Below are 124,496 nucleotides of genomic sequence, written 5' to 3' on the forward strand. Positions count from 1 at the left end.
GGATCTCAGACTGCAGTGTGGGGTCGACTCAGCAAATGTCACAGCTGTCAATCACAGCTAAACCCCTGACAGCTCTCCTGAGGTTGCTCTGATTGACAGCTTATTATTTGCCCTAGATGTTTTTTCCCCCATTTCCTCCTCTAGTGTTAAGCTGATGCTTTACTGTTCTTCTTAAAGGGTCAGGAACTGAAGGAGCCGGGGCTGGTTTCTGTCTTAAAGAGGATGTGTCCTGTGTAGAGGGGTTCACAGATGGGGTCTCACCCTCAGTAGTTCACAGTTTTCATTCTGTGTGTGGCAAGTAAGTCAAGTTAGGAAGATTTTTTTACTTTTCAAGTAGTGCTTTCTTATTTTTGACTTGTAGTTCACTGTGACAGATTTGGACATGGTCATAGACTAGGGTTGCTAGATCATTTGAGAACAATTTAGAGTGACATGAAAAAGCTAAACTCTTCTTTGTCTGGGTATGCTATATTAAAAGGGCTAGTTGGATTAATTACAGATGCCAGTTTCTGACAACCTTTTAAATGAGCGTTTTTACTTTTACAGTGACATTTTAAGGTATCTCTAACAGAGAACATCCTGATCTCCCTGAACAGTATCCTCTCCTAGAGACAGAGATGTGGTGGGGGGAAGGACACACACACACACACACACACACACACACACACACACACACACACACACACACACACACACACACACACACACACACACACACACACACACACCCTACACTGCCACCCCCACTGTCACTCGTCACCTTACTACTGTCTAATGCTCCTAATTAACACTAACCATCCTAATGAATGCTTTTCATTTTTGAAATATCCAATTACTGTTCTGTCCCTTGTTCCTGGGCTCAGACAGACCATAAAGGGACAAAGCTCTGACTGGGACTGGAGAGGAGGTTCACACACACACAAATTATGAGGGTCATGCGTCACCATGGTTACAGCGGGGTCATACTTTACCTGATTATTAAAAGTCAGTTGAATGTATGATGGTTTTGGACTGAGAAAGTGCTGGTTTGGAGAGAGAGGTGGGTGGCGGGGGGGTCTCTCGGGAGCAAAGGCTTTTAGGATGCCATCTGAGGTACATTGTTTAGGACAGACAAGCAGTCAGAGATGTTGTAGACTGTGCTCCTCTTCCAGACATAGGGGGTGTTTTAGTGAGATGACTCTGGTGCTTTATCATTGTCAAATACAGTAATCATTCCACTTTCTCTCTCAGTGGAAGAGGGTACCGAAGCTCTGAGTGGCCAAAAAGCTCTTTCTTAGAGTAAGACGACAATAATGACACCATAAAGGGCCCTTCATTGTCTCTCTAGATTTAACTGTCCCTCTTCTGTGGCAATGAGCAAAAAATATTGGATTCTTTGCCAAAGTTAGTTGAAAGGTCAAAGGTAGCCTGAGGACGTTGTGGGTTCTGTCTGCAGATGTCCAGATGGTCTCTAGCCATGCAGTCTATACTAGCCCATCCCACACCAAACGGCCCTCCGCCTCCAGAAAGATGAATCTAGTCTGTGAAAAACCAAAAGAGGAATGTCTCTGATACAAACACACACACACACACATGCCTTAAGATGTACTTCCTTTGTTGCGAGTGTTTAGAGTAAAGCACCCTCTTGTTTGCAGCCTCCTGTCGTCCTGTTTCACAAAGAGATTAGTTCAATCTATCATTGAATCTGATTACCTGCAGGTGTTTCCACCAGGAAAAGGCAGGATGGTATGCATATATCCCCCCCCTCTCTTTCTCTTCCTCTTCCTCTCTCTCCCCCTCTGTCTCTCTCTCTCTCTCTGCCAGAAGCCTAAGTGAGTAATTATAATAATAGCGTTTGGTTGGTAATCACAGTAAACACCTGTAACCTGGGCTGATTTGAAAGGCAGATTAATGCTAATCTGTTGTTTAAACATGCCAGAGCGGTTGTTGCCCAGTATCTATTCTCTCTCTCTCTAAAATATACTGTCATACACTGGACCACACTACTGCTTTGATACACACACTATGGAGGGAGTCATTTGGACCTCTTGTTACCTCTTCTTCTCTCCTTTTTGATTTAATTGTTTCTCTCTTTTCTTCTCTTATGTCCTCCTCTCTTCCTCATCTCCTGTTTTCTTTTTCTCTTTTCCCCTTCTCTTAATATTTTACCTCTGTAAAAAGCATTTGTTACATTGATATCTCACAAATCATATTTTATTCTAATACAATTGCTCAGAGAAAGAGATTTTGTCTAACAAGTAATACCTTTTTTTCCTCAAATAGATATGGATCAACATTATTGGTACCCCTGTTCCAATACCTTTCAATACCTCACCTTGCGGGGATAACGATACTGTTGTATGAGATTGGAGAACACATTGGGAGGGATCTTAGACCATTCCTCCATACAGAATCTTTCCAGATCCTTGATATCCTTTGTCTGCACTTATGGACTACCAGTTCAAACCACAGGTTTTCAATCGGGTTCAAGTCCGGAGACTGAGATGGCCATTGCAAAATGTTGATTTTACTTGGTAAAGTTCATGATACCGTTGACCTTAACAAGGGCCCAGGACCAGTGGAAGCAAAATAGTCCCAAAACATCAAAGATCCACCACCATATTTTACAGTAGTTACTGGTGTACATGGCCAAAGAGATGTATTTTTATGTCGTCTGACCATAGCACCGGTTCCAAGTGCCAATCCCGTTTAGCAAACTCCAGGCATTTAGATTTGTTTGATTACATGAAAATAGAGCCCTTTGGCCAAGCACACCAGTGGTGGGTTTTACGTGGAATAAGGATGCATAAGCAGTAACAGTCCTGCTCCCTCACAACACAGTAGAGCATAGCAGTGAAAGGGGAGTGACTGGTGAGATAGTAGCAGGTGAATGTCAGAGGAGCAGGGGTCCCACTGTTAACCATCAATACTCAGACAGAGAGAGTGGACAATCTGACTCTCTGCACAAACACACGCCCACACCACACTGGCTGGTCCCTCTCAGTTGGTTTGTCAGCTCATTCTCAGGAAACAGCAATAACCCCCCAGGGGGGAGGTCTGTGTGTGTGTGTGCGTAGGTGTGTCATGTGTCCGTGCTTGCATACCTGCATTCTATGTTTAAGACCCAAACCCTACAGACAACCTCTTATCCTAAACTCTTTCCTTTGTTCCTCTGTGTTCTGTCTGTCTTTCTGTCCCAGTCTCCTGTGTTCCAGTGCACAGCTGAGTCTGCCCTATCTGCGCTGCTCCAGGCCCAGCGTTTACTCTAGCTCCAATGCCTTATCAATGCAGCACACTCCCATTCCTCTCTATCAACCTCTTTAACTTCTCTTTTAGTTGTGCTCTTCTAGTCAAACTGTGAAGAGGCATCAGTCAGGCCTACTCAGTACAGAGGAGCAGACACAGGGTGCCTTGAGGTTTTATTTCATTCACTCAGTCTGGCTCTGAGTAGCTAATGATGAATACTGCATTTATTCTGACTTAATACATCACTTGCCTCTTGTGGTGCACTCCCTTACTCTCTCAGGGACAAATCCTCTCTTCAGATCCATATCCGTGTCTCAGACTTTTGCATCAATCATGGACTGATGTAACAGGGAGATTTGCACCATGTACTAGAAGATGCTGCTGTGATCGTCCAGAGCCTATGTTCAGCAGCCAGACCACCCTGTGTCCCTCTGCTGCTGACCAGTGGGTCGGTCTGTAATGGATGTTGAGCACTAGATTACATGGCTCCCAAGTGGCGCAGCGGTCTAAGGCACCGCATCTCAGTGCTAAAGGTGTCATTACAGACCCTGGTTCGATTCCAGGCTGTATCACAACAGGCCATGATTGGGAGTCCCATAGGGCGATGCACAATTGGCCCAGCGTCGTCCGGGTTAGGGTTTGGCTGGGGTAGGCCGTCATTGTAAATAAGTATTTGTTCTTTAACTGACTTGTCTAGTTAAATAAAGGTTAAATAAATAAAAATAAAAACATTGCGGCGTGTTATTGATTAGGCTCTGTCGAGGAGGTGCCATTGATGATGCTGATAGCTGTTTTTTTAAGTATTGCCTCTCACTGGGAGTGGCTCAGACAGAGAGATTGAAAGATTTAAGGTTATGTCTCTCTCAGGACCTAATGTCTAGAATTGTAGACGTGCTGTGTCTCTGACTGTTCTCCTCAATATGGTGGGAAAATGTGTGTCTGGAGGAGGGAGGGATGAGAGAGAGTAAAGGAGAGAAGACCAGAGAAGATGAGAGCGGGAGAGAGAGAGTGATTGAATGAGGGAGAGAGTAGATTAGCCTTGTCCGGAGGGTCTCCCCAGAGTGTGTGCTGTATGAGGAGAACAGGCTGGTCTGAAATCCCTTGCCTCACTGCCCTCTCCCTCCTCCTCCACCCACGCCTCTCTTCACCTATGTCTGGGTCATACTGACCTGTAGCTACCAGTATTTCATTTTCAGTATTTAGTTTTTTCTCCTTTTTATTCTTTCTTTCTTTCCTTCTTTCTGCATAGTGAAGCCTCCTGTGATGTTAAGTTCACATAATGTACCAGCCTTACTCCAGCAGCATGTTTAGTTCACATAATGTACCAGCCTTTCTCCAGCAGCATGTTTAGTTCACATAATGTACCAGCCTTTCTCCAGCAGCATGTTTAGTTCACATAATGTACCAGCCTTTCTCCAGCAGCATGCTTAGTTCACATAATGTACCAGCCTTTCTCCAGCAACATGTTTAGTTCACATAATGTACCAGCCTTTCTCCAGCAGCATGCTTAGTTCACATAATGTACCAGCCTTTCTCCAGCAACATGTTTAGTTCACATAATGTACCAGCCTTTCTCCAGCAACATGTTTAGTTCACATAATGTACCAGCCTTTCTCCAGCAACATGTTTAGTTCACATAATGTACCAGCCTTTCTCCAGCAACATGTTTAGTTCACATAATGTACCAGCCTTTCTCCAGCAGCATGTTTAGTTCACATAATGTACCAGCCTTTCTCCAGCAGCATGTTTAGTTCACATAATGTACCAGCCTTTCTCCAGCAACATGTTTAGTTCCATCTCCTTTCACCCATTTCATCCTTCATTCTATTTCATCCTTCCTTCTATTTCATCCTTCATTGAAATAAATATATCATTATTGTCACGCCCTGGCCTTAGTTCCTTGTTTATTTCTCTATTTTGGTTTGGTCAGGGCGTGAGTTGGGGTGGGCATTCTATGTTTTGTTCTATGTTTTGTATTTCTAGGTGTTTGGCCTGGTGTGGTTCTCAATCAGAGGCAGCTGTCTATCATTGTCTCTGATTGAGAACTATACTTAGGTAGCCTCATTCCCACCTGTGCTTAGTGGGTAGTTGTTTTCTGTTTTGTGTATTGCACCTTGCAGAACTGTTCGTTTGTCGTTTTGTTGTTTTTGTTCAAGTGTTCGTATTTATTAAAAGTATTATGAATACTTACCACGATGCACCTTGGTCCTCTTCTCCTTCTCCCGACGACGTTCGTTACAATTATTTCCTAAAGAGTGGACATTTATGTTCGCTTTGAGCAGGGACATCTCTTGGGTTGTGTCCACAATCCGTACTTGCAATCTAAATAGTAGGGTGATTCGGTGTTTGAAAATATGACGTTTTATTCTATGTCACATTTCGATTGAATATGCTTTAAATACCAGGATGCCATACTCCTTTCAGATTTGTATCTAGAATGAATTGCCTGCATGTTATTTAGGAAGAGAATCGTCTTTTCAGACCCACGTGTGTTTGATAACAGCTGATGATCAGGTAAGGGGAGTGGCTGTACCAAAATGAACATATGGTGATAAAACAATGTAATTGTACATTAGATTACACATTCTCAGTATAGATGAAGCTAGTATGTTGATGTTTGTTGCTTACTACATACGTTTTTACTAAACAGTACATTCTAAACACTATTTAGTACGATTAGTACAGTTTTAGTAAGTACAGTAGCTGGCAAGACAGATTTTGGACACGGCCTTAGTTGCTCATGTACATCTAAAAACTGAAGTCACCATATGTCACTCTGCAACTCAGACACAGTCAGACAGAAGTATTGGGGTTAGTGTAGTATTTAAGGGGAAATTCTTTATCCCTTAGCATGCACAGTGCACACTGATGTTCATCTTTCTGTCTATGTTAGATAAAGACTCCGTGAGAGAAACTCCGTGAGAGAGACTCCGTGAGAGAGACTCATTGAGAGAGACTCCGTGAGAGAGGCTCAGTGAGAGAGACTCAGTGAGAGAGACTCCGTGAGAGAGACTCAGTGAGAGAGACTCCGTGAGAGAGACTCAGTGAGAGAGACTCAGTGAGAGAGACTCAGTGAGAGAGACTCATTGAGAGAGACTCATTGAGAGAGACTCCGTGAGAGAGACTCCGTGAGAGAGACTCAGTGAGAGAGACTCAGTGAGAGAGACTCAGTGAGAGAGACTCAGTGAGAGAGACTCATTGAGAGAGACTCATTGAGAGAGACTCAGTGAGAGAGACTCATTGAGAGAGACTCAGTGAGAGAGACTCCGTGAGAGAGACTCATTGAGAGAGACTCATTGAGAGAGACTCATTGAGAGAGACTCATTGAGAGAGACTCAGTGAGAGAGACTCCGTGAGAGAGACTCATTGAGAGAGACTCAGTGAGAGAGACTCATTGAGAGAGACTCATTGAGAGAGACTCATTGAGAGAGTCTCAGTGAGAGAGACTCCGTGAGAGAGACTCATTGAGAGAGACTCATTGAGAGAGACTCATTGAGAGAGACTCTGTGAGAGAGACTCCGTGAGAGAGACTCATTGAGAGAGACTCATTGAGAGAGACTCATTGAGAGAGACTCAGTGAGAGAGACTCATTGAGAGAGACTCATTGAGAGAGACTCCGTGAGAGAGACTCCGTGAGAGAGACTCCGTGAGAGAGACTCATTGAGAGAGACTCATTGAGAGAGACTCAGTGAGAGAGACTCATTGAGAGAGACTCCGTTAGAGAGACTCATTGAGAGAGACTCATTGAGAGAGACTCAGTGAGAGAGACTCATTGAGAGAGACTCATTGAGAGAGACTCAGTGAGAGAGACTCATTGAGAGAGACTCATTGAGAGATACTCATTGAGAGAGACTCATTGAGAGAGACTCAGTGAGAGAGACTCCGTGAGAGAGACTCATTGAGAGAGACTCATTGAGAGAGACTCATTGAGAGAGACTCAGTGAGAGAGACTCATTGAGAGAGACTCATTGAGAGAGACTCATTGAGAGAGACTCAGTGAGAGAGACTCCGTGAGAGAGACTCATTGAGAGAGACTCATTGAGAGAGACTCAGTGAGAGAGACTCAGTGAGAGAGACTCAGTGAGAGAGACTCCGTGAGAGAGACTCAGTGAGAGAGACTCAGTGAGAGAGACTCCGTGAGAGAGACTCAGTGAGAGAGACTCAGTGAGAGAGACTCAGTGAGAGAGACTCATTGAGAGAGACTCAGTGAGAGAGACTCCGTGAGAGAGACTCCGTGAGAGAGACTCAGTGAGAGAGACTCCGTGAGAGAGACTCAGTGCATGTTCCTATGATGACAATATGTGATACAGAGCCTCTCTGGGAGGTTTTTCTCTCTTTCCATTATCAGTCCATTTCCCTTGTGGTTTGATGTATGGTGTTGGACGAGATGATGGAGATGGATAGAGGCTGAGGATATGACTGATAGAGAGAGAGCCAGGGGCAGATATACCATCTGATAGAAGGCAGGAGAAATTGTAAGCTGCACTGGCAGCGCATGGATTCCTCTATGCTTTATCTCTGAAATGGCAAAATAAGAGAGATATAGAGATAGAACGATGAAAACAGAGATTGGAGGAAAGCCGAGAGAAAGGGGCACATGAGGTGGGGTGGGGGAGAAAGTGGTAGAGTTTAGAGAAAAACATTGAGTTGTAAAGAGGGAGAAAAATGGAGAGCATGACAAAAAAGGAGAGCATTACACAGAAAGCCCAGACTGAAAACACCTTGCCTTGTATAGCTCTGCAGCTGCATGCTTAGTTTAGTTGCAGCATGGTACTGGTAATAGTAGTGCTGGGCAGGGTGCACAGCCAGCACCACACAGAGCACTACCAGCCTGGGCCGGTCTCTTACCCAGGGCTCACAGTGGGGGATCAGGGGCTTACGAGGGACCATCCTTGGGCACATGGTGCAAAGTTGGAAAGGCCACAGCAACAAAACAACAACTTATTCCTCTGGCTCTGGCTGATGATGCGGAAATGCCCTCCCCTCCAGGTTTGCTGTATCTCTGCAGCTATCTGTCTCTGTGTGTATCTGTCTGTCTGCCTGGAGTCTCTGGCTAGAATCAACAGATTATCAGATGAGTCAGTGTGAAATAGTTTGACTCTATTCAATGCTCTGCTAATCCAACTAGAGTACATTAGGCCTGTCCGACAGATAGATACACTGCAGGGAGCATACTTAGGGAGAGGACAGGAGCAGAGGAGAGGGGGACAGAATGAAAGGGGGATAGGAGAGGGAAAAGTAGGGAGAGAATAGGAAAGGGGAGGATTGAGAGGAGATCATAGAGAAGGGATAAGAGAGGGGAGATTCTTGGAGGGGGGGGGGGGGGCGATGTTGGAGAGAGAATGGTAGGGAGAAACAAACAGAGTGGAGAGCTCTTATCTCTGAGCCCAACTCCGTATAGCTCTCACTGTGCTAAATTTGGATTTTATCATACACAGAAAATGTGTGGGTGTTAAAAAATCTTGGTTTTAAAAAAAGTGGTCAAAAGTGTTGTGAGTGTTATATATGAGGGTGTTGATTCTAGTGGGGTTAACACCAGTGGGATTGAAATTGACACCACCTGCAGTGAATAAATGAAGTGTTATTTGAATCACAGTGGAATCAACACCACGTGGTGTTGTTGTTACTTGAATGTGTTTACTTAATTTCCATTAACTCTCTCAGAGTGAAAAAGACATTGGAAGGGCCTCATTATCTTAATTCCCAGCATGCTTTGTAGCAGATAGATTTTTTTGAATATTTTGTCTTAACATCAATGTTTCTGCATGCACATTGATTGATTAGTTGATCTTATACTACACAAACATAAATAATATACATTTTTCTAAACTTTTCCAATCTGTAAGTGGTTGGACTTATTTCACCCGTTATTGAGATGGTTCTTCCAGTTTAGATAGTTTAGGTAGTCTAATTTCAGAATCTTCCCTGGCAGTCATTCTAATGGTAGATTGTGGGTGATTAAAAGTTCCAATTGTTGGATATCTGAACTGGCTGGATTTCAATAGGAATTAGTGCCTTCAGAAAGTGTTCATACCCCTTGACTTATTCCACATTTTGTTGTGTTACAGCCTTTTTTTAATCATCCATCTACACACAGTACCCCATAATGACAAAGTGAGAGAATGTTTTTCCAAAATTAAATACAGAAATATCTCATTTACATAAGTATTCACACCCCTGAGTCAATACTTTGTAGAATCACTTTCTGAAGGCACTGTATATTACACCTTGCAAGACAGCATACTATGACTTGCCAATGTGGCCTGCAAACCAGCAGTTTCAGACCACTGTGTTAGGGTGAAACTAGGCTGTCAAAGTATGATATTGTCAAAAAAAGTAATGTATTGTCATGAATAATAAAATGTTTATGATAAAATATGAACTTAGGCACTCACCTGGTGAAGGCTACAGGACTGAAAGCCATCGAATGCTAAAATGATGTCTCTGTCACTAGCAAACACTGTCATGGGTGGTACTGGTACCTAGAAAATTCACTTAAAAGGCAGCCTGGGAAATTATTATACAAATACGGCATAACCACAGGTGTTAGCATCAGCTCTTATAAAGTGTTTATTTCAGTTGGAATTTGCAACACCCGTGGTGTTAGGGATCGAACACCCGTGGTGTTAGGGATCGAACACCCGTGGTGTTAGGGATCGAACACCCGTGGTGTTAGGGGTCGAACACCCGTGGTGTTAGGGGTCGAACACCTTTGGGGTGTTAGTTTATCAACACTCTGAAAAGTGTTACTTTAACACTATTTTGGTGGGTTACATATACACACTAAGAAAGTGTTAAATGGAACACTGTCGGTGTTTAAAATTCTGATCTCAAATGTTCTGTGTAGGAGCCTATAGAATGCACCCACTTGAATTGTGTTCAGTACTAAACTGTATACAGTGCAAAAATGTCAGTGTACTGTGCTTCACTGTGTGTACTGTGCTTCACTGTGTGTTTGACACGGCATGATACTCTGCCCCCCTGCTGTGCACAGTCTAATCTCAGAGTGTACAGTACAGATAGTTGTGCCCCAGCCAGAGCGCAGAGGAGCCCTGCTAAATCCCTCGTTCATCAACGCAGGAGCGGTCAGCACTTTTCTCTAATAGCCCTCTAAACACAGCCCCAGTGGAGAGAGAGAGAGAGACATGGGGGGGTGAAAGAGAACACTCTCCCTGGTCTCTGAGGTAGTACTCAGGTAAACAGTCACACCGAAACAGTCAACAAGGGCATTACCCCCCTCTCCCTTCTTCGTATCCCTCTCTCCACCCCCCCTGCCTTCTGGATTGGCACTGAGATGCCTTGACCACCGTTCTACTCTGAGATGCCTTGACCACCGTTCTACTCTGAGATGCCTTGACCACCCTTCTACTCTGAGATGCCTTGACCACTGTTCTACTCTGAGATGCCTTGACCACCCTTCTACTCTGAGATGCCTTGACCACCGTTCTACTCTGACATGCCTTGACCACCGTTCTACTCTGAGATGCCTTGACCACCGTTCTACTCTGAGATGCCTTGACCACCCTTCTACTCTGAGATGCATTGACCACTGTTCTACTCTGAGATGCCTTGACCACCGTTCTACTCTGAGATGCCTTGACCACCGTTCTACTCTGAGATGCCTTGACCACCCTTCTACTCTGAGATGCCTTGACCACCGTTCTACTCTGAGATGCCTTGACCACCGTTCTACTCTGAGATGCCTTGACCACCCTTCTACTCTGAGATGCCTTGACCACCGTTCTACTCTGAGATGCCTTGACCACCGTTCTACTCTGAGATGCCTTGACCACCCTTCTACTCTGAGATGCCTTGACCCCCGTTCTACTCTGAGATGCCTTGACCACCGTTCTACTCTGAGATGCATTGACCACCCTTCTACTCTGAGATGCATTGACCACCCTTCTACTCTGAGATGCATTGACCACCCTTCTACTCTGAGATGCATTGACCACAGAGAGATTAAAGTAGATGTCACGTGTCAAAATATTGATTGATGACCCTAAGTCCAGCTGTCAAAATAATGATTGATGACCCTATGTCCTGCTGACGTGTGCAAGCCCAGGGTTTCCTGTCCTGACCCCCCTTTTGGTTTGAGGGGGGGCGTGGTTTATGACCCTATGAATGGTGCTCCTGTTTCTCATGGCTTAGAGTGTGTAAAAGCGTTTTATGCTGTTTTTGAATTTGTCATGCTGTTTGATGTCATGTGTCCTGTTGGGGACCGGGGTGGGTGGGGGTGTGTGTGCTGAACATTTCAAAGAGTAAGGCCTATTTTATAGCTTATAGCCCTCCGGGGTTGTTGTCTAGGAAACACGAATGTCAGGGGGGTATTGGGCTTTGCAACAGCCTTATAAAGCCCCTGAACAATCCCTGTTTAAGACTGTACAAGATCTTAAAAATAACCATGGAATTTGGGATCGGTGACAAAGCAGTGATGACTGTAACAACTGAAGCAGGCCCTAGGGTTGTCCATAGAGCACGGGCAAAGTATCAACCCGCAATATATGATGCTCCAAAAAAACGTTTTTTAAATGTGTATAGAACCCAAATACCGCCAGCAAATGCGCTGAAAGATCAAGTGTTGATGTCTAATGGCCAGCTGTGGGGGTATCGGTTTGATTACCTGGCCTGTAGAGTGACCCTCTATACGGTAGCTGAAGGAGAAGAATATACAGACCAGACTGTAGGCTTGGACTATGGTGTTGAAGACTGGTCGGTTTTTCGCAAGGTTGTGTGTCCTGAACTGGGCCTTATCACCAAGGGGTATAGTGTGTTCACGGGCCACGAGACCCGTTGGGAAGGTACCCCTGACTCCTCAGGACGAATATTTCACAGGGTGAAAATACAAAGACAGAATGGACGTCCGTGCGGCTGCGTGGAGTTCTATATCGGCACCGAGGAAATCCGAAACCAAAACATTAGGGAGGGTGGCCTGACTGGTGATTCCAGACTGCGTCTGCTTATTCCTTTTAAAAGTTGGGATGTAATGGAATTGAACATGTTGCAGGCGTTGGATGCTCTCTTTGTACAGAGCCAACAGCGGCAGAGCCTTGTTCATTTAAAGAAGTGCATAATATATACGAATCGTAAAGATTACGATTCAAAAGAGCCTCAAGAAGATACAGCGTCAGAAGAAAACTAAGTAAGCGGATGCTTTAACCACGCCCAGATACCCAAAGGCCTGGTTCTACAATAAAAAGAAAAAAGCAGACAGTTCTTCATTTCATCATACACCATGGATATCCAGACCATCTACGAGGACTCCGCTACGTCATGGGGGCCCGACACTAAGGACTCAATGCCACGAAGCCCTACACTCTACTCCCCCCTGGCAAGACCCGAGACACCCCCTACATTTACACAACCTGAGGATGTGTTTGATGGGGTGGCCAGTACTATTTTTGTGGATACCATCAAGGCCTCTGTAGCTACACTTTTAGACGTGGTGATTGGCGAATATATACGAGAAAAATGCATCGGCTGTGAGATCAATCATCCCAGCCAGCGTCGTCATCCTTGCCTCTACGACCCTCCTAGATACTACTTTTTCAATCATTTTGAGGAGCTGGTGAAAAGACTGTGGTCCTGCCGGTTTATACCAGCGCTGGTCATCGCCCTGGAGTCTATGGGTCTTGTGCCGTCTATCCCTAGAGTTTACGGGGTAACCGAAGCCTTCCTACATGAACTGAAGGAGGCCATCTTCATCCACGAGAAACTCAAAGAAATCCGACACACCCTGGTGGACGACAACAAATACAGGGAAGCTGTGGTGGCTGATGTGATGCTTTTCTGGCTCAATAAATCCCAAGAGACCGAGTGACATTTTGTTATTTAGACGTAAAGCTATGGGTAACTATGTGTCTACGATGTTGGAGCGAATAAATACATTTTTTCTTTTGAGAGACCTTACAAATGTTATGCATCAGATTATTGAAAATAAAGTGAACAATGTATCGTTCTACACGACACACAATACCTGGACTAATGTAGAGCGTTTGCTGAAAATGGAACAAATCATGAATCATGTACGACATACGGGGGAGAGTATGCAATGGACACATATGGTATCAAGAATTGTTGATGATTCTGAAGAACTAGAAATAACTTTGGCTAAGATTTTACATTATTTGTTTGAACCACCATTTAATGTGAACGTGTATCATATTTGTTGTTTATATACTTATATATCCGACGTGTGTGTTTTAAAAATTCAGCGACACAAACCTGTAAATCTAAACCATATATATAGGGTGTTGCATGCTGTGATTGTTGAGAAAACTGGGACTTGTATCTTGCAACAAATCCTGAATTGGCTGTATACGTAATACAAGGTGTTAAAAAATAAAAATTCTCAAACTGAAATGTTGTCGTTATTTGAAAGTGGCTCATTAACGTTATTGGCCCTCAGAGAGGCAAGAAGGATGGCTGAGCAGCTGTTGAAAAACATTTATTATAATCCCGCTAACCCCGGGTCTTATGGTGGTAAAGAGCGTTTACAGAGAGCTATAGCCGAAGAAACAGGTAGCCTGTTAAGCGATGCTAAAGTGAATGAGTGGTTATCAGAGCAGGATGCCTATACTCTCCATAAACCTGTAAGAAAACAATTTCCAAGAAATATAGTTTTTTCTACGCATCCCTTGGCCCAATTTCAGGCGGATCTATGTGACATGCAGGCCCTTGCCGATAAAAATGATGGAAATCGCTACATGCTAACGGTTATAGATATTTTCTCTAAAGTAGCCTTTGTAAGGGTGTTAAAAAATAAGAGCGGGGCCGAGGTAACCCGGGCCTTTGACTCGATCTTGAAGGCAGGAGGCGCACCCAAGAAAGTGCAGACTGATGGAGGAAAATAATTTTTTAATAAGACATTTCAGAAGCTCATGAAGAAGCATAATATAATACATTTTGCTACAGGCTCTGATTTGAAAGCTTCAGTTGTGGAACGCTTTAACAGGACTTTGAAGGAGCGGATGTGGAGATATTTTACAGCTCACAACACACATAGATATATCGATATAGTTCCTGATTTAGTACAGGGTTACAACAACAGCTACCATAAGAGTATACGTATGAAGCCCTCTGAGGTGTCTTCTGAAAACTCTTTTCAAGTCTTTAAAAATCTGTATGGTTTGTTCCCCCTTCGCCGTAAGAAAAATTTTTACTTTAAATTCAACGTGGGTGACTTGGTGCGTATATCTAAGTTGAGGGGTGTTTTCGACAAAAAATATGAGCAAGGTTACAGCGATGAGTTGTTTACCGTTACAGAATGTCTGCCACGCATACCCCCTGTCTACAAGTTAAAAGATTATGACGGGGAGCTTATAGAGGGATCTTTTTATGAGAAGGAATTACAGAAGGTCCAGTTGGGTAAAGACAAAGTCTTTCACGTGGAGGAGATTCTAGATCAGAAGAGAGAAAAGGGTAAAAAACGGTTGCTGGTCCGCTGGAAAAACTGGCCCCAAAAGTTCAACAGTTGGGTATTGGAGCACGATATGGTTGAGGCAACTGGGGTTAACTTAAACCCACAGTCATGATAACTAGCTCCTCATTCTCGTGTACACAGGAGTGCATCATGGAACACAGCGGCTTCTACCTGACTCTCCCCAGTAATGCGTCTGCACATATATACCGTAATAATCAGAGTTCGAATTATACAACCAATTTTCCAAAGCCTATAGAGTTATCAGAGGCTTGGGAAGTAGGTCTCAGCGAGATTACATACCCCCATAGTTGGTATAATATCAAGGATAAGGACCGTGATTTTTATTGCAAAAAGTTATCGGAACCTGCGAAACTTATTAAGCTTAAAAAAGGTTTCTATAGAACCGTCGACAGGATCGTCTCAGAGTTGAATGAACACCTAACCCTGAACAGGATGGAAATATTCCTATTCTACAACCCTATCCATAAAAGGATACAAATCTCAGGGCCTGCTAACGGTGGTATAAAGACCAGCGGTAATTTATCCTACATGTTGGGGATGGGTCCCAATAAATGGACGTATGTGAAAGATAAATTATTCCCATTCCCTGCGGATATACATGCAGGATTTTACAACATATTTGTGTATACCGACATCATAACCTATCAAAGGGTCGGAGACACATGTGTGCCCCTCCTGCGAACAGTTCATATAGACGGAAAGGATGGGGACATCGTCACTGTCAATTATGACAAGCCGCACTACGTACATGTCAGCAAGAAATATATTGAAAACATTCTGGTTGAGCTTAAAACGGATCAGAACGAAAACATTGAATTTACTTATGGTAAAACGATTGTAAAACTCCACTTTAGACCCACCAAAACCTCTCTACATATATAATATTTGGTATTATATTTATAAACATAATACAAATAAAAGGGTTATGGAGCACCATCAGCTCGACCCTAACCGTTATGTTTCATACTATGTGGATCAAGTTGGTAATGGACTACCAGGATATCATGGAGCACCGACAATGTACGGTGCGGGGATAGGGGGTATATTTCGTAACCTCTTTAGGATGGTTTTACCGTTTATGAAGAGAGGCTTCAGCATAGCCAAACCACATTTAAAATCAGCGGCTAAAAATATAGTAAGTGAGGTTGTAGCAAATGCTATGACCCGAAGGGCGTCACCAGATGTGGAGCATCAAGAAGGCTCGGGGCTTATGATATTGTCTCGAAGGCCAAAAAAGAGACCCCCAGGTTTAAGACGCAGGCCGGCACCTAAAAAGCGGAGGTTAACTGTTAAAAGAACCTCAGTAAGTCAAAGACGTGGTAAAGTGAGGAGGTCTGGACCAAAAACGACAAAAAGAATACTAGGAAGTATTTTCTAAAAGAATAAGTGACATGGCTCTTTTACACCGAATGTCCTCTGAAGCTATAAAGACAGAACTCGATCTTTTCACGGCAACGTTAACGCAGCATTCAATAGACAGGTCCAGTTATGTGGAGATAGCCCCCCTCTCGGCTATTACAGATAACGGGCCTATCGAATTTTTCATACCAGGCCACGGTGACAACTATCTGGACCTCAACAACACCTTGGTGCATTTACGTCTAAAAGTGACCAAAAGAGATGGGTCTAATATTGCAGGCGATACCAAAGTGAGTCTCATTAATTACCCCTTGGCCACCATCTTCTCCCAAGTGGATGTGACTTTGGGTGAACGCCTAATCAGTCAAAGCAGCGCCACATACCCTTATAGGGCCATCATGGAGTGTTTGCTAAACTACTCCGAAGACACTCTCAAAACACAATTTAGCGCCGGGTTGTTTAGCAAGGATACTGCAGGAGCCGCTATGGAATCGACAGACCCTTCCACCGGTGCAAACAAAGGACTGGCGGCACGCGCTCGCTACTGCGCCGAATCTCGAGAGTTTCATTTGCTAGGCCCTATACACTCTGACATTTTCTTTCAAGAACGGTTACTCTTAAATTCTGTTGATTTAAGATTAAAATTAACCAGGGCCAAGGATGAGTTTTGCCTGATGTCTCCCCAAGACGGGGATTTTAGTTTGAAAGTGTTGGGGGCCACCCTTTTTATTAAAAAAGTGTCTGTATCTCCGGCAGTACGCCTGGGTCACTCACATGCTTTGATGAAAGGAAATGCCCTTTACCCTCTCCAAAGAATTACCATGAAAACCTTTAGCATACCTGTGGGCAGTAGAATCTGCAGTCAAGAAAACCTATTTCTAGGCCCTTTACCTAGATATGTGGTTATAGGTCTGGTTGATCACGCCTCTAATACGGGCAGTTTAGATAAAAAAAACTTTAATTTTCAACACTTCAATGCAGAGTATGTAGCTCTCTGTCAGGACGGACGTCAGGTTCCGGCTAAGGCTTTCCAACCTCAATTTAATAACAACATATCTGTGCGAGAATTTTACAATCTATTCCTAGCTACAGGGCGACATCTCAAAGATCTCTCTTTGCCTATTGACAGAAATGATTTTGCAGAGGGTTACACGTTGTATGCTTTCAATTTATCCCCTGATGATGACACCTCAGGAAATCTGTCTGTGATGTCCCAAGGTAACCTCAGGCTGGAAATGCGTTTCCGTACACCTTTAACCTGTACAGTTAGCATGATTGTTTACGCATGCTCTGATTCAATCTTGGAAGTGAATGCCCGAAGACAGGTCTTAGTGGATTATTATTAAGGACCTTTGAGCAAAGACATGAATACCCAAGAGTTGGAAGGGCTCATGAGCCGCTTGATTGGAAAACAATTTTGTGGAGTGTTGGCTTGTGATGAATTACCTATTGAGATATGGCCTGAGAGGCCTGCAATGTTTATTGTCAATACCCATCCTAAACACATGCCTGGTGAACATTGGCTAGCTATGACATTAGAACAGGAAGGTGGAAGAAAAATCTCAACTTTTTTTGATTCCTATGGCTTTCCCCCCCGGTTTTTCACATTTCCCTAAATCTATTAAAGATTTTTTGACCCTAAACGGTTCAAAGATCTACTACAGCATCAAACAAGTGCAAGATAACCTTTCCACTACCTGCGGTCACCACTGTGTATTTTACCTGTGCCAAAGAGCCCGGGGAGTTTCTTTTGAAGATGTTATGTCTCTTTATAAGGATGATTTAAGAAGTAATGATAACCTTGTATCTTGTTTTGTTAGAAAATATCAAAAGTGTTCAAATGTGTGTCCTTTAAGAACGCGTAATCAAGGCGTATGCTCACGTCATATGTTTCAAGAATGCCACAAATGTTAAATTGCTTATTTTTCAAATAAAAAATTTATTGAATTTAATCATAGTCATTCAAAAGTATTTTTCAGAAGGTTAACCACCCCGAGAGATCGGGATTAGGAAAAGGTCCTGAGACGTTCATGGGAGTAAATGAGTTAGCATCATCGTTTTCATAGGGGGACGTTGTCGTTGGGGCATCTTTAGGGGTGCTGTATCTCGTTGAAGGCTTTTGTTTTAAAGCTTGAATCTATTGACGAAGCTTATGGTTGGGTACACCCGAGAGGGGAATGTTGAGGATTGCCAGGGCCTTAAGAAACTGACGCCAGCCGGGAGGCCTTCGGTCATCAGCAACCTTGTGGGCAGCCGTGGTACTTTTAAGCAAGTCCAGCATATGTGAACCCCTGACAACAGAGCCCTGAAGGATAAACTCTCCAGAGTCGTTCCAAGCAGCTATCCCCTTTGAGTCTTTTATCTTGTTCATAATGTATTTAACATTCTTCCTGTTACGTAAAGGCACATGTGTCAGTAGGTCATGCATAACTTTATCTTCAAATGGCATTTGAGCTTCACCAGACATATGATCTTCACTAGGTAAGATCGCCGGTACAGGCCTTACAGGGGCATGGCTATCGCTAGGTTCGACATCTGTTAAAGGGTCCGGTAGGGAAAGTGTTAAATGGTTAGTCTCTCTCTCCCCTTGCTTTACCAGAGTCAAATACCTTTGCATTAGGTTTGTGTATTTTTGAATCTTATCATAGGGGTTCAATCCTTTTCGGTTCAAAACATCCTTCATGGCCGTATCCAAATCATTTTCGGCTGTTTGTCTGATATTTTCAGGACCCTGCATTTGTTTTTTAAGTCTATCCAACTCTTGTTGAGGCACCAAGTACATTTTAGTGGCCATCACACCGCGTGTTCAACCTCCACGTCTGGCCGCAATAAGGCTGGTGATGAAGGGCACGGCTATACTGAGTAAAGGCAGAAGAAAACCCCCAGACTGTTGTATACTATGTCTTTTCTTTTGAAGACTGGCCCTTTTATTGGCAAAGAGTTTGATCGCGGTCTTTTGTCTCTTTAATTTTTTCAATTGGTTCAGGGTGAGTGGAATGCGTCCTTTGAGAAGATTCAAAGCAATCTCACATAGGGCTAATATGAGATCTGAAGAACAGCGACCCAAGATGGCCTTCCGTTCTTTAGCTGTAGACCCAACTAGCCTTCTCAAGAGGGGCAGGTTTCTTTTTAAACGCAGAGACATAGCGTTTACTTTTTAGGAAGGTATGCAGCAGGCCGCTCCCACGGAAACAGACCTGTACGTAGCCTAAGGTGTTCTGGAGTATTTGCTTTTAAATCCACGATTAAATAAGAAAATGGCTCTTTGGTAGCGTCCTCATAGCTCTCCATAAAGTATGATTTCCTTCCAGGGTATATCTGCTGAGCTAGAGTGCTAATTTGCAGTTTGTCTCTAGGATTTTTAAACAATACCATGTAGTTGGCATTCAAGCTAATGGTACGGCTATTTTTACCTTGGTGAAACACATTCTGGACCAAGTAAAGCACGGACAGGTTTCTATGATGAGTATATTGGGTAAAAGCTCGTGCAATTTCGGGGTGTTCGCTACCAGCAAATAGCATATCGTCCAAAACAAGCAGATTGTTTTTATGTGGGGGGAGAAGTTCATCATCAGACAGAGAATCGGGTATTCCTTCAACAAACTTGATTTTTATTGTCTTCAATAATTCATCATACAGAGGTTGGTAACAGGAATAACACCATACAATATTGTCAGGCTTTTGAGATAACACATGTTCTGAATTCTCTAAAATACTTTTTACAAAAAAAGTTTTACCACTGTTTGAGGGGCCTGCAATTAAGGCCGAAAAAGGCAGTTTTAAACGGGGGTCAAAATCCTCGACAGCCATCATAATATCTTACGCTTTAAGACACACAGGGGCTTGTAGCATAAGTCAGTAGCCAAAGGGCAATGTGGTACCGTCAGGCAATAGCCGTCGCTTGTCATAGACTACCCTGAATCTTTTAGTGAGTGGGGCGTTTCTTAGATGGAACCCCTTTTTATCCCTCACTATTTGGTTGTAGGAGCTCAAAATCTCCAAGTCACTATACCTGTCATTTACGTAACCCTCGACCAAGCGCGTGATTGATTCCAAGTTTACACGCGGGGCATTTTCGTAGTTTTGAGTCACGCCTTTGGCTTTCAACACCACGTGATTGGCTTTAGTCCTAAAAGCATAGCTTTTGGGACCACATGAGGACCATTCTGTGATATGGTCACCCTCGTCGAGTTCACTAGTTAAACCCCCAAGATAGTTGCTAAGTGGGGGGTTCCAATCCCCCGGTTTGCTTACATAGACCACAGAGTCTGTGTCGTGGTAAAGAACCCGCCGCTGAAGCTGTTCCATGAGGGTGTACAGTTCAAGTCGGCCATAGGCTGTGGTAAATGCTGCAAGAAACACATTTACATTACCTGGGGGTAGAACCCACTTTTTGTGGTGCCGCCATTGCACCAATGCAATGTCTTGACTCAAGAATGAAAAATGTGAAATTTCGTATTGGTCCGAAAAAACAAATTCCAAAAATTCTTCCGGGTCTTTAATGATCGAAGTTGTTAGCATATTGCATCTCTGCGCTAATTTCCCCCAAAGGGAGTTCAAGTACAATTTTGAAACATTTCTTTTGGTTTTGTTGACCTCTATTCTGTCAGGGTCAAGAAGTATGCCTTCTCTGTCATGGTAGTCTTGAATGTACTTGTCTTTGCTCTCTTGATCTGTGACCGATGCAGGATAGCCTGAAGCCATCTGCTTGCATCTCAAGAAGGTCTTGATGTACTCTTTAAATAGTGTGTCTGATTTCCTGGAAAAGTTCCACACTTCAAAGATTTTGGCCACACGATACCCCTTCTCTAAAGCCTTAGAGAATTCAACGGTGACCAATACACCGGTCAGGGCTCTTTCTTGATCTGTGTGATCACATGGGTTTTCCTGGTTTTTGTTTTCACTGCATGTGCGACAAAGGGGAAAGAAAAGTTTTCCTTTAGGCCCCTTGTAAGGCAACACAGGTATAAACAGACCCCTAGGAGGGTAGACAGTCGCTTTGATTAAACCAAAATAATTTTGAGGTATGTCAAAGTCGCTGTGAATAATTTCAGGATGCCCTATAGGATAGCATGAGGAACTCATTACATGAGGATATAGGGATGTAAAATCTACATAGCCTATTGTCTCGTCGGGTTGAGCTACATAACGCAATGTCAAAGCATTGGTCCTGCCTCCAAACAAGGCCTGTCGCGGTTCCAGGGGCTCTGGAGGGTCATATTGGGTAAGGAAGGCCTTAACACTAGGATCCGCCTTTTTGAGGGCTGTCCATTCGTGCTCCCACAAAACCACAACTTTTAACCCGTAAGTAGCCTTTAAAGAATTCAGTTTGTCTTGAAACTCTTGGTACATTTCCCCAAAAGTCTTTTGGGTTAGGACACACAGGGCCTGGGGGACAAAGCATAATTTACAACCGTGGAAGAAACAACCGTTGTACTCATACACTGTCTCAACCCCGTCAATCTGTGTGTATCCATCTACATGGTAAGGCCCAAAAGCCTTCTCCCCCCGATTCAAAGCATGTTGGATAAAAATATCTTTATCCTGGGCCAAGTACTCCAACCATTGAATGGAACCACTAGAGTAGGCCTTGAATTGGCGTCGGTAGTTGTCTGGCGATGGGATAGCTATAGATGCTGGAGTTAGATAGTGTGTACGATAGGTTTTCATGCACGCGGATGCAATAGTTGTACAGCTCCAGGGGTCAATGCCCGCATCTTTGATTACCTCTTCTCTGAATCTGAGGCATCCTTCACGTAGTATAACCACGTCATTGTCACAGTATGATTCCATCTCTTTATGAAAATCAAAAGTGCCGTGTCTTACTGTCTCGTACCACGTCATGAATTTCTCACGCTCTTTGGGAGACATTTGATCACACCCGTACATTTCGGGGGATGGATAAGATCCTATATAATGTAGATTCTCCTCAGATGTGAAGAAGTGGGGGAAATAGCCTTTGACAGAGTTTTCAAAACCCAAGGCCTCTGGCATTTGAGCCAATCTCATGGGTAAGAAGCTTAAGCTGTCAATGTATCTCTGTTTGAAGGCGGGGTCAACAAAACATAAGATTTTACTCCCTTGAGCAATGACACTGGGCGCAACGCCTTGCTGTATCAAAGGGTTCAGAAGCAGAGTCATAGGCTCTAGCATTGTGCGCTATAAACGTGAAGTTTCTGTACTGGGCCTTTCTAAAATGTTTTAGAAAGAGCCGGGCACAATTGGGCCCCTCGGCCGACCACTTTTCACCGGTGAAAGTCATGGTAGATACAAAAATAGGCAAGTGAACCCCTGATTGCTGATTTGTCTCAAAATCATAAAAAACATATTTCTCTGTATGTTCATCTTCAGCCAAGGGCTGAATGTAACACTCATGTGGTACTTCTTGAACCACTTCTGCGTCTCTGCTTTTCAAAGGCCCTTTACAGATTGGGCAGTGTAGAATTCCACAAACATGGGGTTTAGGGCTGTCTATTTTAAGGTTGTAATTGCAATGACATTTTGGACATTTCTTGTTAATGTCACAACTGCTTACAGATTTACAGGCCTTGGGGTGCCATGTTTCAGTTTTGTGTTTTTCGTAACAGTAAACCGAGCGACATGTGCGGTGACAATCCTCACAGGGGATCAAGTTTAGCGGTTGCATAGGGCATTGTTTATCCAGACATACTGAACAGTTATAACGGCACGAGTGCCCCCCCCAGGCGGGTGTAGCCGGTATGACATGCTGGACAAACATATGGGGCGCCTAAAAAAGCTGTGATGTTAGTTACGGCATAGTAATGCTCATTTTGCACATAAAAGTACATAGTCTTAGGATGTGGCTCTTGTATATTTTGGAATTTCAAGAGAGCGTCATTAGACCTACTGTGGTACAAAACCACAATCTTGATATTCAGAAAGTTTTCAAATTGGACTATGTCCGAGAAAGCCACAGCATCCTGTATACCGAGACCCACAGCAGTTTGTAGCTCTTGAGCTTTCTGTAACGCTGCGCGCTCTGTACACCCAGGGGTGAGTAAATGGGCCAAACCTATGGCAAAGCATAGCTTATTACCAGGATTGGGAACGATTATGAGGTAGGCCCTTTTATTGCTTATGATTTCGGACTGCATTAGGCTATCGAGTTTCCTTCTCTGACCCCCGCCACCTTGGGGTTGACGTATTAATTGTACTACAAGTTCGAGGGTCCTATCTGCTAGCACGTTTAAATTTGACTGAACAAGGCGTTCTAGCAGGTTAACAAATTGTTCAAGATCTGCTTCACCATTCTGTAAAATAAGCGATACACGGCTCTGCAAACTGTCTCCACAAATTTCCAACTGTAAGAGATCCCTTGGTTCGCTATAATCTCTAACCCTATCTAACAGTTCATTCAAAGTGTCCATAAGCATTACGTAAAACACAGCATATTCCCGAATCTGACCCCCCCATGCGAAATTGAAAAACTGTCGAACCTCAATATTGTGGAATTTATTTCGGTACAAAACATGTACACTGCGATCAAGACCATCCCCCTCCTGATTTGCTAGACAATTGTCCAACGGTTCAAAAACATCGTATTGGGTTTCAGACTCTTCGGACATGGGTGTTAAAGGCTGGCTTAGAGGTGTAGGTGGTGCAGAATTAAACCTAGGGCTCTCGTTCTGTACACTGCGATCAAGACCTTCCCCCTCCAGATTTGCTAGACATTTGTCCAGCTGTTCAAAAACATCGTATTGGGTTTCAGACTCTTCGGATCTGGGTGTTAAAGGCTGGCTTAGAAGTGTATGTGGTTCAGAATTAAACCTCGGGCTCTCGTTCATCTGGGTAATTAGAGATATGATTGATTCGGGTATCTGTGATAACCTGTTTTCATCAGAAGGCCCTGACTCATTCATACGAGTAATAATTTCTATGAGTTCGGCGGGAATCTGGGATAATAGGTTTTCATCTATAGTCATTATGTCAATTATCCCCGAATCATTCATATGGTTAATTATATCTTGGAGCTCTGTAGGGATTTGGGCTAAGAGGTTTTCAATTGTCTCGCTTAGGTCTATAGGTGGCGCCATTTGTCTAATTAAGGATGTGTGTTCTTGTGTTTACATATGTGTTTTTTAACGGCGGTATTTGCTTGTTTTAACCCTACTGTTTTTTAACATACGGGGAAGCTCGCTACGCCAGAATGACACATCCTGACTGTATTGATGCTCTATTAGAATACACATACGTCGTTGAAGTAAAGCCTTTCGTGATCTTAAACCCTGAGTAAAAGCCTTGAAAAACCTTGCTTGGTCTATTTCAGAATCGGCTGTTGCCCCCCCAGAATTGGCCGATTCAAGAAGGTTGGCCACTTCACAGAACATCAAATCGTCTACCTCAGAAATGTCATTTAAAACTTTGAAATCATCAGTTTTCGCTGTTCTCTTGACTGGGGTCTTTGGCGCCTCCTCGGGGTCTAGATGTGTAGCTTCTTCGATGTCTTTATAAGCCGGGGAGGAGTCTGAAATAAAAATAATACATACAAAAATAGGTTATTAACCCTAAAATATGTTAGATAAAAATGTCAAATACATTTCAGATATAAGCCTATAAATTAACAATACATTAATTAAATACCTCGGCTTTTTTGACGAGGGCTGTTCTGAAGAAGCTCTGAAAACGCTGGAACATGTCTTTGGGCAACCCGAATTACAGCATCTGCCTGGTCTGTAGCTGGTGAGCCTGAAAAAAAAAACAGCATTAGGCCCTGTTTTAACATATTCAGGCATAAAAAAATATATAAATAATAAAATAATAATATATATATAAATAATAATAATATATAATTGATTCATACCTTGTCCTTGGAACGCGGTCTCGTGAATACCGGCCAAGTAGAATTGCTCGGGTGAAGCGGAACTGTGGATCTGGGCACTGATTGTCCGTTGGTGTTTAGAAATATGGGGCGCACCGGTGGCCTGTCCCAGGGGAGTTGACCTGCCGTTTAAAGCCTCTGTTCGTGGCTTGTGTGTAAAAACCTCCTGGGAGTATGGTTGAATGGGCTCGTAGTCATATGCTTCGCAGAAACCGTTCAGGCTCCTTATGGCATCCTTTAACCTTCTAGGCTTTATGTCCGCTGTAAACACATAAAAATAGCTTTTAATATAAGATGCCCACACTTTTTGTTTTTTAAGTTATAAATATGGTTATGTATGGAATTCTTGGACTCACGTCTACAATAATGGGACGGCGTTGGGATGCAGGCAATTTGTTCCTGAGACCCTATGGACGGTTCGAGCTCAGTTATACCTCGGAGTATCTGCGTGAATGCTTCAGAATCTATAAAACATTCGACAATATTAAAGCTCTAATCCCTTTATATAATATTGACATGTTATACGTTAAGAATACAGGCCCTAATGCATGTTTAATATTGCTATAACATACATAATGTTCAAACAATTCCACACAACAGACATATCTGATATAAATATATGTATATTTCAAGAACTCACCTTCAGAAAGATCCATTAGGAGGTTTTCCAAGATGCTATTTTAACGGGTCAGTCCGATAACGCTTCTTGGGGTTTCTGTAGGGGCTGTTTGCATCTGAACTAAAACGAGGCTAACAGGGTCGCGGTTGTCAATAGAGTTTGTCCCCCACTACCTAGAGAAAGTACTGTATGATTTCACATAGCATCGGGTTGACGTTTTTTTAGGTCTAGACCCCAGCTATATTTAACTCCTAAGTTATTTGGTTCAAACAAAGGGATTGGTGTGGTTAAACCTTATTACACCCTAGGCTATTCTACAAACTAACCGGCAAATAGACAACGTATGTACGTTTCAAACCCCTTGGGGTTGGGAGTTCTAGACAACGAGGGACTGATTTACTTTTTAAAACCCTACAGCCTCTGTTTTAGACCCTAAAACATAAATTATGTTTTGACATGTTGTTAATGATTCGTAAGTGGCCGTAAGACAAAGACTAGAGAGAGAGAGAGCCTTGAGCGCTGACGCATGTTTTTTTTTAACACACACCCCGACCCGTTTTCTTTGTTTTGAAACACACATACACTCCAGCACACGCACGCACACACACGCTCGCACATGGCTTTTTCCGAAAGTTTTTTTTCCTCAGGGACAGACTGAGCTAAGAGTGAACAAACTAGCGAGTTCATGACATGGTGAGATTCTGCTTTTAAAACCATTTATTTCATTCAAAATATTTAGTACATACATTTTATAACCGTTCACAATTAAGGTATTTTACGATGCCTTTCTTACAGATCCAGAGGTTTGGTGTATCCGTTATCCGTTTCCAAGTCACCATCTAAATGCCGGGATCTCTTGCAAGGTTCATCAAAACTGCGTAAGTTTTCACTCCAGGGGTAGATCCTACGTCGGGCCTTTTGGTCGTGACTATGTCTCAAGGACAGCCTAGGCCAGCGCTTTAACTGTTCGCGATTTTTGAAGAGACTGTCCAGCTTATTCATAAGGGTTATGAAAATCGGATAATCCAACCATTTAAAACTAAACACAGGAATAAAAAAGTTTACATCTTTGCATGCTCTGGAAGATACAGGAGAATTGACAGACTTTGTAGCATTACCAGCATCATAAACTTCACAGGCTAAAATTGTCACTTTGTTGTCAGGGCTATAGTCCATTGAAGCGATTCTTAGAGCCTTCAGATCCCTGCCCCCGAAGACCTGTTCTTCCAACGCATAGCCGGGCACAGGTGTACCACTCAGAGCCTGTTCAATTTTACAGAGCGCCAGCCTGATCTTTAGCCATTCTCTCATCCCCAGAGCAGGAGAAAAACTCCCAGGTTTTGCCTGATAAACGGGTTTGGGGCCACTGTCTGTGAATATCTTTACCGTAGAATCCTCCGGGTGGAATATGTAAGAAATATGGCCATCACTCGTATCCAAAAATCCTTTAAAACATTCTGGAGCTTCACACAGAACTTCTTCAAGGCTTTGGTCACTGGGTTCATGACAAGCCGAGCATAACATCCCGAAAATTGGCATAGGTGGCATTTTTGTTTAATATTCAGGGGGGTTATCATGTACAGTCTTAAACAGGGATTGTTCAGAGGCTTTATAAGGCTGTTGCAAAGCCCCTGACATTCGTGTTTCCTAGACAACAACCCCGGAGGGCTATAAGCTATAAAATAGGCCTTACTCTTTGAAATGTTCAGCACACACACCCCCACCCAACCCGGGCCCCAACAGGACACATGACATCAAACAGCATGACAAATTCAAAAACAGCATAAAACGCTTTTACACACTCTAAGCCATGAGAAACAGGAGCACCATTCATAGGGTCATAAACCACGCCCCCCCTCAAACCAAAAGGGGGGTCAGGACAGGAAACCCTGGGCTTGCACACGTCAGCAGGACATAGGGTCATCAATCATTATTTTGACAGCTGGACTTAGGGTCATCAATCAATATTTTGACACGTGACATCTACTTTAATCTCTCTGACCACCCTTCTACTCTGAGATGCCTTGACCATCGTTCTACTCTGAGATGCCTTGACCACCCTTCTACTCTGAGATGCATTGACCACCCTTCTACTCTGAGATGCATTTACCACCCTTCTACTCTGAGATGCCTTGACCACCCTTCTACTCTGAGATGCCTTGACCACCGTTCTACTCTGAGATGCATTGACCACCGTTCTACTCTGAGATGCCTTGACCACCGTTCTACTCTGAGATGCCTTGACCACCCTTCTACTCTGAGATGCATTGACCACCGTTCTACTCTGAGATGCCTTGACCACCGTTCTACTCTGAGATGCCTTGACCACCCTTCTACTCTGAGATGCCTTGACCACCGTTCTACTCTGAGATGCCTTGACCACCCTTCTACTCTGAGAAACATGTGAATGTAGGAGTTTTCCCCCAACTCTATAACCTAGCCTGCCCGTACAGCACTGGACAAGCCACGGCAGTGAGATTGATGTCTCTTACCTCCACTACGTCCATGTTAGTAGCAAGAAGCGGAAATGTCCTGCATGGCCAGTAGGAAAGGCTCAGTACATCAAAGAGAAGTGTGAAGCTGGCAGAGAGCAGTGAGGTGCTACAAGCTCAGTAAAACACACCTGAGTTAAGGCTTCAGAGTGTTCCATTCCTCTATCACTCTCTCCTTTCTGTGTCAGACTGGAGACTTTGACTGGGCTCTCTGGACGTTCTCTTGTAAGAGTTGAGTGTGAGCATGATTGTATGACTGACCGTTGGCAGTCATAACTCAGGGCTGATGCTCCTCCCCTGTGTTTAAGAGGCTAGTTCCCTTCCCCCTGCATTAGACTGATATGATTTACACCAGCACAGCACGGCTCAGGTTGGAGTGGGAACTTTATCAAGAACATAAATCACCTGATACCTGCCTACTAGGGCCTCCGGGAGGAGAGGGACAGAGACAGCACTTCACAACTAATACACCAGGGAGGGAAGGGAGAGTGGGAATGAGAAAGGGGGAAGGAAGTGGAAGGAGAGAGGGAGGGAGGAGGAAGTGGAAGGAGAGAGGGAGGGAGGAAGAGGTTGAAAGAGAGAGGGAGGAAGAGGTGGAAGGTGGGAAGAAGAGAGCAAACAGTGGAAGGATTGTTCTACGAAATTAGTCCCTTTTGGGTAGTGTCACTTGGTAGTGTCACTTGGTGGGGGAAAATTTGTGTCACAATACAAATGAAATTGTTAAAACATTTCTAGCCTGTCTATGGGTAACAGGGTTGACGTGTTATGCTCGACCCACTCAGTTTTCCACCACAGAACACCAGAAAATGGCCAAAAAGAGTAGAACCAGCTCACCTGATTTTACAATAGGATTTGACTATTAGACGTTCAATGTTTCTTTAGATTTTTTTGGGAGGAATAGTTTCACCATGTTAAAACAATAAATAATTTCATGCAACGGTAAGGACCAACGCTAGAGATGAGAAGCAGGTACAGGGAGTCAACATTTAATATAGCACAGACATTAAACAGGACAGGGACAGCTTCAGCACCGGGTAACATAACGACATACTAACATTAATCCTGAAGCAGGGAACAGAGCTTGGGAACAGACAGATATAGGGGAGGTAGTGACCCAGGTGATTGAGTCCAGGTGAGTCCAATAATTGCTGATGTGCGTGACGGGGGAAGGCAGGTGTGCGTAATGATGGTGTCAGGAGTGCGTAATGCTGGGGATCCTGGCGCCTTCATGCGCCAGGGAGTGGGAGCGAAGGTTTGGCATGACAGCAACAGGGTTGACCTTATTTTTTTTAACCTTAATATGAATCACTAATTACATGAAATAAATAATACTCTTCAGAAATGACTTTGTCAAAGCAACAAAATATCTACGGGTTCTTCCCCACCCCTGTTTCAGTAAGAATCTGAGGAATAGGGCTGGAGAAATGTAACCACTCTCAAATTCATAGACAGAGCTATGGAAGTAAGGACTGACCATCCATGATATCAAAATTATAGTTTTAACCATGTTTTGAGGCTGTATAGTGTGTGTTTACATTACATTGCTTCCAAACATTGGAGTGATAAAGCTTATGTTTTGGGTTCTGATGGGGTACGACAGTTGAACTAAGCTCATGAGGAACATTTCATTAATCCAGAAGTCCCAAAATGGATGAAGCAACTGCAGATTGCCCCTTAGAGTGAGTTCAAATCTTCCTAGAAGTCACAGAGATGCACAGAGTGAAATGTCAAAATGCTGAATTTAGGCACTTTAGCAAGTCTTTATTCATATAAAAAATCGTATCTATTGAATTATCCATGTGGGCTATATTTAAGAAACTTAATTGAATATAACAGGCTTTTTAAAATTCAATATTGGGGCACAATTTCTACTTAAAATATCAAAGGGACACTAAATGGTCTCATTTCATGGAACGACCCGGAACAGCAGAACAATTATTATGTTGAAATCAGTCTTCTGTGGCTTCTGACCCATCCCCCTTGCCGTGTGATTGGGCAAAATGCCCTCTGACCCTTCCCCACGTCGTGTGATTGGGCAGAGGGGGCAGATTGGGCTTGGTGGCTCTGGAATAGATTCAGAAATATTTGCTCTGTCTGGCCCATTGCCCCACTCCCCAGCCAGATGAGCAATTAACCATCACAGCGAAAACCAGAGAGCGAGATTAAGAGGAAAAGGGAGGGGGGAGAGGAAAAGGGAGGGGGAAAGGAAAAGGGAGGGGGGAGAGGAAAAGGGAGGGGGGAAAGGGGGAAGAAAGTGAGAAAGCAAGCGTGCGTAAGTGTGTGCATTTGTTCGTGAGCTGAAATCCATCCTGTGGATGATGTGGGACTGTGTTCACTCTTCTCTGGGGCTCGTCAAACACAGATCAATATGAACACTCAACGCACACCATTATACTGATGACGACAAACTACTAGGACAGAATGAGAGAGGGGAGGAGGGGAGGATATTTATGAGTGTTTGATTCTAGGGGAGTTGGAGTGAGAGTAAGTAAGGTTGTGTCCTTATGCCATGGGATGACTTGGCTGTTAGTGTGGAGAGAGTAGATGACGGCACATGTTCCTCCCTAGGCTAATCCCCTAAGAGCAATGAGCACATACTCATGAGGCCAGTTTCCTGATCAAAGGGATTGATCAAATCAAATCAAATGCTATTTGTCACATGCGTCGATTTAAACAGGTAAACCTTACAGTGAAATGCTTACTTACGAGCCCCTAACCAGCAATGCAGTTAAAACAAATACGGATAAGAATAAGAGATAAAAGTAACAAGTAATTAAAGAGCAGCAGTAAAAAATAATATATACAGGGGGTGCCGGTACGAGTCAATGTGCAGGGGCATCGGTTAGTTGAGGTAGTATGTACATGTAAAGTTATTAAAGTGACTATGTATAGATGACAGAGATTGGCAGTGGTGTGGAGAGGGGTCAATGCAAATAGTCTGGGTAGCCATTTGACTAGATGTTCAGGAGTCTTATGGCTTGGGGGTAGAAGCTGTTTAGAGGCCTCTTGGACCTAGACTTGGGGCTCCGGTACCGCTTGCTGTGCGGTAACAGAGAGAACAGTCTATGACTAGGGTGGCTGGAGTCTTTGACAATTTTTAGGGCCTTCCTCTGACACCGCCTGGTATAGAGGTCCTGGTGATCATGGCATCCTGTTAATATCAACATATAGTGTGTGTAGGGATGTGTGAGTATACGCTGTGTGTCAACAGGGGGAAGTCTCAATGCTTACCACAGACAGCACCTCCACCTTCCACATTTGCACGCACACACACATGCTATGCGACCAGCAAGGGGAGATGATTTGTAGCCAGCCATGTCTAATGGATTGCCGGGGCACTCAAGAAATAATGAAAATAAATTAATTAGCCTTCAGTGACCCTGCTGTCCCTGCACTGCCTTTTAACACACACACAGCTGTAACGATGTACAGTACACTGAGAGTCGGGAAGCAAGTTCAGGACGTGAATACATTTAATAAATAAACAAACACAACAAGAAACACGAACAGTGCACCAACATGACAGAGGGAGTGACATATAAAAGGGCAAGTAATCAAAGAGGTGATGGAGTCCAGGTGAGTGTCATTATGCGTAGATGCGCGTAACGATGGTGAAAGGTGTGTGCCATAACGAGCAGCCTGGTTACCTAGAGGCTGGAGAGGGAGCACACTGACAACAGCCCCTTCACTGAGCTGCCTCTCTGTCACGCCCTGGCCTTAGTTATCTTTGTTTTTCTTTATTATTTTAGTTAGGTCAGGGTGTGACATGGGGGATGTTTGTGTGTTTTTGTCTCGTCTAGGGTGTTTGTATTGTCTAGGGGGTGTTTGTAGAGTTCATGGGGTTGTGTTCAATGTAGGTGTTTATGTAAGTCTATGGTTGCCTGGATTGGTTCTCAGTTAGAGACAGCTGTCTATCGTTGTCTCTGATTGAGAGCCATATTTAGGCAGCCATAGTCATTAGGTAGGTTGTGGGTAATTGTCTATGTGTAAGTTGCCAGTGTCGGCACTTATTTGTTTTGTATAGCTTCACGTTCGTCGGTTTGTTGTTTTGTTAGTTTGTAAAAGTGTTTTTCATCTTCATTAAAAAGGAAGATGTATTGTTATTACGCTGCGCCTTGGTCCTCCTCTCTTTCTCCTAACGACGATCGTGACAGAATTACCCACCAACCTAGGACCAAGCATCGTGATGACGGGCAACAACAGCAGCGGCCGAGGACACAGGACTCCTGGACTTGGGAGGAGGTATTAGACAGCGGAGGACCCTGGGCACAACCAGGGGAATATCGCCGCCCCAAGGGAGAGCTGGAGGCAGCGAAAGCAGAGAGGCGCCGGTATGAGGAGCTAGCACGGCAGAGCGGCTGGCAACCCCAAACATTTCTTGGGGGAGGCTCTCGGGGAGTGTAGCTGGGTCAAGTAGGAGACTTGAGCCAGCTCCCCGTGCTTACTGTGAGGAGCCGAAGATGGAATCAGAGCCGGTGAGGGTGGTATTGGAGGTGAGCGAAGTAGAGACTGTGAAGGCTCTAATGGGGAAATTGGAGGAGAGAGAAATGAGGGATTTGCTGGTTTGGTGCATGAGGCACGACATCCGCCCGACGGAGCGGGTCGGGGATTTGATGTCACCTGAGTCAGCTCTCCATACTTGTCCTGAGGTGCGGGCTAGCCGTCTGGTGAAGACTGTGCCAGCCTCACGCACCAGGCCTCCTGTGCGCCTCCCTAGCCCTACACGTTCTGTGCCAGCTCAGCGCACCAGCTCTCCTGTGGCAGCCCCACGCACCAGCTCTCCTGTGGCAGCCCCACGCACCAGTTCTCCTGTGGCAGCCCCACGCACCAGTTCTCCTGTGGCAGCCCCTCGCACTCGCCCAGTGGTGAGTGTTCCCAGCCCAGTATCACCAGTACCCAGCACCACGCACCAAGCCTCCTGTACGTCTCCAGAGCCCTGTACGCACTGTTCCTTCTCCCCGCACTCGCCCTGAGGTACGTGCCCTCAGCCCGGTACCACCAGTGCCGGTACCACGCACCAGGCCTATAGTGCGCATTGAGAGTCCAGTGTGCACTGTTCCTGCTCCCCGCACTCGTCTAGTGGTGCGTGTCTCCAGCCCGGTACCACCAGTTCCGGCACCACGCACCAGGCCTCCTGTGCGTCTCCAGAGCCCTGTGCGCCCTGTTGCTGCTCCCCGCACTAGCCTTGAGGTGCGTGTACTTAGCGTGTACTTGAGGTGCGTGTACTTGCCCAGCGCCATCTGAGCTGCCCGCCTGCCCAGCGCCATCTGAGCTGCCCGCCTGCCCAGCGCCATCTCAGCTGCCCGTCTGCCCAGCGCCATCTGAGCTGCCCGTCTGCCCAGCGCCCTCTGAGCCACCAGTTCCGGCACCACGCACCAGGCCTACTGTGCGCCTCAGCCGGCCAGAGTCTGCCGTCTGCCCAGCGCCGTCTGCGCTGTCCGTCTCCCCAGCGCCGTTTGAGCTGCCCGCCTGCCCAGCGCCATCTGAGCTGCCCGTCTGCCCAGCGCCATCTGAGCTGCCCGTCTGCCCAGCGCCCTCTGAGCTGCCCGTCTGCCCAGCGCCATCTGAGCTGCCCGTCTGCCCAGCGCCATCTGAGCTGCCCGTCTGCCCAGCGCCATCTGAGCTGCCCGCCTGCCCAGCGCCGTCTGAGCTGCCCGCCTGCCCAGCGCCGTCAGAGCCGTCCGTCTGTCCCGAGCCGTCAGAGCCGTCCGTCTGTCCCGAGCCGTCAGAGCCGTCCGTCTGTCCCGAGCCGTCAGAGCCGTCCGTCTGTCCCGAGCCGTCAGAGCCGTCCGTCTGTCCCGAGCCGTCAGAGCCGTCCGTCTGTCCCGAGCCGTCAGAGCCGTCCGTCTGTCCCGAGCCGTCAGAGACGTCCGTCTGTCCCGAGCCGCTAGAGCCGTCCGTCTGTCCCGAGCCGCCAGAGCCGCCCGCCAGTCAGGAGCCGCCAGAGCCGCCCGCCAGTCAGGAGCCGCCAGAGCCGCCCGCCAGTCAGGAGCCGCCAGAGCCGCCCGCCAGTCAGGAGCCGCCAGAGCCGCCCGCCAGTCAGGAGCCGCCAGAGCCGCCAGCCAGTCAGGAGCCGCCAGAGCCGCCAGCCAGTCAGGAGCCGCCAGAGCCGCCCGCCAGTCATGAGCCACCCTCCAGTCATGAGCCGCCCTCCAGTCATGAGCCGCCCTCCAGTCATGAGCCGCCCTCCAGTCATGAGCCGCCCTCCAGTCATGAGCCGCACTCCAGTCATGAGCCGCCCTCCAGTCATGAGCTGCCCTTCAGTTCGGAGCGAGAGAGCTGCCCTACAGTCCGGAGCTGCCCTTCAGTCCGGAGCTGCCCCTCAGTCCGGAGCTGCCCCTCAGTCCGGAGCTGCCCCTCAGTCCGGAGCTGCCCCTCAGTCCGGAGCTACCACTCAGTCCGGAGCTGCCCCTCCGTCCAGTGGCGCCCTCTACGATGGTCTTCAGTCCGGGACTCGCTGCAAGGGTCCTCGTTCCTGGGAGGCCACCTAAGCGGGTATTGACTATGGTGGAGTGGGGTCCACGTCCCGCACCTGAGCCGCCGCCGTAGGAAGGCCCACCCGGACCCTCCCCTTCTGTGTCAGGTTTTGCGGCCGGAGTCTGCACCTTTGGGGGGGGGGGGGGGGGGGGGGGGGGGGGGGGTACTGTCACGCCCTGGCCTTAGTTATCTTTGTTTTTCTTTATTATTTTAGTTAGGTCAGGGTGTGACATGGGGGATATTTGTGTGTTTTTGTCTCGTCTAGGATGTTTGTATTGTCTAGGGGGTGTTTGTAGAGTTTATGGGGTTGTGTTCAGTGTAGGTGTCTATGTAAGTCTATGGTTGCCTGGATTGGTTCTCAATTAGAGACAGCTGTCTATCGTTGTCTCTGATTGGGAGCCATATTTAGGCAGCCATAGTCATTAGGTAGGTTGTGGGTAATTGTCTATGTGTAAGTTGCCAGTGTCTACACTTATTTGTTTTGTATAGCTTCACGTTCGTCGGTTTGTTAGTTTGTAAAAGTGTTTGTTTCATCTTCATTAAAAAGGAAGATGTATTGTTATTACACTGCGCCTTGGTCCTCCTCTCTTTCTCCTAACGACGATCGTGACTCTCTCTCTCTGTCTCTCTCTCTCTCAAATACATGGTTCCACTCACAAACTCAGACACCATTATGTCATTAAAGAGAACCAGTGTGTGATTGGTTTACTCAAGGTGGTTGTGTTGCTGGTTGAGTAGTGCTGAGCGATTAACAGAAATGTCAGTTATTTTTTGTTTTTTAAACAATTAATTGACCAACATTGGTTTCAGTTATTAGAATTCCATTTTGTTTCTGTGAGCTCAATGCGTATTTTCTCTAGAAATAAATCAGATCAAGCCCGAACTGTGTAATGTAGTAGATAGTTGTAGTTTCCAACAGTCCAATATTCTACTAGTTTAGCTCAGAACAATTAACTACAATGACCATAATCCCGTGCGCGCCTACTTGTCCGATCTATGCATGGGCGACAGAAGACAGAAGAACGTGTGTTCGAGAGAGAGATAGAGAGCAGTTGCTTCATGAGGTATCTCTATCTGATAATACATGATCTAAGTGATTGATAGTTGGTATTCAGCAGTCATAAAATTATTCCTTATTAACTTTGAAGAACTACTAAAATAGTGATTTTGTCAGACAGCATAGGCAGCAGCTCTATAGAGCTATAAATACCCTTGCGACAGGGGGAATGGAAACTTCTTGTGTGCAGGGGCAATTGAATGCAAGCTTCACAAAACAAATGAGATTGTTAAAAAATGTCTAGGCAGGCCTCCCGGGTGCCGCAGTGGTCTAAGGCACTGCATCGCAGTGCTAGCTGTGCCACCAGAGACTCTGGGTTCGAGCTCAAGCTCTGTCGCAGCCGGCTGCACCTGGGGCGGTGCACAATTGGCCTAGCGTCGTCCTGGTTAGGGAGGGTTTGTTTCCTCCGACACATTGGTGCGGCTGGCTTCCGGGTTGGATGCGCGCTGTGTTAAGAAGCAGGCGGCTTGGTTGGGTTGTGTTTCGGAGGACGCATGGCTCTCGACCTTCGCCTCTCCTGAGTCCGTACGGGAGTTGTAGCGATGAGACAAGACAGTAACTACTAACAATTGGATACCACAAAATTGGGGAGAAAAAGGGGGGGGGGGGGGCAATAAAAAAAATGTCTAGCCTGTGGGTACAGTGGCGATTTTAGCATGTAAATCTTGGTGCGGCAAAAAAATAAAATGTGGGATGCATGCCAGCAAAGCCACAACACAACACTAAACAGTACATATGTTGCACTATACCAATGTTACACCTGGCTATCAGCGAAGCCTTGTCTGGCAGAGAAACAGTTCATTCAGCCTCATCTACATAGCTAATATGGCTGACTTGCTTAAACAAATGTGGATTCTACTGACAATTGAGATGCACAAGCTATGGCATAAGAGGACAACAAGAGTATAAGAGGCGATCCGTAATTTTGATTAAGACATTAATGAGCGAGCTAGGACAGACGTAGTCAATATAACTATTTGTTCAGCACTTTTGAAATGTACAGCGATATAATTCAAAACATGGGCCATTCTTACAGTGTTTTCCCTGTACACCAAGTCAGAACCGTTGGATAAATAAAGGGGGCATATAAGCAGACAATGAAAGCTCTTACAATATTTGATGATTACATTTCTCAAAATCAGGTTATAGGCTATGTGCTCCACCAAGTCAGAACAGTAAGCAAAATGAATAGTTGAAAATAGACCAAATTATTAGGGTGAGGCACATGGGCTACTAACAGTTTACTACACAACATACACTAAGTATTACTTTCTAAGCTATAGTATACATATCTCCCTGGCAAATTACATAATTTATGCAGCAGCATACAATACATTTTTGGACTCACCTTGTTGTACTGTGCGCACTTGAACAGGAAGGTGGCGCAGCGGTCCTTGTGGGCAAATTTTGTCATCAAACTTTGTCATCAAAGTCTGGCATTCTCTGGATTTATGGTGCTTTCAAGACAACAGGGAACTCAAAAACAACAAAAAGGTTGAATCATGATGACGTCAGTGATCTTCAGGTCGTAGCTCTAGAAAGAGGCCTGAGTTCCCGATTTTCAATTCCGAGTTGGATGTAAGTTCAAAACGTATTTTCCCAGTTGTAGCTCGTTTTTCCCGAGTTCCCAGTTGTCTTGAACTCACTAATGTCAGATTTTGCAGTTCCAAGTTAACAGTTGTTTTGAGTACGGCACAAATCATGCTTAATTGACAGCATTGTCAATGTTGAACTAGGAAAAGAGACCCTTAATCTTAGACTTGGGACCACACAGCCACTCCACTGAATAGCAGGCTAATGATTGCTTTGCAATACTTGCAGTTAGCCACTGATTCCTTCCAAACCACTTATTGTTGAATTAGCGATTTCCAACTTGTTGTGTAATGTTTATGCCCAATGGCCGATGAGCACCGATACGTTGTATCTATAATTTCTCTTCATTATTTATCTTCATATAACAAGGATTGACAAGGATTAAAAAGGATTTGACAGTAGTTTGTCGACTTGATTCATGATGATGACTGCTAGCTAAGATCAGTCCAATCAAAGCCACTGTAGATATAACGTGATTTGACGTCATTTTATCTGTGGGCTTGCCCCACCACCACAGAAAGCACTGAGCTAGGTTGAAACACCTGCATTGTGGAGCAGCCTTACTCAAGAAAACAAAAAGGAGACCATGTTTGTTTGCGGCTTTATTAACTAAATTATATATTTTTTGTTGTTGCATTGTTTGCAAAATAATATGTGACACGTATTAATGCCAAAATCACATGCAAAACAGGCAGCTGTCACGCCCTGACCGTAGAGATCCTTTATTATCTATTTTGGGTTAGGTCGGGGTGTGACTAGGGTGGGCATTCTAGTTTCTTTATTTCTAGGTTGGCCTGGTATGGTTCCCAATCAGAGGCATCTGTCTATCGTTGTCTCTGATTGGGGATCATACTTAGGCAGCCTTTTCCCATCTGTTGGTTGTGGGATCTTGTTTTTGTATTGTTGCCTTTGAGCACGACAAAGCTGCACGTTCATTTCTTTGCTCTTTATTGTTTTTGTGCCGGTTCTCATAATAAAAGATGATGAACCCAAACCACACTGCATTTTGGTCCGATTCTTACAACAACGTTCGTGACACAAGCCTTTTTTTTTTTTTTTGCTAAATATGTGGGGCTCAAAACAGCCCCACCTGCCCTGAATGATGGGTCACCACTGTATGGGTAACAGGGTTGACGTGTTATGCTCGACCCACTCAGTTTTCACAAAACACCCGAAAATGGCCAAAAAGAGTGGAACCAGCTCACCTGCTTTTAAACTGGGATTTGACTATTAGATGTTCAATGTTTCTTTTGATTAAATTATTTAAAAAGGAATAGTTTCACCATACAGTATTAAAACAAGAGTTCAGTTCATGAAAGAGGGTTGACATTTTTTCCATTTTTCCATTAACAAGAATCACTAATCACATTAAATAAATAATACTTTTCAGAAAGGACTTTGTCAGTGCAACAAAGCTTCCATTCCAGAGACCATTATGTCATTAAAGAGACAATCCAGAGTGTGATTGGTTTACTCCAGTTGGTTGTGTTGCTGGATGAGTAGTGCTGAGCAATTAACCAACATTTTGCTAGGTATCTCTTTCTGAAAATACATGATATAAGTGAGTGATAGCTGGTATTCAGCAGTCATAAAAGTATGCCTTATTTACTTTGAAAAACTCCAAAATAGTGGTTTTGTCAGACAGCATAGGCAGCAGCTCTATAGAGATGAGATGATGACTTGGAATTAAATAACAAAGTCATCAAATAAAACAAATGTAATATACACAACTGAAATATTTTTAGTAAAGTAATGTGAATAAATGATGGTTAATAAGTGATAAGCAGTAATTGGCCATCACTACCATCATGGGACTTGTTTTATTATCTGTTGTTACAGCATTCAACCCACATAACGCATAGTGCAATTAATGAAAAAAATTATAATTTGAAACCGAAATCAAAAACGGTGATTTTTTTCTCTTCATAGAATCGAACCAAAACCGAACCGACCTCAAAAAGCACTAATCGCTCAACATTATGGTCGAGAGATGTGCTGTGGTTCTAATAGATACTGTTTATGTCTCGTGGTATTCAAACTTTTTCAGCGGGGACCCCATTTTTCCGCCAGAATTTCTGGGGACCCCATTTCCCCCCTCAAAATGCCTAGTGATCCCACCCCACGCCAAATCTAACCTTAAACCTTAAAACCTTAAAATTGGTACATTTAAAATTTTACATCAACAAATAACCTTCAGTTCATTGCATTAAAAAATATATAAAAAATTGGCTACCCCATTGAAGTTCCCCCGCGACCCCACTAGGAGAATACCACTGACTTATGGTCTCACAGCAGTCATTTTGGTCATGGTGACCATTCTGGAGCAGGGAATCTGTCTTTTCACCAGGCAGGTGGTGTTGCAATCACAATGCCTCTCCGGAGTGCTCGGCTAAAAGGATGATGATACTGTAATGCACTATGCGGTCTCCTATGTTTCCAAACTGCAGAAAGGCACTAATACCTGACATGTCTGTCTGCTTGTCTCAGACTTGGTTGAAGAGTTTAGCCACTCTAATAACAGAAGATGGCTTGGATAATGGAAGAGGAAATGGAAATTGTTTTCTGTTCTGACTCTCTCTCTCTCTCCTCCCAGTGCTAAATGACACAGATTACCAACTAGAACATTGCTGCAGGGAGAGAAAATGATAGAGAAAAAGAGGGAGAAAGAGAGTTAGAGTGAGTCAGTCTGTCTTAGTTTTCCTGCTGTGAGAGTTTGGCAAATAGTTGTTATTTTCTCTGTCTTCCGCTCGAGTTCCCCATTAGGACACAGAGCCCCTCATCTGTGCCGGGGACCATGGGGCTGTTCTCTCTCCCGATTGCTCACTCCGTCTCTCCTCCCTGCCTGAGCACAGAACTTCTGTTGGCCGCCAGATCTGTTAGCTCATGGTGTTCTGCTGAGTACAGGGAATCTGTGGGTAGAGGTTGAGAGGTTGTGTTCAGTTGGGTCCTATTAGCAGACTGAGTGGAGAGGTTCTGTTTGAGTTCAGTTTCAATGGTGGCTAAGTAGAACGGTTTTGTCAGTGTCTTCGAACTGGCTAAGTAGAGTGGTTTTGTTTTGGTTCAGTAGTACAACGCACATAAACCCTAATCCACATAGCCAACCCCGCACTGTGCAGACCCACACACACATTTGGACATGGAAAGAAACCTTCAACCAGAGTGTGCTCCCCTACAGAGGACTGAGTTTCCATCATGTTAAATAGGGATAGCTGGAAACATAGATGTCTACCATTTCACATGAAAGGCCTACCGGTATTTAGAATAACAGAAGGCTTTCTGCAAATTGATCAGACCTTGAGCTAAATCATAAAACACAGTTGGGGAAGAGCGTGATGAGTTGTAAATGTTGACACTTATTACAGATTATTTGAAGCTGGCAGAATATGGAGCTCAGAAAATCCAACTGTCTTCAGACGAGGGGAGAAAACCAGAAACAGTTTGGCTGCGGGTAGCTGGAGGAGAATTCATTAGGAATTCACACACACCTCAGGTACACAAACACACACTTTTATACCAACACTGCTAGCTATCTCAACACTTCAGAGACAGGGTTGCTACATTCTGATTCACATTTACATACAGAGTGAGCGAGAGAAAGTGTGTGTGTATGTGTGTGCAGCACATCTGTCTGTGAGTCTGCACTCATGCTTGTGTGTACTGTATGTTTTTAGCTGTGAAAAAGTGTTCGTTTTAGTCTCCTGCTGTACTTCCTGACATGTTTACTGATACATCACTTTCCTCCAGTCAACAACATGATTACAGCACTGAGACTCACCAGCCCCCTGCAGAGACAGATAGGACAGAGGGGCTTTAGGTGTGTGTGTGTGTGTGTGTGTGTGTGTGTGTGTGTGTGTGTGTGTGTGTGTGTGTGTGTGTGTGTGTGTGTGTGTGTGTGTGTGTGTGTGTGTGTGTGTGTGTGTGTGTGTGTGTGTGTGTGTGTGTGTGTGTGTGTGTGTGTGTGGACGTGATGAGAGTGTGTTATGTGTCTGTCATTCATCTGTGTGTGTACGTGGGTGTGATTTTGTTTGTGTGTGTCGTGTGTGTCTGTGTGTGTCTGGTTTGATCCATCTGTTTGAGAGACTCTGATGAACTCTGCTGATACCATCTGTATCGCCCACGTACTGTATGCTACTCACTTTGAGGTGATCATGTATTACATTTTGTAGAGGCTATGCTGATGGTTCTATTTATACAGTGTATTAATATATGTGTAATAAATAGGAATTAGTATGGGTACATGAGTCACCTTTCAGGTACCTATAAATACAGTTCTTCTCTGGTTGAAAGTTTTACAGAAAGCATAAGTGGAGGGTATTTGCTGATTGTGTGTGTGTGTGTGTGTGTGTGTGTGTGTGTGTGTGTGTGTGTGTGTGTGTGTGTGTGTGTGTGTGTGTGTGTGTGTGTGTGTGTGTGTGTGTGTGTGTGTGTGTGTGTGTGTGTGTGCGTGTAGACTTTAGGGCTGGGGTATCAGTGGCCAGGCAGGGATTAAACACACAGAGAAATGCTGAGCTCTATTTAATTACACACCAGGGTATGAGCTACTTACCATCAGGCTTAGTGTCACTCCTCTCTCTGCCCTGGTCCTCTCTACACACCAAACCGTACAGGGTAATCTATAAACTACAACCTACAGCAAACTCTGCCCATATATTGTAGGCAAAGGTGTGAGCAATTTGAGTCTAATCAAACACACACACACACACACACACACACACACACACACACACACACACACACACACACACACACACACACACACACACACACACACACACACACACACAGGCACATACACGGGTGGCTGCATACACACCTACACACACACACACACACACACACACAACTGACAGTCCAACTTCACAGTAAATGAGCTGGAATATGTAGAAGCACATAGAGTGCGCAGCCTGTGGTCATTGGTGCATAACACAGGACAATTTCTATGGATTTTCCACCTTGGGTGCTGTGGCACAACAATTCCAATGTCTTTTTCCAGCTGGCTAGAAATCATGAATAGCATATTCCTTCCAGTTGCCAGAGCCCTGCTCTAACTATGTACACACTATTCCAGCAGCCTGCTTACAGAGTGAAATATCTCTGATGGCACAGTATATTTAGCTCACCTAATAAGGAACAGATCTGAAAGGCTGCTTGTATCCGAGATAGATGTTGTTTGATCTCTCAGTTTTTCATCAGCCTGTCTTAACGTTCTGCTCTCACAGAGGATGGATGACTTTGTGTGTGTGTGTGTGCACGCGTGTGTGTGTGTGTGCCGTGCGTGCGCCATGCTTGCGTGTGCGTTTATGTGTGTCAGTAACACCTCTGTCAGTCAGCTGTGAAGATAGTTGTGAGCCTTTGTGTCAGGCCACTGTCAACTCACTGTCTCTCTCTCACTCTCTCCATCCCCCCTCCTCTCTCTATCCCCCCCTCTCTCACTCTCTCCATCCCCCCTCCTCTCTCTATCATCCCCTCCTCTCTCTCTCTCTCTCTCCATCCCACCCTCCTCTCTCTATCACCCTCTCTCTCTCTCTCTCTCCATCCCCTCTCCCCTCCCCCCTCCTCCTCTCTCTCTGCAGATCTGACTATGACCTGGACTATGAGTGCTATCAGGAGGACCTCTATGACAGGTACTGTCAGCCCGCTCTGCACAGTGCCTCTCACACAAACCCTTAATGTTGAGAGTCGGACAGAGGAAAAGTCTAAAACACACACTTAACCCTCCTTGTCTCCCCTGTCTCCTGCTGGCCCTCTCCGTCCTCCCCCTCCCACTGCCTGTCACTGAGTTGTCAGTCATGTGTCTCTGCTAACAGAGCTGCCTGTTACTGCGCACTAATCACACCTTGGTAAATCTTCGCTCCACTCGGCCTGGCAGGTGTTTGAGGCACACGTATATGAACGAACAAATACACACACATACACTACCGTTCAAAGGTTTGGGGTCACTTAGAAAACCCTTTTGCAATTATGTTAGCACAGCTGAAAACTGTTGTCCTGATTAAAGAAGCAATAAAACTGGCCTTCTTTAGACTAGAAAGAGGAGTGGGAGGCGCCGGTGCACAACTGAGCAAGAAGACAAGTACATTAGAGTGTCTAGTTTGAGAAACAGACTCCTCACAAGTCCTCAACTGGCAGCTTCATTAAATAGTACCCGCAAAACACCAGTGTCAATGTCAACAGTGAAGAGGCGACTCCGGGATGCTGGCCTTTTATGCAGAGTTCCTCTGTCCAGTGTCTGTGTTCTTTTGCTCATCTTAATATTTTCTTTTTATCGGCCAGTCTGAGATATGGCTTTTCACGGAGCCAGCATCACGGAGTCGCCTCTTCACTGTTGATGTTGAGACTGGTGTTTTTCGGGTACTATTTAATGAAGCTGCCAGTTGAGGACTTATGAGGCGTCTGTTTCTCAAACTAGACACTCTAATGTACTTGCCTTCTTGCTCAGTTGTGCACCGGGGCCTCCCACTCCTCTTTCTATTCTGGTTAGAAACAGTTTGACCTGTTCTGTGAAGGGAGTAGCACACAGCGTTGTACGAGATCTTCAGTGTCTTGGCAATTTCTCGCATGGAATAGCCTTCATTTCTCAGAACAAGAATAGACTGACAAGTTTCAGAAGAAAGTTATTTGTTTCTGGCCATTTTGAGCCTGTAATCGAACCCACTAATGCTGATGCTCCAGATACTCAACTAGTCTAAAGAAGGCCAGTTTGATTGCTTCTTTAATCAGCACAGTTTTCAGCTGTGCTAACATAATTGCAAAATTAGCCTTTTAAAATTATAAACTTGGATTAGCTAACACAACGTGCCATTGGAACACAGGAGTGATGGTTGCTGATAATGGGCCTCTGTACGCCTATGTAGATTCCATAAAAAATCAGCCGTTTCCAGCTACAATAGTCATTTACAACATTAACAATGTCTACACTGTATTTCTGATCAATTTGATGTTATTTTAATTATCAAATATAAACACAGCACTCAGCACATCTGAATAAAGAGTGCTCTCTCTCTCTCTCACACACACAAACACACACTGAACAACCTTGTTGTCCTCTGTGTGAATGCACTCTGTGTGAGGCACTCCGATGCTGTAGATGTAGGCATGCACAGAAGAGTTGAGGATGTCCTCTGTGTTTGTGTTTCTATCTTCAGTTTAAACAAACATGCAGAAAGAAAATAAGAGAGTGTAAAGATGATGGTTAGAGAAACAGGCCGTCCAACATAGAGATTACACCTTCACCTCCCTTTCTCTATCTCTCTCTCTCTCTCTCTCTCTCTCTCTCTCTCTCTCTCTCTCTCTCTCTCTCTCTCTCTCTCTCTCTCTCTCTCTCTCTCTCTCTCTCTCTCTCTCTCTCTCTCTCTCTCTCTCTCTCACACACACACACACACACTCACACTCACACACACACACACACACACACACACACACACACACACACACACACACACACACACACACACACACACTCACACACAGTATTGTACAGCTAACCTTGTGGGGACACACAATTCAGTCCCATTCAAAATCCTATTTTCCCTAACCCCTATCGCTAAACCTAACCATAACCCTAACCCATACTCTTACCCTAATCCTAACCTTAACCCAAAAACCTAACCTTAATCCTAACCCTAATTCTAACCTTAACCCTAAACCCCCTAGAAATAGCATTTGACCTCATGGGGACAAACAAAATGTCCCCAGTTGGTCAAATATTTGTTTGTTTACAATTCTTGTGGGGACTTCTAGTTAAACATGTTCACACACACACACACACACACACACACACACACACACACACACACACACACACACACACACACACACACACACACACACACACACACACACACACACACACACACACACACACAGTACTGTAGCTGTGAGTTGACACTGTCATCTTTTCTTTGCATTTTTTTTGTTTTGCCGCGCTCTGCATTTTTCTGTCTTCACAAAGGAAAAAACCCTCACCACTGATTTTCAATTTGCTTCAAACACGGTACATGATTTTGCCCTACGTGGCTGGCTAGCTCCATCGACAGCTTGTGTGTGTTAGTGTGTGTGTGTGCGTGTCTGCATCTGTTTGTGTGCATATGAGAAAATGTCTGCCTCTACACACAGATAACAGCTCTAGCAGAGACAAAGCCTCTCTTCTAATATCTCTTCTAATCCACACACAAACACACGCACGCACACACACTTACACAAACACTTAAACACACTCTCGCTCTGTTTTCTCTAATCCTCACACATCCACAGTCTCTCGTTGTCTGTTTCACGAGCTCCTATTCTCTGAAACTACACTTCAAAGTCATTGTAGCAGCACACTGCAAACTCCACTAAAGGACTTTAAACTCCCATAAGTCTTTAGTCTCCCAGCGTCTCTGCTGAAAGGCAACGGTCGCAGCCCTCTCACTACATTGGTGGCCGGTTGATAAACTTCATGCACAGTGAGGTGGCTGTATCTGGTTATATACTGGTAATACATTCTCCTGAGACAGGGGAACTGAAGTGTGAGATAGATTTCAGTAAAGGGGTAACACACGTTCGTTCCTCAACTGAACACTAAAGTCTTGTCTCTCTCAGCGACTTACAGCTCAATCACTGAACCCAAACTTACATCACACCTCAAGGCTTCCCGACTGGCATCCTGTTTGCAGCTGGATTAAAGTGTGTTTCTCTCTCCTCAGCAGTCTGCCTGGAGCCTTACTGCAGAGAGGGTGGCTATCTCCACACAGCCTTGACTGTGTAAAGGCCACTCAGGCTTACTTAGGACATGTAATTAAACACTAACCAATCTGTTCATGAGTCTCTGAGCCCTGCTCTGCTGTAGGCTACACTCAGGGCACAGGAGAACAGGGCTATGGTTCCTGGGGTGGGTTTTTGGTGGTGCAGGATCTTCTTGGTGTGTATGGAGGGTGATGTGTCCTTCTCTTTCTCTCTCTCTCTCTTGCTTTCTTTCTTACTTTTTTTTCAGCTAACCTCCTTTTCCCCCTCCTCCTCCCTCCTCTCTCTCAGTTTTTAAGAGCTGGAGCCAGTGCCCAGGTCTCTGTCTGTCTGGCTCTCAGCCCTAATTGCTCTCTGATGCTATAAGCAGATGCCATATGAAAGGCATTCAGGTTGGAATGTGACTCAGTCAGTCTCGCAAGATTGAATTAGGTGGCAGAGCGTATTAAGAGGTTAGGATGAAAGCCAGCCCTTAAATACTGCAGACAGGAGCCAGGTAGGCAGTCCTTGTATAAAAGTTCCTGTACTTCATTTCAGAGTGGAAGACTTTCATTAAAGCTGTGATTATAGGGCCTACAGGTTAACATAGGTCCCAGTCAAGCTGAGACTAAATTGACTTACAGCCTATGATTGTCATGTGACTGGAGTGCTGACTCCTGTAAAGTGTGTGTTGTGTGTGATTGCCCAGCTCTGACCCCTCGGAGGAATCTGATTGGCTGACTGTGCTCCTGTGACCCTTTTCGGGGGTCTTATTGGTTAGTTTTTAGCCTTTACCAGTAGGTTGACATGTGTCCTTCCCCCTGGCTGATGATGGACAACCAGTGAGTGGTTGGTTCTCTCCAGGGAGGTAGTGGGGGTGGAGATCAATGACTCTCTTAATCAACATGATTAAAACACCACCTCTCTCTGTCACAGCCTCTGGCCTCTCCCCACACACACACACACACACACACACACACACACACACACACACACACACACACACACACACACACACACACACACACACACACACACACACACACACACACACACACACACACACACATAATATACACTCTCCCATGTTTCTGTAACCGTTATAAAGCGAGTGTGTGATACACTCTCTCCTGTCACCTGCTCCGCTGCGCTGCCAGAGAGCTTTTGATTGGCCCTGACAGAACCAATTAGATTTAGCTGTAGATAGGGATACGGAGCTAGGCGATGGGGGAACGAGGGAGGAGAGGGGGGGACTGACAGTGGAGACTGATCCAAATCTAACTTCTGTCACATAGTAGATCTCTCCCCTCCTCCTCATCTCATCTCCTTTCCCATTTTCTCCTTCAATCCCTCCGTGCCTCTCCTCTCCTTCAATCCCTTCATACCTCTCCTCTCCTTCAATCCCTCCATACCTCTCCTCTCCTTCAAACTCTTCATACCTCTCCTCTCCTTCAATCCCTCCATATCTCTCCTCTCCTTCAAACCCTCCATACCTCTCCTCTCCTTCAAACCCTCCATACTTCTCCTCTCCTTCAAACCCTCCATACTTCTCCTCTCCTTCAAACCCTCCATACTTCTCCTCTCCTTCAAACCCTCCATACTTCTCCTCTCCTTCAAACCCTCCATACCTCTCCTCTCCTTCAAACCCTCCATACTTCTCCTCTCCTTCAAACCCTCCATACTTCTCCTCTCCTTCAAACCCTCCATACTTCTCCTCTCCTTCAAACCCTCCATACTTCTCCTCTCCTTCAAACCCTCCATACCTCTCCTCTCCTTCAATCCCTCCGTGCCTCTCCTCTCCTTCAATCCCTTCATACCTCTCCTCTCCTTCAAACCCTCCATACCTCTCCTCTCCTTCAATCCCTTCATACCTCTCCTCTCTTTCAATCCCTCCATACCTCTACTCTCCTTCAATCCCTCCATACCGCTCCTCTCCTTCAATCCCTCCATACCTCTCCTCTCCTTCAATCCCTCCGTGCCTCTCCTCTCCTTCAAACCCTCCATACCTCTCCTCTCCTTCAATCCCTTCATACCTCTCCTCTCCTTCAATCCCTTCATACCTCTCCTCTCCTTCAGTATGTTCAGTCATTACACTCATTAGTCATTTGTAGTTTGTTGTGTTTTGTCACATGATGTGGTGAGACTTCCATATCCAGTGGCACTGTTTTCCTGTAGGGTAATACTAGAATGGTTGTGTGAGGAGTACCAGGGGTCTTCAACCTGTAGGGTAATACTATAATGGTTGTGTGAGGAGTACCAGGGGTCTTCAACCTTTCGGGTAATACTATAATGGTTGTGTGAGAAGTACCAGGGGTCTTCAACCTGTAGGGTAATAGTATAATGGTTGTGTGAGGAGTACCAGGGGTCTTCAACCTGTAGGGTAATACTATAATGGTTGTGTGAGGAGTACCAGGGGTCTTCAACCTGTAGGGTAATACTATAATGGTTGTGTGAGGAGTACCAGGGGTCTTCAACCTGTAGGGTAATACTATAATGGTTGTGTGAGGAGTACCAGGGGTCTTCAACCTGCTCAACTTCATTTCCTCATTCCCTATCTGGGATACCCTCTGCCTCACCTTATCAGATACTATTTCTTATTATTTTCTCACTTGTGTACACATTCTGTATGTGTGTGTATATTCCCTCTGCTTGTCAGATCGTATTACACCATCCTGTCAACTCTCTCCCTCTGTGTCCTTCATCATAGGAGAAATACATTCACAAATGCACACACCCACGTACACATCCATCCAACCAGGTGATAGACATCACTGCCCATACACGCAAACACACACACATGCTTGCCTGCTCACACACTCACTCACAAACATCCTGTCGCTGTACTTTTCTGACATGCGTCACATACACATCTAGTCACACTGACAATACTACACAAAGTACAAGTAGTTGGATGACAGTGTGTGTGGATGTTTCCCTCTTCAGGATGTATGACTACCAGCGCGTGCCAGCTTCCCTACCTCCACTGTCCCAGGGACCTAGCCTGGCCAAACGACCCCGCTCCTCCTCCACTTCCTCTGGGCACAGACGCAGCCGAGACAGGCCCCCCTCCAAGAGCTCTAGAGCCCACTCCACCAGCTCCAACAGGGCCAAGTGTGAGTAATACACACACAGTCACACACTACACTCAAGATGGTTCTCTCATTACAACACTTCTATAGCAGCCTCTTTCCTTAATGGATCCTAGCCAATCAGGTCGCATTATTAGCCCAAATAAACAGATCAGAACCAATAGGCAGTGTATATGCTGTTCTAATACCCACCCTCATCACCTTGATAGTCCTTATTACCAACACATTCACAGAAATTTGCCTTGGATCCTTTCCTTCCTTCTCTCCCCCTCTCGCATTCTCTATATCTCTCCTTCCCCCCTCTCACTCCCTCCCTCAACCTCTCCCTACTTGTAGTGCGAATGGAGGAGCTGCAGGTCATTAAGAGGGAGCTGACTCTGATAAAGACACAGATTGACGGGCTGCTTGACAACCTGGACAGGATGGACACACAGAGGCAGGACCACACAGGTGAGACAACCAATCAGAGAGAGAGACAGAGGAGTGGACAGGTGAAACAGCAGTAAAGCATGGTAGGGGAAGCCACAGTTCTTACGAATCAGCAAAGAAGAATGACAGTGAGAAGTACAGAGATGGCGAAAGAAGGCTTACAGGAGAATAAATACAAAGCCCTACAGGGAAGTGTTGTAGTTGCTGCTGCCCTCATGCGGCCACATGGACAAACTGCATCTTTGTCCTTTCTACGACACATACTGTACTGACAAATAAAAAAAGAAATGTGTGTGTCATCTCATCCTTTCTATCTCTTATCTGTACACGTTGCCTTTTTGTGGTTGACTGATCTCATCTCCATATTCATTTATTCCAACGTAAATTATGATCCTCCTCCACTACTGTACCTCATCTCTACTTTCTGTCTCCCTCTCCTATTTCTCTCTCTATCGCCACATCTCTCCCTCATCCTGTCATTCTTGTTCTCTCCTCTCGTCTGTCAAATCGTGCATTGCAGTTGACCATCGATGGTTTAGATTGAAAGTGAGCACAGGCACACCAACACTAATCTGCCCTATAGAGGGAACTTAGTGAATGTTCACTCCTATTCACTCCCTCTCTCTCCGTATTTTTTAGGGTCTCCCGTGAGGGAGGGCAGCCTGGCCGGGTCACCGTACTCCCCCTCCGCCAGCAGCGGTGAGCGCTCCCCCTCCCCCCTGTCCCCCCCACGCCGCTGCATCCAGAGAGAGAGCCCCGAACTGGGGGAGGCCAGCGACGATGATCACACGGTAACTGGCTTGATGTCTGTGTGTGGAGAATATCTGAATGTGAGTGGGAGTTCTTTCTCCTTGTCTCAGAGCGACATGAGGGCCTAAGCATGTCCTATGGTTGGCTGTGATTTAGCAGCTGTCAGAGTGATTTGCCATGCAACAGAAATAGTGCTTATCTCCACACACATACACACACAGAAACACACACACACAAACACACATACACAAATACACACAAAGAGAACACTGACAAGAGCATCAAATCCATAGCCATTTTGAGTAATATAAACAAATCAATAGCATGACACTTGAAGATCCCATTCTGGGTTCATCTCACCCACACACAGTTCACAATCATAACTGACATTCAACTCAAACACACAAAGAAAATCTGAGAGTAAAAGCAAGAGAGAAAGAAAGAGAGACTGAAAATAGGACAAACGAAAGCAGGACAGGATGCTCTTACCCTGACAGATGAGTGGGTGTTTATATAGAAGACTATTATCCTCCAGACCTTCCTCATCACTGTGTATAATCACCCTGGAGAGGGGAGCCTTACCTGAACAAAACACTCTTTGGTGTTTTGACACACTGTTGCTGATTGAGTGTGTGTGTGTGTTACAGATGAATAACCACAGCTCTGACCCTGAGGACGAGATGTGAGGATGGAAACAGAGAAGAAACGGAGGAGCGCCAGACATAGAGGAAGAGAACATCTTGTCAAGAAGTTACCATGCCAACAACTGATTCAGAGGCCCCACTCCTGTCTAACCAACCAGTTACATTGTATTCTACATCCACATATACATCAAACAGAAATACACTACTACACACTACTACACACACCACTTTGTGTTCAGAGTATAAATCCTGCCCTTATATTCGTTAGCCTCTTTAGGTTCTAAATCATCTATTCCTACTCTCTCTGTCTGGTAAGGGCAGATATTGTATGTGTGAACACACACACACACACACACACACACACACACACACACACACACACACACACACACACACACACACACACACACACACATACACACACACACACACACACACACACACACACACACACACACACACACACACACACACTTTATCTGTAGAGTGTAATTATTGTAATTATTAACCAGAACAGGAAGGTGAAATAATTTCCATATTTATAATTTTCTTATGCTCTTTTTAGCACGTCTTCATATTTTCCTGAAAAACATTCTGATTACCAGTCCGTATAAATTTGACATTCATATTGAGAGACTGAAGGTTTTTTGAATAGAGCATACTATAGATGTTGCAATCATAGTTTTTCAGTGACTTGAGTTATTTTGTTATCTGTATATCATATCATTACCAGAGCATGAGTTCATCAGTTTATACTTGTCCATCAGTTAAAATCCTCCCAGTTATGTCTGTGTAATGTTATTTCTCTGCTGTATTACTACCTGTCTGTATAAGGTATGAAGAAACAGTAGCCCATCTCTTCCTCTATGTACCTGGCGCTATGAGCTGAGGAGAGGCCCCGGGACCGGTCCATGTGTAATATTGTGTATTACTGTAAAACTTTACTGTATTTTGTCGGCTGTATGATTTTAATCCAGCATTTTGTTTTAGTTTTTTTTATTTGTTAATGTTTTTTAAAGCGAGAAGAAAACAACAATGATAATTGTTTTATTATAATTCTAGTGGTGTTAGATGTTTTGTTAGTTCTGTTTGCATTCATGAAGAAGCCAAGTGGAAACACTACTCACACTGTCACAGTAGTAAAGGTATTTTCATATTGATTAAAAACACCTCTGGGAGTGTTTTCTTTATCATTGTGTGTGTGTGTGTGTGTGTGTGTGTGTGTGTGTGTGTGTGTGTGTGTGTGTGTGTGTGTGTGTGTGTGTGTGTGTGTGTGTGTGTGTGTGTGTGTGTGTGTGTGTGTTTTACTATCCTTGTGGGGACCAGAATGAAAATATGGACAAGTGGGGACATTTCGCCAGGCCCCACAAGAAAAGTGGTTATTTTAGACATAGGGTTTAGGGTTAGGAGTCAGGTTTGGGGTTAAGTGTTAGGGAAAATAGGAAAGTTGTTTGGTTCCCGTGTCTGTGTGTGTAATAAAGGGAAACAGGATGAAAGGCAATGCTGTAATGTGTGTAACTAATGCTGACTGAACAACAAACAATGTAAAGCTCAACATCAGACACAGCGGAACATGTGTAAACTGTGTGTGTACAGTATGTGAGTGTTACAGAGAGGATGGGGAAAGCAAGATGCTTTTTATCTCTCAGAATCACCTTTATTCGCCAAGTACATTTACACATACTCAGAATTTTACTTGATGATATGGTGCTGCAGCTGCTAGTGATAGACAACATTTAGAGACAGAATACAGACAGTGGAGTTTCAACAAAGTTTACATACAGTACATTTGGAAAGTTTTCAGACCCCTTGACTTTTTCCATATTTTGTTACTTTACAGCCTTTTTAAAAAATGTATTAAATAAAAAGATTCCTCATCAATCAAGAGAGGCAGTAATAAAGCCTCTCTTGAAAAACCCAAACCTTGACCAAGAAAATATAAAAAACTATCGGCCTATATCGAATCTTCCATTCCTCTCAAAAATGTTAGAAAAAGCTGTTGCGCAGCAACTCACTGCCTTCCTGAAGACAAACAATGTATATATGTATATATATAACAATGTATGCTTCAGTCTGGTTTTAGACCCCATCATAGCACTGACACTGCACTTGTGAAGGTGGTAAATGACCTTTTAATGGCGTCAGACCGAGGCTCTGCATCTGTCCTCATGCTCCTAGACCTTAGTGCTGCCTTTGATACCATCGATCACCACATTCTTTTGGAGAGATTGGAAACCCAAATTGGTCTACATGGACAAGTTCTGGCCTGGTTTAGATCTTATCTGTCGGAAAGATATCAGTTTGTCTCTGTGAATGGTTTGTCCTCTGACAAATCAACTGTAAATGTCGGTGTTCCTCAAGGTTCTGTTTTAGGACCACTATTGTTTTCACTATATATTTTACCTCTTGGGGATGTCATTCGAAAACATAATGTTAACTTTCACTGCTATGCGGATGACACACAGCTGTACATTTCAATGAAACATGGTGAAGCCCCAAAATTGCCCTCGCTAGAAGCCTGTGTTTCAGACATAAGGAAGTGGATGGCTGCAAACTTTCTACTTTTAAACTCGGACAAAACAGAGATGCTTGTTCTAGGTCCCAAGAAACAAAGAGATCTTCTGTTGAATCTGACAATTCATCTTGATGGTTGTAAAGTCGTCTCAAATAAAACTGTGAAGGACCTCGGCGTTACTCTGGACCCTGATCTCTCTTTTGACGAACATATCAAGACTGTTTCAACGACAGCTTTTTTCCATTTACGTAACCTTGCAAAAATCAAAAACTTTCTGTCCAAAAATGATGCAGAAAAATTTATCCATGCTTTTGTTACTTCTAGGTTAGACTACTGCAATGCTCTACTTTCCGGCTACCCGGATAAAGCACTAAATAATTTTCAGTTAGTGCTAAATACGGCTGCTAGAATCCTGACTAGAACCAAAAAATTTGATCATATTACTCCAGTGCTAGCCTCCCTACACTGGCTTCCTATTAAGGCAAGGGCTGATTTCAAGGTTTTACTGCTAACCTACAAAGCATTACATGGGCTTGCTCCTACCTATCTTTCCGATTTGGTCCTGCCGTACATACCTACACGTACGCTACAGTCACAAGACGCAGGCCTCCTAACTGTCCCTAGAATTTCTAAGCAAACAGCTGGAAGCAGGGCTTTCTCCTATAGAGCTCAATTTTTATGGAATGGTCTGCCTACCCATGTGAGAGACACAGACTCGGTCTCAACCTTTAAGTCTTTACTGAAGACTCATCTCTTCAGTGGGTCATATGATTGAGTGTAGTCTGGCCCAGGAGTGTGAAGGTGAACGGAAAGGCTCTGGAGCAACGAACCGCCCTTGCTGTCTCTGCCTGGCCGATTCCCCTCTCTCCACTGGGATTCTCTGCCTCTAACCCTATTACAGGGGCTGAGTCACTGGCTTACTGGTGCTCTTCCATGCCGTCCCTAGGAGGGGTGCGTCACTTGAGTGGGTTGAGTCACTGACGTGGTCTTCCTGTCTGGGTTGGCGCCCCCCTTGGGTTGTGCCGTGGCGGAGATCTTTGTGGGCTATACTCGGCCTTGTCTCAGGATGGTAAGTTGGTGGTTGAAGATATCCCTCTAGTGGTGTGGGGACTGTGCTTTGGCAAAGTGGGTGGGGTTATATCCTGCCTGTTTGGCCCTGTCCGGGGGTATCATCGGATGGGGCCACATTGTCTCCTGACCCCTCCTGTCTCAGCCTCCAGTATTTATGCTGCAGTAGTTTATGTGTCGGGTGGCTAGGGTCAGTTTGTTATATCTGGAGTACTTCTCCTGTCTTATCCGGTGTCCTGTGTGAATTTAAGTATGCTCTCTCTAATTCTCTCTTTCTCTCTTTCTTTCTCTCTCTCGGAGGACCTGAGCCCTAGGACCATGCCTCAGGACGACCTGGCATGATGACTCCTTGCTGTCCCCAGTCCACCTGGCCGTGCTGCTGCTCCAGTTTAAACTGCGGCCTGCGGCTATGGAACACTGACCTGTTCACCGGACGTGCTACCTGTCCCAGACCTGCTGTTTTCAACTCTCTATTGACAGCAGGAGCGGTAGAGATACTCTTAATGATCGGCTATGAAAAGCCAACTGACATTTACTCCTGAGGTGCTGACTTGCTGCACCCTCGACAACTACTGTGATTATTATTATTTGACCATGCTGGTCATTTAGGAACATTTGAACATCTTGGCCATGTTCTGTTATAATCTCCACCCGGCACAGCCAGAAGAGGACTGGCCACCCCTCATAGCCTGGTTCCTCTCTAGGTTTCTTCCTAGGTTTTGGCCTTTCCAGGGAGTTTTTCCTAGCCACCGTGCTTCTACACCTGCATTGCTTGCTGTTTGGGTTTTTAGGCTGGGTTTCTGTACAGCACTTTGAGATATCAGCTGATGTAAGAAGGGCTATATAAATAAATAAATAAATTTGATCAATCTACACGCAATACCTCATAACGACAAAGCAAAAACTAATTTTTGTAGTGTCAAAGCTTGTAGTGTCATACCCAAGAAGATTCGAGGCTGTAATCACTGCCAAAGGTGCTTCAATAAAGTACTGAGTAAAGGGTCTAAATAGTTATGTAAATTAAATGTTTTCGTTTTTATTTATTTTTTGCTAAAATTTCGAACAAAAACTGTTTTTGCTTTGTCATTATAGGCTATTGTGTGTTGATTGATGAGGGGAAAAATCTACTATGTAATCAATTTTAGAATAAGGGTAACAAAATGTGGAAAAAGTTAAGGGATCTGAATTCTTCTGAATGCACTGTACATTATATACAACTAGCTTCTAAACTGGATTGAAAGGGAAATAAAGCAACTCATAGAGCAGTGTTGGAATGTTTTTAAGCTTGCTCCCCTGTGTAGAGCAGTAGGCGATATGTTATTCACCCTGACTGAACCGATGTTAGGCTACACAATTATGCTAATAATGGCATTTAGGCCTACAATCCTCACTATTATCATTATTAAGGACTTATCTAACGTGGGCTAAAACGCACTTTGACCCAAGCCTGTTTCCAAAAATGTTAAAAGGCCAATTGTGACTGGGATGTTTGCATATTCTTAACCATTAACAATGTTCCTCTCAACGAGATATGTAAGTTGCAACAGCAAACAGAGCAGCCCTAGTCATATGAATAACCTCGTGAGTTTTGAACTTGTGCTTAAAATCTGTTACAGTTAATTCACCGTAAATGCCATACTTTTCACTAGAGGGGAAAACTGGTTTGGGATTACTTTGAAATCAGCGCGCATGAGTACCAGCCGATTACAGCACATAAAGGATCATCTTTTGGGTGAATACACGGTAGGCTAATATATTGCTTTTGATTTTCAGAAATAGTGTTTTTGTATTACAATATTATAAACCGAAATTATTGACATGTGACATTCGTTTGTCTGCAGGATTGTTATGAAATTCATGAAAATAATAAAGCGAAAGTAAAAGATGGGAAAATATAACAAATGTTGGGTTAGTTCAGCTCATAGACATTAGGCGTTCAGCTAGGCCTACCTTCTATTTTAACCCAAATAATAAATAATTTATAGGCTACAGTTAGCCTACAGCTTTCTGTATATAGTGTGCAAAATTACAGTAGCCATATGTCCATAATGTTTACTCACTATGCTGTCGGTGTATGCGCTGTAGTGTGCAGAGATGGCAGCTCCATACAGCCCCCTGACCACTCACGTCCTGAACACCGGGATGGGCGTCCCTGGAGCCCACATGGCCCTCAGCCTGCATCGCATGGATCCCTCCACTTCACTCTGGAACCTTCTCACAACAGGGTAACCTCATCACAGAGAGTGCTGCAGCACCAGTTAACGTAGACATAGAATGAAAATTAACACAATCATTTCTTATCAGCTTCATAATAATCAATATAATAGACAAATACACATTTAGTATTTATTTTTGAAATTTCAGATTCACCTCTACAGCCTCTTTCAGTAGGGCTGCATAATATTATCAAACATGAATATCTTTATACCGGTAGTAATGTTAATGAGCCAAGGCTTATTTCAGGATCACATCAAACCAATGTCCAATGTATTCAGTATTTTATATAATTTTAAATAATTTCTTCTCAGGACTACTAATGATGATGGGCGCTGCCCAGGACTCATCACCAGAGAAACGTTCACTCCAGCAGTGTACAAGATGCGCTTTGAGACAGGCCAATACTGGGAGAGTCTGGGAGAGACCTCTTTCTACCCATACGTCGAGGTTAGTTGAAGACAGTCTTCAATGCTTTTATCATAAAGAAAGGGTGCATTTAAATGTATGACTGTTGGACATATAAAGTTAGACATAAATGTTTCTTTATATCTACAGAATCAGCTTCTGTTTATTTCCTTGTCAGCTATGCGATCACTAACTGAACGCTAAATGTTTTGGTAGCTCCTATTGGTTGGCTGAGTGGTTACTAACACATTGGTGGTCTGTGTTTATCTGCAGATAGTCTTCACCATAACGGACCACAGTCAGAAGTTCCATGTTCCTCTGCTCTGCAGCCGCTTCTCCTACACTACCTACCGGGGGAGCTAGAGAGTCTGTCACTCACCCCCACTCACCATCTCTCACCTGGGCCACATTCAGTTGTCAAACGTTGTCTAATCACGGTTAACCCAGAACTAATGTCTTGCGTAATTGTCAGATGCTTGATTAAGTTCCGGGTCCATATGTGTTAAGGGAAGAGATCGGAACCGGAACGAAGAGATCCACCCTTCTCTCTTTGCAAGTTACGGGCAAGTCTATGGTTCAAATGTCCCCTCCCCTTCCAAAATTTGAAAGATGCTAACACCTGTGAAATCGTGATTAATCCAAAGCACCGGAACTAATGCTGCTCATTATCTCACTCATCCCGTTTTATCATGCCAGATCTACAGAACCATTTATGTTTACGTAGTCTGTCCAAGAGAGATTAAACATTGTTGCACGTTGCAGATAGAAATGCCATGACCAGAGTCTACATGATTCCTTGTTCTACATGTCAGATAGAAATATGTTATGAAGAATAAACATCTGAACGTTCCAAGACGTTGTGTCCTGCTGAACGCGCCCCTGGCTGACTGTGCCCCGCACCTGTCACCTGGGCCTATTCAGGTGGTTGAAAGTCATCAATCAGTTATTGTAGGTAGAAATGTACCTCAGAAAGCACTCTTCTGTAATACTAGTTATACTATTATAGTTATTGAGTACAGAACACAAGAACAGTATCCTTTATGTGGTACATGTCTACCAGTAACAGTTGTTATGTGCTCCTGTCATCCATGGCTCTCTGAGAGATCCCAGTCATTTGTTTCACTTGCCTTTTGGACCAATCGATGACAGCAAACACTTTTTTTAATGTTTGATCTGATATTAACAAAATGTCTAAGCGTTATTGCACAGTGGGGTTGTGATGTGTGCCATTTCCTTCAGAATATTGATTACCCATTTTTGTGTCCTTCAATTCATTTTGGAAAATCTAGATAGCAAAATAAACAATTACAATCTTATGTTTATGTATGACTAATTTAATTATATTTTATGTTGTAAGTGTGACTGGTTGATGGGTAGGCCTAAACTGTCCAGCCACTCATCATTTCTACGAGATCATCCTTTTGTGGCTCGATTGCTTTACTCTGGATGGATATTGGATTATTCTGAGATCGATTATATTATACTGAAGCAGGGCCCGGCCCCTAACGAAACAGTTCCACAAGACTCGTGAAGTGACAGATTTTCTTATTTTACCACTGATAAGGTCTATTTTCTATAAATTCGAACACAATGGCAGACGATGAATTGGAGGCTATCAGGCGGCAACGCATGGCCGAACTGCAGTCAAAACATGGGGTAAGGAGAGAACCTGAGGGGACCAAAAATGCATAGTTCCGACCATATATGGAGATCCACTGTTCATTCTGTCGCTAGCTAGCTAGTGTTAGCCTTATAGCTCAAGTTTCGAGTATTTTAACCTATCACCATCTTTAACAAATTCTCTGTTACTGTTCATTGCATGTTTGCATAGCAGCCAGATAATTCAGTACCTAGTTTACTAGCTAACGTAGTTAGTTATAAGATACTGTAGCTTGATAGCTAGCTAACGTTAGCTAGTAAACTCATGCCATAGTGAGACACGAGTTATACTCGTAGCTAGTAAGTAGCTAGTAAGCTATATGATGTGATTTAATCAACATTTATGAATAGCAGACACTTCAACGAATAGGCGAAACAAACATACATTTAATTTATGAACAGGACAATGACTAGTTGATTTTAGCGCTCGCGTCTCCCACTCCTCGGGTTGAGAATCGCGTGCCCGCCTTACCGCTCCTCTGGTGCGCGTACATGTGCCCAGGTGTTTAGGTGTACATGTGCGAGAGTAGTGTGAATGTCAGTTTTTCAGACCTAGTTTGTAGCAATCAACTGAACATAATTGTTAGTAGCCCACCCTCTGTCTGGATTATCTAGCAAACCTGTTTGGCACTGATTTCTAAAGCTTCATTAAGCAAAACACTTTACTGAATAGATATACCGAGATTAGCCCAATATTGGACTAAATGAGCCTAAAATCACTCCTTTTAGGCCAAGGACCTTACATGTTCTGTTTAGAGGCGAGTTGGCTCTGGCAGCCAAAACAGCAATCAAAACTTGAATCGATTCTCAATTGCGGTATAGTTCTAGAAACATAAAGCCCTCAACTTTCATATCACATTTTAAAACAGCTGCAACTGACAGTATGTTTTTCATTGACAAAAGTTTGTTGTGTCCGTCTTCCGTTTACGCACAGGTGTTCGAAGCGCAAAGAGCTAATTAGTACAGCAAGCGCTTCTCAGATTTCTATCACCTGAAACATTCACAGAAGATAAAAATACATGCACGAGATGTGTGCGTACTTGCCGAGCTCGTGCATGTGTTTACATTGTTCTGATAGAAATCTGATAGAAATCTGAACACATTACCAGTGCTTTGAAACATTTATGTAATTATACTTTCCTGTGGATATATTGTTTCACATTACTACTGCCAAAAGGACCAACTGCACGTACAACTGGATAAGTACACTGTAATATTATTTTATTCAACATTCTGGCTTGTAGAGGTCGGGGGAGGAAACTTTCTTGACTGAAATGCACATTTCTGCGCAACGTAGGATTCAATGTAATTCAACGTCCGGTTTCCAGGCAACTGCACGACAGAAGTCAATGCATATCTTCTGATGGGGTTCAGTCTAATTTTATTAACATAACCCAAGGACTCCCACAAGGCTCAATACTACTGTAGACCCTTTATGGTTCACTATTTACATTAATAATGTTGGTCTGTCCCTGAATAATAATAACTGGGGCTTACATCTCTATGCAGATGAGTAATTTATTAACGTGCCCCCTCAGTGCAGCAAGCCATTCATGACCTTCAGCTTGGCTTTGATTCAATTCAAGAATCGATTACCGATCTTAAATGAATGTTGATAAAACCAAGTTTGTTTTTCTCCAGGTCTTGTAAAATTGATTTTAAAGACCTAGAGAGGAGCCCAAATTGAGCTAGTTCTCCATTTATAAGTAGGTAGGCATTTGGATTGATGATAAGTTGGCCTTTAAAAAAACAAAAAGTTGCAAGTAAAGGTTGATTTCCTTTATACAGTGGCGATTTTAGCATGTAAATCTTTGTGGGGCAAACTCATTATTAGAGGTTGACCGATTATGATTTTTCAACGCCGATACTGGATTATTGGAGAACCAAAAAAAGACGATACCGATTAATCGGCCGATTTAAAAAAAGAATAAAAGATATATATATATATAATATTAATACAAAAATTGTAAAAATGCTATATATATATTTTATATATATTTGTAATAATGACAATTACAACAATACTCAATGAACACTTTTATTTTAACTTAATAAAATACATCAATAAAATCAATTTAGTCTCAAATAAATAATGAAACATGTTCAATTTGGTTTAAATAATGCAGTTGGAAGTGTTGGAGAAGAAAGTAAAAGTACAATATGTGCCATGTAAAAAAGCTAACGTTTAAGTTCCTTGCTCAGAACATGAGAACATATGAAAGCTGGTGGTTCCTTTTAACATGAGTCTTCAATATTCCCAGGTAAGTAGTTTTAGGTTGTAGTTATTATAGGACTATTTCTCTCTATACCATTTGTATTTCATATACCTTTGACTATTGGATGTTCTTATAGGCACTATAGTATTGCCAGTGTAACAGTAAAGCTTCCGTCCCTCTCCTTGCCCCTACCTGGGCTCGAACCATGAACACATCGACAACAGCCACCCTCGAAGCATCGTTACCCATCGCTCCACAGAAGCCAACTACTTCAAAGTCTCAGAGCGAGTGATGTCACCGATTGAAACACTATTAGCGCGCACCCCGCTAACTAGCTAGCCATTTCACATCGGTTACACCAGCCTAATCTCAGGAGTTGATAGGCTTGAATTCATAAACAGCTCAATGCTTGAAGCACAGCGAAGAGCTGCTGGCAAACGCACTAAAGTGTTGTTTGAATGAATGCTTACGAGCCTGCTGCTGCCTACCACCGCTCAGTCAGACTGCTCTATCAAATATAAAATCATAGACTTAATTATAACATAATAACACACAGAAATACGAGCCTTAGGTCATTACTATGTTCAAATCCTGAATCTATCATTTCGAAAACAAAACGTTTATTTTTTCAGTGAAATACGCAACCGTTCCGTATTTTATCTAACGAGTGGCATCCCTAAGTCTAAATATTGCTGTTACATTGCACAACCTTCAATGTTATGTCATAATTATGTACAATTCTGGCAAATTAATTACAGTCTTTGTTAGGAATAAATGATCTTCACACAGTGCGCAACGAGCCAGGCGGCCCAAACTGCTGCATATACCCTGACTGCTTACACGGAACACAAGAGAAGTGACACAATTTCCCTAGTTAAAATAAATTAATGTTAGCAGGCAATATTAACTAAATATGCAGGTTTAAAAATATATACTTGTGTATTGATTTTAAAGAAAGGCGTTGATGTTTATGGTTAGGTACACATTGGTGCAACAACAGTGCTTTTTTCGCGAAATGAGACCAGGGTCTCATTTCCAATGGTGCCCTGAGAAAAACAATTCCAGCATGATCACTACAAAGTGTGTGATTTTAGAGTGACCTACAGGTCACTCTAAAACTTGATTATTTGGTCCCAAAAGGTGAATTTATGGCTATAATAAAAAATGTGACCAATGAAAACTGCACTGGATTTGATCGATTGTATATATTTGTTTCTACTAACCTTTTGAATGTAACAATTTATTTGAAATGTTGTAACTGTAACTTTGTAGTGATCATGCTGGAATTGTTTTTCTCAGGGCACCATTGGAAATGAGACCCTGGTCTCAATGAGTTCCCCTGGTTAAATAAAGGTTAATAATAAAAAATTAAAATAAGGTGTGTAGTAATTTAACCTTTTATTTTTTTGTATTTATTATTATTTCTCGCATATATGAAATGTTACTTATGTTTCCAAAACCGTACTGCAAGTAATGCGTTTTAACATCCGCAACGAGTGTCGGGGCTCTTAACAAAACTCCCCCGGCCAGAAGATACTATTGTCAATAGGCGCTAAAGGTAGTTAGTGTCTATGAATGGGTTATACCTAAATATGATGACAGAGATTATCAGTCAAAAGATTGGGAATGGGATGGACGTAGACACACTAGGAATCCTTTCCTCCAACAGAGATGTTTTGATTGAGTTTGAGTTGCTAATTTTTCAGAGTCTGTCTTGGAACCAAATGAATCCGGGGGTAAGCTGCTGTACAGCTACTGTACTGCACATTGTGTGATGAGGGTGACATGGCAAAAGGCTGTATAATTAATGACCTGGACTGAGCAATGCAGCATGTCTGCCAGTTCTGCTTGTGCTCCATGAGAAATGTGACCCAAGTATGTTTGCAATAAAGGAATAGCAAAATGTTTGAATGCCAGAATCATGATGGATTGTGAATGGTTTGGGACATGGTTATTAAGCTTAAGTGAAGCTTATATGTTAAAAAATGTTTTTTATATGTTAAAAAATGTTTTTTAAATGTTTTTGTATTATTTTGAAAGCTTTGAATAAAAATATTTTCCAGAAACCTGTAAATATTAACTTTGTATTCTACTATACTAGAGTTAATTGTATCCCAGTCCCACTCCCTGTCCCTCTTGAGGTAGGCTAGATTTGAAGGAACTGGGCAGATGTAATCAATACGGGGATGGCTCCACCCAGTCTACCAATAGGCTCTTTCAGATCTGCAAACTCCAAAGGCGTAGGGATAGTGGAGGGGGCAAAGGGTTGTTTTCTGAACCACGTTTTGGTACAGTTCAAACTGTTGTTTAAAGATCTAGTCCATTTCCAAGGGTGGGGGGAAATTCACATTAATATTAGGCTACACTTCAAGAGAGAGCCGATGTGCGCGCTCAGCATGGCTGTGTGATACAGTAGCCTGTTGGCTGGTATGTTCTCTTGTAAACAACTAAAGAAAGGTGTGGACTTTGACTCTCTCTTTTCTCCCCTCTCTTCCCAGGACTCTTCAAATGACCAGCAAGGGCAGCAGGAGGCCAAACAGAGGTTAGTTTTCATTATCTATCAAAACTTTTATTCCTGTCATGCATTCACAACTCAGTGCTGAGTATAGCTACATTTCAGAGACACAGATGTCTCCCCTGTTGTTGGTTTAGTTCACAGTAGTTTGCTAATGTTGCATGTCTTGACCTGCACTTTGCAGCTCTGGTTTATGAAGAACTATGTGACAGACTTTTTATAAAGCTAGCCAATGTGATAAAACAATTGGCTTCATTTACACAGGCAGCCCAATTGGGCTGCCTGTGTAAATGTAGCCATTGTGGCCTAACTATAATCTTCTGTACTGTCTTTTCACAGGGAAACAGAGATGAGGAACTCCATACTGGCACAGGTTCTAGACCAGTCCGCCCGTGCCAGATGTAGGTCTTTCATATCCCCCTGGTTTGAATGAATCATTGATCTGATATTGGAACTTTCAGCACCTATGCCTGGTTAGCAATAGGTGGCTCCATTGCCTAAAAGCCTGCTATGTTTTGTTGCGTTGCAGTGAGTAACTTGGCTCTGGTGAAGCCAGAGAAGGCCAAAGCAGTGGAGAATTACCTCATACAGATGGCCCGCATGGGCCAGCTGGGAGGAAAGGTGAGAGAACTGGACCTAAAGCATATGTGGACATACAGTGGGGCAAAAAAGTATTTAGTCAGCCACCAATTGTGCAAGTTCTCCCACTTAAAAAGATGAGAGAGGCCTGTAATTTTCATCATAGGTACACTTCAACTATGACAGACAAAATGTGAGAGAAAAAATCCAGAAAATCACATTGTAGGATTTTTAATGAATTTATTTGCAAATTATGGTGGAAAATAAGTATTTGGTCACCTACAAACAAGCAAGATTTCTGGCTCTCACAGACCTGTAACTTCTTCTTTAAGAGGCTCCTCTGTCCTCCACTCGTTACCTGTATTAATGGCACCTGTTTGAACTTGTTATCAGTATAAAAGACACCTGTCCACAACCTCAAACAGTCACACTCCAAACTCCACTATGGCCAAGACCAAAGAGCTGTCAAAGGACACCAGAAACAAAATTGTAGACCTGCACCAGGCTGGGAAGACTGAATCTGCAATAGGTAAGCAGCTTGGTTTGAAGAAATCAACTGTGGGAGCAATTATTAGGAAATGGAAGACATACAAGACCACTGATAATCTCCCTCGATCTGGGGCTCCACGCAAGATCTCACCCCGTGGGGTCAAAATGATCACAAGAACTGTGAGCAAAAATCCCAGAACCACACGGGGGGACCTAGTGAATGACCTGCAGAGAGCTGGGACCAAAGTAACAAAGCCTACCATCAGTAACACACTACGCCGCCAGGGACTCAAATCCTGCAGTGCCAGACGTGTCCCCCTGCTTAAGCCAGTACATGTCCAGGCCCGTCTGAAGTTTGCTAGAGAGCATTTGGATGATCCAGAAGAAGATTGGGAGAATGTCATATGGTCAGATGAAACCAACATATAACTTTTTGGTAAAAACTCAACTCGTCGTGTTTGGAGGACAAAGAATGCTGAGTTGCATCCAAAGAACACCATACCTACTGTGAAGCATGGGGGTGGAAACATCATGCTTTGGGGCTGTTTTTCTGCAAATGGACCAGGACGACTGATCCGTGTAAAGGACAGAATGAATGGGGCCATGTATCGTGAGATTTTGAGTGGAAACCTCCTTCCATCAGCAAGGGCATTGAAGATGAAACGTGGCTGGGTCTTTCAGCATGACAATGATCCCAAACACACCGCCCGGGCAACGAAGGAGTGGCTTCGTAAGAAGCATTTCAAGGTCCTGGAGTGGCCTAGCCAGTCTCCAGATCTCAACCCCATAGAAAATCTTTGGAGGGAGTTGAAAGTCCGTGTTGCCCAGCAACAGCCCCAAAACATCACTGCTCTAGAGGAGATCTGCATGGAGGAATGGGCCAAAATACCAGCAACAGTGTGTGAAAACATTGTGAAGACTTACAGAAAACGTTTGACCTCTGTCATTGCCAACAAAGGGTATATAACAAAGTATTGAGATAAACTTTTGTTATTGACCAAATACTTATTTTCCACCATAATTTGCAAATAAATTCATAAAAAATCCTACAATGTGATTTTCTGGATTTCTTTTCTCATTTTGTCTGTAAAAGTGTACCTATGATGAAAATTACAGGCCTCTCATCTGTTTAAGTGGGAGAACTTGCACAATTGGTGGCTGACTAAATACTTTTTTGCCCCACTGTATATCATTGAACTTACGTTTAAACACAATTGTGATTGTTAATGCTTAGGAAAAATCCTTAACTGAAAAAAGTGGAGCTTAGGCTATGGGTGAGGTAGGAGGCGAGAATCAAATCAAATTTATTTATATAACCCTTCTTACATCAGCTGATATATCAAAGTGCTGTACAGAAACCCATCCTAAAACCCCAAACGGCAAGCAATGCAGGTGTAGAAGCACGGTGGCTAGGAAAAACTCCCTAGAAAGGCCAAATCCTAGGAAGAAACCAGGCTATGAGGGGTGGCCAGTCCTCTTCTGGCTGTGCCGGGTGGAGATTATAACAGAACATGGCCAAGATGTTCAAATGTTCATAAATGACCAGCATGGTCAAATAATAATAATCACAGTAGTTGTCGAGGGTGCAACAAGTCAGCACCTCAGGAGTAAATGTCAGTTTGATTTTCATAGCCGATCATTGAGAGTATCTCTACCGCTCCTGCTGTCTCTAGAGAGTTGAAAACAGCAGGTCTGGGACAGGTAGCCCGTCCGGTGAACAGGTCAGGATTCCATAGCCGCAGGCAGAACAGTTGAAACTGGAGCAGCAGCACGGCCAGGTGAACTGGGGACAGCAAGGAGTCATCATGCCAGGTAGTCCTGAGGCATGGTCCTAGGGCTCAGGTCCTCCGAGAAAGAAAAAAAGAGAGAATTAGAGAGAGCATACTTAAGTTCACACAGGACACCGGATAAGACAGGAGAAATACTCCAGATAAAACAGACCTACCCTAGCCCCCCGACACAAACTACTGCAGCATAAATACTGGAGGCTGAGACAGGAGGGGTCAGGAGACACTGTGGCCCCATCCGATGATACCCCCGGACAGGGCCAAACAGGCAGGATATAACCCCACCCACTTTGCCAAAGCACAGCCCCCACACCACTAGAGGGATATCTTCAACCACCAACTTACCATCCTGAGACAAGGCCGAGTATAGCCCACAAAGAGCTCCGCCACGGCACAACCCAAGGGGGGGCGCCAACCCAGACAGGAAGACCACGTCAGCGACTCAACCCACTCAAGTGACGCACCCCTCCTAGGGACGGCATGGAAGAGCACCAGTAAGCCAGTGACTCAGCCCCTGTAATAGGGTTAGAGGCAGAGAATCCCAGTGGAGAGAGGGGAACCAGCCAGGCAGAGACAGCAAGGGCGGTTCGTTGCTCCAGAGCCTTTCTGTTCACCTTCACACTCCTGGGCCAGACTACACTCAATCATAGGATCTACTGAAGAGATGAGTCTTCAATAAAGACTTAAAGGTTGAGACCGAGTCTGCGTCTCTCACATGGGTAGGCAGACCATTCCATAAAAATGGAGCTCTATAGGAGAAAGCCCTGCCTCCAGCTGTTTGCTTAGAAATTCTAGGGACAATTAGGAGGCCTGCGTCTTGTGACATTTTAGAGGCCCCCATCTTGGCGGTGTAGAGAAATTTGTCAATTTTTAAGCCAATTTCCTGCAATTCTACGAAGTTCTCCATGGAGCTGAAATAACTTTTTGCCGTTTTAAAGCTAATTTCCTGCGATTTTATATATATATATATATATATATACATATACAGTTGTAAGTTTACATACACTTAGGTTGGAGTCATTAAAACTTGTTTTTCAACCACTCCAGAAATTTCTTGTTAACAAACTATACATTTGGCAAGTCGGTTAGGACATTACTTTGTCCATGACAAGTAATTTTTCCAACAATTGTTTACAGACAGATTATTTCACTTATAATTCACTGTATCACAATTCCAGTGGGTCAGAAGTTTACATACACTAAGTTGTTAGTGTATGTAAACTATTATTCTGACATTTCACATTCTTAAAATAAAGTAGTGATCCTAACGGACCTAAGACAAGGAATTTTTACTAGGATTAAATGTCAGGAATTGTAAAAAACGGAGTTTAAATGCATTTGGCTAAGGTGTATGTAAACCTCCGACTTCAACTCTATATGTGTGTGCACAAACATCAGAAACACCTTCCTAATATTGAGTTGCACCCCCTTTTGCTCTCAGAACAACCTCTATTCATTGGGGCATGGGCTTTACAAGATGTCAAAAGCGTTTCACAGGGATACTGGCCCATGTTGACTCCAATGCTTCCCACAGTTGTCACGTTGGCTGGATGTCCTTTGGGTGGTGGACCAATCTTGATACACACAGGAAACTGTTGAGCGTGTGAACCCCAGCAGCATTGCAAAAATCTGCCACCTACTACCATACCCTGTTCAAAGGCACTTAACTTTTGTCTTGCCCATTCACCCTATTATTTTATTTAACCTTTATTTAACTAGGCAAGTCAGTTTAGAACAAATTCTTATTTACAATGAAGGCAAAGGGCCTCCTGTGGGGACAGGGGCTGGGATCAAAAATAATATATATGTAGGACAAAACACACATGACAACACAACACTACATAAGACAACAACATAGCAAGGCAGCAACAAATGACAACACCGCATAGTAGAAACACAACATGACAACAACATGGTAGCAGCACAAAACATGGTACAAACATTATTGGGCACAGACAACAGCACAAAGGGCAAGAAGGTAGAGACAACAATACAACATAGGGACTGCGTCCCCTCTCATGAATGGCACACCTACACAATCCACGTCTCAATTGTCTCAAGGCTTAAAAATCCTTCTTTAACCTGTTTCCTCCCCTTCGTCTACACTGATTGACGTGGATTTAACAAGGGACATCAATAAGGGATCATAGCTTTCACCTGGATTCACCTAGTCAGTCGGTCATGGCAAGAGCAGGTATTCCAAATGTTTTTTACACTCGGTGTATATTATATTTAAAAAAATTACGCGACCCGAAAAAACCCACTTAGACAGCCTGCCGGTTTTTTCTCTTCACTAGTGACTGCATTGCCCCGAGCAGTCACATGCAGGACCATATTTCCCCTGTGAATTCACATGCAATTTTCAGATTTTTTTCTTATCATGCAAACGTTTAAACATTTTAAAAATTCTCTATGAAAAGCACTGACTTGACCCATCTGCTATTGGCTCTTCCTTACATTTGTATTGTCTCTTTTCAGATTTCAGAGACTGGTTTGATCGACATCCTAGAAAAAGTTAGTCAGCAAACAGAAAAAAAGACAACTGTCAAGGTGAGTCCACAGATCAAATACAATATCACGATCTCAGACAGACTTAACTGACTGCATCCCCTCTCCTCCCCACAGTTCAACCGACGAAAGGTGATGGACTCAGATGATGAGGATGATGATTGATGCGTTGAAGGAGCTCAGGAGCCAGTCACACGGCTGGCTTAGGGCGGGATTCAGGACTGGATAGGTTGGAGCAGGGCTCTGCTCGTTGGCGGCCATCTTTGACTTGCCAAAGGCCCTGCATTAGTGATGCACCCAGGGATATCACATCACCCCCTGTGTGCATCTGGAACTCGTTACTATATTCTCTCTTATATCCATTTTCACCACGTTTTACTTTTTCTCCACAACAAGAAGCAGAACAAAATTCAACTTAGGGTATATTGCTGCTGATGCATTTTTCTAGAGACTGCTTTGTGAATACTGTCTGCTGCTACTCAGTAAATAGTGAAACCATCAAATTGGACAGAGCACATGGGTATATTCATTCTTTTTTGTAAATTGTTGCTGACCTGTATCCAACAGTTTACATTTTGAAAAAATACAAAAGCCTTACATTTGAATGCTTATTCCATAAATTATCAACAGTTTTATCATGATGATATTTTGTCTTTGAGCTGAGTGCTTGAAGACTCATTGATTGGTCATATGGGTTTGCACTACATTTGCTTTCATTAAAAAGGTATAATCACTTAAGAGCAATGGCGTAAGAAAAATATAGTTTGTATTAAAATGTAGTCAATCTTTTTTACAAGGCATCCTAGGTAGTGTCTTAGGCTATCCTAATGTATAGGCTGACATTACATAGTTGCTTTGACTCACTAGGTTCAAATACTCTATGCTGAAATGTATGCAGTATGTGCATTAAGAGGCTTATACATGTATTTGTAGCAGGATTTGTTAAATTATCTCAATCGTTGGTCTATAACAGCACTTGAAGAACTTCCTGCTTCACTCATATTGAACAGGTGTATGGTGAGACCACAGATATATGAATGGTTGATTCTATTGTACACCTGCCACAGGTAATACTCAATATCTGACAGTACATTGATGTTCTTACAAGCATGATGTTACTGAATATTTGGAGATAAGTTCATGGGAGATTTGGTTTCATGTTCATAGTGTTCACCCCAATAAATCAATGTCAGCATTGATAAAGCAGACAAGGAGTCATTCTTGATCATAAAACAAGTGTTCCTCTTATAATAACAATAATTATACACTAGATTACTGTTTTTTCTTTCCTCTGAAACCATAATTTCATATAACAAGGTTAACTAAAGAAGAACATAACACAAGAGCTGTTAATATACGGTATATGGCAAATATACCCCGCACTATCATTCATAATATCCAGTCACACTACTGCATTTCTGGCTGTGATCATGATACGCCCCCTAAATGTGGCTCTGGTCTCATTTTCGGACGACCGTGGTCTGATCAAAAGGATTGGCTGCCTTGTTTCAGTCACGGAACATGAGTGGCTCTGATTGGTGGGAGGTTTAGTCATGTGCTCTACCCCCTCCAATCCACAGAGACGTTTTGTAAAACTCTATGGTTGTGCAGACATTACTGTATCAGTGGATCTCAAAATAGTAGACAGTCTCGCGTTTATAGTATTTTATTTTATTTTATTGCTCCTAATTTTATTTGATCAAAATGCCCGAGGACAGAGGCAAAAAGCTCACCATGGTAACATGCAGTGCGCCTGTGAATATCGCTGTCATCAAATACTGTGAGTATTGTATTTTCGTATAATCCACTACAGACATCTGATCGTCTGATTGTCAACCAAAGAACACTGTCAACCACATCTAGTTTAATGTAATGTAAAACTGCAACATTGATTGAATCAATGAAGTGCTTGCTTGCAACACTGTAGCCACTTCTAGCCAAGCTTTGTGTACTCAGCCCAGTCAAAACTGTTCGCTGCTCTGGCACCCCAATGGTGGAACAAACTCCCTCACGACGCCAGGTCAGCGGAGTCAATCACCACCTTCCGGAGACACCTGAAACCCCACCTCTTTAAGGAATACCTAGGATAGGATAAAGTAATCCTTCTAACCCCCCCCCCCTAAAAGATTTAGATGCACTATTGTAAAGTGGTTGTTCCACTGGATATCATAAGGTGAATGCACCAATTTGTAAGTCGCTCTGGATAAGAGCGTCTGCTAAATGACTTAAATGTAAATGTAAATGTAATGTGTGCATTGGTACATGACAAATGTATTGCCACAATGATGTCAAAGGAATGTTCTCTGTACAATCTTTGAAAATAACTATGTATTAAATTGTAAATGCTTTATTGTTATTGCTGTTTCAAAGGGGGGAAGAGGGATGAGGAGTTGATTCTACCTATAAATTCATCTTTGAGTGTCACATTACATCAAGACCAGGTAAGACTGTAATACTGTACACCAGACACTCAGTAAGTGGCTAAATATTACTGTCTTGTTAAAACAACAAAAACTAACGATTACTGCCTTGTTTCCTTATTCCTCCCAGCTCAAAACAACCACAACAGTGGCGTGCAGCAGGTCGTTCCAGGAGGATCGTATCTGGCTCAACGGCAAAGAGGAGGACATAACCCAGCCCAGACTACAGTCCTGCCTTAGGGAGAGTGAGTCACTATATGCAATGATATGATAAAGGGAGAGAGTAGAGGGGGAAGAGTAAGAGGGCAAAGGGGAGGACAAGAAATTATGTGTTGTTGTTGATGGTTTCCTTCCTCAGTTCGGCGCCTGGCCCGTAAGCGACGTAGTGATGGGGAGGCTGATGTAGACACGGCCGGTTTGTCCCATAAAGTCCACATCTGCTCTGTCAACAACTTCCCAACTGCAGCCGGACTGGCCTCCTCTGCTGCCGGCTATGCCTGTCTGGGTAAGAGACTGTGTCCTATCATAATGGTTTGTACCTAACACAGCATTAAATGGATCAAATGAAGTAAAAGCTTGTGTGAAACTAGTTTTATTTTTTTTAAATGTTGGGAACTTAACTACTGTCTCCATCTCCTCATCCCTCTTCTCCTTACTCCTTATTTTCCTTTTGTCTCTCCATCTTGTCTCCTCACTCCATTCTCCTGTTCTAGTGTACACCCTGTCCCGGGTGATGGGAGTGGAGGGGGAGTTGTCTGTGGTTTCTAGGCAAGGTTCAGGTAGTGCCTGTAGGAGTATGTATGGGGGCTTCGTCCAGTGGATTATGGGCCAGCAAGGAGATGGCAAGGACAGTCTGGCCCAGCAGGTGGAGCCAGAGACTCACTGGCCTGAGCTCAGGGTCCTTGTACTGGTGGTAGGTTTCTGATCATTACTGAGGGTGGCTTTTTCTGGAGCAAATGTTGGCATATACATTTCTCCCATGTCTTTAATAATCTCAACACCACCATCTCTCTGTCTCCCTCTCTTTTTTTTAGGTCAGTGCTGAGCGGAAACCAGTTGGCAGCACTTCCGGCATGCAAACTAGTGTAGAGACGAGCAGTCTCCTGAAGGTGTACACACACACACACACACACACACACACACACACACACACACACACACACAAAGTTATTAACCCTTACCCGTAAACCTTGCACTCTCCCCCTCAGCACCGGGCAGACTCTGTGGTCCCAGCCAGGATGAAGGAGATGATTGAGGCTGTACATAAGAGGGACTTTACTGCGTTCGCTGAGCTGACCATGAAGGATAGCAATCAGTTCCATGCCACCTGCCTGGACACCTACCCACCCATCTTCTACCTCAACGACGTGTCGCGCCGTGTTATCAACCTTGTGCACCGCTATAACCGTCACTACAGGGAAACAAAGGTGAGCGCCATCAGGGAGTTAATTCTTTCTTTTAGTCATGGAAATGTGCTAGTCATATGGAACATTGACAGTTCTACAAGGGGTCTAAGCTAAGAAGCAGAACAAGGTGCAGTAATTGTTGATATTCTGAGATTATGAAATAGAGATATGAAACTGGTAGTATTTCTACAGTTCAAGAGGAATAGAAAATGTGTTAACAAGCCCAAGTATAGATGTGGTAAAGAAGTCAATAGAACTTGAACAAAACAGTGGAAATGCCATGGAAATATCCAGAATCTCCTTATTTCCCCTAAGTGGAATTAGCCTATTAGGCTATTGGTATGTGTATTTCACACAATGTTGTGGTAAAAATCGGAGTATAATGCTTGTATTGATGTCACCTTCAATACATGTTCATGTCATCATCACCAATCAACTGCATTAGTTAAAAAATGATTTTCACTACCACCACTGATTTCTCTATGCTACCAGCTTATACGAACAGGAGTTAGCATTTAGCAGTCACTTCTTCTAAACCTGAAATGTTATGCAGCGAAACAGCCAAGTATATCCAAATCAGACTTTGTCAACACATTGTGGGTCTGTTACAATACATCGATCATGGCGGATTTGACGAATATCCACTTTGTCAGATCAGATTTGTTGAATGTGCACCAATCTGGCATCCTTCTTCTATCCCCCATGGTCTGCGTTCTATTGACCTCTTTACCGTGTCTATGACCTAGTACTTCTTCATGAGTCTCAGAGGACTAGTGCAGCATCACATCCCTCCTTCTGCTGACACTGTTACAATATAACACTGCTGTAACAAAGCTATAACTTTGGTCCAGAGTTCTTTTCCTGAGTATAAGCAGTGACCGATGATGTTTTCTCTTCTCCACCAGGTGGCATACACATTTGATGCAGGTCCCAATGCAGTGATCTACACTCTTCAGCAGAATGTGGAAGAGTTTGTCCAGGTGGTCAAACACTTATTCCCACCAGAGACCAACGGAGGACAGTGAGTTTCTCACAAACACACACTCAAGCAGTCAGACAACACTCCCTCCTGTGACTTTACCTGTCCCACATCAGGTTTCTAAAGGGTCTTCCGGTAGCCCCGACAACACTATCCGAGGAGCTGAAGCAGGCCATTGGTATGGAGCCCATGGTGAAGGGAATCAGCTATATAATCAGCACCAAGGTACACACACACAAACACACACATACATACATACATACATACATACATACATACATACATACATACATACATACATACATACATAGGCACATACACATAGGCAGCACCCTCCGGGTCCTTTGCCCGTTTCCTGTGCATCTCTGCAGGTTGGCGTAGTAGAGGGTTTTGGGGAGCGAGCTTGATGCTCTCTCCAACAGGCTTACGGGAAATCACCAGGAATGCAGATCCTATAAACGCACACATTATGTATGGATCTGCTACATTTTGATGTGATATTAAGTTGGTTTGTCTGAGTGATTATTTCTGATTTGTGTATAAGGCTGGACCTGGACCTCGCGTGGTGGAGGACCCTAGTGAGCATCTGCTTGGATCTGACGGGCTGCCCAAGGAGAGTGCGTGATACAAGCCAGCCTCCCAGCTGGGCAGAGACAGAACTCTTTGGTGAAAATAAAGACCAGACATATTAACAATCGACAATTCCAATTCAATCAATTGGATACATATGCAAAGACTTAGTCATTAAAGGGGCAATCTGCAGTTGCCATATACATTTTTGGACTTATAAATTAATTATATGTAACGATTGATTCTTGAAGAATATAACTTGTAAATACCTCATGAGCTTAGTTAAACTGTCATACCCCATCAGAACTCAAAATATCAGCTTGTTTTACTACAATGTTTGTAAACAAAGTAAATATAACCATGTTTTAAATGTTTGTTTATGTTTGTTATAACTATAATTTTAATATCATGGATGGTCAGTCCTTGTATCCATAGCTCTGTCTATAATTTTGAGTGGTTACATTTCTCCAGCCCCATCCCTCAGCTTTTTGCCAAAACTAAGGATTGCCACTTTAACTGGAGCGAAACAACCACTCACAGCTGAATACCTCTAACACTGTTGACTAGTGCTTCATTCTGACACTTTTCCTATTGCGAGTTTGGATGAAATGTTTTGTAATGTTAAAGATGAGGGGATGCCTTGTGAGAACGATCAGAAATGTTCTAGTACTTTGATAATTGTAGAAAACTATTTCAAATGTATCTATGTTGATTTTCTAAGTAGATGATGTACATTTTACCTAATGGTTTAACAGTCACCTTTAGAGTGAGTGAATCATAAGACAATCTAATTAAAATGAAAACCCTTAAAGGATTATAAATGACAGTATTGAGAACAATGTAGGTGCTTTAGTATAAGAGCTGGATATATAGCCTACATGTCATCTTCAGAGGTGGCACCACCACTCTGGGGCCATTTTTCTTCTCTCCTGATGGTAACCAGGTAAAACTACAAAAACTCTACAACCTAGTTGTAGCAGGGATCTTAAGGGTTGCCCTGTTGCCTGGGGCAAGTGAACTGAGCAGTCGAGCAAGTTGAGTCTGCTCTAAAGTTGGCCCAGCTAAAAATGTTTTACTGAAAACAACGATACCGTAAGGAATTCCAATAGGCATAGCCTAAAACTGATCTTTCTGGTTCATCCCCCATTGTTTAAGTCAGGGTTTCCAAACATGGTCCTGTGCCCCTCTCCCCCAGCACTGCACAGCTGATTCAAATAACTAACTCATCATCAAGCTTTGATTATTTGAATCCGGTTCACCCAGTGGGGGCCCCAGGACCGAGTTTGGGAAACTCTGTTTTAAGTTGGACCATTTATGTCAGCCGGGCAAGTTGAGCATGCTCTGTATTACAACAGCTGAACGTTTCCCCCTTTGACCAAATCATGTCAGGCAGCAAAGTTAGTTAAAGCAAAGATTATGGATAGACTGACAAGGGTGGCGGTCCAAACACTTAAAAGACACACCCTCGTCCACTTACCCTCGCCTTATGCCCTTGGGGGAATCCCCGTCGCCATCTTGGAGGGCGGTCCAAATGATTAGCCAACCAAGGGAAGTTTGCTACGTAAGCCTCTCAGCCCTCGTTTTTAATCGGCTTTGCGAGTGTACAATTATGTTCACTCCGGGCCTGAAACTCCCCATATTTCAATTCGCGACGATTGTACATCCGCTAAGAAAAGTCAGCGAAAACTTAAAAACAACATCAATGGAGAAGTCAACATACAAGTGTAAGTAAAAACGAATGCAAATAAATTAGAAATTTTAATTTCACCTTTATTTACAAGTTCTCAACAAGCACCCCCATAGAGACTGCAAGAGGTCTGGACAACAGGCCCTCTGATTTGACACACTGAACTCTATCTGAGAAGTAGTTGGTGAACCAGGAGGGACAGTCATTTGAGAAACCATGGCTATTGAGTCTGCCAATAAGAATGCGGTGATTGACAGAGTCGAAAGCCTTGACTAGGTCGATGAAGATGGCTGCACAGTACTGTCTTTTATCGATGGTGATTATGATATCGTTTAGGACCTTGAGCGTGGCTGAGGTGCACCCATGACCAGCTCAGAAACCAGATTGCATAGCGGAGAAGGTACGGTGGGATTCGAAATGGTCGGTGATCTGTTTGTTAACTTAGCTTTCGAAGACTTTAGAAAGGCAGGGTAGGATAGATATAGGTCTGTAAAAGTTTGGGTCTAGAGTGTCTCCCCCTTTGAAGAGGGGGGTGACCGCGGCAGCTTTCCAATCTTTAGGGATCTCAGATGATACAAAAGAGAGGTTGAACAGGCTAGTAATAGGGGTTGCAACAATTGTGGCGGATAATTTTAGAAAGAGAGGGTCCAGATTGTCTAGCCCAGCTGATTTGTAGGGGTCCAGATTTTGCAGCTCTTTCAGAACATCAGCTATCTGGATTTGGGTGAAGGAGAAATGGGGGAGGCTTGGGCAAGTTGCTGTGGGGGGTGCAGAGCTGTTGACCGGGGTAGGGGTAGCCAGGTGGAAAGCATGGCCAGCCGTAGAAAAATGCTTATTGAAATTCTCGATTATCGTAGATTTATCGGTGGTGACAGTGTTTCCTAACCTCAGTGGAGTGGGCAGCTGGGAGGGGGTGCTCTTATTCTCCATGGACTTTACAGTGTCCCAAAACTTTTTGAGTTTGTGCTACAGGTTGCAAATTTCTGTTTGAAAAAGCTAGCCTTTGCTTTCCTAATAGGCTGTGTATATTGGTTCCTAACTTCCCTGAAAAGTTGCATATCGTGAGGGCTATTCGATGCTAATGCAGTACCCCACAGGATGTTTTTGTGCTGGTCAAGGGCAGTCAAGTCTGGAGTGAACCAAGGGCTATATCTGTTCTTAGTTCTACATTTTTTGAATGGGGCATGCTTATTTAAGATGGAGAGGAAAGCACTTTTAAAGAACAATCAGGCATCCTCTACTGACGGAATTAGGTCAATATCTTTCCAGGATACCCGAGCCAGGTCAATTAGAAAGGCCTGCTTGCTGAAGTGTTTTAGGGAGCGTTTGAGAGTGATGAGGGGTGGTCATTTGACCGCGGACCCATTACGGACGCAGGCAATGAGGCAGTGGTCGCTGAGATCCTGGTTGAAGCAGAGCAGAGGTGCATTTAGAGGGCAGGTTGGTCAGGATGATATCTATGGGGGTGCCCGTGTTTACCGATTTAGGGTTGTACCTGGTAGGTTCCATGATAATTGTGTGAGATTGAGGGCATCTATCTTAGATTGTAGGAGGGCCGGGGTGTTAAGCCTATCCCAGTTTAGGTCACTTAACAGTACAAACTCTGAAGATAAATGGGGGGCAATTAATTCACATATGGTGTCCAGGGCACAGCTGGGGGCTGAGGAGGGTCTATAAACAAGCGGCAACAGTGAGAGACTTATTTCTGGAAAGGTGGATTTTTAAAAGTAGAAGCTCTAACTGTTTGGGCACAGACCTGGATAGCATGACAGAACTCTGAAGGCTATCTTTGCAGTAGATTGCAACTCCACTCCCTTTGGCAGTTCTATCTTGTTGGAAAATGTTGTAGTTGGGGATGGAAATTTCAGAATTTTTGGTGGCCTTCCGAGCCAGGATTCAGACACGGCTAGGACATCAGGGTTGGCAGAGTGTGCTAAAGCAGTGAATAAAACAAACTTAGGGAGGAGGCTTCTGATGTTAACATGCATGAAACCAAGGCTTTTACGGTTACAGAAGTCAACAAATGATAGCGCTTGGGGAATAGGAGTGGAACTGGGGGCTACAGGGCTTGGGTTAACCTCTACATCACCAGAGGAACAGAGGAGGAGTAGGATAAGGGTACAGCTAAAGGCTATAAGAACTGGTCATCTAGTGCATTGGACACAGAATAAAAGGAGCAGATTTCTGGGCGTGGTAGAATAGATTCAAGGCATAATGTACAGACAAGGGTAGGATGTGAGTAGTGGAAGTAAACCTAGGCGTTGAGTGACGATGAGAGAGGTTTCGTCTCTGGAGGCACCAGTTAAGCCAGGTGAGGTCTCCGCATGTGTGTGGGGTGGGACAAAAGAGCTATATAAGGCATTTTGAGCGGGACTGGGGGCTCTACAGTGAAATAAACAATAAGAACTAGCCAAGACAGCAGTAGACAAGGCATATGCACATGATGGCACAAACACGTCTCATAAAAAGTAAATCTGTTTTTGTTTGGTTATCTTTTGGAAATTGTAAAAATAAAACACGTCATCAGAAGTGTCCACTTAATTTGAGGGCTGAGGGGATAGGGTGTCTTTTTAGTGTTTGGACCGTTCTCGAGATACTTGTCTCTCTGCCCTAACAATGGAGTCGTTGTCCACATAGCGGTACAGCTTAATAAGCATAGTTGGCTGTCTAGTTTCTGCCTATCCTCTCTTTGAATTGGTGGATACATCTCATCATTTTTATTTTTTTGAATATTAGATGAGGGTTGTTGACGTAAACCGCCTTTATTCAATGGAGAGAGAGATGCTGCTAGCCTCATGCATAACCATCTCGAAACAACTCTGATATAAAGTGTTTTTTCTCAAAGTTGCCGGGATGTCACGTGTCCTACTTATAGCAGTATACTCATAACTTAAGCATTACGAAATTTCTATTCGATCAAATTAACCTCACGTAGCAAATAAGCCATTACATTTTTTTGTGGACCAAATTCAACACGCTTATTGGCCTCCATACAACAACTTGGTGAGCGAAAGAAACGAAACAACGTCACCTGCTTGTATAATACAGATTTTTGGCCGAGTTGGTGCTCTCGCTTCGCCTCTTCCTCTCTGGCTAAGGGTTACTCCTCCCAGGTCACATCCCCAACCTTTTTTTCCTTTCGCTACGCTCAGACGTTACGAGACCGAGGCCGGACCAGGCGGCTGCTACCACCCACCTTTGTTCCTCCAAAATTGATACATTCTCACTCTCCATAATAATCGAACGTGACAACCGCGATCGATCGAACGGAGACAGAATGGGGAAAATAGAATGGGCTATGTGGGCCAATGAACAGGCTCTGGCGGCGGGGCTCAGTGAGTAGAGAACTTTTGCCAAGTTTAGACATCTGAGTTTGGTATTTGTATAATGCTATCAACTGTTAAAGGAATGTGTAATCCCATTAGTTATGAGTTATTACTGTATAAGAATATATGTGTTTTTCCAGTATGGTATGCCTAACAAACATTGGTCATTAAAACCGACCAAAAACAAAATGTATAAATTGTTCCAGACAAAAATATTCTAAGTCATTAAATTATATTGGTAGTGAGAATATTTGTAAAAAGAAGACATATCTGTATAAAACACTAAATCAAATCAACTTGGGGGAAAAAAAGTTTACAAATGATTTGGTTCTTGGCACATTTTGATTTGAAAGTTACAGGATACAAAAAAAAGTGTCTTCATCTGTGACTTGCAGGAACTGTTTTGATAAACGAAATATTTTCTTCTTCCTACTTCCTCATTTCAGTTCTCCTTACTGGTGGCATAGTGGGGGTGGCAGGCCAGTTCAGGGACTGGGAGTTTGCTGCTTATGCTATGTATCCTTTCACTGGTGGCAGAGCTGTCTCTTACAGTATAATTCCATGCACAAAATTGTATCTATTGTCGTGATTAAATGCTGATTTACCCTTGACACGTCACAAGGAAATGTTTGTAGATGCATTACAGGCATCTACACCATCATTTATCTTATTTGTGCATTTATGTCCAGATGAGACCCAAATGTATATTTGCATTCTATAGTGAGGTCCACGTGTACCTGTTGTTGTTGAGTAACCTTGACTGAAGTGCCCAGAGCTGCAGGGGTGTTTGTCTGTCTACTAGAGTACCCAAGGGGCAAGAGAAACAAGGGCACCAGCGTAGAAAGGACGTGAGTACCCACATACACCATACCAAGCTAACGTTTCTGTAAAGTCACTCTAACAGTGATGCAACAGATATGATTCCACCAGTTGAAAGCAAGTCATAAGCAAGTCTTCATCACTGAAAGTTTGAAAGTTCACAATAAATAACTCTTCATATTGCGATTCTTCCAGGGGTCAGTACTGCTTCACTGTCTGTGTGAAGTCATTCGGCCCACTGACCAGGAACTACTATGTCAGAGCGTTTCTACATGCAGCGTGAGTACATTCTGTGTCAGTCTAGTCAGATCTCTGGGCTGAGACAACATTCTTTCCCTTCGCTGTCTCCTTCCAGCTGTAGCAGAGACAGGTTGTGTCATTGTGCACAGTCATTCTTGACACCATCTTCATTGTTTAAATATCACATTGCATGTTATCAGTGCCTTGCCTTTGTAACACAATATTTATTTTTTGTGTGTGTGTGTGTGTGTGTGTGTGTGTGTGTGTGTGTGTGTGTGTGTGTGTGTTTATAGGATCTGTGTTCCTGGTGGTTTCATCCTTGCAACTGTTCTTGGCTGTGTCTGCCTCGGCATAGCTAGCCTCATCTACCTTGCGGTTAGTATTTTAAGTATTCGAAAGTATTTGACTCAAGTTAGGTGGTCAGACAACAACAAGGTAGTGTTGTTTTCTGACCACCATATAAAGGTAGTGTGATAAATCTAATTGGTGCAATATCAGCTGATGCTATCAGTTGACGCAACACTCAAGTTTCCTCTATGAACCTACTGCCCTTGATTTACAAGGAAGCGTTTGTTTGCCCTCTGGTATTTTTATTGAGTCATTATTAGCTAGTTAAGAAACCCAGGCTGTCAGGGGAGTGACTTGGCTGTTATCACCTATTGTTGTTGGGAATTCACTGCATGCATGTCTGCATGCATGTTTCTAGAGATCAGCACCAAAGCAACCCATTTATCTATGTTATTCAGGGAGCCTGAATGATCTTTCGTCTATTGTGTCTGTATGTCTTCCAGGCGGCCATCCGAGGGGAGCAGTGGGAGCCCATCCTGCCCAGGAAGGAGAGTGCCCGTAAGCCGGTGGGAGAGAGCATCAAGCTCCCTCCCCAGAACCCTCCACCACGCCCACCCGCAGAGATGCGCAGGAAACGGGCAGAGGACCTGGAGGCGGCTGCCTATGTCAACCCCATCGCTGTCACTGCCAATGATGACTAGATCCCCTTACTCTCCTTCCTTCAGGCCTGCTGGGCTAAGCTCACTCAGGTTACCTTATGTTTCCACTGAGCCCCAACCAAAACAGATCTACAGTGGAGCCCCACCCAGGCCATGCTCAGTTCCGACTGCCATTGGCTGAGGGCCGAATCCTAAATTGAGATAGATAAGCTTGCATAACTTAGGTTTTGTGTAAATTGGGCATTGGCGTCAATGGGAATTTTTTTATGGATTGGTATCAAGTTAGGAATCAGGCCTCGGAGAGGAGAGGGTTGTGGAGAGGACACACTGCTGCTGATGTTTGATGATGTATTAGGGATTGTATTGAACTGAGATGTGGCTGTGCCTTAGTTCCTGCAAAAGGTTTGTGTCCTATATCTCTGCACCACCTGCTACAACTCTTTCAGTTACAATAATTTTGGTCCCCAAAAGACTTTGGAATGTAAATGGCAAAGTTTGTATTCTTGTTGTGACAGTAAGTTATTTTGTGAGTAATTGGATGAATAGATGTGGATGAGAATCAACCACATTTACTGGCACAGACATAATGAAATTATTTTAAAAGAGAATGAAGAGCTATTTATACATTTTGTATCCTCAAAATATACTGTATTCTTTTACACTGGAATGTTAATTGTTTATAAGCAAGCACTGTTTTGCGTTATCTCTTTTTCTTTTTGGCCGGTTTACTATGTCAGTGGTCAACTAGCAATATTATGGACAGTTGTGTATTCACCTCTCTACAACATAATGTATGTCTATGTTTTATGCTTGTTATGCTTTTGATATAATCTGAAAATAAATATAGTTATTCTAGTTATTTAAAATGTGCATGTTTACCATATAATCACAATTAATGTTTGTGTCTGTTTCATCATTGATGAACTGTGGGTTTGGAATGACAATTACGTGTCATGTCTCAAGTTTTACATTTCCTCTTTTCTAATAGTTCCTATGAACCCTATGCATTTAACCGTTCCTTCTCACAGTGCAACACACAAAGACGCTCACACACTTTATTACGACACATTGGAAATTCCTGCACTAATCAGATCATACACAGCCACAGAGATGTCATACATTAGTTATAACAGATGATACAGATTATGTTTATATACCCTAATGACATTTCCAGTTGTTGTGACATACACGTACATTTCTTTCCTCCATATGAAGCAACTTCTTCATTCCTATGTTCACAGTTGACCTTTACCTCAAGAATGAGGAATACAATGTGTGTTTCCTTGAGTGCTCTGGGTTTGGCAACCATTACATCATAACAGCAGCAGGAACAGGTGCAACTTCCTTATTTGTTTATCTGTGTTATACTCTGTCTAATTTATTAGTTATAATGGCCATTTCTTGACACCATAACACATAAAAGGTATTGATAGACCCAGGGCAACCCTTGTTAACAACAAAAAGATGCATTGGTCATAGGCTTTGAAACCATTTACTGACTTTACAGCAAACCCCTTGGCAGTGGTTGCCGCTCCTCCAGTATGCAAATAATAGTTCAAATGTTGAAAGTCGTTAGTTCCCTTTTCTTTTAATTAACTAATTTCAGGCATTTTCAGAGCCTTTGTCCTTACGCACTACTGCTGCCTAGTGGTACAAAGGTTAACGGAAGCGAACTGTGATTATCAAAACGAAAATATTTGGTATGCATCAAGATTGTCTACATGGAGTACCCGTAGAATAAGCTATTTGGCATGCGGATTTTGCTCTCATGTTGTTTATGGCTGTAGCTGGGTCAAATCCCAAATTTAACCATAGCCCATCTTCGTGACAACTCTGTCCCGGGAAGATGTCGAGTCGTGCTCTGAGGAGGTTGAAGGGGAAACAGCGGGGGCAGGAGGCCCTGGACCTCGGGGATCTTGTCCCAGGTGAAGGGCCAGAGCCAGTGGAGCAGGCTGCGGATGTTGAGGAAGAAGAAGAGGAACTGGAAGAAGCTGTTCTCCAGCCTGTTAAGAGCAGCATCAGAAAAGCTAAGAAGAATAAGAAAAACTTGAGCAACATTTACGAACTGGTGGAGTGTTTCTCTTTTTCTAACGCACATTGCAAAATGTTTACGAAATGTCTCGCTAACTGCCACCTAGCTCCACCCCCTAGGCTACATAACTGTGTGACATAGCTAGCTAGCTTGTTATGCTAGTCAATGAAAAAAGCAGCAGGACACATTGACATATGCAGACAGTGTCAACAAATCAAACCAGCATTATACTGACTAACCGATTTTGCCTGGCCAGACAGGACTCATACAGTACACCCCCTTGCCTTGACCATATGAATGTCACTAGGATGGGTTGGAATCCCAATGGCTCCCGCAAGAACAAGAAAAAAAGGCAGAGACTGACCAAAGATTAATTAAAACTATGTGCCAATGTAGAGATTTAGTCTCTGATATATAACCTTAACCTGAGCCTTTCCATCCTTCTTGCTGGAACCATGTCGCTGCAGATATGTGATGCAGAGAATGACGCAGAGAAAGCCACGACTGATGAAGACACAGTGAAGCCAGAAGAACAGAATGGTGATGAAAGCAAGGAGAAGAGTGACAGCGGGGAAACAGAGAAGAGAGATGCACAGCCTGAGACAGGTGCTGCGAAGGTGAGGAGAGAGACGGACACCCCTGATGCACTGTAGCCTCTACAGTATCATGGGGTATTGTGAGCCCCTTCCTCTTCAGTCTTGTTGTTATTATGCATGATTGATCTAGTCAAAATGTTTTGAAGAGTTGTTTAATAGTTTTTATGATGTCAGTCCGAAGATAAAGCGAGCAAGAAAAAGAAGAAGAAGAAGAAGAAAAAGAACAGTACAGGAGATAAACAGGTATACAGTCCATCTTGACAAATCACTTACACATATGTCCCCCAATGTGGGGGCACCGTTGTGCACATTGCCATATTAACCACTTGCTTTAGCAGCATTTTATTGTGTATTGAGGCTATGGGGGTGCTGCCCTGATGCCGTCTCACTCGGTCACATAGGCTGCTCTGTCTTATATGTGGTTGTCAGGAGGGAGCTGGGGAAGACATTGACGCGTTGCTGGAGACCATAGAGCAGTCTAATGGACTGACCCTGCAGAGTGAGGGCTGTGGAGCCTCAGACAACAGGCCTGTACTCTATGTGGAACACAGGTGAGTAGGTTAACAGCACAGCAGCCAATCAGACATCAGGTCTCTTAGTGGGGTAACGTCATACAATCATAATATACTTAATTTATGGCAGTAATTTATCAGTGATACATTTTATTGGGACTTACCCTCTTTTGTTTTTTAGGAACCTGAATCCTGAGACGGAGTTGAAGAGATACTTTGGAGCTCGAGCAGTTCTTGGAGATCAAAGGTAAGATCTATACAGAACTCCTTATCAGTGGGACTACTACTATTAAAGGTTACAGTGTAAGGCCATCTCTTCATTCTTTCCTCAGACCTCGTCAGAGACAGAGACAGTTCCATCGCAGCACCTGGATGACCATCCCTAAAGACACCTGGCCACGCTTCAGTCGCCCAGGTCAGACCTACACTCAACCTCTCACACTCGGGCATCGCTCAGAATGCTGAAAGCCGTGTGAATACATACTATTTATGCAACATTTCACAGAAATATTTTTGTGGATGCAAATGTAATTAAGTATCTCCCATGACAAAGTCACAAAACTTCGCTCGACCAAGAGTCGTCTGTTCTTTCGACAAATCGATTGGTCGAAATGTGAAAACGTGCATTTTTCCATATATTTTGGGCTCCCGAGTGCGCAGCGGTCTAAGGCACTGCATCTCAGTCCTGGAGGCGTCACTACAGACACCCCGGTTCAAATCCAGGCTGTATCACAACCAGCCTTGATTGGGAGTCCAATAGGGCGGCGCACAATTGGCCCAGCGTCGTCCGGGTTTGGCTGGTGTAGGCCGTCATTGTAAATAAGAATTTGTTCTTAACTGACTTGCCTAGTTAAATAAAGGTAAAAAAATATATATATATTATAGACACATCCTATGTGTTTTAATCAAATCAACTATATGCACTGAGCTTGTCTGATGCTTTAAGCCAACTGTTTCATGAAATATTTAAGACACACAAAAGACACACATCAACAGTGTGTTGCTGAAGCCATTTCTGACTGAAAAGTTATGTTACAGAAATCCCTAATTTGTTTAGGAAAAACATTCCCTATTCCCTCAACCCTTTCTATCTCTACATGACACATGTATGCTTCGTATGCACGTGACCAATAGGGCCTGACCTGTAGCATATCATCATCCATATATATCTACAGAAATAAGACAGTTCCTGCTTCTGTTGCCTGTTTGAGTGTTTGTGTTACGGTGTTTGTCTTACGGTGTTCAGAGTTTGTTATAACCAATTTATTGATGTGATTATGATAGACAAACACCGTAACACAAACACTCAAACAGTTCCTGCTTCTGTTGCCTGTCTTATTTCTGTAGATATATACGGATGATTTATAAAGCCAGGCACGTTTAACAGTTAGGCTATTGATTATAGACCTAATTAAGTGGGGGTTTCCTCTCTCCTCACTTAGTCAATTAAGGCAAGGGCTGTTTTCTTGTCTCCTAACTCTGCTGCTGCCTCTGTCGCATTGTTATCAACACCAATATGCCGGCTTTGTTATTAGCAACATGGTCTAGGAAAAGGCGGCAATTCAACAGCACACTGATGTGTTTCAGAACCGCGGACAGCGACCACTGTCCAACGCAGGAGAAAGAACATTTGTGATAAAATAATATTATTTTATATTTATTTTTGTTGCACCATTATTCTTACATAATATAACCAAATACAATTTCAGTAGCATGTCTTAGAGTGAAGGACTATGCCATCCCCACGGCCTCCACAATGGATCAGTCCACTCAGACAGGTGCAAATTGGACAGGTGTCTTGTACAGCATGACTGTTATATTATTTTTGCTTCTGCTCAACTAAAGAAATCTCGGTCGACCAGTTGACTAAATGGGGTCAGCCCTACCTCATACACTAATGTACTGTAACTATGATGGCATAAATTAAGTTCAAGCGAACAATCGAGAGGCATGGCAGGATCCCCGTTAGCTGCTGCCAAGGCAGCCGCTACTCTTCCTGGGGTCCAAACAGAAACAGAAAAGTAAGCCCGGTGTACAGTATAAACGTTATATTTCAAAATACAGACGGTATGATTTTCAATACCATTCAGAAATGAATAATACAAAAAAAAAGTTATACTTTTTGGGGTTAAGGGCACCCCTGCCTCGTAAGGGTGCGTACTACTCCACTGCTGATAATTTAAGTATAACTATAAGAAATCTAAGATGTGTCAGTAAATTATATCCAGCTCAGGGCTTCAATAATGCATTTGGTTTGCTAACTTTCTTGCTAGATGTCAAGGTCAAGCTTCTTGGTTACAGCAGAGACATTCAATCCCCTCCTGGATCAAGATCCATGTTGACTAAATGGTTATGTGTGTAAATACATCAAAATATTTATTTATATTCATTATTATTTGAAATAGCGTCCCTTATCTGCATTTTGGGTAATACCGTATATCCCGATATGTTACAGAAACGGTATGAAAATCTGGATACTGAACAACCCTACAAAACACATCAAAACAATAGTCTGCATCATAAATAATTCAATACATCACAACAGACATTGTGTACTGTACACATTCACACTGCTCTACCATTAAAATGTACAACAATACAATATTACAATGTGTGTGTGTCTCTTCGCAGTCCACGTTGTGCTGTGAGGTGTTGTTTTATGTTTTTGAAATCTGATTTTACTGCTAGTTCGGGTTACCTGATGTGAGAGAGTTCAATGTAGTCTTGGCTCTATGAAGTACTGTGCGTTTCCCAACCTCTGTTCTGAACTTAAGGCAGGACTCTACAACCCTGTTCCTAGAGAGCTAATGTCTTGCAGGTTTTCACTCCAACCCTAATCTAGCACACCTGATTCTAATAATTAGCTGGTTAGTAAACTGAACCAGCTTATTTACAACTGGAGTTGGAATGAAAACCTACAGGAGGGTAGCTCTCCAGGAACAGGGTTGGAGACCCCTGCCTTAGGGACTGTGAAGATACCCCTGGTGGCATGTCTTGTAGGGTATGTATGGGTGTCTGAGCTGTGTTAGCTGTTGAACAGACAGTTTGGTGCTTTCAACACGTCAATACCTCTCACAAAGACAAGTAGTGATGCAGCCAGTCTCTCCTCTACTTTGAGCCAGGAGTGATTGACAGGCATGTTTTTGAAATTAGCTCTGTGTAGTGTACATTTAAGGGCCAGCCACGCTATAGCTCCAGACTCCACTATACTGTAGCTCCAGTTTTCTGAAATACATTTTGAATGGCCAGTTTCTATTTATTAAGATTTAATCAATTATGCTAAATTTAACACCCGTCTCTCCGGGCTGGCGCCTCTGTGTTGAGCAACAAGGCAACAGTGTTTCTCCATTATCACATTTGGAATTCTCATCGGACTCTAAGAATCCTGGTTCAGTTTGGGTAGCATGTAACCAATCAAGAGTAGCAGCAGAAAAAAGTGCATGTTAACAGCAGTGGGCAGCCTGAAGCCTTGTTGACAGACAGCTTTTCTGGGTAGGATCACACTAAAGGCTGTGTTCTTAAACGTTGCCCTATGACGTCTTGTTAAAAAACAGTCCAATCACCACATATCGTTAATCAAATGCTGCCTAGCCCTCTGGCTCAAAGATATTGATGTTTGGAAAAGACTCAATTGATGTTTGGGTCCATAGTGCCCCTGGTGTTGTGGGATACTGGGCTGTTTAACCCAGAGCTGAGGTTGGAGAAGAATCAGAGTCTCTTATGTCAGTGTTAGCTACTCCTCAGGGTGTTAAAGCTCCCCCAAACTCAAGGCTTATACAATCACCTGACTGGAGATTTGGTCTGGGAAATATAATTTCCTCCCAAAATATAGATGGGTAATTTTATTTTATTTTACCTCTCACTTTTTGAGTAGTCTCAATGCCTTAGCTTGTATGTGGTACACCATGACTGCTGTGTCACCATGAAATGCTTCCCTCTGGTTCCACTTCTCCTTAGCCCAAAGTGTGTTCATTCAAATTCTAGGGTGCTATACTGTACTTGGGCATAGAATGAGTGGGACAGATTGCAGTTTTTATTCCACTTAAATATCTACAGTGCATTCGGAAATTATTCCAACCCCTTGACTTTTTCCACATTTTGTTACGTTACAACCTTTTTCTCGTCAATCTACACACAATACACCATAATGACAAAGCGAAAACTGATTTTTAGAAATGTATTGAAAATAAAAAAACAGAAATACCTTATTCACATAAGTATTCAGACCCTTTGCTCTGAGACTCGAAATTGAGCTCAGGTGCATCCTGTTTCCATCGATAATCCTTGAGATGTTTCTACAACATGATTGGAGTCCACCTGTGGTAAATTCAATTGATTGGACATGTTTTGGAAAGGCACACAGTTTACAGTGCATGTCAGAGCAAAAACCAAGCCATGAGGTTGAAGGAATTGTCCGTAGAGTCGAGGCACAGATCTGGGGAATGGCCAAATGGAGTGGCCAAATGGAATTACATGACAGCCCACTTGGAGTTTGCCAAAAGCCACCTAAAGACTCTCAGTCCATGAGAAACAAGATTCTCTGGTCTGATGAAACCAAGATTGGCCTGAATGCCAAGTGTCATGTCTGGAGGAAACCTGGCACTATTCCTATGGTGAAGCATTCTGGTGGCAGCATCATGATCTGGGGATGTTTTTCAGTGGCAGGGACTGGAAGGCTAGTCACCGGAAAGATGAACGGAGCAAAGTAAAGAGAGATTCTTGATGAAACCTGCTCCAGAGCGCTCAGGACCTCAGACTAGGGTGAAGGTTCACCTTCCAACAGGACAACGACCATAAGCACACAGCCAAGACAACACAGGAGTGGCTTCGGAGCAAGTCTCTGAATGTCCTTGAGTGGCCCAGCCAGAGCCTGGACTTGAACCCAATCGAACCTCTCTGGAGAGACCTGAAATTAGCTGTGCAGCGACGCTCCCCATCCAACTTGACAGAGCTTGAGAGGATCTGCAGAGAAGAATGGGAGAAACTCCCCAAATACAGGTGTGCCAAGCTTGTAGCATCATACCCTAGAAGACTCGGCTGTAATCGCTGCCAAAGGTGCTTCAACAAAATACTGAGTAAAGGGTCTGAATACTTATGTAAATGTGATATTTCTAAAAACCTATTTTTGCTTTGTCATTATGGGGTATTGTGTGTAGATTGAGGGGAATAAACTATTTAATCCGTTTAAGAATAAGGCTGTAATGTAACAAAATATGGGAAAAGTCAAGGGGTCTGAATACTTTCCGAATGCACAGTATATCTATATCGAATTGACTTATCATTATCTTTATTCCACATGCACATCTATATCAAATTGATGCAATTTCAACATACTGCAACTGTACACACATTTAACCAATAACGTGTATAAATCCTGGATGACTGATGGGGCGCTGTATTGAAGCCACCGCGCAGCCATCTTGGTACTCCTCCTCAATTGTAAAAATGTTGGATTTTGGAAGCTATAGAAATGCATTTATTATTGTCTATATTCGTTTCTGATTTATCCTAATACAGACACTTTAATGCATACTTTTAAGTTGTATTATGTGAGCTAAACATAAAAATGAAAAAATGTAACATTTTCCTTAAAGCATTTTTTTAGGGTACTAATGTTACTGTCTCCACTACAACAAAAAAATATTTAAATACATGTCATTTTGTCCCTTTAATTGAAATACTGTAGAATTCCATTCATTTCTGTGGAGGACTGCTCCTACTAGGGAAGGCCAATATGGCCGACTGGTGGCTTCAAATCACATTTTATTGGTCACATACACATGTTTAGCAGATGTTATTGCAGGTGTAGCGAAATGCTTGTGTTTCTAGCTCCAACAGTGTAATAATATCTAACAAGTAATATATAACAATTTCACAACAATACAAACAAATTAAAGGAATGTAATTAAGAATATATAAATGTCAGAGCGGCATAGACTAAGATACAGTAGAATAGAATACAGTATATACATATGAGATTAATAATGTTTACATATTTTGCATTACTCAAGTGGCCAGTGATTTCAAGTCTATGTATATAGGCAGCAGCCTCTAATGTGCTAGTGATGGCTATTTAACAGTCTGATGGCCTTGAGATTGAAGCTGTTTTTCAGTCTCTCAGTCCCAGCTTTGATGCACCTGTACTGATCTCGCCTTCTGGATGATAGCGGGGTGAACTGGCCGTGGCTCAGGTGGTTGTTGTCCTTGATGATCTTTTTAGCCTTCCTGTGACATTGCGTGCTTTAGGTGTCCTGGAGGGCAGGTAGTTTGCCCCTGGTGATGCGTTGGGCAGACCGCACCACCCTCTGGAGAGCCCTGAGGTTGCGGGCGGTGTAGTTGCCGTAGCAGGCGGTGATACAGCCCGACGGGATGCTCTCAATTGTGCATCTGTAAAAGTTTTAGGTGCCAAGCCAAATTTCTTCACCCTCCTGAGGTTGAAGAGGTGCTGTTGTGCCTTCTTCACCACACAGTCTGTGTGGGTGGACCATTTCAGTTTGTCAGTGATGTGTATGCCGAGGAACTTGAAGCTTTCCACCTTTAGCACTGCGGTCCTGTCTGTGGATAGGGGGGGTGCTCCCTCTGCTGTTTCCTGAAGTCCATGATCAGCTGCTTTTGTTTTGTTGATGTTGAGTGAGAGGTTATTTTCCTGGCACCATACTCCCAGAGCCCTCACCTCCTCCCTGTAGGCTGTCTCGTCATTGTTGGTAATCAAGCCTACTACTGTTGTGTCGTCCGCAAACTTGATGATTGAGTTGGAGGCGTGCGTGGCCACGCAGTCATGGGTGAACAGGGAGTACAGGAGGGGGCTGAGCACGCACCCTTGTGGGGCCCCAGTGTTGAGGATTAGCAAAGTGGAGGTGTTGTTTCCTACCTTCACCACCTGGGGGCGGCCTTTCAGGAAGTCCAGGACCCAGTTGAAGAAACTTAGCCTCTGAATGGGCAATACATAGCATCAGCAATCCAGGGTTTATATACGTCATTGCATGTAACTCACATAGAATAATACTGTCTAATATTTATTCCCTCAGGTATCTCAATGACCCTACTGGAGTCCAGGGATGGTCTACAGTACTTCACCTTCGAGCACAGCCGAGACTACCAGCAGATTCAGTTCAAGTTCCTGGACTCAGTTGAGTCCATGGATCCCAACAACATTCTGGTAAGGCTACACCCGCGGTCTCAGGGAGATTGATCAGCAAAGCCGTGATGCGTGTCTCAAATATCTAGGACAACTGATATGCATGAATTTAGATTCTAGATAAATCCTGACTAAGATTCTAGGTCACGGCATGAGAAACTAGAGGTAAATTCAGTTGAAATTTCAGGTTGAGGACTGTGGCAAACCTCTTCAAGGTTATGAGCGTTTGTCACATATTAAGTGGGAAACTGTCACCAAATTACCCCAGAATGAGAGTTCTTTCGAACAGGACAGTACCTGTGTGTTTGTCTCTCCGTCCTAGTCCACCCAGGTCGTAGGCAAGGTCAAGGATAGCAGGGTTCGGTACACGAATCGGGTTCTCAGTAGGTCCAGGTCCAAACGCCAACAGGTAAGTCCAAAACAGTCCAGCTCATACACGGTAAATCCAGCCAATATCTATTGTCTCTTTCTCTACGGTTCATAGATCCTTCCAGCCCTCACTTCTTCTTCCTGGTTTTTGTTGACCCTTTATCTGTGTGTCGGCTCCACCTTCTGAGGGTTCCCCTTGCTTCTGGGACTTGTAGTTTTGGCAGTCGGCCATTTTGTGATCTGTAGTTCTGATCGGGGTGGCCATTTTAGTGATCGGGCAGAGCCCGTTTATTAGTTCTGCTCTCACATATCTGCCATTTATCACTCGACCCCCTTCTTTGCCACACATCTCCCCCCCTAGATCCGACCCCCTAGGTCGGGCTACCGCAGCAAAATATGCGTGCATGCGGGATAACCCATCCACATTTCCCATTTCCTTCCCTGCTTTGTGTTTCAAGTCAAAGTGAAACGGTTGGAGACTCAAAAACCACCGCATCACCCGAGCGTTCTTCTCTTTAGCCCTATGCATCCAGGTGAGTGGGGCATGGTCACTGATGAGGGTGAAGTGGCGCCCCAGCAGGTAGTATTTCAGGCTTTCTAGAGCCCACTTTACTGCCAGCGCCTCTTTCTCAACGACTGCGTAGTTGGTTTCCCGTGGTTCCAGCTTCCTGCTTAAAAACAGGATGGGGTGTTCCACCCCTTCTACCTCTTGGGATAGCACTGCTCCCAAGCCGACCTCTGAGGCATCCGTCTGAACCACAAACTCTTTCTCAAAGTCTGGTACCACCAGCACTGGATTACAGCAGAGAGCCTCCTGTAATGTCCTAAATGCTTTGGTGGCCCTTTCATCCCATTTGACCATGTTTGGCCCTCTGGCTCTAGTCATGTCGGTGAGTGGGGCGGCCACTGTGGCATAACTTGGGATGAACTTCCGGTAGTAACCGGTCAGCCCTAGGAAGGCTCTAACTTGCTTCTTATTTACTGGTTTCGGCCATTCTCTAATTGCCTCCACCTTCTTACGTTGGGGTTTGATTAACCCTCTTCCCACGGTGTATCCCAGATACTCTTGTTTCCTCTAACCCCACATAACACTTGGCAGGGTTCGCCATGAGCCCTGCCTTTCTAAGGGCGTCTAACACCGCCTGTACCCGGGGTAAGTGGGATTCCCAATCAGGGCTGTAGATCCCCACGTCATCTAAATAAGCTGCGGCGTATGCCTGGTGCGGCTTTAGGACCTTGTTCATGAGCCGTTGAAAGGTGGCTGGGGCCCCGTGTAAGCCGAATGGCATGACAGTGTATTGAAACAAACCGTCAGGGGTTGCAAAGGCTATCTTTTCTTTGGCCCTGGGGGTCAGAGGAATTTGCCAGTACCCTTTTGTCAGGTCCAGGGTCGTAATGTACCGAGCTTTACCAACTTTCTCCAGTAGTTCGTCTACTCGGGGCATGGGGTAGGCATCAAACTTGGAGATTTCATTTACCTTCCGAAAGTCGTTACAGAACCGCAAAGACCCATCGGGCTTGGAGACCATCACAATTGGGCTAGACCACTCACTATGTGACTCCTCAATCACTCCAGCTGTCAACATTTTCTCTGTCTCTGCTCTAATCGCGGCCTGTCGAGCCTCGGGTACCCGATATGGCCTCATGCTCACTTTTCTCCCTGGTAGGGAAACGATATCATGAGCCGTAACCTCAGTTCGGCCGGGTACCTCTGAAAACACATCTCTGTTTTTCTGGATCAGGGTCTTTACTTCCTGTACTTGTGCTGGGGACAGAGTAGGTGAAATATTAACTTCGGCTGTCTCCTGAGTGTGTGTAGGGTGTGTGACCATTAGTGTTTCTCTCTCTCTCCATGCTTTTAACAGGTTTATGTGATAGATCTGTTCCTGTGGCCGTCAACCTGGCTGTCGGATCCGATAATTAACTTCTCCTATTCTCTCCAGTACTTCATATGGTCCTTTCCATGTGGCTAGTAGTTTGCACTCTACCGTGGGGATCAGCACTAACACCTTATCTCCCGGTTGAAATTCCCTCAGGGTAGCCTGCCGGTTATAAGTGTGCCGCTGGTGCTCTTGTGCTTGTCTCATGTGCTCTCGGACGATGGGCATGACTGTGGCTATCCTGTCTTGCATTGCCGTGACGTGCTCTATGACACTAGTATACGGGGTGGATTGGTGCTCCCAGGTTTCCCGGGCGATGTCTAAGATTCCCCGGGGGTGCCTCCCATATACCAGCTCAAAGGGAGAAAACCCCAGCGAGGCTTGAGGAACCTCTCTAATGGCAAACATCAGATACGGCAACATGCAATCCCAGTTTTTCCCATCCTTATCGATTACCTTCCTGAGCATTGACTTCAGGGTCCTGTTGAATCTCTCAACCAGCCCGTCCGTCTGAGGATGGTAAACCGATGTCCTCAACTGTTTCACCTGCCACAATTTACAAAGGTCCGCCATAAGGCGGGACATAAAGGGGGTCCCCTGGTCAGTAAGGATCTCCTTTGGAACCCCTACCCTGGTGAACAAGAGCACTAATTCCTTGGCGATATTTTTGGAAGTCATCGTCCGAAGGGGAATGGCTTCTGGGTAGCGAGTGGCATAATCTAGAATGACCAGAATGTATTGGTGTCCTCTGGCGGACTTGGGTAGTGGGCCCACTATATCCATCGCTATCCTCTCAAATGGCGTTTCGATTATGGGGAGTGGCACTAACGGGCTTCTAACAGCTGGTCGGGGAGCTGTTAACTGGCACTCCGGGCACTCTCCACAATGCCGAGCCACTTCAGCCTGAATTCCTGGCCAGTAAAACCTCCTTACAATCCGGTCTCGGGTTTTATCGATACCAAGGTGTCCACCCAGAATGTGCCCATGAGCTAGATCCAGTACTGTCCTCCGGTACCGGGTGGGGACCAACAACTGTTCAACCACATCAACCCCTATTTTTGAGACTCTGTACACCAAACCCTTTTTCATAATGAAGTGGGGAAAACTATTAGGCCTCATCCCATCATTTATGGGAGTACCATCAACGACCTGCACGTCTGCTCTGGCTTGCTGCAGGGTTGGATCCTGGTTTTGGGCCGTCCCGAAATTAGTCAAGGACCCTGCCAGGTCTGCTGGTTCTAGATCGTCATCCTCTGGATTCAGATCGACCCGAGCCCCACTAGTACCGGGCTGTTCGTTATCAACGAGGTTTGCCACTTCATCCTCATCCTCCCCTACTAGCACCTGTGAGGTTGGCCCCTGGGAGACCTCTTTTCTTGGCTTTGGTTGAAGACCCCATACTTCTTCCTGCTTGGTTAGGGTTGTTGGCTTCTCAAATATGCCATTCTTTTGGCCTAACTTCGCAAAGTTAGGAAAGTATCTACCCAATATTACATCATATGGCATCTTTGGGACCACGCCGACCTCACAATCCAGCAGACCGTCCTCTGTTTGTATGCTCACTAAGGCTGTGGGGTACAGACGGGTATCCCCATGAATGCATGTAACACTGATATCCTGACTTGTATCCAGTTTATGAGTTGGCACTAGGTTTGCAACGACCAGGGTTAGCATACTGCCGGAATCCAGCAGTGCTTCAACCTCTTTCCCTTCAACCGTCACCCTGCACATATGTTTGTTTCTTGATCTTTCAAGTACAGTGGTTACAACAGGACATGCATACCACATATCATCTTCTTTTTCACCGAGGTTACATTGCATTGGCTCTTCTTTAATAGGGCAGTAGGCTGCAATATGTCCTGGTCGATTACAATTGTAACAGATAATAGGGGTTCGTGGGGGAGACCCCCTCGACCCCCGGTCCCGGTTTCCGTTTTTTTCCTTAGTGTCTCGGCCCGATTCTGATTCTTTCCTCATGGCCCCACGCTGCTCTCTTCCCCCTCCACCTGTTGGGACAGTCTTACCCTGTCCGCTGGTTCGCCCAGGCCTGGGGAAGGGGAATCTTTCCTCCTGTGCCTGCTCAGCTGTTCCTGCCGTACAATACCGTTCAACCAGGCCCACGAGATGGTCTGCGGAAAGTACCTCGTTCTGGCCAACCGATCGTCGCACTTCTTGGGGTAGACCTCGCTGAAACTGGTTGAGTACGATGGTCTCGACAATCTCGGCGGAGGAACGGGTCTCCGGTCGCAACCATTTCCGTGCCAGGTGAATCAAGTCGAACATCTGTGTTCTGGGAGGTTGTCCAGATCGGTAGGACCACTGGTGGAAGCGGTGTGCCCTCACGGTATCGGTCACTCCCAGTCTAGTCAGAATCTCTCCCTTTAGTTTATCGTAATCCTGTGCATCTTTCAACTCCAGGTCGAAATACGCTTTTTGAGCGTCCCCTGCCAGGTATGGTGCCAGAAGCCCTGCCCGTTCTTCTTTCGGCCACTTCTCCCTCTCTGCAGTCCTTTCGAAGGTGGTAAGATATGCTTCCACATCATCCTGTGCTGTCATTTCTTGAAGAAAATGATTGGCCTGCCTCAGAGGTATTTGCAGCTGGTAATTGAGCCCCAATTTGGCCCGCTAGCCCCTTTAGGCCTTCTCTTAACTCCCGGGTGTTTCTCTCTTGCTCTTCTCTGAGCAGCTGGTTGGTGCGGTGCTGGACCTGTAACATGTCCTGGTACATTCGCATTGCATCCTGATGAGCTATTTGTTGAGCTCTAGCTGCCTCTTGTTGGGTGGCCGCCGCTTGTAACAGGGCCTGTATGGCTCCCTCCATACTCATTTTCTTGAGAAACTGTCCTAACCAAACAAAGCCACAAAAAAAAACCTGACTCCCCTTTGGAGTGCTAACTGATTATTATTTTATTTTTTTACCTAACCAGCGGAATGGTTAGTCCATATGCCCACATTCTCCACCACGTGTGGCAAACCTCTTCAAGGTTATGAGCGTTTGTCACATATTAAGTGGGAAACTGTCACCAAATTACCCCAGAATGAGAGTTCTTTCGAACAGGACAGTACCTGTGTGTTTGTCTCTCCGTCCTAGTCCACCCAGGTCGTAGGCAAGGTCAAGGATAGCAGGGTTCGGTACACGAATCGGATTCTCAGTAGGTCCAGGTCCAAACGCCAACAGGTAAGTCCAAAACAGTCCAGCTCATACACGGTAAATCCAGCCAATATCTATTGTCTCTTTCTCTACGGTTCATAGATCCTTCCAGCCCTCACTTCTTCTTCCTGGTTTTTGTTGACCCTTTATCTGTGTGTCGGCTCCACCTTCTGAGGGTTCCCCTTGCTTCTGGGACTTGTAGTTTTGGCAGTCGGCCATTTTGTGATCTGTAGTTCTGATCGGGGTGGCCATTTTAGTGATCGGGCAGAGCCCGTTTATTAGTTCTGCTCTCACATATCTGCCATTTATCACTCGACCCCCTTCTTTGCCACAGGACATACATGGTTTCTAATGTTTAGACAAACGATGATCCTCCCCCCTGTCCCCTCCATAACTCCCCCACCCATCTCCCTGTCTTCCCCACCTGTCCCCCCTACCCTTCTTCTGTCACTCCCACCCTCCCCCACCATGCCCCTGTCCATCCCAACCTCCCCTTCTCCCCCATCTGCCTCACCCTCCCCGTCTCCCCTACCCTCTCCCTGTCTCCCCCATCCCTCCCCCATGTTCCTCACTCTCCCCCTGTCCCCCTGTCTCCCCAACCTCCCCGTCTCCACAACCCCCCCCCCCCCCCCCCCCCCTCTCCCCAGGCCCTGCTACAGATGAACCCCTACCACATTGACTCCCTGCTGCAGCTCTCTGATGTCTGCCGCATACAGGAGGACCAGGAAATGGCCAGGGACCTAATCGGTGAGTGTGAGGGACCTGATTGGTGAGTGGGACTCCTGCCTTTGCTCTGGTTGGCAAGGAGGGTCATACTCAAAGCTCTGATTGGTTAGTTGGGGATCCTCTCTGCTGTATCCTCTTGCTCAAGGTTTGTAAATGTGTCATGAGACCCCTTAGGTATGTTTCCTTGGACCCATATACAATTTAATCTAGGTCCCAGATAAATAGTTGGAATACGTTTATGCAACATTATTCTTGATAAACATCGGTGTACTCTGGGCAGTACATGTTTAATAGGTTAGTGGATACACAATACCTATACCACACACTGCTCTAGTATGTCATATATTACCTGATGCCAGGGTTTCTTCAACTATGGTTTGGAAACCAACGTAGGCCCTGAGCATGTGAGCGGTGGGTCGCGAGTTAGGAGTAAAACATTTATTCACACACTATTTCTTCTTAATTTGGGTGGTTCGAGGACACTAAATTTCTCATTTGGGTCTCGAGCTGAAAAAGCTTAAGAACCTCTGCCTTATGCAATTGATCTAGAGAAAGTTTAATAGTTAAATTGAGTCAGCTGTATCCACAGCATGTTTATTCTCTGAAAGACTCTAAATTGGAAAAAAAGAACAAGGGGCCAGCATGCAAAGTAGCGTATTTCAGATTCCTCAGGTAATGCATTTAGGCAGGAAATGTTACCATACTGTTACTCCAAGCCTGTCGCTACTTGCCTGCTATCATCATCTATAAATGAGTTGATAAATACAGTTAAGGTTTGAGCAGATCACACTTTGGTCAGGGCTAAATCACATCAATACAGAGGGCAAGCAAAAGCAGCTTCCATTTACAGTGACTTCTCTCTGACCTCCAAGGTGAAAGTACATTTTCAACCACAAGTAACTGAATTGAACCCATCAAAAATATGTATTATTTTATAGTTATCTAGCCACGTGTTTGCACTGTACACAATACATTCAAACAACCCACTGATTGTTCAGATATAGTCACTGAAAGTGCATGTCAAGATTCTTGTGGGTGTAGCCCCTCTCATCCTGTCAGCTGCTCCTGATCATGCTAAAGAGGTCCTACTCATATCAACTCATTACAACAGCTCTGGATTTTTTTTATACAGTTGTATAATCTTAGTTTGCAAGGGCTTAGTACATTGGGATCCTACCAGTGTTTTGACCAATGAGAAATGCTGCTACCTCTAGGTAGCTAGTCTTGTTGATGTAGTAGTTGACACTGGAACTTGCAAGGGAGAAAGTGAGTGGTTTCACTTAAAGCTGTTTTCATGCCTTCCAGCAGAGGGAGACATTTATGTTTTTACAAAAGACAAACACAGACAGGTGGAAGAAGCCTGGAGGAGGGTATGGTGATCTACCAATTGAGAAACACTGAGACTGTTTAGCAGCCAGATAGTGCTGGCTAAAGTTATATATTTTCACTTGTCTTTGATAAATGACTGTGTGGTGTGTGTGTGTGTGTGTTTCAGAGCGTGCCCTGTACAGCTTTGAGTGTGCATTCCACCCTGTGTGCAGCCTGACGTCAGGAACCAGCAGACTGGACTACCTGCGACCAGAAAACAGGTTAGATAATACATCTCTGCTATACAGGTCAATCCACAAACGCTGTTATGCAAGGGCCTTTCTCTTAAATTTCCATTGAATTTATAATTTTACATGGTTTATAATGTCTGTATATTTATCCTCTCTGCAGGGCATTCTACTTGGCTGTTTATAAGCACATGATGTTCCTGGAGAGGAGGGGATGCCCCCGGACAGCCCTGGAGTACTGCAGACTCATCCTGAGGTACATGGGAGACTGTGTGTGTATGTGTGCGCACAGTGTGCACCCCAGGTGTCCGGGGTAGAGGGTGTGAATCGCATAATGGACAGAAGTACAGCGACGGACTGTTTTTTATTTATTCGCACAAGAAAGACATAGTGCAGATAAAGACAAAAAGTGTGTGCATTTAAGTATTATAATTTTTTTATGTATGTAGATTAGGGCCTAATACATTTATTTCAATTGACTGATTTCCTTATATGATCTGCAACTCAGTAAAATCTTTGAAATTGTTGCATGTTGCAACAGGTGTATAAAACCGAGCACACAGCCATGCAATCTCCATAGACAAACATTGACAGTAGAATGGCCTTACTGAAGAGCTCAGTGACTTCAACATGACACTGTCATAGGATGCCACCTTTCCAACAAGTCAGTTTATAAAATTTCTGCCCTGCTAGAGTGGCCCCGGTCAACTGTAAGTCCTGTTCTTGTGAAGTGGAAACGTCTAGGAGCAACAACGGCTCAGACTCAACGTGGTAGGCCACACAAGCTCACAGAACAGGTCCGCTGAAGCTGCTATGGGTTTCCATAGCAGAGCAGCCGCACACAAGCCTAAGATCACCATGTGCAATGCCAAGCGTCGGCTGGAGTGGAGTAAAGCTCATGCCATTGGACTATGGAGCAGTGGAAATGCGTTCTCCGGAGTGATGAATCATGCTTTACCATTTGGCAGTCCGACAGACAAATCTGGGTTTGCCGGATGCCAGGAGAACGTTACCTGCACAAATGCATAGTGCCAACTGTAAAGTTTGGGGGAGGAGGAATAATGGTCTGGGGTTGTTTTTCATGGTTCAGGCTAGGCCGCTTAGTTCCAGTGAAGGGAAATCTCAACTTGCTTCCAACTTTGGGGAAGGCCCTTTCCTGTTTCAGCATGACAATATCCCTGTGCACAAAGCGAGGTCCATACGGAAATGGTTTGTCGAGATCGGTGTGGAAGAACTTGACTGACCTGCACAAAGCCTTGACCTCAACTCCATCGAACACCTTTGGGATGAATTGGAACGCTGACTGCGAGCCAGGCCTAATGCCCAACATCAGTGTACAATCTTACTAATGCTCTTGTGGCTGAATGGAAGCAAGTCCCCGCAGCAATGTTCCAACATCCTAGTGGAAAGCCTTCTTAGAAGAGTAGAGGCTGTTATAACAGTAAAGGGTAGACCAACTCCATATTAATTCCCATGATTTTGGAATGGGATGTTCGACAAGCAGGTGTAGTGTACCTTTGGTCGTGTAGTGTGTGTGTGTATATATATATATATATATATATAAACAGATTGTTCAATCAATTAAATATATTAATTATGTGATATTTGTAGTTTATTAAATTGCACAAAGGCTGCGCTGTGCTAATCTGTGCCCGATCCCAATTGTTATCTAAGATTTCCTCTTAAAAAGATTCCTTCTCATATATTATAATAATAAAGGTCTCATCACACTTCACATCAACTAAACAAACATAAAACCTGAGTCAGATGTCCATATCGTACCCAGGAATGACTCTTCTAAATGGACCAGGGTGGCTGCATTCCATTACTGGTCATTAAACCTGTCTAAGCAGTATGACAGACAAACACCCATGGGACAGGCCACACACTATTATTACACATTCATCCGCCTTCGCCCTGTGTCTTAGGCCTTTAGCCTTTATCTTATCTAGGATGTGGTGGTCATGGTGTACAAAACATTATGAACACCTGCTCTTTCCATGACATAGCCTGACCAGGTGAATCCAGGTGAAAGCTATGACCCCTTATTGATGTCATTTATTGAAGGGGAGTAGACAGGTTAAAGAATGTTTTTTAAGCCTTGAGACAATTGAGACATGACTTGTGTGTGTGCCATTCAGAGGATGAATGGGCAAGACAAAAGATTTAAGTGCCTTTGAATGGGGTATCGTAGTAGGTGCCAGGCACACCTGTTTGAGTGTGTCAAGAACTGCAACGCTGCTGGATTTTTCGCACTCAACAGTTTCCTATGTGTTGGGTTTTTCACGCTCAACAGTTTCCTATGTGTATCAAGAATGGTCCAACACCCAAATGACATCTAGCCAACTTGACAAAACTGTGGGAAGCATTGGAGTCAACATGGGCCAGCATCCCTGTGGAACACTTTCAGCAAAAGCGGGTGCAACTCAATATTAGCAAGGTGTTTCTACTGTTTTGTATACTCAGTGTATTTCTCTGATTTCCGTCAAACGCTGGCTTCCTCCCCTCACGGTGGTGTGTGTCTGCTCTGTATAAGCATCCACGGTGGAACACGTTGTGACGGCTGTCCCTCTCAGGCCTGCTGTGTTATGATCAGGAGGACCTTATCTCTGCTTCAGTAGATGACTGATAGGAATACCAGATGAACAGCCCTGCCGCCCGCAGCAGCTCTGTCATATACCACATATAGGGCCCTGCTTTTTGTTGCGGAAATGGAGGCACTGTGCTTTTACCGGTATTTCCAGTGTTATCCAATAGTGTTGATGGAGGTAGAAAATCTTAGAAAATTATATTTAATTGACACAAGCTGTCTCCAATCAATATCTGACTGGGACTCGAACCCGGGTCCAGCGACTGCCAAGCCAACCCCTTCACCTGTTACTCCCAAGAGGTCCAAACCCCGAACCTCTTGATGAGCTCGCTAGGTGTTGGGTTATTGTCGCTTCACTACCCCCTTCCTTCGGGAGAGCGTGTCCCCAAGCTTTACCAACTCCCTCACGAGTACATGCCACTCGGATGGCCTCATGGGCACCATCCCACTTCTGACACAAATGTAGTGAATTTGGAGGGTAGCCCCGACCGGGACTCAAACGCAGATCCAGTGACTGTCAAGCCAACAGGTGTTGATTTTATAGTCGCTGGATTCGGGTTTGAATCTGTTGGGGCTACCCCCCGAATTACATACAATGTATTTCAAATGGTTGGTTTCATTTAATCTCCCCTTTAACTGCCCCCAATTTACCAATTTGTAGCTACAACTTCCAAGTCTGTTGGAGAGGATCAGCTTGAGCAAAATAAGGTGTAGAATCACTGATCTACAAATAGTATTCCATGCCAAATTATAGTAAATTAATGATATCACACGCACAACCAGACATTGATTGATTGGAGACCGTGTCACTTAAATAACATTTCCTAGGATTTTCTACCTGCAGAAACACTGGTGGATAAAGCTTGAAATACCAGTAAAAGCACAGTGCCTCCACAGTGCCTCCATTTCCATGATGTATAGTGTCACTGTATTTAGGATCCCCAGGATATTGAGTGTTTCCAGCAATGGCACAGATTCTGGTCACGGGTTGTCATGGGTCCGCTGTTAATAAAGAAACCATTTATTTTATTTCTGTAATGTTTATTTATATAGTAGTTATGTGGTCTTAGTTCTGCAGGCGAAACGGAATTAAGTATTCATTGAAGAAGAGGAGCTGTTGTGTGTTTTATTCCGTCATCTCCTTTCTCTCCTAGTCTGGACCCCGACAGCGATCCTCTCTGTATGCTACTGCTCATTGACTTCCTCTCCCTGCGCTCACGAGAGTACAACTTCCTCCTCCGGCTATACCAGGATTGGGAGGTGAGACGAGTGTGTGCCCAAGATTTTCCCTGTGTGTGACCTCATACCAGTGTGTGTGTGGTGTGTGTATTGTCTGATTCCTGTGTGTGTGTTTCCTAGGTGCACAGGAACCTGTCCCAGTTGCCAAACTTTGCCTTCTCTGTGGCTCTGAGCCACTTCCACCTGAGTCAGGAGGATCAGACTGAGTCAGAGCAGAGGGAGAGGCTCAAAGACAAGGCTGACCTGCTGCTGCAGAACGCTCTCATCATGTTCCCTGGAGGTTAAAGTCACACACACACACACACACACACACACACACACACACACACAGGCCTGAGAGGGACAGCCGTCAGAATGTGTTCCACCATGGATGCTTATATAGAACACACACACATACACACACACACACACACACACACAGAGAAAAGAGACCTATGCCTGATATCTGTTTGTTTGTGTGTTCCCCAGTGTTGATGCCTCTGTTGGACCTGTGCACAGTGCAGCCAGACGCTGCTGTATCGTCACATGACTTCTTTGGACCCAGAAGCCAGTTGGGGTAAAACATCTGCTTCAACTGAGGCATCATGTCTCCCTGTCTGTCATGTCTTCCCTTTATGCACATCTTCTGTGTCAGTCAGCCTAATGGAATTGAATCATCATTTATTGGCATGAAATTGTATTAGAGTGACAAATTGAATTGTTCCTTCCTCCCATCTCTTTCCCTCTTTCTAGGCAGTCTCCTGCCCTGGCTGAACTGATGTCTCTGTATGTGGGGCGGACACACACCCTGTGGAGGGAGGGAGGGGTCCTGCTGTGGCTGGAGGAGTGTGTTAGGGAGGTGTTACGACGAGTCGACACTAAAGACCCTCTGGTGGAGGACTGCCAAAACAAGTAAGAGCCCCTTGGACTCTAGACCACTGGCATTATTACCTTTCCAACCGCCCAAACTGTTCCTCGTTACCCCATTCACCTCTATCCTCAAAGTAACACTGAGTATTTCTGTTCAAGAAGTAATATTCATTGATTCAGTGGAGCAATGTTCAGTGTAGATTCCAGGCTAGTTCACCTCCAACATTCCGTGCCTAGTGAAGGTCTACTTACCCCTTGCACAGTTTACAAATTTTGCAGCCTTAAAATGAAATACAAAAATAGATTACATAGTTTTTCTACCATTGTTCACAACCTACTCTACATTTCCAATGTGAAAGAAAAATTATAGAACATTTTCCAAATTAATAAAATAAAAATAAGATGTCTGGATTGCATATGTCTTCACACCCCAGGGTCAATACTTGGTGGAAGCACATTTGGCAGCCATTACAGCTGAAAAAACATTTGGAATAGGAATCTACCAACTTTGCACAGATGTTAGGGCAACATATATCCATTGTTTTTTCCCCCAAATTTGCTCAAGCTCAGTAAATTTGGTTGGAAGTCATTGATGGACAGCAATATTCAAACCTTGTCTCTGATTTTCAAGCAGATTTAAATTAGGACTGAGACTGGACCATTCAGGAACACTCAACACCTCTTGGAAAGCCATTCTGGTGTGTCTTTGGCATTACAAATACGGCATTACAATTTGTGTAATTGTCCTGCTGAAATATAAAACTCTATCCCAGGGTTATGTGTTCAGAAGACTGAGACAGGGTTTCCTCTAACTTTTTATTTGGGCTTTGCTCCTTTCATATTTCTTTTGATCCTGACAAACTCCCCAGTCCCTGCAGGTGACAAGCATAACCATAACATGATGCTGCAAGCACATAACTTTGAAAATACAGAGGATAAACCACATTGCATTCACTCCACATATCTGACATGTATGACAAAGTGAAAAGAATGAAGCCTGTGGTACAGTCCACTTCAAATAATTAATTCTGTTTGCAACAAGGCCGTTATGTAGTACTGGAAGACAACACGGCAGAGTATTGTGCCTTTTTGCCTGAATTAAAAACTACAGGCTTGGGTCCAATACAACACAACACAGAGTGAAACCCACTGTATTTTCAAGTATTGTGGTGGCAGAATCATGTTAAGGGTATGCTTGTCACCGGCAGGGCTTGGAGAGTTTGTTAGGATCAAAAATAAATATGAAAGGAGCAAAGTCCAGGTAAAAAGTCTGAAAACCTAACCCTGGAATAAAATGTACACCCCCAAGCTCTCTAAGCCTACCCCTCATCTCCACCACCCAGTAGGATCCACCATTGTAGTCCAATCAATCATCTACCTTTGCCTCAAATGGGCCTTATCCCCCAACCTTTACTCTTAACCCCTCTTAACCCTTCCTCCTTCCCCTCGCTCATCCCTACTTAACCCTCTCCCACGTTGTCTCTCCTTTTCCTTCTCTCACCCCACATATCCCTTTATTTTTCCCCCCCTCTCTCACCCTGCTTAACGGTCTCTCAATCGATTTCTCCGTTTCCCACTTGCACCTCAGGCTGCCGAGGTTAGGGTCAGTGTTTGTACTCTGTCTGTTAACCCCATGTTAATCAGAGTCATCTGACTGACCCCTCACGAGTGGAGAAGAGAGAGGTTACACAGAGAGGTTACACAGAGAGGTTACACAGAGAGGTTACACAGAGAGGTTACACAGAGAGGTTACACAGAGAGGTTACACAGAGAGGTTACACAGAGAGGTTACACAGAGAGGTTACACAGAGAGGTTACACAGAGAGGTTACATAGAGAGGTTACATAGAGACGTTACATAGAGACGTTACATAGAGACAGGTCATAAAGTGCTCTTTGTGCTCCAGGAGGCCAAATGTTTCTGGGTTGTTTTCTCACTGTCAGAAGTCCTGAGCCCTATACTACAAATGTAGTTTGAGGAGTTGGCGAGGTAACTTTGGTCTGAGTTCAATTTGGGATTCCCGGTTTCACAAATGTGGCTTACCTTTTAGACAGGTACATTTCTATGGCAACGAATCCTTCAGATCTTACTTGCTCCGAGGCAGGGTAACTCAGGGCTAACTACATGTATCCTAAATGGAGTGTCTGAGCTGCGAATTGAGGACCAATGAAATCATATTCCCTCCCTCTCTCAAAGATTGCTTCATCATTCACTTCATTTGAGGAAGTCAAGTAATTAAAGATTTTATTCATCAAATGTGTTTTTGTGTGTGAAAGAAACAGTCATGTTTAAAATACCTATCACATTACACATAGTAATGACCGATGCATTCGAAACTTCACGCACAGTAAAACTTTTGTATGACCCAATACAGTTATTTTATTATAAGAGGGAAAAGATGCTCATGCATTGGTAACCACACCAAAGTAATTCAATAAATACTGCACTTAGAAGTCTATTTCACACCATAGCCTGCTGAATTTGCCAGATAACTTTTCTTTCATTTTGATTTATGCACAAATGAAAATGTGGCACTGACTTGCCCATGGATTGATGTTTCAGTATTGTCGCAATGAAGATTTGGGCGTTCGACTAGCAGATTACCCCTATTCCTTAGATTAAATAGCATGCTTTAATGGAGAATCTCCTTGGAAAGTGCTTTTCAGTCTAGGAAAAGGCTTAATCTAGGTCTGAGAAACCATCCATACGTCTAAGACAAATCTGCAAAAGTTATTGTTTCATAAGTGTTGAGGCAACACTTTTAGATGAAATATAGCAATGTTACATTTCGATGTCAGGAAGAAATCAAAGGAACCTCCTGAAATGAGGCATATTGGCTTATTTCTTTTTATTTGATTATTATTATTAATATATATTTGTTGTACTTTTACCCCTTTTTCGTGATCCCGGCCGGCCAAACCCTCCCCTAACCCGGACGAAGCTGGGTCAAATGTGTATCGCCTCATGGGTCTCCCGGTCATGGCTGGCTGTGACACAGCCTGGATTCGAACCCGGGGCTGTAGTTACGCCTCAAGCACTGCGGTGCAGTGCCTTAGACTGCTGCACCACTCGGGAGGACCTGGCCTATGTGTCTCTGACTTTGGTTTCCCTTCGTGTCTCCTCCACCCCCCTAGGAGGAAGCAGAGGTACCAGAGTGCCCCCCTAAACATCCATCGCCACGTCATCCTGTCTGAAATCAAAGAGGCCACCTCCACTCTACCGCTGGTGAGAGACTCAGGCAACAGCCACTCTACTATACCCTGGTCACCAGTTCTGTTTCTGATTTAGCCCAGTAATCCATTGTCATGCTGTTTGTCGTTTGTTCAATCAGAAACAGATTTGGCAACCAGGTTTACTCTATTATTATGTCTGTGTCTCATATACAGTGGGGCAAAAAAGTATTTAGTCAGCCACCAATTGTGCAAGTTCTCCCACTTAAAAAGATGAGAGAGGCCTGTAATTTTCATCATAGGTACACTTCAACTATGACAGACAAAATGAGAAAAAAAAATCCAGAAAATCACCTTGTAGGATTTTTAATGAATTTATTTGCAAATTATGGTGGAAAACTTTTGTTATTGACCAAATACTTATTTATCTCAATACTTCGTTATATACCCTTTGTTGGCAATGACAGAGGTCAAACGTTTTCTGTAAGTCTTCACAAGGTTTTCACACACTGTTGCTGGTATTTTGGCCCATTCCTCCATGCAGATCTCCTCTAGAGCAGTGATGTTTTGGGGCTGTTGCTGGGCAACACGGACTTTCAACTCCCTCCAAAGATTTTCTATGGGGTTGAGATCTGGAGACTGGCTAGGCCACTCCAGGACCTTGAAATGCTTCTTACGAAGCCACTCCTTCGTTGCCCGGGCGGTGTGTTTGGGATCATTGTCATGCTGAAAGACCCAGCCACGTTTCATCTTCAATGCCCTTGCTGATGGAAGGAGGTTTTCACTCAAAATCTCACGATACATGGCCGCATTCATTCTTTCCTTTACACGGATCAGTCGTCCTGGTCCCTTTGCAGAAAAGCAGCCCCAAAGCATGATGTTTCCACCCCCATGCTTCACAGTAGGTATGGTGTTCTTTGGATGCAACTCAGTATTCTTTGTCCTCCAAACACGACGAGTTGAGTTTTTACCAAAAAGTTCTATTTTGGTTTCAACTGACCATATGACATTCTCCCAATCTTCTTCTGGATCATCCAAATGCTCTCTAGCAAACTTCAGACGGGCCTGGACATGTACTGGCTTAAGCAGGGGGACACGTCTGGCACTGCAGGATTTGAGTCCCTGGCGGCGTAGTGTGTTACTGATGGTAGGCTTTGTTACTTTGGTCCCAGCTCTCTGCAGGTCATTCACTAGGTCCACCCGTGTGGTTCTGGGATTTTTGCTCACCGTTCTTGTGATCATTTTGACCCCACGGGGTGAGATCTTGCGTGGAGCCCCAGATCGAGGGAGATTATCAGTGGTCTTGTATGTCTTCCATTTCCTAATAATTGCTCCCACAGTTGATTTCTTCAAACCAAGCTGCTTACCTATTGCAGATTCAGTCTTCCCAGCCTGGTGCAGGTCTACAATTTTGTTTCTGGTGTCCTTTGACAGCTCTTTGGTCTTGGCCATAGTGGAGTTTGGAGTGTGACTGTTTGAGGTTGTGGACAGGTGTCTTTTATACTGATAACAAGTTCAAACAGGTGCCATTAATACAGGTAACGAGTGGAGGACAGAGGAGCCTCTTAAAGAAGAAGTTACAGGTTTGTGAGAGCCAGAAATCTTGCTTGTTTGTAGGTGACCAAATACTTATTTTCCACCATAATTTGCAAATAAATTCATTAAAAATCCTACAATGTGATTTTCTGGATTTTTTTTCTCATTCTGTCTGTCATAGTTGAAGTGTACCTATGATGAAAATGACAGGCCTCTCTCATCTTTTTAAGTGGGAGAACTTGCACAATTGGTGGCTGACTAAATACTTTTTTGCCCCACTGTAGCACCCTATCCCCTTATATTGCATGACTTTTGACCAGCCATAACCCTGGTCAATAGTAGCACACAGTATAGAGGGGAATAGAGTGACTTATCTAATCATAGGATCATTTCCTTACTGCTTTATCACATGATCATGAATGGTTGTATTCATTCATTCTGTACACTGTTTATCCTGTATCTGTATAACATGAAACGTCCCACAGAGTAAATGTGGTTTGCAGGAGAGTAGCGTACACATACACAACCACTACAGTACAGAGCATGCCAAATTATGCTGAGAATGTAGTCCTCTAGTTCAAAGAGATAATTAACAACTGGCATACGGCTTCCTTATTGGTTCCATGAAGAACCCAATCAAATATAATGATTGGACCTCCTCATCGAGAGGTCCTCATAACACAAACAAGATCAACGTTGATGTTTTGGGTGCATGACAATTATATCAGTAACAGTGTTAGTGAGGATAGGCCTTCAATATGTTTACTGTAATGGTGAATTGTGTGTGTTCTCTCCCAGGAGGTGACCACTCAGTCGGTGATGGGGTTCGATCCTCTCCCCCCGCTGGACTCAGTGGCCTCATACACCCGGCCTGAGAGGTAACCCTCCAAACATGTCCTAACTTGTGTCATTATACATATCTTGTGCAAGGTAGGGTATGTACCAGTGCAGGTTTTTACATAGTACACAAAATATAAACACTACCGTTCAAAATTTTGAGGTCACTTAGAAATGTCCTTGTTTTTTAAATAAAAGCACATTTTTTGTCATTTAAATAACAACATCAAATTGATCAGAAATATAGTGTAGACTGGCAGCTTCATTAAATAGTACCCGTAAAACACCAGTCTCAACGTCAACAGTGAAGAGGCGACTCCGGGATGCTGGCCTTCTAGGCAGAGTTCCTCTGTGTTCTTTTGCCCATCTTAATCTCTTCTTTTTATTGGCCAGTCTGAGATATGGCTTTTTCTTTGCAACTCTGCCTAGAAGGCCAGCGTCCCGGAGTTGCCTCTTCACTGTTGACGTTGAGACTGGTGTTTTGCTGGTACTATTTAATGAAGCTGCCAGTTGAGGACTTGTGAGGCGTCTGTTTCTCAAACTAGACACTCTAATGTACTTGTCCTATTGCTCAGTTGTGCACCGGGGCCTCCCACTCCTCTTTCTATTCTGGTTAAAACTAGTTTGCGCTGTTCTGTGAAGGGAGTAGTACACAGAGTTGCACGAGATCTTCAGTTTCTTGGCAATTTCTCGCATGGAATAGCCTTCATTTCTCAGAACAAGAATAGACTGACGAGTTTCAGAAGAAAGGTCTTTGTTTCTGGCCATTTTGAGCCTGTAATCGAACCCACAAATGCTGATGCTCCAGATACTCAACTAGTCTAAAGAAGGCCAGTTTTATTGCTTCTTTAATCAGAACAACCGTTTTCAGCTGTGCTAACATAATTACAAAAGGGTTTTCTAATTAGCCTTTTAAAATGATAAACTTTGATTAGCTAACACAACGTACCATTGGAACACAGGAGTGATGGTTGCTGATAATGGGCCTCTGTACGCCAATGTCAATATTCCATTAAAAATCAGCAGTTTCCATTTACAACATTAACAATGTCTACACTGTATTTCTGATCAATTTGATGTTATTTTAATGGACAAAAAATTTGCTTTTCTTTCAAAAACAAGGACATTTCTAAGTGACCCCAAACTTTTTAACGGTAGTGTACATATATCATATATATCATATGTACACAGTGCATTCGGAAAGTATTCAGAGCCCTTGATTTTTTCCACATTTTGTTACGTTACTGCCTTGTTCTAAAATTGATTAAATATATTTTTTTCCTCATAAATCTACACACAATACCTCATAATGACAAAGCAAAAACAGTTTTTGACATTTTTGCAAAAGTATTAAAAATAAAAACTGAAATATTCCATTTACATAAGTATTCAGAACTTATACTCAGTACTTTGTTGAAGCACCTTTGGCAGCGATTACAGCCTCGAGTCTTCTTGGGTATGACGAAACAAGCTTGGCACACCTGTATTTGGGGAGTTTCTCCCATTCTTCTCTACAGATCCTCTCAAGGTCTGTCAGGTTGGATGGGGAGCGTCGCTGCACAGCTATTTTCAGGTCTCTCCAGAGATGTTCTATCGGGTTCAAGTCCAGGCTCTGGCTGGGCCACTCAGGGACATTCAGAGACTTGTCCTGAAGCCACTCCTGCGTTGTCTTGGCTGTGTGCTTAGGGTTGTTATACTGTTGGAAGGTGAAACTTCGCCCCAGTCTGAGGTCCTGAGTGCTCTGGAGCAGGTTTTCACCAAGGATCTCTCTGTACTTTGCTCCGTTCATCTTTCCCTCGATCCTGACTAGTCTTCCAGTCCCTGCCACTGAAAAACATCCCCACAGCATGATGCTACCACCACCATGCTTCACCGTAGGGATGGTGCCAGGTTTCCTCCAGACATGACGCTTGGCATTCAGCCCAATCTTGGTTTCATCAGACCAGAGAATCTTGTTTCTCATGGTCTGAGAGTCTTTAGGTGCCTTTTGATGGAGAGCTGCAGAGATGGTTGTCCTTCCGGAAGGTTCTCCCATTTCCACAGAGGAACTCTGGTGCTCTGTCAGAGTGACCATCGGGTTCTCGGTCACCTCCCTGACCAAGGCCCTTCTCCCCCAATTGCTCAGTTTGGCCGGGCGGTCAGCTCTAGGAAGAGTCTTGGTGGTTCCAAACTTCTTCCATTTAAGAATGATGGAGGCCACTGTGTTCTTGGGGACCTTCAATGCTGCAGAAATGTTTTGGTACCTTTCCCCAGATCTGTGCCTCGACACAATCCTGTCTCGGAGCTCTACGGACAATTCTTTCGACCTCATGGCTTGGTTTTTGCTCTGACATGCACTGTCAACTGTGTGACCTTATATAGACAGGTGTGTGCCTTTCCAAATCATGTCCAATCAATTAAATTTACCACCGGTGGACTCCAATCAAGTTGTAGAAACATCTCAAGGATGATCAATGGAAACAGGATGCACCTGAGCTCAATTTCGAGTCTCATAGCAAAGGGTCTGAATACTTGTGTAAAGAAAGTTTTTATTTTTATTTTTTTTATAATATATAATGTACATAAATGTCTAAACCTGTTTTTGCTTTGTCATTGTGGTGTGTCAATTGATGAGGAAAACAATTAATTTAATCAATTTGTGGGAAAAAGTCAAGGGGTCTGAATACTTTCCGAATGCACTGTAGCTAGTTATAGAATGCGGCTCCTTCAGATCGCTAGGTTCTTCTCTATAGGTCTACTTGGATCAGCAATCCTGTTGGTGCCACTGGACTGAAAACCAAGAGTCAGGACAGTATCTGCTTGTGTTTTCCTAAGCAGAACCAATAACGCTTGGTTTATTTCAGTCCACATAAGACTGACTGGCCCACTGGCCACTGACTCCATTGAGAATCTCTAATGAAGGTATATTAGAGTACAGTGTAAGGGGATGGGGGTGATCCATTTGTAGTGTTCAGGAGTGTGGACATTGGAAAGGCACACAGTTATGCAGACCGGGGGAGGTGAGTTAACCCTCTCTCTGTCTTTGCCAATGGTGGCAAACGCCATTGATGTAAATTTGGCATAAGAAATAGCCTTGATTTCACCAGCTTGCATCTCTCCTCTCAATGGTCTATCCCTGACACACCCTTCCTTCTCTGCCTCCATTTTTTTTCTCCCAACTATCCCTCTCTTCAATCTCTCTCTTCTCCCCTCTCGCTGTCATCAGTTTCTCTGAAATAGCATGTGGTTACAGGAGTGTTCTGGCCTCCTGACTGAGGCCTCTTTCCTCCCATCTTGTGATAGCTGTTAACCAGCCGAGTCAGTGGTGGATGGTAGGGAAGCATCAAACCATCAGAGAGGCCAATACAGTGACAACGAATAACATAACAAATTGTGACCTAGTCAAGGGAAAATGTAGCATTTGTTTTAAGTGGGGAAGACCTCCTAATGTTCTGAGGGCTGTTGTGTGGAGCACACTGTACATACTGTACATACTGTACCTGATGATCTCTGGTGAGAATTACTTAGAATGACAGCCCACCCATGTCTGAGGACAGCACACCCATGTCTGAGGACAGCACACCCATGTCTGAGGACAGCACACCCATGTCTGAGGACAGCACACCCATGTCTGAGGACAGCACACCCATGTCTGAGGACAGCACACCCATGTCTGAGGACAGCACACCCATGTCTGAGGACAGCCCACCCATGTCTGAGGACAGCCCTACTATTTCTGCCTGATGGTTGCTTGTTCCTCACAAGCTTTACAAACATGGCCACGGAGAAGTGTTTTGATTGATAAAGGACTGGGAGGTGTAAGTGGTTGAAGTAATGATTTTTATTAATGGGTGGGGGGTTAATGGTTACAATTTAGCACTGGATCTGTAACCGCAACATAAAAGCAGAGCATTCTTTGGATTCAGAAAAACTATTGGACCTACTTATAATGATCTACAGTGATGTCCAAAAGTACTTAGACAGTGACACTTTGTTGGAATGGTTAATAATACATTATCATGTATTTCTATTGGGCACACATAATCTGAAACACAACCAAAACTAACTGCAAATGCATCCAACAAGTTTGGAGTATTACAAGCTTGTTGTAGTCGGGACCAAATATATGGGACCAAATATATGGGACCAATTACTAAACTTTTGACTACTTTAATACACATATAAGTACATTTGCCCAATACTTTTGGTTCTCTAAAATGCGTTGACTATGTACACATTCCAAAGTGCAGGAGTACAGAGCGAAAACAATAAAACATGGACCTCACTGTATATGATGGTTGATATAATTTATGGTCATGGGAGAATCCTTATCAGCAGAAGAGTGTGAGAAACGTATTGCATGCTTGTGTTATCTTGTTAGCTTTCTCACTTGTCTTTGCAGGCAGAGTGTGGGAGCCTCCAATGAGAGCACCCTGTCACTGTTCTTCCGCTCTCTGCTGCCAAACTTCAACCTGCAGGTAAGTGAGTGAGCTTGGCCGAGGGTGAGCTACAGTAGACTAGGGGTATGCAACCATGGTCCTCGGGAGCTGCAGTGTCAGGCAGATGGCTGGGTTCTTTCATTCAAGTCCGTGCCTGATTATTTAGATCTGGAAACTGATTCCAATCAGTGACATTAATGGATATGGATTTGACAAAGAAGTAGCAGAGGAAGAGGACATCAGCAGACACTGTGGTCCCTGAGGACAGAGCTGCATGCCCCCAAGCGTGGCAAATCTAAGAAAAGGTCCGCTGCATCATAGAACATCATGACTGCTTGTCCTTTGACCCCAATGTCCCATCTCCCGTTAATGACCTCATAAACCAACGTGTGTGTGTGTGTGTGTGTGTGTGTGTGTGTGTGTGTGTGTGTGTGTGTGTGTGTGTGTGTGTGTGTGTGTGTGTGTGTGTGTGTGTGTGTGTGTGTGTGTGTGTGTGTGTGTGTGTGTGTCTCTGTCTGTCTGTCTTGTGGGTTTTTTAACATAGGGCAGGGACCTTGAATAAGATGGCATGTGAAACACAGCCTCATAATGATAATATAGCTAGCATCTCCACCGTGCCTTTCCCAATGGGAGACCAATAGGGAACATCAGCTGTTGAGGCATATGACCTCCCCACACACGGAAGAGTGTAAAAAAAGATTATAAAGATCACAGGATATTTCAGTTGGCACGTTGCTGCAGCAGATAATGAAAACATTCATAAAGTGTACCGAGAGTCAAAGAACCTGGTCTGTCGCCTCCTCAGGGCTCCCAGATTCCTCACATACACTAGTCCACGCTGTTGCTAGGCCACAGTCAGCGGGATGAGACGTCATCATAATAATCTCTAAACATTTGTGGGAGTGCTGAGCTAATGGAGACATCCTGGGCTACTGTTGGGCTGAGCTAATGGAGACATCCTGGGCTACTGTTGGGCTGAGCTAATGGAGACATCCTGGGCTACTGTTGGGCTGAGCTAATGGAGACATCCTGGGCTACTGTTGGGCTGAGCTAATGGAGACATCCTGGGCTACTGTTGGGCTGAGCTAATGGAGACATCCTGGGCTACTGTTGGGCTGAGCTAATGGAGACATCCTGGGCTACTGTTGGGCTGAGCTAATGGAGACATCCTGGGCTACTGTTGGGCTGAGCTAATGGAGACATCCTGGGCTACTGTTGGGCTGAGCTAATGGAGACATCCTGGGCTACGGTTGGGCTGAGCTAATGGAGACATCCTGGGCTACTGTTGGGCTGAGCTAATGGAGACATCCTGGGCTACGGTTGGGCTGAGCTAATGGAGACATCCTGGGCTACTGTTGGGCTGAGCTAATGGAGACATCCTGGGCTACTGTTGGGCTGAGCTAATGGAGACATCCTGGGCTACTGTTGGGATGAGCTAATGGAGACATCCTGGGCTACTGCTGGGATGAGCTAATGGAGACATCCTGGGCTACTGTTGGGCTGAGCTAATGGAGACATCCTGGGCTACTGTTGGGCTGAGCTAATGGAGACATCCTGGGCTACTGTTGGGCTGAGCTAATGGAGACATCCTGGGCTACTGTTGGGCTGAGCTAATGGAGACATCCTGGGCTACTGTTGGGATGAGCTAATGGAGACATCCTGGGCTACTGTTGGGCTGAGCTAATGGAGACATCCTGGGCTACTGTTGGCACAAAGGGTTCTGACAGGATGGAAGGGAACATTGATTAGCTGGAGTTTAGGTAGCTATTCCCTAACCCTCTGGAGGTTTCTGAATGGATTAACCATACGACTCATTTCATGCCTATTTGTGCTGTGGCCAAGCCTTAGAAAGTGCTTCTGAGTAGCTTCCTACTCCACTAGATCTACTGCAGCTTATCCACATTAAGTCTACAGTATCGTAACTTTGCCACAGAAAAACGGGTTCCTCTGTTGGAACTAACCAATATGGCCCATGAAGAACATGCTCTTGAAATAGTGTTTGCTTGTGCGTTTTGGACACGTCCGAGCAATGTTGACCCATTGACGATGTTATGTAGTGTCTGACTCTGACGTCCGATAACACAATCTGATCACAATCTACAACCAACACTTTGTGACGAGGCATCGGAGGCCTAACAAAGTTTGGCTTTATCATTTGATACAGCACAGATTGTGGAGACAGGATGACGAGGCAAACTTGGCTTTTGGTACAAGAACTCTTGATTGACTCTGTGTTTTGTATGGTCTAACTTGATTTGAAACAGTTTACTGCTATGGATTGGCTAACATCGCCTCTCTTTGATGCACTGTTTTTAATGGTGCGTTACTTGAGTCCTGTTGAAGCAGAACAGAAAACTGTTGTATTTCAAGAGAGAGTCTTGATTCCTCTCTGACTCAGTGTTGTCCATGGCAACCAACGAGGAGGGCATGTACTGTCCGCCCCATTTCCCCCTGCTTCTCAGGCAGAGTGGAGAGGAGGTAAAGAGTGGGCAGTGTCACACAGGGTGAAATACACAAGAGACAGATTGTGACAAACACCCCTAGAGAGGAGAGGATAAGCACTCAGCAGCCTGGCACCAGCAACCAGAGGATAGCCTATATTTACACACCACATTGTCTCCCGTCATGTTGACCTAGTTCAGAACATTCATTTGTCTATAAAAAAAGATCCACATGATCAAAACATCAATGGACAGTATACATGTGTGGGAGTGATTTTTATATTTGATGAGGTGTCCCACACTGACTGGCAGTGTGTTGCCATGTAACCTTGTGCAGTGGGATGCAACGTGATGTGAAGGAAGCAAAGCATCGTCTCCTATTATAGTCACTCTCCAATGTCCATGCTAGTTCGGAGTGTAGATATCCATGCTAGTGATCAGAGGACATGTGGCCAATTGTAAAGATAATCACTAATGTGGACCACCAACCTCGGAGCTCCAGTGTCCTCAGGTCCTCCTGTGCCACAACTGACCATGCAAGTTCCAGAAACATCCACTGACAAACAGAAACACATATGCCCAGTGTTTTAACCAAGAGGGACCACCTTTTTTATGCAGCTAGTTTTAAACCATCTTGAGACTTATCTGATTAGGAAGAGGAAGAGATGCAATTAGGATAAGAATGAGACAGTTTAGGAGGAAGAGATGCTGTCTGCTTGCAGTTGTTTTATTGCACTAGAATAGCTACAGTGTTATCCAACAGGTCTGAAATCACAATTTAGGTGTGTTGGAAATGAATCTAATAAATGTATGTTGTGTGTGAAAACCCCAAAACACATACACAAAACACTGACATACTGTATGTCACCTAGGGTCGTACAAAGCTCCTGTTTGTCTCTTAAAATTAATTTGTTTACGCGTGATACCTTATTGCAACGTTTGAAACATTTTGAACCTGAGTGAGACAGGAGATAATAATGTGGTGTTCTTAAGAGATGGTATTGTGCTTTTCCTGGTGAATTTAAGCAACACATACACATACAGTGCATTCGGGAAGTATTCAGACTCCTTGACTTTTTCAATTTTTGATTTTGTTACATTACAGCCTTCTTCTAAAATGGATTAAATACATTTTCTACACACAATACTCCATAATAACAAAACATTTTTGTTATTGTAAATTCATTTCTTTTTTTTTTTATTTAAAAATACCTTATTTACATAGTGGGGCAAAAAAGTATTTAGTCAGCCACCAATTGTGCAAGTTCTCCCACTTAAAGATGAGAGAGGCCTGTAATTTTCATCATAGGTACACTTCAACTATGACAGACAGAATGAGAAAAAAAATCCAGAAAATCACATTGTAGGATTTTTAATGAATTTATTTGCAAATTATGGTGGAAAATAAGTATTTGGTCACCTACAAACAAGCAAGATTTCTGGCTCTCACAGACCTGTAACTTCTTCTTTAAGAGGCTCCTCTGTCCTCCACTCGTTACCTGTATTAATGGCACCTGTTTGAACTTGTTATCAGTATAAAAGACACCTGTCCACAACCTCAAACAGTCACACTCCAAACTCCACTATGGCCAAGACCAAAGAGCTGTCAAAGGACACCAGAAACAAAATTGTAGACCTGCACCAGGCTGGGAAGACTGAATCTGCAATAGGTAAGCAGCTTGGTTTGAAGAAATCAACTGTGGGAGCAATTATTAGGAAATGGAAGACATACAAGACCACTGATAATCTCCCTCGATCTGGGGCTCCACGCAAGATCTCACCCCGTGGGGTCAAAATGATCACAAGAACGGTGAGTAAAAATCCCAGAACCACACGGGGGGACCTAGTGAATGACCTGCAGAGAGCTGGGACCAAAGTAACAAAGCCTACCATCAGTAACACACTACGCCGCCAGGGACTCAAATCCTGCAGTGCCAGACGTGTCCCCCTGCTTAAGCCAGTACATGTCCAGGCCCATCTGAAGTTTGCTAGAGAGCATTTGGATGATCCAGAAGAAGATTGGGAGAATGTCATATGGTCAGATGAAACCAAAATAGAACTTTTTGGTAAAAACTCAACTTGTCGTGTTTGGAGGACAAAGAATGCTGAGTTGCATCCAAAGAACACCATACCTACTGTGAAGCATGGGGGTGGAAACATGTTTTGGGGCTGTTTTTCTACAAAGGGACCAGGACGACTGATCCGTGTAAAGGAAAGAATGAATGGGGCCATGTATCGTGAGATTTTGAGTGAAAACCTCCTTCCATCAGCAAGGGCATTGAAGATGAAACGTGGCTGGGTCTTTCAGCATGACAATGATCCCAAACACACTGCCCGGGCAACGAAGGAGTGGCTTCGTAAGAAGCATTTCAAGGTCCTGGAGTGGCCTAGCCAGTCTCCAGATCTCAACCCCATAGAAAATCTTTGGAGGGAGTTGAAAGTCCGTGTTGCCCAGCAACAGCCCCAAAACATCACTGCTCTAGAGGAGATCTGCATGGAGGAATGGGCCAAAATACCAGCAACAGTGTGTGAAAACCTTGTGAAGACTTACAGAAAACGTTTGACCTCTGTCATTGCCAGCAAATGGTATATAACAAAGTATTGAGAGAAACTTTTGTTATTGACCAAATACTTATTTTCCACCATAATTTGCAAATAAATTCATTAAAAATCCTACAATGTGATTTTCTGGAGAAAAAAAATTCTAATTTTGTCTGTCATAGTTGAAGTGTACCTATGATGAAAATTACAGGCCTCTCTCATCTTTTTAAGTGGGAGAACTTGCACAATTGGTGGCTGACTAAATACTTTTTTGCCCCACTATAAGTATTCTGACCCTTTGCTATGAGATTCGAAATTGAGCTCAGGTGCATCCTGTTTCCATTGATCATCCTTTTTTATGTAATTTATTATTATTTTTTACCCTTTTTTCTCCCCAATTACGTGGTATCCAATTGGTAGTTACAGTCTTTTAACTACCAACTCCCGTACAGACTCGCTGCAACTCTCGTACAGACTCGGGAGAGGCGAAGGTCGAGAGCCGTGCGTCCTCCAAAACAGAACCCACCAAGCCGCACTGCTTCTTGACACAATGCCCACTTAACCCGGAAGCCAGCCGTACCAATGTGGAAACACAGTACCCCTGGCAACCGTGCCAGCATGCACTGCGCCCGGCCCACCACAGGAGTCGCTAGTGCGCGCTGGGCCAATTGTGCGCCGCCCCATGGGTCTCCCGGTCGCGGCCGGCTGCGACAGAGCCTAGACTCGAACCCAGACTCTCTAGTGGCACAGCTAGCACTGCGATGCAGTGGCTTAGACCACTGCGCCACTCGGGTGGCCCCTCCATTGATCATCCTTGAGATGTTTCAATAACTTGATTGGAGTCCACCTGTGGTAAATTCAATTGATTGAACATGATTTGGAAAGGCACACACCTGTCTATGTAACATCCCACAGTTGACAGTGCATTTCAGTGCAAAAACCAAGCCATGAGGTCAAAGGAATTGTCTGTAGAGCTCCGAGACAGGATTGTGTCGAGGCACAGATCTGGGGAAGGGTAGCAACATTTTTTTGCAGCATTGAAGGTCCCCAAGAACACAGGGGCCTGCGTCATTCTTAAATGGAAGAAGTTTGGAACCACCAAGACTCTAGAGCTGGCTGAGCAATCGGGAGAGACTGAGCAATCGGGAGAGAAGGGCCTTGGTCAGGGAGGTGACCAAGAACCACCAATCAGGCATTTATGGTTGAGTGCCCAGACGGAAGCCAATCCACAGTAAAAGGCACATGACAGCCCGCTTGGAGTTTGCCGAAAGGCAACTAAAGAATCTCAGACAATGAGAAACTAGATTCTCTGGTCTGATGAAACCAAGACTGAACTCTTTGGCCTGAATGCCAAGCGTCACGTCTGGAGGAAACCTGGCAGCATCATGCTGTGGAGATGTCTTTCAGTGGGAGGGGGTGGGAGACTAGTCAGGATCGAGAGAAAGATGAACGGAGCAAAATATAGAGATCCTTGATGAAAACCTGCTCCAGAGTGCTCAGTACCTCAGACTGGGGCGAAGTTTCCCCTTCCAACAGGACAACGACCCTAAGCACACAGCCAAGACAACGCAGGAGTGGCTTCAGGACAAGTCTCAATGTCCTTGAGTGGCTCAGCCAGAGCCCAACTTGAACCCGAGGAATACAGGTGTACCAAGCTTGTAGTGTCATTACCAAGAAGACTCGAGGCTGTAATCACTGCCAAAGGTGCTACAATAAAGTACTGAGTTAAGGGTCTGTAAATGTGATACTTAAAAAGATATACAACTTTTTTTGCTTTGTCATTATGGGGTATTGTGGGAAGATTAATGAGGGGAAAAACGATTTTTTTCCATTTTAGAATAAGGCTGTAATGTAACAACATGTATAAAAAGTCAAGGGATCTGAATACTTTCTGAATGCACTGTATACACACACACACTTCCGTATTATCATGTTCAGTGATGATTAGAATTACTGCTCACTCTCTAGTCACTGTCTCTGCAGGGTGAGCCGATGCCGCAGGATGACCTGGAAGTAGCTCAGGCAGGTCGGGAGCTGAACCAGGAAGTAAATCGTCTGATGGTGGCCATGAGGGACATGCTGGCCAATATCCAGTTTCAGGAGCCACCTAGAGACGACAACCCTGACAGAGACGAGGGGGAGTGGGACTGAGATGAGGAGGAGGACACAGAGAGAGGTGGAGTGAGACTTGAGGGAGGGGTACATAGAGATGCGAATGGATAGAAGAAAATAAAAGGTTGATTTAAGATGAATGAAGATGGAATACAGCAGGGAGGTAGGAGGATGAAGAGTGAGTGAGGGAATAGATTCAGTGAGGGTAGCAATAACAGATGTACTGTAACCTTAAAGAAAGAAATGGCAGGTCATCTATATGACCCAAACATCAAACCAACTCTCCCTTTCTGATATAGGCACAGTAGTATCACCTCTTCCTCATGTCATAGTCAGTCAGTCCATCAGCCCTCTCTCCTTCCTCATGTTGTCCCATTCTCTTTCCTCAGGACAGTTGTTCTTACTGATCTAGAAGATCAGGAGGCTGCGTTCATCAAGACAAAAACTCCCTCTTCAGTTTTTTAAAAGAACATTGCTTATCAGAAAAATGAATATTGTGTTTCATCAGAAGGATAATGATGCCCTACTGTTACAGTATATCTGAAGTGGAATTATTTATGATTGAATAAATCCATATGGTGTTGTCTTAGCAACCAAACGTCGTACACACATTGACAGTCTACTGCCATACGGGTTGATGAGAGTCAGGATAAAGGTTAATGAGCGTCTGATAAAAGTCAGAATTATACAGTAATTCACCTTATGAGTGGAACAAATGGACTTAACTTCTTATTCCATTTTTAATATTGGCCATAACAACTTTGATTTTTAACTTCAACTCCCAATTAACCCTGTTCATCATTGAATATAAAATGCTGTTGTCTTAGCAATCTGATTTTGAGGATAAAATTCAAACTGATCAGGATATTTTTCTGTTGTGATTCTCTATAAAGAGGTATTTTTAACCTTACCTGAAATCAATTCTAGGCTGTTTATTAACTAGGGCCCGAAGTTGGTCCCAATGAGGTCATGTTGGCAGGAAAAACTACTGGCCCAAGTCATCTGTTAATGTCAGGAATGGATTTCATCCAACCCACTACTGTAAATACTCTGCTTAGAAATCATGTATTACACAAACTAATGTAAAGACAATAAACTTGATGTGCATATGATTCAATATTGACTTAAGTAAAAATACATTATATTTCATAATTAATCTCTTTCCAGGCCAATAGGTGGTTCATTCTGTGTCTTAGCCTCCCAAGCCGCCTGATCATGAGTGTTTGCTACACGGTGAGTGGTAATCAGTCTAGAAATTACAAGGCTATCTGTGTCTACCATCCAAAAATAAATGTCCTTTCACTTATCTTGAAGTCTTTGATGCTGAGAAGATTAACTGGTAGGTGTTATCTGATATGCAGTCAGTCAGTTGTTGCTAATGCATCTGCCATTACTCAATCTGAGGACACTGCCTCTCAGGTTCCCGTTAAAATAGAGCAGTGTTTCCCAAACTTGGTCCTCGGCACCCCAAGGGGTGCACGTTGTGGTTTTGCCCTAACACTACACAGCTGATGCAAATTATCAAAGCTTGATGATTAGTTGATGATTTGAATCAGCTGTGTAGTGCTAGGGGTAAAAACTAAACGTTCACTCCTTGGGGTCCCGAGGACCAAGTTTAGGAAACCCTGCAATAGAGAGTCTTACGTACAGTTGAAGTAGAAGGTTTACATACGCATAGGTTGGAGTCATTAAAACTAGTTTTTCAACTACTCCACAAATTTCTTGTTAACAAACTATAGTTTTGGCAAGTCGGTTAGGACATCTACTTTGTGCATGACAAGTAATTTTTCCAACAATTGTTTACAGACAGATTATTTCACTTATAATTCACTGTATCACAATTCCAGTGGGTCATAAGTTTACATACACTAAATTGACTGCTTTTAAGCAGCTTGGAAAATTCCAGATAATGATGTCATGGCTTTAGAAGCTTCTGATAGGCTAATTGACATCATTTGAGTGTACCTGTGGATGTATTTCAAGGCCTACCTTCAAACTCAGTGCCTCTTTGCTTGACATCATGGGAAATTCAAAAGAAATCAGCCAAGAACTCAGGAAAAAAATTGTAGACCTCCACAAGTGTGGTTCATCCTTGGGAGCAATTTCCAAACGCCTGAAGGTACCACGTTCATCTGTACAAACAATAGTACGCAAGTATAAACACCATGGGACCATGCAGCCGTCATACCGCTCAGGAAGGAGACTCGCTCTGTTTCCTAGAGATGAACGTACTTTGGTGCGAAAAGTGCAAATCAATTCCAGAACAGCAGCAAGGACCTTGTGAAGATGCTGGAGGAAACAGGTGCAAAAGTACAGTTGAAGTCGGAATGTACTTAAGTATCAAAAGTGAAAGTATAAATCAATTAAAGCTCCTTATATTAAGAAAACCAGACGCCACAATTGGCAAAAAAATGGAACATGGTCCAATTCACACACTTATCAAGAGAACATCCCTGGTTATCCCTACAGCCTCTGATCTGGCGGACTCACTAAACACAAATCTTTTGTTTGTAAATTATGTCTGAGTGTTGGAGTGTGCCCCTGGCTATCCGTCAATAAAAATAAGAACATGGTGCGTCTGGTTTGCTTAATGTAAGCAATGTGAAATGATTTATACTTTTACTTTTGATACTTAAGTATATTTAAAACCAAATACTTTGACTTTTACTAAAGTAGGATTTTATTGGGTGACGTTCACTTTTACTTTTACTTGAGTCATATTCTATTAAGGCATCTTTACTTTTACTCAAGTATGACAATTGGGTACTTTGTCCACCACTGTATCATATTACTTTTGATGTTTTATTTCCTCCGTCTTTCGGTTGTGTGTCACTGATTCTTCCAAGTAATTTGATAAGTGAGATGTTTCCCGGGGGTTTAAAAGAGTCCAAGTTATTGTTCTTGAAAGACCATCTGGCAAAAGGAAGAGACCATCCCATACTCATTTGCATAATTGCCTAGTTTTCATTCCCTTGAAATAGTCCAGAAATATGCTGTTTCCTATCAGAGGATGTATAAATGAAAGCAGAGTCAATGGGTACACCGCAGCTCACACACACACTCACAACCGTACTCGCTTAAAAGATACCCACATCAACAACACGCATACATCCACTCTGTACTGTTTTTGCATAGAACCACATGGTGTAATGCTGTGGGTGCAGTTGGTAGACTGCTGTTCAAACGAGGGCCTTGTTCCAGAGTTTACCTGGAGCTACTGCAGTGCCTGGGTCACGAGGGGTGTTCATGTGAGGTCTACCCTCTTCCCTGCTATGACATGTCCCCACGAGCAAATGGTCGGTAGTGTTCACTGTGATATGAAGTACATTCCCAGCTCTATGTGAGCCTCGGTGTCAGAGGAGGATGGGACTATCAGAGACATACAGTGGGGAGAACAAGTATTGGATACACTGCCGATTTTGCAGGTTTTCCTACTTACAAAGCATGTAGAGGTCTGACATTTTTATCATAGGTACACTTCAACTGTGAGAGACGGAATCTAAAACGAAAATCCAGAAAATCACATTGTATGATTTTTAAGTAATTAATTTGCATCTTATTGCATGACATAAGTATTTGATACATCAGAAAAGCAGAACTTAATATTTGGTACAGAAACCTTTGTTTGCAATTACAGAGATCATACGTTTCCTGTAGTTCTTGACCAGGTTTGCACACACTGCAGCAGGGATTTTGGCCCACTCCTCCATACAGACCTTCTCCAGATCCTTCAGG

At 44.0% G+C, this 124,496-nt stretch overlaps 5 protein-coding genes across 7 annotated transcripts; all 5 read left to right on the top strand.

Annotated features, from left to right (window-relative positions):
* Positions 1 to 55,809: 55,809 nt before the first annotated feature.
* On the top strand, positions 55,810 to 58,237 carry LOC120024995 (5-hydroxyisourate hydrolase-like). The gene is made up of 4 exons (XM_038969409.1): positions 55,810 to 56,042; positions 56,385 to 56,524; positions 56,828 to 56,963; positions 57,195 to 58,237. Exons 1-4 carry the CDS (start codon positions 55,989 to 55,991, stop codon positions 57,282 to 57,284), a joined length of 420 nt encoding a protein of 139 aa, XP_038825337.1. The 5' UTR covers positions 55,810 to 55,988; the 3' UTR covers positions 57,285 to 58,237.
* A 149-nt stretch (positions 58,238 to 58,386) lies between these two features.
* Positions 58,387 to 69,880, top strand: LOC120025235 (programmed cell death protein 5-like). The gene is made up of 6 exons (XM_038969713.1): positions 58,387 to 58,577; positions 63,295 to 63,338; positions 63,651 to 63,712; positions 63,841 to 63,932; positions 68,645 to 68,716; positions 68,792 to 69,880. The coding sequence occupies exons 1-6, from the start codon at positions 58,512 to 58,514 to the stop codon at positions 68,837 to 68,839; spliced, it is 384 nt and encodes a 127-aa protein (XP_038825641.1). The 5' UTR covers positions 58,387 to 58,511; the 3' UTR covers positions 68,840 to 69,880.
* A 391-nt stretch (positions 69,881 to 70,271) lies between these two features.
* LOC120024974 (diphosphomevalonate decarboxylase-like) lies at positions 70,272 to 74,423 on the top strand. The gene is made up of 10 exons (XM_038969368.1): positions 70,272 to 70,454; positions 71,045 to 71,115; positions 71,225 to 71,339; positions 71,453 to 71,599; positions 71,808 to 72,007; positions 72,129 to 72,203; positions 72,303 to 72,521; positions 73,406 to 73,521; positions 73,596 to 73,704; positions 74,024 to 74,423. The coding sequence occupies exons 1-10, from the start codon at positions 70,379 to 70,381 to the stop codon at positions 74,102 to 74,104; spliced, it is 1,209 nt and encodes a 402-aa protein (XP_038825296.1). The 5' UTR covers positions 70,272 to 70,378; the 3' UTR covers positions 74,105 to 74,423.
* Positions 74,424 to 78,856: 4,433 nt separating this feature from the next.
* Positions 78,857 to 81,927, top strand: LOC120024964 (cytochrome b-245 light chain-like). Its single transcript, XM_038969355.1, has 6 exons — positions 78,857 to 79,071; positions 79,509 to 79,578; positions 79,836 to 79,910; positions 80,077 to 80,160; positions 80,415 to 80,496; positions 80,913 to 81,927. Exons 1-6 carry the CDS (start codon positions 79,014 to 79,016, stop codon positions 81,108 to 81,110), a joined length of 567 nt encoding a protein of 188 aa, XP_038825283.1. The 5' UTR covers positions 78,857 to 79,013; the 3' UTR covers positions 81,111 to 81,927.
* An 832-nt stretch (positions 81,928 to 82,759) lies between these two features.
* Positions 82,760 to 121,671, top strand: LOC120024887 (transcription factor 25-like). 3 transcript variants are annotated; one of them, XM_038969235.1, is made up of 19 exons: positions 82,760 to 83,136; positions 83,568 to 83,717; positions 83,871 to 83,939; positions 84,126 to 84,247; positions 84,390 to 84,455; positions 84,541 to 84,623; positions 91,237 to 91,367; positions 97,394 to 97,493; positions 98,968 to 99,061; positions 99,192 to 99,284; positions 102,773 to 102,878; positions 102,978 to 103,137; positions 103,326 to 103,413; positions 103,590 to 103,748; positions 106,841 to 106,931; positions 109,211 to 109,290; positions 113,631 to 113,706; positions 120,633 to 120,825; positions 121,156 to 121,671. In XM_038969235.1, the coding sequence occupies exons 1-18, from the start codon at positions 82,915 to 82,917 to the stop codon at positions 120,798 to 120,800; spliced, it is 2,058 nt and encodes a 685-aa protein (XP_038825163.1). In that variant the 5' UTR covers positions 82,760 to 82,914; the 3' UTR covers positions 120,801 to 120,825; positions 121,156 to 121,671. The 3 variants fall into 3 exon arrangements, with proteins under 3 accessions (XP_038825163.1, XP_038825161.1, XP_038825162.1); XM_038969234.1 differs by having other exon boundaries at positions 82,761 to 83,136; positions 121,151 to 121,671; XM_038969233.1 differs by having other exon boundaries at positions 120,633 to 121,671.
* The last annotated feature ends 2,825 nt before the right edge of the window (positions 121,672 to 124,496 follow it).

Source organism: Salvelinus namaycush, chromosome 30, assembly GCF_016432855.1.
Source record: "Salvelinus namaycush isolate Seneca chromosome 30, SaNama_1.0, whole genome shotgun sequence".
NCBI classification, from domain to species: domain Eukaryota; kingdom Metazoa; phylum Chordata; class Actinopteri; order Salmoniformes; family Salmonidae; genus Salvelinus; species Salvelinus namaycush.

Bases quoted from the DNA above. Each gene is read 5' to 3' on its own strand.
- LOC120024995 (XM_038969409.1), top strand. From the start codon at position 55,989: ATGAGTACCAGCCGATTACAGCACATAAAGGATCATCTTTTGGGTGAA. The intron at 56,525-56,827 runs GTAACCTCATCA...ATTTCTTCTCAG, and splicing joins TGGAACCTTCTCACAACAGG to GACTACTAATGATGATGGGC. The intron at 56,964-57,194 runs GTTAGTTGAAGA...GTTTATCTGCAG, and splicing joins CTTTCTACCCATACGTCGAG to ATAGTCTTCACCATAACGGA.
- LOC120025235 (XM_038969713.1), top strand. From the start codon at position 58,512: ATGGCAGACGATGAATTGGAGGCTATCAGGCGGCAACGCATGGCCGAA. The intron at 58,578-63,294 runs GTAAGGAGAGAA...CTCTCTTCCCAG, and splicing joins AACTGCAGTCAAAACATGGG to GACTCTTCAAATGACCAGCA. The intron at 68,717-68,791 runs GTGAGTCCACAG...TCCTCCCCACAG, and splicing joins AAAAAAAGACAACTGTCAAG to TTCAACCGACGAAAGGTGAT.
- LOC120024974 (XM_038969368.1), top strand. From the start codon at position 70,379: ATGCCCGAGGACAGAGGCAAAAAGCTCACCATGGTAACATGCAGTGCG. The intron at 71,116-71,224 runs GTAAGACTGTAA...TATTCCTCCCAG, and splicing joins TCACATTACATCAAGACCAG to CTCAAAACAACCACAACAGT. The intron at 72,522-73,405 runs GTGAGCGCCATC...CTTCTCCACCAG, and splicing joins GTCACTACAGGGAAACAAAG to GTGGCATACACATTTGATGC.
- LOC120024964 (XM_038969355.1), top strand. From the start codon at position 79,014: ATGGGGAAAATAGAATGGGCTATGTGGGCCAATGAACAGGCTCTGGCG. The intron at 79,072-79,508 runs GTGAGTAGAGAA...TCCTCATTTCAG, and splicing joins GGCTCTGGCGGCGGGGCTCA to TTCTCCTTACTGGTGGCATA. The intron at 79,911-80,076 runs GTGAGTACCCAC...CGATTCTTCCAG, and splicing joins GGCACCAGCGTAGAAAGGAC to GGGTCAGTACTGCTTCACTG.
- LOC120024887 (XM_038969233.1), top strand. From the start codon at position 82,915: ATGTCGAGTCGTGCTCTGAGGAGGTTGAAGGGGAAACAGCGGGGGCAG. The intron at 102,879-102,977 runs GTGAGACGAGTG...TGTGTTTCCTAG, and splicing joins GGCTATACCAGGATTGGGAG to GTGCACAGGAACCTGTCCCA. The intron at 103,414-103,589 runs GTAAAACATCTG...CCCTCTTTCTAG, and splicing joins GGACCCAGAAGCCAGTTGGG to GCAGTCTCCTGCCCTGGCTG.